Below are 144,179 nucleotides of genomic sequence, written 5' to 3'. Positions count from 1 at the left end.
GATGTGCCCATCTGACTCGAACTGGAAATCGTTAACGCATCATATACCTAGCATATGACGTCGGGACATTAGCCTGCTCTATTTTCTTTGTCTGTATGCAAGGTTTGACTTGCTGGAAAGTTATACAGTGGAAAACTACACTAGGTTACTGAAGCTGGCGTATAATCACACAAGTCGGTACATTTACATTTATACTCCGCAAGCGACCCAACGGTGTGTGGCGGAGGGCACTTGACATGCCACTGTCATTACCTCCATTTCCTGTTCCAGACGCGTATGGTTTACGGGAAGAACGACTGCCGGAAAGCCTCCGTGCGCCCTCAAGGTCAATGTTTGCATCATAGAATGTTGCCGTTTGTCATTAGTTCACGTTAGCTAGTTTTGCCTGGTGCATTTGATCGTCACTGTGCCTTAGTTCAAGAACACAGAGCGCTGTCGGTTGCTGCTAAAATTGCAAGTGCGTATGTTGAGTACACTTGGCATGTTTTAATGCAAAACGTTTTTTACTAATTAATGAAATTAACTATATTATATTGTATTGTGTTACACAATATTTATAAAGATATTCGGTGTTACGGCGTAAAGTCTGCGTCGGGACGCCAGTCGGGAATGTCAGAGAAGAGACGGTAGTGAGAAGAGGTCAGCCAATCGCATGCTGTCCAACCTCCTTCCAGGACGGCAAAACGACAACAGCGGCCCCTAGTGGGAGAGGACATAAGCGCCGTGTCCGACTGATGGCGGCCCAATTTCATAATAGCTTAAATGTTAGCCACTTCGTTAGCCGATGCATCGTAGCCTCTTATTAGCACAGTTTGAGATTAGCTGTCACTGTAGTTAAGTTGACATAGTTTTGTTAGTTGGGGTCGTTAGTACCAGAAGTGTTACATGTGTGGGCCTATTCTGAAGAAGACTGATCGTTTTGTATGTCGCCATTGGCTTGCGACATATCTTTCATTTGTACTTGTCTTGTTATAATAAAATTCATTAATACAAGTTGTTTGTTTGTCTAGCAAACCAAGTTTGCAGGGTTCCTAGACACAACATTCGCTACAAAGATTGTTTATAAGATGAAAAATAGAAAAACTTTTAAAAACTCTCCATACCGAAAATCCTTAGAAATATTTCATTTGATGCAGCGAATGTTCCTATAAAAATATTTGTAGCTATGTTATTATCCACATAATAATCCTTGAAACCGTACTTCATCTGAACCATATTGAATTTAATAAAATTTATATCTCTATCATCTAATAGATCATCCAATAGTATAAAGTTGTGTTACTCTGTAACATACCCAGTTTTACTCATGTTTTATTGCTGTCCAAATTTTCCCAACAATGAATTTAAACATATCTTAGCAACAGCTCGTTTTCCTGGATTTTCTTTTGTTTTATCAGGATCCAAGTCAATACCTATGTATACTTTCAGATATCTTATATATATTATCAGTTTAAAACTTATAGGGGCTAGTTTGTAATTTCATTTTCATGAAATATTTCATGCAGTTTTTAAACAACAGGTCGCTTTTATTCCTAAAATTCCACACTTTGTAGATACTTAAAATTTATATCCTTTTTTTACAGCTTTCTTTGCTTTATCACTTCTCCAAGTTCCAATAAAACTTATTTTGTTATCATTATTTATCACTTTGTTATCATTATTTATTCTTTCTTCTGCACATTTTACAGAGTAAGGAAACAACAATTTTTCGCTTTTATCAGACTTCATTCATAGAGGTAAAACAGAATGATACAGTTCTGCTTTGTACCATACAATATTGCAATATATTCGTTTATATGTTTTGTCTGGATGACGTATACAATAATAACCATGATATTTTAGTGTTAGATAGAGATGACACTCATGAATATATCTAATTTTTGTGTTAATTCTACCTGCTTTAGCCGTTAACTTTATTGCATGTGTACAACTGCCATAGAAAACATGTCTGCAATTTAGTTGTTTGACAACTTCTGGTAACTACTTCAGTTTCTTATGCCTTTTTTATACTGGTACTGCTGTGATAATCATATGACACTCTCACATGACCATTAAATTATATTGTGATATTTGTATTACTGTTATTCTTATTAATGTCTTTTGATATAAATCATCCACTGATTATCGGTTTTTGCTGATAATGATTCAGTTTTAAAACATTTTCCACAACCATACAAAAAAGAGCCATGGGATTGAAAAAGAGTATTCTTTTCTTCATCAAAGCCATCTCCTTTAACTCAAGCTATATTTACTCCACCACCATTAAGAGCCTGAATATTATTGTTTCAACTACCTAACCAACCTATAGATTCTATACTGTAGTTTTTATTTGTTCTTTATCCAACACAGAAAATTTTCTAGTGTAGACATATTTAGATCTCTATATAGCTATAAGAAATCCAGAATGTATCAATATTAGCTATTTCTAGGAAATGGTCTATTAGTTCTCAACAACCTGTTCCCAATATAACTACATCTGAATTACAGTGTTCATTAATTTCTTAATTAACACTAAAAAGACTTTAGTAACTCTTCACTATGCCATTTGAGGAATATTTCCTTATATTCAGGGTACATAGTATTACTACAATATTATTTGACATCAGGGATTGGTGTTATGTAATTTTCGTTTTTCTTTGGATTCAACAAATGTGGGACCAATTGTTACATTAATTCTTTCAAATCAAATGCTTTGGGAATAGTTTTCCATGTACAAAATTGCAGTTGTCTATAGTTCCTGGGCCTAATTGTTTTACCCATCATAGTATCAATTTAGTTCCTTTGTAGATATTATTAGCCTTTAATGAAATTTCAACACAGTGCTTCAGAATGAATTGTGAATCATAATGTTTATGAGCTACAAATGTATAATCACAGTCTTTACTAGATATCATCACCTACATATTTCAAGATTTTTTGTTCATTTATAAGCAGTAACACAATTAAAATTGTGGCCTATTATCAGATTTGGAATAGGTATACCTATTTCTTGTTCACGTCTATAATCAAATAACATCAATTTTTTAATATAGTTACAATAAACTTTTTGTGAGATCCTTTTTCACAACATGGACTGTTTTCCTGAAATTGCACTAAAACATACAAAAATAAATTAATTTTTTAATTCCACATTAACATAACAACCATTTCTACCACCTTTCTGATAATCTTCGACAATACATTCTTCACTAAATTTTCTTTTACATACACCACATCTTTTGTCTTTTGTATTGCAGTAACATTTATTATTTTTAATTTTTACTTCTAAATTATAGTTTCTATATTTTTCAAAGCCACTTATACACTCTTTCAACCTCAAACAAACACTTTTACATTCCTCACATTTGTAAGCTTTACTAAAAACTTCTTGGTGACTGTGTAAGCATTCTTCATTATAACAGTATCTATTACATTTCCCACAATTTATCTTATTTTCCTTAGTTCTGTTTTCTGAATCACATTTTTCTTTCTATCTTGCATTTACGTTTATTCTTGTTGTTATGTGGTTTATTATGTTTATCATAAAACTATGGCAATCTTAAGAATGCTGACATACTGTTCATTACATGAAAATGGTTGCAATATATATATATATATATATATATATATATATATATATATATATATATATATATTGGTGTGTGTGTTTCTGTATATACACATATATTTATTTATTTATCTATTGATTTCTTAGGACCATGATAGGTAACTGAACTGATATTTTCAGCACATACATTTATTCGAATAAACAGTAGTTGCTGAAAAATATTAATATGGTCCACAGTAAATCCTTCTTGATTTTATTCACCTACTGTGTTCCCTAATATCCTGGTTAATTCAATCGATTCCCATTCTTTCATCATCTCCCTTATTGCACCAGAAGATAGCTGCTTTGTTGTTACCACATCCTCTTCCTCTTCCCCTGTTCAAATCCTCTTCACAGCTTCCTGCTATAAAATACACTGCAACTCCATATGTCCTTTGGTAGTCATCTCTTGGTTGTCATCGTCAACAAGGTCATCACTATCACTGTCATCTACTTCTAGTCCCATGCTGTTGGCCAAAGACACAATCTCATTGACTGCAGGCTCCACAGGTACTGACTCAAATGCCTTACAGTCACATTCGACAATGCAGTCTACCCAAAGCTTCTTCCAAGAAGGACACATTTCGATCATCCTGATGCAGGCAGCTATGTTGAAGTGATATTTCCAAAATTCTATGAGAGTTAGATTGGTAGCTTCTGTCTACTCAAAGAGGGCTTTCGTACAGAACACACTGTAAATATGGTTTTGGTGAATTGCAAAGTGCTTTTACGACGTTATTTGTGAAAATGCATGTCACGTTTTCATGTACTTCACATCATCTCACCATGATGCTGAGAATGTAAACACAAAAACATGATAAGCTACCTGTATTAAATACTTCACAAATAATCCTGAATAGCCATTCCAACCAAGTGTAATGATTAAATAAAACAGAAACCCACTGATGATGGCATAGAGGTGCTGAAACATGTTTTGGAACTTGGAGAAAATGATGTTTTGTATAACTGGTGGACTTAACATCATACAATTTTAACTTTAAACGTGGTGAACACAAGGAGCTGCAAATCCAAATGTCGATTTTTTGTGTGAGTTCATTCTATTCACAAAATGTATCATCTTTGAAATAATTCAACAATCTATTATTGAACCTAAATACAGAATTTATTCCTTTAGGCAACGTCTAATTTTAGTGACAATTATTGTATTTTTAAAACTGCATTTATCCATCTCTGGATAGAAAATCCTGTTAAGGAATATATTTTTTACCTGCCTATGTGTTTACTATAATATTCAATTTAAAATCTTGATGTAATGCTGTATAAGATATCCTGTAATTATTTGGAATGTGTTTATATTTATCATGTATATCGTACTACCAACAAATAACTTCACAACTTTCTTTATAGATTACATTATTTTTTTGTAAATCTTAAGGTAAAAATATTAACCAGTTAATTATCAGTGTGATACATCAATAGCTATCCACTACCACTTCTGGTAAAACATTTATAAAATTCCATTCACAAATTATAAGCAATCTGAATTTCAATTTGACATAAAGATTCAATTGGTTGAAATGAAACAACTGGATTTCTTTGCAGTGTAGATGGCTTTGTTGTTGATAATTTTTATTACATCATTCAATAGCGTAGATACCTCGACAAAATTGTAAATGTGAATCTTTATTGTATGGATATATAAGTGCTACATCAACACCTGACTGTTCTAAACCTAATGCATGAACAACTTCATGAACCAAAATGTCAAATAGATTTCTTTTATGTTCTACTGTATTTCTATTAATTTCATAGTACCACAACCCTAGGTCCTACAAATATGTCTCTACAGGATTATTAATTACAGTTGGAAAACAAATTTGCGACCTACACATTACCATTTCCATCTAGATACTTTAGACAGAGTTCATAATTACATAAATATCTTTTATCTGATTTTAGATTTCAGCATTACTGTCGATATACATTTGTCATATGTGAAATGCCAACTTTATTACTTCTTAGTTGCATCTCTATAAAACCATTTTATATTTTTGTTATTCCATTTATACACAGAAGTTTTATAGTCATTATTAACATTTTACCCCACATCGAGTCTTATACATGACATTTTAAGTATCTTCGGTTCTGTCACTATTTATTTCAAGACCATGTGTGTCATGATACATCAATAATGATTCACTAAATGCAGGATTACTCACTTGAGTAAATTTTGTATCATCCTGAATATTAATGATAATCATTCTAATACTTCATTGCTTTACTCTTTTCATCTGCTACTACTATTTTGTCAAACAGCAATGTTATATTTACCTTTATTGATGTTCATTTAAAATTTTATATGATTGACCTAAATCACTAAAAATTGGAGGTATTGAAAGCAAAACAAAGAACGACTGTATTTATTAATGAATCTCGTCTATATATAAAATTTTTACTAATGAAAAAATTCTAATATAAATTCTTTTTGATCATGTCAAGAAGAAGCTTACTTATAATAATGAGGAACTGTTTATGAATAATATTGATCAACAGAATAATACATGGTCTTACATAAACCAAGTCGTTAAAGGTTTACAATATGGACATTCTAGGAATGCAATTAAAGACTATGTTAGGAAAAATACAGTAAAAAAATAAGTTCACTAACATGGTATGAACTAAATATGTACGCAAATCAACAAAATATATCGATGTGTCTGGTCTATATTCTTTAGTCATGTGATCCAAAATAGCTCTTGCAGAAAATTTCAAGTATTAAATTTACAAATAATTATTATTACCAATTTCTAAACATGGAGAATATGAAGTTAATGATTCATCAGGAAAATATAAACAAAATTAGGTATGAACATAGAGAAAATTCAAATGGAGTAATTGATAATGCTTTATAAACTTTATAACAAATAAAAAAAGTAATAGATATTTCATTACACCATGATGTTCCTCAAATGTTCGATCAGAATCAGAATTAGAATTAGAATTTATTAAAACTGTCTTTATGAAAGTATGATTTCATTTAGATTTTACAAACTGATATTTGAGAGTACAGGAAAAGAAAGTGTTTTATCCGCTTTTCTTAAAAAATGAGTTATGTACTCTATGAAATGTTGGATTCTGAGTTGTTTAATATTATTAATCAGCGAGTCTGATAATATGAATAGTTCACTTTATTTAACCCATTTTAGATAAGCCATGATGGGAAAGAATGTGCTAATGTCTTTCAGTATAGGGAATAATGTCCTTGGTCCAATGTTGTGCATTAAGTTTTATTTTCCTTGTGGGTTGGCTAACAATGTTGAAGCAAGGAACAGATGATTTTTCTTTATTGAGCATTGTTGGTAGTACTGAAAACCATTACTTTTGTTTGAGACATTGTTTTTAGTAATTCATGTGTTGTACATGATTTAACAGCTTATTATTTACCCCAAACGATTAGCCTTCAGATTGTAGCAGTGTTCTGGGAAAGCAAGAGTGAGGCTAACATGCACAGTCATGAAAAAATTAAGGCTTCAGTCAAATGAACTAGGAGAAGACTGCCACTGTATGTTAAACTGTTTTGAGTTAGTAGGTGCTCAAGAAAGATAAAATATTTTACAGAATTGTAGTGATATGGTAGACTAGTATCAATACAATACTTTCATTTCACAGAAGGTGGTGAAGGAATAATAAAAATGAAGCACAGCTTCGACGCTGTAATTTAAATTAAAGAGTGAGAGTAAAAGACGACGAAATCGTACATGAATCCCTATATACAAAAAAAGTCTTCATAGTAGTACCTGGAGCAACAAGGCGATGATTACTTACCGTTCTGAAATTTTTTAAGCTGCAAAAGTCTATTACTACTGGAAGGGTTAAGTATTGAAATAGGTTTTTGAAAATTAAGAAAGCAATAGGAATGAAGTTTGTGATTGTGTTGATTCATTTAATGGTAGATCAAGTTATTACAGCATTCACAAGACCTAGAAGTTGTATCTCCCAAGAGTAGTTTTTATGAAAAAATTGTATGAAATGTTCTAGGAAAAATTGTCGAATTTTGACATTTATTGTGGAATGCATAAAACACTAATAACACCAAATTCAGTGTAGCTTTCAGGTATACAAGGAATGATTCACACTCAATCTTCATTAAGTACCCAGCTGCAATGAAAGTACTGAAAGGCATATTATCTGCAAGTTAAGACGATCACATGATGAAATAAGTCTTGAAAGGAATTAACAAGAGCACTGTTGTCCAGAAAGTACACATAGTGAAAGTTGGAACAATTAATACCAGATAGAGGAATGCTCATCTAGGAAGCCAGTAGTGTAAGAAACAGGAACAATTTGCATAGACTACCAAAAACTTCATGCTTACAGAACATAATTACTGATGATGTCTAAAACAGAAGGCTGTTGTCTGCCTACTCTCAATATTCATCAACTTTCAAATGGAACCACGGATTTCTGCACTTACAGGAGAGATACCGGAACAGAAGGGTCAATTACGTGGTTTCCTTTCTAAATAGCTTTGAGATAGAATTATTGTACAAGAAAGTGAAATATCTAAGAAGCTTTTTGAAATTTATGTTCAGGGATAAACAAGAATTTCACTGTGCCAAGGTACATTTAATTGTCTTGTGAGTAAACTGAAACTTTCAGAGGAAGTGAAAGTAACTTCACCTAGCAGAGGAAACTTTTATGGAGTGTGATAATAATATGGGACTGATGAACTCCTGAGCAGTAACAAAAGTTCCAAGGGGTTGGATGCAGATCATGGTCTAGGGTCCATGTAACCCTAAACCTTTTATGTTGTGGTGGTCAATCAAGATATGATACAAAATTAGGGGGGGCTTTTCTGAAGAAGACAGACTCAGTAAAATGTCCATTCCTAAGAAAGTGCATCACGTAGTTAGTTATCATAAAAATTGTCCCCACCTCATTCAGTACTGAGAAACTTATAATGGAGTATAGGTTTTATCAGTGGTGAGAGTTTCGCAGCGATTTCAAAAGCAACAGTCTGCATAATATCAATCCCTAGCTTACAGAGGTCAAGTATAAAAACGTAATAAAGTATTATTTCAGAATAATTTTCTATACTGCTGATGACAGTAGTGATAATAATAATAGTAATCTCTATTTGAAAGTCCTCTGGCAACAACAAAAGAAAAATATCAGCATCTCCACAGTTTAAAGATGTATTGCATACAAGGAGCTGGAGTTTTTTACACAAAACATTTATACTAGTGTGAGAACTACATATAGATTATACTTTATTGTTTAACGTTGAATCAACCAGTATCTTTAATGTTTTGAACACTGTTTTTCATTACAATATTATCTGACACCTATTGTTTAAGAAAAATACAGTTTTAGTTGAAGTATTTTCTATTGCACTATGTAAAAGTGAAACATTTTTTCCTTGTGTTACATTAAGTTATTTTACGTAATATTCCAATGAATTTAAATTTAAATTTAAGTATTTAAGGAATCAGGTATTATTACATTTAATGCATATAACATGTCTTTCCAAATGACTTATGTATTGATTACTTTTGTTCATCAGTATTCATGAAATTCAGTTTAAAATTTTAAAAGTCTTCTCCTGAACAATGTAATAATGTGAACAGACCATTTTATTTTTTTATGCTTAGACTGTCTTCATGAGTTAAACATTTAGTACAATCTTCTTCTTGCAGTAGATAATATTTCATAAGTTTTTATTATTTTTTGCTTGAATGATTCATATAATTATGGCAGCCTAAAATTCTTTTCCAGTTAACTTTATCTTTAGATTCTATTATACAATCTTCAGATAATTATTGATTGCAAGCTATACTATCCTAATATAATTTATCTTGTAATTCTTGCATAAAGTCTTCAGATAATTCTTGATAATCCGAAATGTATTCTAAATTTAATATGTCATGAAATTCTCCCACAATGTATTTACACAATTCTTGACATGTTGATATATTATTCCAGCCTACTTTATTATGAATACTCCTATGAATTGTTTAGACAATATTTGTTTTGTCGTTATATAAGACCTATATCATTTTTTTCATATTTTCTTATGAAATTTTTAGTAAATTTGTGTTGTGACATTTAACTCCAGTTTATTTTTTTTTAAATTCTCTAATGGGATCTACAGGTGATTTTTCACTATGTGGTATATTATTCCATTTTATTGTACATTTTCTTCAATAAGAGCCACAGATAATTTTTCTTTATTTTAATACTCAAAACTAACTCATCTTGAATTCTTCATATGAAGTTTTTAGTTAGGTTGCGATATGCTGTTACCTTCCAGTCTAATCCATCTTGAAATTCTCTCACAAAATCTTCGAAAAAGTTTCCTGTCTCTGATAAAGTACACCAGTTAATTTTATCTTGAACATCTGTAATAAAATCTTTAGACCAATTTGGGCATAGTATTAATATAAATTCCATCTTATTGATCTTTAAAATCTCTCATAAAATCTTGAGTTACAGTGCTACGTCCTGATCTATATTTCTATTTCAAATTATTTTACAGATTATTCTTTTTAATGTAACTGACAATTTTATCTCTATACATTTCAGTTTTTGTTGAATATATTTTATATAATACCTCAAAACACTAATTTTCAACTATTATAATTCATCAGTGCATTAAGTTCTTCTTTTTTATGTTTCGAATACCCTTTCATCCCTAGGTGTTTCGCTTAAGTTATATATATTAGAAACAGACTTCACGCTATATGCAGGATCCACACTGTTGTTGCTAATCTCACAAATAAGTTTCATAAGTGTAGAATAACCTCTTCCTCCTAATTGTGTTGCTCTAGCTTTTAATTTGCTTACTTTTAAGTTTTATTAGAAAAATTAAAAAACATCTGTTTGGAAAAAATGTATTGATTACTAATAATTTTTATGTTTTATTCACTATGAATTCCAGCTACCGGAATCCTGCAGACTGGAAAACTATGGACAGTAAAAGGATATTTACAAGACCTTTTAAATCATTATGATTTTGACTATACTGTAATTAACAGAGATTATGTTTGTTACAGGATTATTTGGGAATAGAGTGCAATACAAATTTTAGTTAATTTTTAAAGGTATTCATAAGAAATACAGATTTCTTCTCCATTTAGATTGTAAAAGTTATTCATATTGTTTTCAGTTAACTGATCTATGAATATGGATACATCATCATCAGGATAACATACAGGTAGAGAATATGAAAATGTAATTTTGTTCTTCATATTAAGTGAAAGATTTATGTATCAAAATTTTATTAATATACATAGAATATCTTGTAAAAATATTTTCTTTTAATTTGAGGCAACTCCATATACATCTGCTTCAGCTGTTACACAATTACTGAGTATATTTTGCAGAACTGTTTATATCAATAAAGAAGTCTTTGTGATAATTGATGAAGAGAATAGTCAATGTGGCACTAAAGATGTGGCTAAAATTTTAGAATTGAAGAATAAAGGAGATTCAGCTTTATATTATATGTGAGAAAAATACAGAAAACATTAAAAGATATAGGGAGTAGCGATTTCCTACCTCCTTTATACACACAGCTGAACACTATATTTGAAATGAACTAGCATTACATTCAGTAATTGTGAAGAATGAGATCAGCTGGACAGTTTCATGACCTTGTGTATAAAGAAGTTTTGCCATCAATTAGAAAACTTGGTCAAAGCAAATCACAAAGAACAAATTAAAATTTACAAGAACAAATTGAAGATTTACAAATTGATAAAGAAATAACTATATATGTGCTGAAGAAAATAAGATGAGAAATTTAAAATTTAAAACCATCAGAAGATTTGCTTGTGGAATATTTATCTAAATGCAACCACATATCGTTGTACCAACTGAAAATACTGATCTGGGGAACATGCTTGGTATTCAATAATTATTTTATTTTGAATTTGTGTGTGATTACTATTTGGTTAGCTGCCACAAAAGAAAGCTACAAAAATTATTGTATACACTTGAAGATAGACATTCAAATTGTGAATAAATCATAAGAACAGAACCAGAACTCTATTAACTTGTACAGTAAAATGAAAGGGGAGGTGAATCATTATACTAATTTTCTTGGAAACTACTTTTCATTAGATAATGGATATCCTGAACAAGGACTTTTACAAGATGTAAGAAATCTTTTACAAAATAGTGTTGTCCTTACTCACCAAACCATTGTGCTGGATACACAAAAATTGGTTCAAATTGCACTGAGCACTATGGGACTTAACTTCTGAGGTCATTGGTCCTCTAGAACTTAGAACTACTTAAACCTAACTAACCTAAGGACATCACACACATCCATGCCTGAGACAGGATTCGAAACTGCGACCGCTGGATACACAGCCTAATATCTTGTGTTCTGTAGTTAATATTCGTAAAAATTTCCTTTTATTTTTCTACATCCAGTGCCTTTATTTGTGATTGGGTCAGAATGAAAAACATCTTCAGTTAGAAAAAATTGTCTTAATCAATTAGCTGTACCGCCTTTTCAAAATTGCAACATTCCTAACTCCAAATATAACACAAGAAGTAATAAAGATTGTTGTATGGAGAAATGATCGGAATTCCTATTTGCCAATATAGTTTCAAAATCATGGAAAAATTTACTCATTAAAAAAAGCTGAATATCCAAGCAGATTAAATTTTAAATAATATTTTTTTGAGAGCGATGTTAAATTATATATGGATAGTAGAGCTAGTGTTTGAAAAGTACTTGGCTGTAGGGAACGAATATTAAGATGATAAAAACTGTACTAATTATCTTCCTAAATTTATTCCATTCGAATTAATCAACATAAAATTTGATCTAGCTCATGGAATATTTGTGAAACATGCTGATCATGTTCATGAATAAACTAATATTAGTGCTTCATTCAAGCCAGACGAATTTTGTGGATCAACACTTCATTAACCACATTATCCTAAATATATTCCAATGTAATATGCTAAAGATGAAAACAACAATTTAATTGACTTCAATGGTGATACTGTTACAGTTATTTTAGAAATGGTGTAATAAATTTTTATCTTTCATGAATAATGAACAAAATAGAGAGCTATCAGCTCTATTCCTTCCCTCTGAGTTATAAATCAAAAATTAATCAAAATATTCGAAACAAGGGTACATAAATTAACATAATTATATCAGATGAATGGGTTCATACTAATCATGCTCAGTTGTGCATAAGCTTCAGCAATATCGGAGCTGATGGTACAGATTGTCCAAGTATTGACAGAAAATGTAATAAAAATTATTTGACAACTAATAGCAAAAATAGATATATTCAGCAGACTGGCTGACAGAAATATTTCATAACTTCTGTCTCTATAGTGGCATGCAGGACAGCCAGAAGTTTGTGCCATTCTACCAAATCACTATTTCCTGGATGGCTGTAACAGCTGAACTGGTTTAGGATACTGCTAACAGGTGTCTCATTTTTGTTCTAGGCTCAGCTTCATTACTCAAATACCGACTATGTATACAATGCATGAGTGTAATTTCCTTGCCCTGTGTGGCAGAGCTATAAATTTAGTTCCACTGGTCAGTACTATTGTTATTTGCTATCATCGTCCACTGCTTGAGCCCATCTGGAAGAAGATGAACACTTTTGCCATCAGCAGCTCTACCCTCTGCAGAAGTGGTATCTAAGATGCCACCTGAAGAAGATGATGGGTGGACAACAATTAGCATCAAAGTCACAGCCCTACAGCGAAATTCAGCAAAAAAATAAAAATACACAGTGGAACAAAATAAAATAAAGAGGAAAAATAAAACACCCACTGGGTTTCCTTTCAAGGGGTGCCCAGAGGTTTTGTATAATTTTGTGTCTTGAATTACTTTTTTTAAATTAATGTTAGTACATTCAAAATTGGATTGGTTTTTTATAGTTGGAAGTGGATACATTGACTATGCATGGCGCCTTTTTAATACACAACTTTTTTATCAATTAATTATATTATGTTAGATTATATTATATTTATAACAATTTGCGGTATAAACATCTTTTGTAAGATAAAAAGCTCCAAGATGTTGTACCTAAAATCTTTATAAATATAATATATTATGAATTACTTTCAATAATTCATAAAAGGGATTCTGCATTAAAAATAATCCAAGTGTACTCATATACCTACTTACTTCTTTCTAAAATTCATTTTTATCTATGTATATCTTGTAGAGCCCCTTTATTTAACCTGAAGTTCTGTCACACTTAATGTGTACATCATTTTGCAATGATTCATCTAATGGTTAAGTTGATGTTCAAACTGTGTAAGATGTTACATTAAGTTTTTGTTTTAATCAAGTATAGGTGTTAGGTTATTTCTTTATCAGGGTCATCTTATTTGACAAGTTTTGAAAGGTTTGTGAAACTTCCAAAGTAATTACATAATGGTGTTTTGTACTGTTTAAATCAGTGTAAATTTGGGTGGTCATTATATAAGATCATTATTAATTTCCTTAGAGATACTGTTAATATTGTTTTAAATGACTGTACATTTTCGTGTTTGTTGTGGATGCTTACTGCAAAACTTCAAGTCTGTAGCTCATATCTTGACTGGGTTTTTGGTTGAATTTTGGCGTTTATGTGTTGTTTAACGATAGTTCTTCATTTGTGGAACGTTGCTATGCACTATTTCCCATTCTGGCATAATCCCTCCCTCTACTGTGTTTGTATACAGATTGCTTTAATTATTGTGATGCTTGTGCCCTTTTCAAATTTCATATTGCCTATGATTACCATGTTCTAAAATTTAGAGTCCACCTGTAGGGAAGCAGCCTACTCACGCTGTAGTAAATTCACATCAGTTTCCATTGTATGCCAGCCAGTCTGCTGTAACTAGCTCTGACGTCATAAATGTTGCGCAATACCTTAAAAATCAAGCAAATGACCTAAAACTTTTCTAGCATGTCAGGAATAATACTAAATTACTGTGTGTTAAATATCAGTTCGATAACTTCAGCCATTTTCGAAATTTGGACGTTTTTCTGGAAAAATCATTGGCGCAACAGAAAAGAGCTAGAGACTTCAAAATTTATATTTAGATTCATCTTTCATAATGATTTAATAAAAACAGTACTTTGGATTTCGCAAATTAAGACTTTAGTGGAAATTCATGATTTTCTGGTTTTCGTCTCAAAACTGAAGGAAGCAAGATAGATTAAGTAGTCTAATAAATAAGGCTAGGATGTTTAGATTTAAATAGGTTGGAGGTCCGCTATGATTATGAAGATGTGTAAAGTTTCTTTTGAATACCTATAAAATTATAGCGATAGTGGATCTCAAAAGGACCAGTTCAGAGCTCATCTACTGCGTGCAGTGTAATTTAATTAATTCTCTCGCCCAAAATATTTAACTTAGCCACGTCAAAATTTTATTATCAATACTTACCTGCGTGCTGAATGCACGTTTAAATTAAGAGCTTCTTTGGCCATCAGCAAAAGAAGCTATAAATTATTATGTAACTTGAAGTGGTGCATTACTAGCCCAGCGGCTAGTCGAGACAGCCGGAAAGATCAGGCGTTCCCTTCGCCGTCCGCACCGCGGCTTTATATATAAGGACGCTACGCGAGGAAAAAAGGCCCCAGTTCTCTCCAGACGCTGAATGACACGCCATCTGTGTCGGTAGTCGCGTCGCATCTGTGTATCTGCTACAAACAGCCTCGGGTGCCGTATTAAGTTACTAGAGATATGCGGAACCATGAAAACATTTTATGTGAAGTGTTAATTCTGGAATGATTTTCATTATCTAGCTTCAGTTTGCGTATTGTCGTATTTTCAAGTGCCGTCGCGGGACAGACATTCTACCAAATATTATCGTGGCGTTTGATGAAATATTTTCATCAAATTATGGCGAGCATTCTTTTTAACATTTAATTCGGACTTTTATAGTTGCAGCAGCGCATTAGACTCTGAACTGCTCTGTTAGTTAGGTTGTAGGGAAACTTGTGTTTTTTATCAGTGTATTTCAGAATATACTCAACTATTTTGGAAAACCGTTTTTGATTAGAAATCCCGGACAATCTCCTAATTCCTCAGAGCTATAAGCTGCAGCTATAATAGTATCTCAATTGAAGTGGGCACTAGGATATCTAATTACTGGCTCCATGTTTTATTAAATCACTTTCTGGGTGCCAAGAAGTAAATAGAGAGCCAGTGTTGAGAACGGCGAAAGACAGCATTAACAACATACTAAAAGCCAGAAACTGATTCTACATGCAAGCATTTATCCAGCAATTTTATTATTACAAACTTACACACGCCGCCCCGCATATGGTGCATCGGCCGGGAAATCAACTAAGTGAAAGTGATTTTTAACTATTCGGATTCGCGAGTGAAATGCGACACGCAACTGTGTATAGAACAGTGAATGTGTTACGTGTGAATGTGGACGACGCAATTGGATTAACAACACATCTGGATTGACGGAGCTGGCACTGAGTCTAGCGGTGCTGCCGGCATCGCGAGAAGCCAGTCTCGCCGCACCGCGGTCGTCCGCTGGAGCAGCCGGCGCAGCGCCTGCAATTGCGGGCCACGCAAACACACAACAGCCGTCGGAGAGCCGTCTGCAGTTCAACGTGCCACGTCGCATCAGGAATCCTGGTACGCCGAGCCGGCAACGCCATACGTCGTGCAGAAGGAACTAAGTTAAGTGGAAAGCTATTAAAAATTTTACTAACCTGCACTAAAAGACTGTCGGCGATGGAACCGCCAAAGGAAACTGAAGTTAAACTTATATTAGAACCTATGTCTGTTGAGGGAACTGTAAATCCAGACAACGGTTCGAGTGTAAATATGCATGAAAGTGGTAACGTTAAAGTGAAATATGAAGTATTGTCTCCTGACAGTAGTGTGCGAAGGGCCAATGATTCAATAATAGAAACCCCTGTAGTAAAGCAGAAATTAGAAATTGTAAATTTATTGGATGATAGTTTCTCTGATGAATTAAAAATGAAACAGTCATCAGAGATGGTAGAGTTTAAGAAGGAGAAGTTAGATATGACTAATCAATCAGAAGTTTCATTTAATTTTGATGATTCTGGTATTGGAGCTAGTTTTTCGTCACCTGAGTGTGATAAAAAGCCAGCTCGTGAGCAACCCAAAGATGCTGGGGCTGTTGATTTAAATGTTATATTACAAGCAATAGCTGCCAGCAATGCTGAATTAAAGTCTGAAATGGTGGCCAGTCAAACAAATTTTAATAAACGGTTTGAGGCAATGGACAATAAATTAGAATCCAGTAATGCTGAAATGTCAGCCAGTAATGCTAGAATGAGTGCTGAATTAAAATCTAATATAAGTGAGGTCATAAACAGTAATGCTGAATTAAAGTCTGAGATTTTGGCCAGCCAAACAAATTTTAATAAACGATTGGAGGTAATGGACGATACCTTCAAGGCTGGTTGCAATAAGTTGAAAGAGGATCTAGACAGTTTGAATTATAAAATTGATTACAACCATGAGGATATTAAGAAAAAGGTTGCTCAACAGTTTTCTAAAATGTATGAAACAGTTAAATCCGAAGTCGCTGAGGTTCGCAAAGACTTCCAAATGGAAGATGCGAAGCTGGAGCACAAGTTAACAGAAACGATCGAGGCGGAATCTGAACTGTGCTCAGATAGATTTAAAGATGTTAATATAAAAATAAGCATATGTCAAGCAGAAGTAGAAGCAATCAAAACTGACACTACTCATACTGTACAAAGAGTAGATAATGTTGAAATGAAAGTAGAAAATATCAGTACTAACATTGCTAACATTGAGAGTAAAGTAGCTTCAGTAACTTCTGGTAATAGTAATGTACAACAAGTTGTAGCTGCAAACGCTGCTTTTATCGGGTGTCGGCAGTTCTTGCGGTTCGATCCAGATAAAAATATCCACCCGCTAGATTTCTGGAACGATTTTGAAGATGTGATTCCACCAACTTGGTCTGAACGAGAGAAAATCTCCTTTATTAGAAGCCATTTAGCAGGTGACGCCATGCGTTGGTCAGCTGATGTTATGTTGAAATGTAAAACATTAACGGAATTTAAAACAGCTTTTATTAATGAGTATTGGTCTAGTAATAAGCAAAATGAAGTGTTGAGAGAATTTTGGAGTGGAAAACGCTTCAATGCAGGCAAGGAATCAATTAAAGAATTAGCTAGGTCATGGATTTCACGTTTGTCACATTTGGCGGAAAAGCTAAAACCAGAAATGATTATACTAGGCCTTGAAGCCAAACTGCCATGGTATTGGCAAACTAGAATTATATCTGCCCCTAGAGACAATCTTGATCGTTTCATTGAGTATTTGGAACGTGTAGAACGTGTTGCTGCCAATGAGGAGCAAGCACGTAATAACCGAAATGCCAATAACAATAAGAGTAATTTTAGGAACGAGCAAAATGGCAATGTAAATATCAGAACAGTAGGTGTTCGTAATCCTAAGAGAGGTAGGAATTGGGGAAATAATTATCAGAACCAACAATGGCGTCCAAGGGATAATGATGTTGTTCCAAACAGAAATATGCATGTAAACAACAGTACGGAAAGGAAGGCTATGCCAGCTAACTATAATGAAACTAAAGGAAACAGTAATATGCCGAGGCAGGAAAACTAGTTTCCGTCTATGAGGACACTGGCGCTCACCAGGCGGTTACTTTTCCTATGCCAGTAGTTAAGGGAATTGGTAAGACAGATCAGAATACTCAAACTGAACATGTGGATGAAGAGTCGGTAGCACCTAAAGATACAACAGAAATATTAGATCACTCACAGTATTTGATAGATACCGTGTTAGAGACGCTTTCTAAGTGGGAAGAGAAAGAGAAGGCGCAGCAGTGTAACGATAGGGACGAGCTACAAAATACTGAATTGACAGGTGAAGAAGCAGAAGAAATTCATGCTTATATTTACGATGAGGATGATGTGCTCCTATCTAAAGTGTCTGTGCAGGTTGTTGATAATGTACTAATAGATTTAGGACAGGAGATAAGTGAGAATGTAGAGGGTAGGCTGTTGAGGGTCGATGAACCCAGTAGCTGTGACCAGTTGTCACTTGAGAAGGAAACCGACGATAATGGTAAAAGTGGTTTAGCTGTAACTAGTGTTATGCCCGGTCTGGAGACGCAGAATCGCTCAGACTACAGTAATTTGGGTTATATTCAGCAAACTAAATGTAATGAAGTCGTGCGGTGTTTCGATTTAAAATTAATAGACCGACTGTAAAAGGCAGCTGAAAATGTAATTCAGGAAACCCCTACACACTGTGACCTAAATATAATGAAGACAGATGTCGATCACTTTAGTTGGAGACAAATCCAAAAGGAACTATTAGATGAATTTGAGGAACCACCTGTACAACCTAGAATAAGCCACCCTATAATAATAGTGAATATGTTGGGTATCAATGTACGTTGTCTCTTAGATAGTGGAAGTGAGGTGAGTGCAATATCTCAGTCCTTCTTTGATGCATTACCTGGTAAAGACAAGCTTACTGTAATGAGGGTATCAGGACTAAAAATAATTGGTGCTACTGGCAAGGTTTCAAAAACGGTAAAGCAAGAAGCTTTACTGCCCTTTAACATTAATGGTAATTTAATTGATCATCCATGTTTAATTGTAAACAATCTCTGTATTGAGGTTTTAATTGGCATAGATTTCTTGTCAAAATATCAGAGTGTTGTTGACTTTGAAAGAAGCCAGTTAAAAATGGTCTTGCCAATAACCGGAGTAATTACAGTCCCTTTTAGTGATAAACATGTAGTAACTGATGATGGAACTTGGGAGCTGCCTATACGAGTTCTGAAAAATAGGAGGTATTGGGACGAGGATGTTAATCTTGGTACAAGTAAGCTAAACACAGAAGAAGAAGAAGAAGAAGAAGAAGCAATTATTTTAGACAAGATAGAAGCTAAATTGCAGGAAATCGATAAGATTTCAGACAATCAAAAGGAAGAACTGAGACAGGTTCTAAAAAGGCATCATAAAGTATTTTCAGATCGACGTGGCGTGGTCAAAGGTTATGAATGAATGCTGTAGGGAGGAGGTTGTTCTGTAACCTCTACACAGTGTGGCAGCTGTGCAGTCCCAGCTGTGTGAGATCTTCTTTCCCTTTCAGGTCTCACTCATTCTTCCTCTTTCCTGTCCTCAAAAATTTCGACCTCTTCTTTCATACATTAAATTTTCGGGTATGGTTATCAATACAGCATTAAACCAATGAATGCTGTAGGGAGGAGGTTGTTCTGTAACCTCTACACAGTGTGGCAGCTGTGCAGTCCCAGCTGTGTGAGATCTTCTTTCCCTTTCAGGTCTCACTCACTCTTCCTCTTTCCTATCCACTAAAATTTTCGACCTTTTCTTTCCAAATACTAAAATTTTCCGTTATGACTATCAAGCCTTGAGTTATGTAACCACTCTATCTACCGATTAGTGAAGAAAAATGCCTAATGTGACAGACCTAATAGTGACAAACAATAGAGAAGTATGATGTAATTAAGATACAAATGTATTTGAGTAACAATTATGTATAGAACCCTGGTAATATATTAAGTACTAAGTGTTGTTTTATTGGAAATGGTCCACCAACAGTAATTTAAAAAGATATATGAATTCATGTACAAGCAGGATCTGAAGTGGTAGTGAATCCTAGTGTATGCATTAGAGCTAACTAAGAAATAGTAGGAAAGAGATTGCTTAGTGTTATGAAAAATATGCAGATAAGTTGTAAGGATGAACTCACTTGTGTAGCAAGGAAAGGCAGTGTAATAGAATTAAGCAGTGTTTGTGGATGAGACGTGAAGGACACGTCCCTGAAGTATTTATAAGGTTGGAGCTGGCCATTATTTTAGTGTAGTGTGTGACAGGATACACCTACACGTATTGAGGTTATGAGTTGGAGGCGTGAAAGCGACCATAGGTACCCTTATGTTAGATGAGACAAAGCAGCTCATGGTGTCCTATAGGTTTAAGGAATTTAGCATTACGCTCGTCCATATTTACTTGATGCACTTTAGTGGTAGGTCGAGAGAGACTACCTGTGGTTTCAGCGTCCGATCGAGTGGAAATGGATTGCCACGTGAGCAAACTAATCAGCTGCAATACACTATGAATATGAGATAAATGCGCTTTCCTATGCTTTAAATTTAAATGGAGTGAGCATTACTTAAGTTCATACACTAGCAAACTAGTAAGTACATAATGGCAGACATAAAACATTATTTTAGCTCCGCATAAATACACTTCAAAGTAAGTAAGTACGTAATTGCAGATGTGGAACTGAGAACGGCAGAGGACCAATAAGTGAATTTAGTAGTCAACTAAACGTAGTGTGTTTTGAACACTCAAAACTGTACTATTACCAAAAGTTACTCACATGTACATGGAAGCTGAGAAAACAACCACTAATCATACTCATACTATCTCTAAGAATAAAGTAACCAAAGATGAGTCAGTTAAATAAATAAGATGCAGATTTGTCAGAAATGTACCGAGCCTTGGTTCAGTGTTCCGGCCCAGAAATAATAAATTCAGAATAAATATGATTCATGATTGTATGCCTTGAGCATAGATTTTCTCTAGTACATGACTAAAGGCGTTTTGAGCCATTTGTTTAACGATTTTATGACAGTTAAGTAACCGCGAGAGTAATACTGAAAAAGCTCTGTTAACTTTGTTCCAGCAAAATATTGGAAGAGAAAATGTATATATCCCCATTTCATTGTGACCCACCCTTAGATATTAAGTGAACAGAGTCTGAGGCACTCTTTTTGTTTGTTCTACAGGACAAACCAGATAATGGCAGCCTGGTAGCTGCGTGAAAGCGTGGAGTGACTTGGACACAACTCACAGTGACTCCTCCCCTTTCCCCCATGTAATTTAGAGAGAAGTGAAGGACGCACACCATAGCAACTTCCCCTCCTCTACCCTTGTGAATGGAAGTGTAGGACGCCAGCCAAAGCGGCTACAACCACGTGTGTAAAAATTATTTGTGAACTTTTCTCTCAGGTTTAGAAAAGACTGCTAAGAGATAATCATCTGTTTATGTATCATGTTATTTTCTTTGAATTTGTGTATGTAAAAATGAATTTAATGTATTTAATGGATCTAAGATTTTCATAATTTTTCAATTTGTATGTGTTTGTTTGTCTAAGGCAATATGTATGCCAAGATATTGCATTGACTTTGCTTAAAATTTTGAGTAATGACATTGTTTAAAAGGCAGTGAACATGCCTACAATTTAAATAATTAATGTAGGTAATCAGTTTTCTTTAATGTTTCTACAGGTTTATATTTCAATTTAGATTTTTCATAGGGAGTTAAACTGTACTCTTGCTTCCCTTTTTGTAATTAAATTTTTTTTTCATTCATTTACATTCATAAACAAACAAAAAAATTTAAGTAGAGGGTGATGTAGGGAAGCAGCCTACTCACGCTGTAGTAAATTCACATCAGTTTCCATTGTATGCCAGCCAGTCTGCTGTAACTAGCTCTGACGTCATAAATGTTGCGCAATACCTTAAAAATCAAGCAAATGACCTAAAACTTTTCTAGCATGTCAGGAATAATACTAAATTACTGTGTGTTAAATATCAGTTCGATAACTTCAGCCATTTTCGAAATTTGGACGTTTTTCTGGAAAAATCATTGGCGCAACAGAAAAGAGCTAGAGACTTCAAAATTTATATTTAGATTCATCTTTCATAATGATTTAATAAAAACAGTACTTTGGATTTCGCAAATTAAGACTTTAGTGGAAATTCATGATTTTCTGGTTTTCGTCTCAAAACTGAAGGAAGCAAGATAGATTAAGTAGTCTAATAAATAAGGCTAGGATGTTTAGATTTAAATAGGTTGGAGGTCCGCTATGATTATGAAGATGTGTAAAGTTTCTTTTGAATACCTATAAAATTATAGCGATAGTGGATCTCAAAAGGACCAGTTCAGAGCTCATCTACTGCGTGCAGTGTAATTTAATTAATTCTCTCGCCCAAAATATTTAACTTAGCCACGTCAAAATTTTATTATCAATACTTACCTGCGTGCTGAATGCACGTTTAAATTAAGAGCTTCTTCGGCCATCAGCAAAAGAAGCTATAAATTATTATGTAACTTGAAGTGGTGCATTACTAGCCCAGCGGCTAGTCGAGAGAGCCGAAAAGATCAGGCGTTCCCTTCGCCGTCCGCACCGCGGCTTTATACACTCCTGGAAATGGAAAAAAGAACACATTGACACCGGTGTGTCAGACCCACCATACTTGCTCCGGACACTGCGAGAGGGCTGTACAAGCAATGCTCACACTCACGGCACAGCGGACACACCAGGAACCGCGGTGTTGGCCGTCGAATGGCGCTAGCTGCGCAGCATTTGTGCACCGCCGCCGTCAGTGTCAGCCAGCTTGCCGTGGCATACGGAGCTCCATCGCAGTCTTTAACACTGGTAGCATGCCGCGACAGCGTGGACGTGAACCGTATGTGCAGTTGACGGACTTTGAGCGAGGGCGTATAGTGGGCATGCGGGAGGCTGGGTGGACGTACCGCCGAATTGCTCAACACGTGGGGCGTGAGGCCTCCACAGTACGTCGATGTTGTCGCCAGTGGTCGGCGGAAGGTGCACGTGCCCGTCGACCTGGGACCGGACCGCAGCGACGCACGGGTGCACGCCAAGACCGTAGGATCCTACGCAGTGCCGTAGGGGGCCGCACCGCCACTTCCCAGCAAATTAGGGACACCGTTGCTCCTGGGGTATCGGCGAGGACCATTCGCAACCGTCTCCATGAAGCTGGGCTACGGTCCCGCACACCGTTAGGCCGTCTTCCGCTCACGCCCCAACATCGTGCAGCGCGCCTCCAGTGGTGTCGCGACAGGCGTGAATGGAGGGACGAATGGAGACGTGTCGTCTTCAGCGATGAGAGTCGCTTCTGCCTTGGTGGCAATGATGGTCGTATGCGTGTTTGGCGCCGTGCAGGTGAGCGCCACAATCAGGACTGCATACGACCGAGGCACACAGGGCCAACACCCGGCATCATGGTGTGGGGAGCGATCTGCTACACTGGCCTTACATCACTGGTGATCGTCGAGGGAACACTGAATAGTGCACGGTACATCCAAACCGTCATCGAACCTATCGTTCTACCATTCCTAGACCGGTAAGGGAAGTTGCTGTTCCAACAGGACAATGCACGTCCGCACGTATCCCGTGCTACCCAACGTGCTCTAGAAGGTGTAAGTCAACTACCCTGGCCAGCAAGATCTCCGGATCTGTCCCCCATTGAGCATGTTTGGGACTGGATGAAGCGTCGTCTCACGCGGTCTGCACGTCCAGCACGAACGCTGGTCCAACTGAGGCGCCAGATGGAAATGGCATGGCAAGCCGTTCCACAGGACTACATCCAGCATCTCTACGATCGTCTCCATGGGAGAATAGCAGCCTGCATTGCTGCGAAAGGTGGATATACACTGTACCAGTGCCGACATTGTGTATGCTCTGTTGCCTGTGTCTATGTGCCTGTGGTTCTGTCAGTGTGATCATGTGACGTATCTGACCCCAGGAATGTGCAATAAAGTTTCCCCTTCCTGGGACAATGAATTCACGGTGTTCTTATTTCAATTTCCAGGAGTGTATATAAGGACGCTACGCGAGGAAAAAAGGCCCCAGTTCTCTCCAGACGCTGAATGACACGCCATCTGTGTCGGTAGTCGCGTCGCATCTGTGTATCTGCTACAAACAGCCTCGGGTGCCGTATTAAGTTACTAGAGATACGCGGAACCATGAAAACATTTTATGTGAAGTGTTAATTCTGGAATGATTTTCATTATCTAGCTTCAGTTTGCGTATTGTCGTATTTTCAAGTGCCGTCGCAGGACAGACATTCTACCAAATATTTAGCGTGGCGTTTGATGAAATATTTTCATCAAATTATGGCGAGCATTCTTTTTAACATTTAATTCGGACTTTTATAGTTGCAGCAGCGCATTAGACTCTGAACTGCTCTGTTAGTTAGGTTGTGGGGATACTTGTGTTTTTTATCAGTGAATTTCAGAATATACTCAACTATTTTGGAAAACCGTTTTTGATTAGAAATCCCGGACAATCTCCTAATTCGTCAGAGCTATAAGCTGCAGCTATAATAGTATCTCAATTGAAGTGGGCACTAGGATATCTAATTACTGGCTCCATGTTTTATTAAATCACTTTCTGGGTGCCAAGAAGTAAATAGAGAGCCAGTGTTGAGAACGGCGAAAGACAGCATTAACAACATACTAAAAGCCAGAAACTGATTCTACATGCAAGCATTTATACAGCAATCAGATTTTAGTTTATTTTTCTACAAACTCATCCGCCGCCCCACACACCTGTTTCACCTATAGGGAATAAGTTTATCTTCCAATGCATTACCTGTAAACCTGCAACTGCCTGCAGGTTGTTTCAGTACTGTATATCAGCTGTTTGGCCCAACCATCAGTATCCCAAATATGGAAATACTTGTACAGCCAACTCCTGAAAATACCTTTCCAAATTTCAATTTTTCTGTTTCCACCATACTCATGATGCAAGTAGGTCCTTCCTCTATATAGGAATTATATTATGAACAACTTGCTCAGCAGGAAAGGGCATGTGGCCCACATTGCTTTAGGACATCTCATGGGTTGGGTCTCGCTGAACAAAAATCTGACAAAATGCACTGAACTCATAGTGTATTAAGCGGTTGTCATTTCTGCACTGCTCTGCGAATATGGTTGCGAAACCTGGATGCAGTGTCCCATGATCCTAAGAATCTAGAACGCTTCCACTGACAGCCAAGATATAATATTGTTGTGGCATCAGACACCAAACTCGGCGTATTGACACCAAATGTAGAGGGTGAGTGCCAGGAGCTGCCATATTACAACTCAGCGAGAACTTTCCAAATGATTTATTGTTTCCATTACATAGCTCCGTTCACCTCGGTCTGTTTCACAAGGCCCTGCATTGCTGAGGTAACATGCCAGCGGCCTGTGCGCGCAACGCTGTGTCGAGCTGGCCTTATATGCCAGCGGCTGAGTTCCAATTACGTCAGGATGGCAGCGCCAGCAGCTGACTCAGCGACCACTGTCCTCGTTGTCTCTGCGCTGCTCTGCTGGGAGCCATAGGCCGGCGCTGTTTCTTACCCGGCTTGTGTAGCTGTGAACGCGGAGGCAACGACCGCCTGTGATCTGGCGTCAGAGGGTCGAACCAACGACCTGCCGTCGTCTGGGATGGTGTCATCCCATCTGTTGCTGCGAGTAGCCTGGTGGAGTGACACACCCCTCCGTCCAGGAGAGCTACCACACTTGAATCCCCCACATTGGCCTCAGAGGGTCGAACCAGTGACCCACTGGAGACTGGAATGCTGGCGCCCCATCTGCTCTGTGTGTAGCCAGTGGTACGACATGCCCCACCATCAAGGAGAGCTGTAGAACTTCAATGAATCTCGTTATAAAACAACTCCTATTTATACTCAGCTGCGAGCATCTGTTTCGTAACATGTCACTTCATGTCATGTACGCACCACACATCAGTTGTGCCAGTGAGCTCCTTCTTCCTGTAACTTGCGACATGCAAACCACTGCGTTTAAGCTTTACAGCAGTTCGACAGCTCCTCTGGCCTCCATTCTACTTCGCAACCGTAGCTATGCGTAACGCACTTCAATCCGGCCTGCACCTGGCTGTGACTTGCATTCGGAATATCGCACAAAACTAAGTTTACCTATCCTAAACAGTGGAGCCGCTACATTATTCCCCTACATTATTCCCCTCCTCGGAAAGACCCAGTCTCCAGGTCGTCCTTTAACTCTTAACCTTGTTAGGATTGGCACTAATGACATGCTTACTTACTACTATAAAACTTAGACGTGTTCTAGTGCTCTCTTGAAACCATGACATGAAAGCAAACGTAAAAATTCCTTACTGGACGACCACTGCTCGATCAACCCCTTACCTACTCGTCTCACACCCTCGGTATCCAATCTACTGGGACTTGGATTGCCCTCGGATCCTTCTGGGAATTGGCTCTCCGCCTGATCAGAAAGAAACAACACATAACAAGGTTAAGGCTGCGATGACACTTAGCACAGAGGTGATCAAAATGATCATGATTTGCTGTTGCCTTTCCCTATACTGAGCAACAAGCTGTTCAGCTGATATGCACCCCTCTTGCTCTAAATCGAACTGGTTTACGGATCTCAACAGACCTGGCTCCAGAGTTTGATTTTACAAGGTCAGATTCTGCCTTGGCAAAAACTCTATACTGGTTTCTGGCCAGTACAGCTGTGGGTGCGTAACATTCAATTGTGTGACTCCTGAAATTGACGCTGGCAGATGGAAGGTTGGTCCTACTACGTTACACGTAGTTCCATTGTTTAAAATTCCTTTCCTTCGAACTCTACACGTTTCGCGTCCGTAAACACTCCTTCTTCAAAACAATATGCTACTACAACCAAATTCTCATAGGTGAAGGAGATCCAATGCATCCCGACCAGTTGCAAGCTCAATTTTGGCTTCATGATGTTCCGTGGACAGTCTATTCCTTTCTCCCTGGCCTTGGCTAAAAATAACAGCACCGTGCACGTGCCCCATATTTGTAGCTTCACAGATTTTCCTCAAACATTCATTATTTTTGATCCAAGCTCAACACCGATTGTGTGACTACTTTCACCCTTAAATTTGCAATATATGAACTGGTGCAATACACACGTCCTTCCTCACCCAGCACTGTCGATAACTAAGAATTAAACAGGAAATCGCACGACTTTGAGATCTTTCAACACATATTTATTACGGCTGTGCCCCAAAATTTACTTCGATGAATTTATTTCTCCAGAACTGCGTTGATTTCTCCTCCAACAACACTCCACATACGTCAGACGCTAACACTTCCCTTTTCAGTGACCTGAGGACAGGGATCACCCTCACCCTTCCAGCATCTTCAAAAGACTGCTGCCCCCAGCAGGCCCACTTATTAAATACAATGCCAATTAATCTACGCAAACCCAATGATACGTCACATGAAAACAAAAAAACCAAAAAATGTTACAAATATTCTACTACTTCCTATATCGCAAAGCATACGGTACTTCGTGCTGTACTCTATCTTCCTGATTTTCTCCGTGCTTAGCACCTCTCTTCACTGTCTTTTTCTTCCTCTTTCCTTCTTGTGACACGCCTTGAATCACATCTGGGGAACCTTTAATTGGCTGTAACCGCCCAACGTGTACTATCGTCGTTCTAGTTGGCAGCTGAAGCTTAACATTAACAGGAGATGTGGTTTCAACAACTTGGTATGGCCCTTGATACCTCGTGAGGAAGTTCTTCGTTTTCCCTTTTTGCGTATAGGGGCTGGACAGCATTGCCCATTGCCCCTCTTTATACTGTGGTAAACTTCCTTTCCGCTTCACTGCGTCTTCCTGCCTTTCCAAAGCCTTTGTATTCGGCTTTTGTACCCGTTTCCAAACATCCCGAAGTGTTCTCGCGAATTGCCGCACAGATTCATCAGTCCTTCTTTTCTGCAGCTTCACTAAATCAAACGGTGGCGGTATTTTTCGCCCGTACACTACCTCATATGGAGACAAACCGGTAGTTGTATGTACTTTTGCATTGTATGCGCATACAATATGCTTCAAATACTCGTCCCACTGATGGTGATGAGAATCCACTTAAAAACTCAACATCTTTCCGATTGTTCTGTGCACCCGTTCTGTCATTAAGTTCGCCTGTGCAACGTGCTCGTCCTCAACTTCTTTACGTTCAGCAATTTACACAGTTCCTTCATTAAATCCGCTATGAAGCTGGTCCCTTGGTCAGTAATTATTGTCTCTGGTACACCAAATTTTAAACTCCAGTTATTCACTAACGCTTGCGTGAGCATTGCTGCCTGTTGATTTGGCATAGCCACCATCTCCACATGCCTTGAAAAATGGTCTGTTTTTGTCAGAACGAATCTGTTCCCCGATGGTGTTCGCCTAAAAGGTCCTATGACATCGATCCCCAGGAAAAAGAATGGCCATGTTGGTTCTGGTAATCGTTGTAGCTGGATCTGTTTCCGACTCAAATCTGCTCTCTGCACACAAGGTATAGAGTTCTTGACATACTGATCCACATCTCCTTTCCTACCTTCCACCAATACCGCTCCGCCACTCTCCTATTCGTCGCTCTACACCCTCCATAACCAGATAACGCGTGATCATGTGCTTCCTTTAAAACCTCATCCCTCAACTTCGCTGGCACTACTACCCTTGGCCATGACTTCGTTTCCCGGCACAGAAGACCGTCGTACACATTAAACTGTGGCTGTGTCCGATACAATTTACAGTCGTGGTCTGCGTCTTGCAATTTTTGCCATACTGCTAGGTCATAACCTATGACTTCTACTTTCGCCACCTTCCTACTTAGTGGATCCGCATTACCTTGCTTCTTCCCAGGTTTGTGCAACACCTTGTAGTCGAATTCACTAAGCCTCACAACCCATCTAGCGAGTCTAGGAACCACTTCAACGCAACATGATCTGACACTACCCGAAATTTTTTCCCATATAAATAACATTTAAAATATGTGATTCCATAGATTACACTAAGCATTTCCCTCTCTATTGTTGAGAAACTCTTCTCTGTTGCATTCAACTGCATAGACGCATAGGCTACAGGATGTTCTTTCCCATCAATTTCCTGACCAAGAACACACCCTAATGCTTGACTCCATGCATCGCATGCTAGTATAAATTCCTTTTCAAAATCTGGAAAAACATGATCCGGACTCGATGTTAACACTTCTTTCAGTTTGTCGAACGCTTTCTGACACTGTTCTGTTGACTCAAATTTCACACACTTCCGTAACATTCACGTCAAAGGCTGTGCTAAATCTGCAAAACCCTTCAGGAACTTTTGATAGAAATTGCAAATTCCGAGGCATGACTGCACTTCCTTAACTGTTTTCGGTTCCCGAAAATTCCTCACAGCCTGTTCCAACCTCGGGTCTGTTTGCACTCGGTTCTTACTGATAACATGACCCGAATATTCTACTTCATCTAATGCGAAATGACACTTCTCTAGGCTCAACGTCAAACGAGCTCTCTTAGCCTCTTAAAAACTTGCCTTAACCGCTGTCTATGTTGCTCCATACCACTTGAAAACACTATAATGTCACCCATATAGAGAAGACAGCGCCGTGGTTTGAAACCTCTCACGACACTTCCTAGCAACCTCTGAAACGTTGCCGGAGCGTTTTCAAACCGAATGGCATTCTAATGTACTGGTAATGACCTCCAGGTGTAGAGAAAGCAGTTTTTGGACGATCCTCTGGAGCCACCTCTAACTGATGATAACCACTTGTCAAATCCATCGTAGAAAAGTACTGGCACTGTCCTAAGCGATCCTAAGTCACCGATATGTTTGGAATGTGGTATGCGTCCGTTACTGTCTTCTTATTGAGGTATCGGTAGTCACAACAGGACCTTTATTTCTTAGTTCCATCCTCTGATATTTTAGGCACAACGACAATGCCTGCTCCCCAGCAACTATTACTATTCTCTATAACACCGTCCGCAAGCTGCTGATCAATGAAATCCTCCACAATCGGCTGCAAATACCTCGGTATTCTGTATGTTTTACGGTAAACAGATGCTTCATTCCCTGTTGGTATCCTATGTTGAATTAATGGAGTTGCTAGTAACGGCCCTTCTGAAAAAAAAAAACCAAATCCTCAAGTCCCCATAATAATTCTCCACTTTTCAAATGCTTCATTTTGTCACGCAATGCGGTTCTATCGGCAGTTAGTGATTGATCGCTTCGCCTACCTCTCAAACACCAGTCTTCGTCATCTGCCACATCCAAATTTGCTACTAAAACTCCTTTCCTCAAATTTGCGTCTACAGCGCTAAAATTATCCACGTTCACGGGAACTACTCGCTCGCCGTTTCCCTCCTGTACGCGTACAACCACAACGTTTCACAAAACAACCCAATGAACCCAAATCTTCATTATCCTCCTATGGTTCAATAACACATACTGAACCATAGGTAGATTCGACTCCACACTTTCCCAAAGCGATTTCCTGGTGCCACTAGACACACAACCATGTGAATTAAGCCTTAATTCTAATGTATGCGGTTCAATTGGTTTGTTCATTACGTTGAACGCCCTCGCGACAGCTCTGCATTGACAACAGTTTCCTCTAGCGGAAATAACATTCCACCAAGTTCCACAGTTCGATGTCCAAGGTCAATTTTGGCATGATGTTGATGCAAGAAATCTACTCCTAGGATCATGTCGTAGCCATGGCTAACCCATGGTACTACCTTCGTGCATGCCTTAAATCGGACTTTCCCTAAGCGAAAGTCAACTGTCACCGACCCCGAAGGCGTGACCTCCTTATCCCCCACTCCACGAAACCTGTAACGTGGTGGGTGTAACTTCCTTCGTCCCATTATATTCTTAGTAGCCTCTGACACTTGCGCCCCTGTGTCCAACAAAATCTTAAAGTTTTTAGTTTTCCTACCACTGAACATTCCACCTATGCATACGTATTCGTAGCATTGAAATTTAACGGGAGCTCCCTTAGATGGGTCTTGGGCCGCCTCTGACCTTTAACGCTTGTCCACCTCTCCTATCTCCACTTCTCCATCCTCCATGCTGCTGATTTCCAACCCTTTCTCTTTTCCTCGGTGACTGGGTACATTGCCTCTGCACATGTCCCATACGACCACTTATAACATTTTATACCCGCTACAAATACTGTTTTCCTCTCGCGTTCCCCTGTTGCCACGTCAATTTCCTCACATTGAACTGCCAGCGGAATGGCCGAATACAAATCTTTTGGAGTCCCTTCACGCACTTTCCGTGACATATGCTCCTGTAACCCTCTCAAGAATACATCAAGTGCCCTTTGCTCGCCCTCCTGCAACAGAACACTTCATCGCCCTGATCCAGCTCGTAAGTATACCCATTAACTTCCATTATCCTGTCCGCAAATTTCTCTACCGTCTGCTCTGTCTCTTTGTCATAGTACTTAACCTCTCCTTAAAGTACCGAGCGCTATTCTGTTTCTTGTACCTTTGTAAAAGCCCTTCCTTTAACTGTTTAAACTGTCCTGCCTTCCTTAAGGCCTCGGAACACCTTATGTATGTTTACGCTCCACCCCATCTAAAATGGTTCAAATGGCTCTGAGCACTATGGGACTTAACATCTGAGGTCATCAGTCCCCTAGAACTTAGAACTACTTGAACCTAACTAACCTAAGGACATCACACATATCCATGCCCGAGGCAGGATTCGAACCTGCGACCGTAGCGGTCGCGCGGCTCCAGATTGAAGCGCCTAGAACCTCACGGCCACTTCGGCCGGCCACCCCGTCTAATCTTGGCAATATGTAACAACTGTTTATCAGACTAACCATTCATCACCCTAGGAAACAGCGACTGATCTGATGCGGTTTCCCGCTCACTTCTAGATGTTAATTCATTTCTCAACTGCGTATTGTCCGCTATCAATTGTGCTACCTATTCCATCAAAATCCTCACCGCTTCTGGTTCCGACACACCTTACATCCTTGAGTCTGCCATTGTGTTGCTTTTATTCTGAGTTGGTCGTTTTGTTTCAGCACTATGTACAAGAATAATCTGACTTCCTACAGCTCTGTATCATCATACTCAATAACACCATACTCACATTGACACCAAAAGTAATTAAACGCCACAAAACAATGTTTCTCCCTAAATATACTACCACTTACACTGACGACAAAATATACTATGTCCATGCAAACATCTGAAATGTGGCTTGTCAGGAGCCATACACATAAAACAAAAAAGAAATAAAACGTCCAACACTCAAAAGAGCAATTTTGACAGCACTCACCACGTCTTGCGACTGTACTGCAGGCAGTGGGCTCGAACGTCGTACTGGACAGACGACGTCCGCTTTTCTGACACCAAATGTAGAGGGTGAGTGCCAGGAGGTGCCGTATTAAAACTCAGCGACAAGTTTCCAAATGATTTATTGTTTCCACTACATTGCTCCGTTCACCTCGGTCTGTATCACAAGGCTAAGGTAGCACCCCACCGGCCTGTGCACGCAATGCTGTGTCCAGCCGGCCTTGTACACCAGCTGCACAGTTTCAATTACGTCAGAATGGCTGCGCCAGCAGCCGACTCAGCCACCACTGTTCTCGTTGTCTCCGCGCTGCTCCGCCCAGAGCTGTAGGCCGGCCCCACTGCTGCTTCTTCCTTGTCTGGCGTAGCTGGGAAGCGGCGGCAACGACGGCCCGCGATCCGGCGTCCGAATCTGAGGCCCCTCGCCACGGAAGTCTCTGGTGTGTCTTGGGAGCCGAGACGACTGCCTGTGGTAGCGAGCTGAAGAGTGGCCGACCCTGGCTGGCTGCAGACCCTGCGCCGGCCTCAGACGGTCGAATCAATGACCTGCCGTCGTCTGGGATGGTGTCATCACATCTGTTGCTGCGAGTAGCCTGGTGGAGTGACACACCCCTCCGTCCAGGAGAGCTACCACACTTGAATCCCCAGCGTTGTTCTCTGAGGGTCGAACCAGTGACCCACTGGGTACTGGAATGCTGGCTTCCCAACTGCTCCGCGTGTAGCCGGTGGTGCAACACGCCCCACCATCAAGGAGAGCTGTCGAACTTCAATGAATCCGATTAGAACACAACACCTATTTATACTCGGTGGCGAGCCTCTGTTTCGCTAACACGTCACTTCGTGTCACGTACGTACCACACCCCAGTTGTGCCAGTGAGCCCCTTCTTCCTGTAACTTGCGACATGCAAACCGCTGCGTTTTTGCTTTTCAGCGGTTCGACTGCCCCTGTGGCCTCCATTCTACTTTGCAACCATTGGTATGCGTAACTCACTGCAATCTGGCCCGCACCTGTCTTTGAATTGCGTCGGAATATCGCACAAAACTAACTTTCCCCATCCTAAACGGTGGTGCCGCTGCAATACCAACATCACATGGAATGAGGTCGTATCAGCTACATCTACGTCACTGCTCTCCAATTCACAATAACTTGCCTGGCAAAGAGTTCATCGAATCAGTCTCACACTATCTCTCTACTGTTATACTCTCTACGATCATATGGAGAACACCAACATTTAAGTCTTTCTGTGCAAGCCCTCATTTCTGTTACTTTATTATGATAATCACTTCCCCTCTGTAGGTGGATGTCAACAAAATATTTTCGCATTTAGATGAGATTTGGTGATAGAAATTCTATGAAAATATCTTGTCGCAGCGCCTGCCTTTTAATGATTTCCACCCCAAATTGCTTATGATAGCGGTGACACTCTCTCCCCTACTTTGCGTTATCTAACGAGCTGACAGTTTTTCGATATCCTCCGTCAAACTTATCCAATAACGATCCCACAGAGCACAGCAATGATATAGCAGAACTCGGACAAGCATAGTTTAGGCAGCCCCTGTAGTAGATTTGTAGTGGCTTTTAAGAGTTCTGAGATAAAACACAGTGTTTGGTGGTCTTCCTTCCACGATTAGGAACGTAATTTGATTAGAAATAGCTTGTGAGGAACTGTACCAAAAGTCCGCTAGACATCCAGAACTACGGAATCAATCTGAGATACCCTGCCGATAGCACTCGTAATTTCATGAGAGTTAAGAACAACGTTTGTTATACAACTACGTTATTTTCCGAGTCCGTGCTGACTAAGGGTCAATTGATCGTTTTATTCGAAGTAGTTCATAGTGTTTGAACACACTGTACCGTCCCAAAATCCTACTGCAAATCGGTATCAGTGTTATGGATCAGTAATTCAGCGGATTACTCCTATTGACACTCTTCAGTATTGGTATGACCTGTACAAATTTCCAGTCTTTAGTTACGGATATTTCGTACAGCGAGTGGTTGAACGTGATCTCTAGGTATCGAATGCAGCTGTTCTATGGAAGGCAACCCACCCCATATCGATTCGACATCTCCAGTGAATGAGACCGACAGACTCCCGCGACGTAATTTGTATAGTGAAGTGCGCACAGGCACACGTAGAAGGCTTCGTTGTGTTACTCTGAAGCACTGTAAGGAACGACTAAAGATGAACCTGAAGAGCCCAGACTTTGGCCTGTATAATTGGTGCACCACAATAGAAGTTTGTACATGCTGATCGTCAACTACTGCAGTTGTTGTTTTAAATTTTGAGGAAACATTGTTTTATGGCGGCTAAAAGCCCAAATATGTTCTGAGAAATGCATAACGCAATGCTGTATTGTATTTCTTGTTTGTTACAACCAGTTTCGCTCCTCGACCAACCTTCAGGTAACTACATCGAAGTAAAATAAGCAAAAGACGATGCAGAATCAAGGGATAGCCAGACTACATATAACGAACTAACCGTTTTGTGCTACTTACCGGAAAAAATTAAATCTTCACACGTCATACATAGTTCCACAAAACAAGAACTACTAGAGTGCAAGCAAACTTATAGTCTACATCACACAGAAAAAAATTTTAAAATAATAAAACACGATGACCAATTTTCAGGCAGTGGGATAACTGGATGCTAAGGTTAAAGGTGCAACCAAAACAGGTGAGACAGATACCTGACCAAAGAAATTATGGGTCACGGATATAACTATGGCAGTTAACATATCAAAGGAAGTAATGTTAATTTCTAAAATAATTGTACCGTAATTCTGAGACAGGGGGAAAGTATGACTACAATAACAACAAACTGGCAGAATAACTTTATTGTTTATTGTTTTTTATTTGTTTATTTTTTGCTTCCCCCTCCAATAAAAGTAGGTATTGCCAGCATCATTGTCCATAAATGATAATTTATGCAAATAAGTGCAGTGCAATATATATTCTACTCCATGTATAACATAGTGTCACTACCTATAATAAGAAAGTACCAAATCTATGAGATGAACTGAAATAATCAGAAGGACACACAATGTATAAAGATAGAGTGTTAAATAATGATACGATACAAAGAAATAAAATTAAACATCACAATATAACTAAGAAAAACCAGTGTAGTGCATGTATCCCCAGTGAATTAATGTCAAAGTTTAAACTGAAAATACAATCTGTAGCTTATAGTCTGTGAGTAACAGAGGTTTAATGTGAATAACAAAAACAATTAAACAATTTAAAAGATAACATACACATAACTTGACAGTTTGCAATAAAGAGAGAAGATCAAGCTACATTATAATCAATAAATACAGATCATTATTATATCTTCAGTGTTCAAAATGCAATAACAAGAAGAATTTACAGTACAAAAATCCATGTGTACTCCTAAATGTAAAGCTAATGAACTTCCATTGTTTAACTGGAACTATATCCCTCAACAGATCAAAAGCCTACTTCTCCAATTTATGGAGGTATTGAACAATGCCTAATATTAAGAGCATTATTCTAAACAAAGATATACGGACAACAACTAAAGATGAAATGGTAAGCCCACATACGAAAGATAGTTGTAGAAAACAATGATTCATAATACATTAAAATAACATTATCTTCATGTGGATCAGTTCTTTGCAACATAGTGATTGAATACCAGTCACTAACTCATGTAGTGTCAAGGATACAAAAATCATAATGAGATATGTGTTATGTAACAATACTACACAAAGAAATAAAAAGATATTACAATTCAATGAATACAAGAAAATAATTGTAGAAAATGAGTCCATCTAGTATTTCCACAATTTTACATTGAAAACTCAGTCCTTAATACTGGGATCTATAGCTAAAGGGATGAATAACATAAATAACCAAAAGAATCTGTTGATCTATTTAGCAAATAAAATATCTATCAAATGGCCAATTTGCAAGTAGTGACCAGAACAAAATATGTTAAAGTCAATACAGGAATACAGGTAGTTATTACACATTCTAAGTAAATATTGCAATAACAAGAGGAATTTACAGTACAAAATTCGTATGTAGTAATAAAGATTATAATACAAACCTTCTCAATATAATATACAATTCCTAACCTTTAACTGATGGAACGTCTACCTCCACAGGATGTAACTGTATTAAATGGCACCTAATATTAAGAACAATATCACAAAACAGAGATATGTGGTTAAAAGTTAAAGATGCATTTTAGTCTAAGTCGTGATACAAGTTTAGGTTCGTGCTGTGGTTGCTGGTCCTGTGCTCTCATATGTTGGTTTGAGGTGGGTGTTATCACCAATGAGTGGCTAGCCCAACCACCATACATTTATTGTTTCACAATTATTTTCTTATATTATCCATCCTCAGTGCCTGCAGTTGTGAATATCGAAAGAATCAGCAACGAATTGCATAAAATAAATTTAATTTTTTAAGCAGTTTCAGGCACTTAGTGTCCTTCTTCAGAAAACTGTACAGGAAAATGCACCACAAATCAGTAGGCATCTGATTAGAATATTAAAATTAAGGATGAAAAGTTTATAAAATCTAAAAAATTTCAAGATGAAGATAGGTACATACTTATATCTAACGCATTATCTTAACAATGGGATGCATACAGCAAAATGCCATTAATGGTTCTCAGTGCTGGTACAAACATGGTATAAAGAAGTGAAACAACAAGTGCTGACATCATGCCAAAACTGGAGCTAAAGAGCTAGTGATATGCATATTCTGAAATTAGTCTCAAGGTGGACGTGAAGGTACGATAAAGTAAAAAAAAAAAAAAAAAAAAACCCTACCTAACTAGTTTTCATAAGACGTGAACAGAAAATGTAAGTGGACATAAGTAGCGTAATAAGTAATATAAAAACGTAGTGATAAAATAAAATAAGTTAGCATGAACGACAAGTGGCGCTATTGGCGGGATATTAAACACGGTTTTCCGAAACTTCTTCACCAAAGAAGACGAAGTAAATATTCATGAATTCCAATCAAGAGTAACTGCCAAGATGAGAAACATAGAAGTATATATCCCAGGTGTAACAAAGCAGCTTAAATCACTTAATAAAGGCAAGGCTTCAGGTCCAGATTTTATAGCAGTGAGGTTTCTGACAGAGTATGCTGATAAAATAGCTCCATATTCAGCAATTATATACAACACTCGCTCACAGAAAGATCCGTACCTAAAGACTGGAAAATTGCTCATGTCACACCAACTCCCAAAAAGGAAAGTAGGAGTACGCTGAATTAAAGGCCTATATCACTAACGTCGATTTGCAGTAGGGTTTTGGAACATATGCTGTATTCGAACATTATGAAGTACCTCGAGGAAAAGATGTATTGACACATAGTCTACAAGGATTCAGAAAATATCATTCTTGTGAAACACAACTAGCTCTTTATACTCGTGATGTAATAAGATGTGAAATTGATTCCATATTTTTTTATTTCTAGAAGGCTTCCAACACCGTTCCTCACATGTGTCTTCTAACCAAAATGCGTGCCTGCGGAGTACCGCCTCAGTTGTGCGACTGTATTCCTGATTTCCTGTCAGAAAGATCACAGTTCGTAGCAATAGACGGAAAGTCATCGAGTAAAATAGATCTGTCGTTCCCCAAGGAAGTATTGTTGGCCCTTTATTGTTCCTGGTCTATTTTAACGACATAGGGGACAATCTGAGTACCCGTCTTAGATTGTTTGCAGACGATGCTGTCATTTACCGCCTTGTAAGATCCTCACATGATCAAAACGACTTGCAAAATGATTTAGGTAAGACATATGTAGAGAGCGAAAAGTGGCAATTGACCCTGAATAAAGAAAAGTGTGAAGTTAATTCACATGAGAACTAACAGAGATCTGCCAAATTTAGATTACGCGGTAAGTCACACAAGTCTGAAGGCTGTAAATTCAGCTAAACACTTAAGGATTACAGTTACAAATAACCTAAATTGGAACGATCACATAGATAATATTGTGGGTACAGCAAACCAAAGAATGCGGTTCATTGGCAGAAGACTTAGGAGGTGCAACAGGTCTACTAAACAGACTGCTTACACCAAGCTTGTCCGCCCTAGTCTGGAGTATTGCTGTGCGGCGTGGGATCTACATCAGGTGGAACTGACGGATGACATCGAAAAACTATAAAGAAGGGCAGTTCGTTTTGTATTATCGCGAAATAGGGGAGATAGTGTCACAGACATGATACGTGAATTGGAGTGGCAATCATTAAAACAAAGGCGTTTTTCGTTGCGTCGGGATTTTCTTGTGAAATGTCAATCACCAGTTTTCTCCTTCGATTGCGAAAACATTCTGCTGGCACCCATCTACAGAGGGAGAAATGATTATCACGATAAAATAAAAGATATCAGGGCTTGCACAGAAAAATGTTGAGTGCTCGTTTTTCCCGCGTGCGGTTCGAGAGTGGAACGGTAGACAGCCAGCTTAAAGGTGACTTGAAGGTGGTTCATTGAACCCTCTGCCGGGCACTTTATTGTGAATAGCAGAGTAATCACGTAGATGTGTAGATGTAGATATTAGGAAGCTAACCTCCAGACAGCTGTAGTGAGGCCAGTAGCATACTGGAAAGGAACTTGTCAAAAAACAAAGTGTGAAGCTGTAGCTTGTGACTGGGGCAAGTGGAGAGACAGTTCTCAATCACTAGCTAATGTTAGGCATCTGAAACTAACTGTAGACCTGAAGATGATACTTTCAGTTTCGAAACCAGTCTTGGAATATGTTTAGAAAAATTACCAGCAACTGAAGCGGATTTTAATTCTAAAAATACGTTTCCCAGTTGCTTATGTTCACTTGACCAACTATTTCGTATAACAGGGATACTCAGAGAAACTGAACGTGAATCCTCGAAAGAAAGACGTATTTCTGACAATCTCTGTTGGGAAAATTCAGAGAATATGTGTTCGAGAAATAACCAACGCCCTTGCCGCAGTGGTAACACCGGATCCCGTCAGATCACCGATATCAAGTGCTATTAGGCTTCTCTAATACTTGGATTGGTGATTGTCCGGCCTACTGAGCGCTATTGGCCAGTGGTATGCATTCAGCCCTTGTCAGGCCAACTGAGGAGCTGCTTGATTGAAATGTAGCGGCTCGAGTCACGAAAACTGACAACGGCCGGGAAAGCAGTGTGCAGCCTACATGCCCCTACATATACTATTTGATCAAAAGTATCGAGACACCGCAAAAAACATATTAGGTGCATTGTGCTTCCACCTACTGCCAGGTACTCAATATCAGTGGCCTCAGTAGCCCCGGCACGAACCTGCCCGCAGGATTTGTCTGGAGGTCCGGTGTGCCGGCCCGACTGTAGATGGTTTTTAAAGCGGTTTTCACCTGCCTAGGCGAATGAGGTCTGGTTCCCCTTATTCCACCTAAGTTACTCTTTGTCATCGACTGCTGCGCAAACACTGTCTCCACGCACACTACACCATAATTACTCCGCTACGCAACACGCGTCTGGTATGAGACGTTCATTCCCATTGGGGGGGGGGGGGGGCACTTGGGGCCGAACCGCACAATAACCCTGGGTTCGATGTGGGGCGGCAGTGCTGTGGGTTGTCTGCTGTGGCTTGTTGTGGGGTTGCGGACAACTGTGGGCTACAGCGGGACGAAGCCTCTCCGTCGTTTCTAGGGTCTTCCGAGATCAATAGACAATACACTGACACACACAGGTCATTGGGTGTTCCTTGTGTCATATGTCTGTACGTAACATTTCCCCTCTTTTCAAAATCCTTACGTCCACTGTTTCCGATGTAATAGTGAAGTAGAAACGTGAAGGGACAAGTACAGCACAAAAGCCTGCTGACCGACCTCGTCTGTTGACTGACAGAGACCACCGACAGTTGACGAGGGTCGTAATGTGTAATAGAGAGACATCTATCCTGACCATCACAAGGGAATTCCAAACTGCATCAGGATCCCCTGCAAGTAGGCTATGACAGTCAGGCGGGAGGTTAGAAAACTGGGATTTTATGGTCGAGCGGCTGCTCATAAGCCACACATCAACTGGCAAGTGCCAAACAATGCCTTGCTTAGCGCAAAAAATGGACGATTGAACAGCGGAAAAACTTCGTATGGAGTGCACAATATGGCGATCCGATGGTAGGGTGTGGGTATGGCGAATGCCAGGTGAAAGTCATCTGCCAGTGTGTGTAGTGCCAAAAATAGATTTCGGAGGCGGTCGTTTTAGTGTGGTCGTGTTTTTCTTGGAGGGGGCTTGCACCTCTTGTTGTTTTGTGTGGCACTATCAAAGCAGATGCCTACTTTGATGTACCATCCTGCTTCTCTCTGTTGAAGAGCAATTCGGGGGTGGCGATTGCACCTTTCAACACGATAAAGCACCTGTTCATAATACACGGCCTGTGGCGCAGTGGTTACACGACAATAACATCCCTATAATGGAATGGCCTCCACAAAATCCTGACCTGAATCCTACAGAGCACCTTTGGGATGTTTTGGAACGCCGACTCCGTGCTAGGTCTCACCGACCGAAATCGATACCTATCCTCCGTGCAGCACTCTGTGAAGAATGAGCTACCGTTCCCCAACAAACCTTCCAACACCTGACTGAATATGTGCCTGCGAGAGTGGAAGCTGTCATCAAGGCTAAACGTGGGTATACACCATACTGAATTCCAGCATTACGGATGGAGGGCGACAGAAACTTATAAGTCATTTTCAGCCAGGTGTCCAGATGCTGTGATGACATAGTGTATCCTCATCTAATAATACACGGCTGGTCGGTACCGTGGGGTCTTCCGAGGCCTGGACCGACGAAGAGTTATAATATTCGACGGAGACTGCCCGACCATTACGTTGCCACCATCTTTCATTTGGATCATGAGAGTAAGATAGGGGAGATCAGGGTGCCAACAGAGGCATGTAGACCGTTATGTTTCTCTTCGTCCACTACGTGAAATGAATTGGAAAGAAAATCGATAACATTGGTCTGATGTTCCATTCGCCACGCGCTGTACACTGACGTGCGGAATATGAATGTAGATATAGAATTATTAGCTGTCTTAATAGACCATTTGTCGCTTAATTACTTCACTGGCACCTGGCTTCAGGGAATTTACAACAGTAATGACGCCACGGGCTGTAACTGTAGACTAGGCTGACAGGAGATCACTGTCCGATCTGACAGTAAAGCCGAGGAGAGCAACAGCAAGCTGATACTGGGAGGGCGCAGATGTCCGCTGCTGACGCCAGGGCAGTGGGCAGGCCGGCTCAGACGTCTCCGGTTCGCCGCCCACGACAGAGATATCAGTTATAATGCCAGCCGACGGTGGGCGGGGAGGGGGGGAAGAAAGGGAGAGGTAGCGGTGACGGATTACGGCGCCTGTGCCGGCGCGTCCCAGGGGGAGCGTCCCCGGCAGCACCGCCACCTCTCAAATCCCCAAGAGATGCCGGCTCCTAGCAGGCAGCTCTCTGACTGGCACTTCACAGTCACTACAGCTCTGATACTCACTAGCATTTACACCGCGTTCCTACTCAGAAGAACGATCTACTCCAGTGGTTGCCCGGATTGTGAAGCTTCTGAATTACCATACCGTTTTCAAATCCTACTGAGAACTCTGAATAGAATGTAGGACAGGAAAAATAATGTAGAACGTATCTTAATATGTTTATCGCCAATTAGCTTACATTTCTTGTAAATGTGAAATTAATTTTAATTAAACTGTATACACGAAGAAGATGTTATTGTTGTTGTGGTCTTCAGTCCTGAGACTGGTTTGACGCAGCTCTCCATGCTACTCTATCCTGTCCAAGCTTCTTCATCTCCCAGTACCTACTGCAGCCTACATCGTTCTTAATCTGCTTAGTGTTTTCATCTCTTAGTCTCCCTCTACTATTTTTACCCTCCACGCTGCCCTCCAGTACCAAATTGGTGATCCCTTGACGCCTGAGAACATGTCCTACCAACCAATCCCTTCTTCTAGTCAAGTTGTGCCTCAAACTCCTCTTCTCCCCACTTCTATTCAATACCTCCTCATTAGTTATGTGATGTACTCATCTAATCTTCAGCATTCTTCTGCAACACCACATTTCGAAAGCTTCTACTCTCTTCTTGCCCAAACTATTTATCGTCAATGTTTCACTTCCATACATGGCTACACTCCATAAAAATACTTTAAGAAACGACTTCCTGACATTTAAATCTATACTCGATGTTAACGAATTTCTCTTCTTCAGAAACGCTTTACTTGCCATTGCCAGTCTACATTTTATATCCTCTCTACTTCGACCACCATCAGTAATTTTGCTCACCAAATAGCAAAACTCCTTTACTACTTTAAGTGTCTCATTCCCTAATCTAATTCCCTCAGCATCACTCGAAGTAACTCGACTACATTCCATTATCCTCGTTTTAGTTTTGTTGATTTTCATCTTATATACTCCTTTCAAGGCACTGTCCATTCCGTTCAACTGCTCTTCCAAGTCCTTTGCTGTGTCTGACAGAATTACAATGTCATCGGCGAACCTGAAAGTTTTTATTTCTTCTCCATGGATTTTAATACCTACTCCGAATTTTTCTTTTGGTTCCTTTACTGTTTGCACAATATACAGGTTGAATAACATCGGGGAGAGGCTATAATTCTGTCTCACTCCTATCCCAACCACTGCTTCTCTTTCATGTCCCCCGACTCTTATAACTGCCATCTGGTTTCTGTACAAACTGTAAATAACCTTTCGCTCCCTGTATTTTACCCCTGCCACCTTCAGAATTTTAAAGAGGGTATTCCAGTCAACATTGTCAAAAGCTTTCTCTAAGTCTACAAATAGTAGAAATGTAGGTTTGCCTCTTCTTAATCTGGCTTCTAAGATAAGTCGTAGGGTCAGTATTGTCTCACGTGTTCTAATATTTCTACGGAATCCAAACTGATCTTCCCCGAGGTCGGCTTCTACCGGTTTTTCCATTCGTCTTGAAAGTATTCGCGTTAGTATTTTGCAGCTGTGACTTATTAAACTGATAGTTCGGTAATTTTCACATCTGCCAACACCTGCTTTCTTTGGGATTGGAATCATTATATTCTTCATGAAGTCTGAGGGTATTTCGCCTGTCTCATACATTTTGCTCACCAGATGGTAGAGATTTGTCAGGAATGGCTCTCCCAATGCTGTCAGTAGTTCTAATGGAATGTTGTCTACTCCCGGGGCCTTGTTTCGACTTAGGTCTTTCAGTGCTCTGTCAAACTCGTCACGCAAGAAGGTAGGGAAACTGAACTGTACACAAGAAAGCAACTGAAGTTAGTTAGCAAAATAATGCAAATGTAAGAGCAGATTTTTTATTATACTTATTTGAGATGAATGACACTTTTTTTAGTCACCAACTAGTTTTTGACGTTATAAGACTAGGTAGGAGCTGCCGATCGAATACAGTTGTCCAAGTGTTTATCAGTTTATCTGCTTCCGTAGTAGTTTTTCATAAATAACGCCTCAGTTGCTGCTTTATCCTTCGAGTAATTGTCTTAAAAGTCGGTTGATGAGCAATTTGTTCGGATTTCATCTGTCTTGCCTTTCCTTTCCTTAGAGCAGAATCCACTGAAAAATCATAGTCAATCCATGAGTGAACGGTTTTGAAGTGATGTCCGACATTACCATTTTTCACGGCTGATACACTTGCATAACACAGTAAGCACACATATTTTTCTCTTCCTAGGTAACCAGGTAATCATTTTCCAATTCTGTAATAAAGTCATAAGTTTATTTTAAATTTTTGATTACACACGCTATCGATAGAAGAAACCTAGGTTAGCATCAATCCACGTTAGCCAACGCCTGACTGACACACGAAAAGCAGAATGTACAAAATCTCAAGCGTGTGTAGTCAACTACGAGACTCACTATGTAGTATTCCTGTCTGACAATGGCAGCTACGCCATAGGTACAAGCTGTTGTGGTCGTGAGCGCGGTCTAGCTGACGTGTGAGTAGAGTAACCCAGGTTAACTACATGAGCAGTACCGCAAGCTACTGGTAATTCACGATCGAGGGTTTAGCGAACATTGCTGTACTACAATCCTTGCATTCCAAGACGTGCTTCCTCTATGAATTTGAAACGAACACCATATCTGAAATCCTTTCTTCCTTATCTAGACGAAAGTCTTAGAAAACTCGTTCGGGATCACTGTCGAAACTCTATCTAATACTGTCTTACTGAACTGTTTCCTTGTCATCTGGTGGCGTGATGAGTGTCTCTCTAGCTTGTTTCTATAGCACATAAAGTGTCCGTGTCTTGGCTAATATAGGGAATTTGATGATGGGATATATCGTAAGGCACCAAGGACTCGCCAGCAGATGGAGGGAGGTACATATTGTCGATGGAGACCAGGTTCAAATGAATGTACGGGTGCACCGATCAGGATATCGTGGTGAGCCGCACCAAACCAGTTCTCGGAATGAGGATGGCGACAACAAAAACAACACTGTGTAAAGGAGTTTTCCAAATTGCACTATCTGAATCATCGGTGTGAAGGAGTGTTCGGTGCTATTTTGATATCATTTTTTAAGAAACAAACGTTCAGGATCTTTTTAGCGATCGACCTGCGGATAGTTCTGCAGTGTTGACAGATTGCCAACACTACGCACATTATTTAAGGGAGGCGGCCATTAAGCAAGCAGGCGGACTTGATGGTCTGAAAGAGGATACTTCATAACTGCTATAAAGAAAAGTACGTAGCTGCTGGAATACTTAACTTTAATCCACCATTTGTTTACAGCGTTCTTGATGAGACATTTCATACAATAACTATCAAACTATGTAAGGCTAATGGCGCCTTGCTAGGTCGTAGACTTTGACTTAGCTGAAGGCTATTCTAACTATCTGCTCGGCTAATGAGCGATGCTTCGTCCGTGTAGTCGCTAGCAAAGTCGTCCGTACAACTGGGGCGAGTGCTGTTCCGCATCTCGAGACCTGCCTTGCTGTGGCGCTCGGTCTGCGATCACAAAGTGGCGACACGCGGGTCCGACATGTACTAGTGGACCGCGGCCGATTTAAAGCTACCACCTAGCAAGTGTGGTGTCTGGCGGTGACACCACAAGTTCCATCTCCCAACAGCCTTTCCCAAAATCCAGTTCACCTGGTTGATCAAACCTGAATAGTTGCTGAAAATATTTAACATCTAGACCGGTTCCAGTGAGTGAATGTTAATGTTGCGGTAAAAAAAATGAAAAAAAAAATCATTTCACCTGCTAACATAGAAGACCTCAACAATTGTCGGTAATAGTGAATTTTTAAGATGTACACAAAGTAAATGTATTTGGAAAAGAGGAAAATGAAGAAGGGAAAAATGGGTTATTTCTGCAATTAACAGTCACGATTTTTTCGGAAAGCCTAAATTTGATATCAATATTCAATTCGTAAAATAAACACATGCGTTCAAAGGTAATGAAGAAAAGTGCATTACGCCCACAGTTTCTCACGTTATTTACACATTTGTTGTGTGAATAGCGCGGAAGCAAGAGCCAAGCGTAGCATATCTATAAGAGGTCAAATTCTTTGTGAGCCATCTTGCTGAAAATGTGAGCCTTACGATTGTAGCACCATGCTTTTAGTTTGTGTCGAATGAAACAGATGTACTGAACATAGGTGAAGATCTAAGTGAAACAGATGTGTACAAAAAGTAAGAGGTGAAAATGTGATGTGGAGAAGAGTACGACTTGAAAGATTTAGAGGAAAACTTACGAAAAAGTTGCGTTCGAATTTAAATGACTTGAATTTTAAAGGGTAACAACCAAGCGCTCATAATGAAAAATAACAGTGGCCCTAAACCAATTTTTGCCTAGCCTTTAATAATTATCATGGGAAAATTTCAAAAATCACGCTAAACAGTGTACTGTAGTGAAAAATGAAGTGTCTTTTGGTACGGGCCTCCTGGCGGATAGACCTGATCACCTGGTGCAAGTCTTCTGAGATGACGCCACTTCGGCGACTTGCTCGTCGATGGTGATGAAATGAGGATAAAAAAGACACGAACACCAAGTCCCTAAGCGGCGAAAATCCCCAACCCATTCGAGAATCGAACCCGGGCCCCCCCTCCCCCCCCCCCCCCCCCCCCGAATGACACGCCAGCACCCTGTCCACTCAGGTACGGTGGCAAACACAGCAGTTGAAAACTCGAGAAACTATTCAAGACATCACGTACCATGAAAATTCTCAGTGGCATCGCCCCACTTGGGCTCCAAAATGCAGTTAATCGAAAATTAATTTATGATACCACATACCATGAAAATTTCTAATGAAATAATCACACTAAGGACGCCAGCAATTAAATGACATCAATAATTAAATTAAATCAAAAACAAGAGGTTATGAGATTAAGGCTCTTTGCAATGTGTCCATTGTTAACCTAGGTGAAGGCATGCTCCGGCCTACCCCTGTGCAGTTCCAGAATGGCTCCAGTGTCAGCGATTCGAGCACTTGTCACATAAGGTCCAGCCTGCTTTCTCCTGCGTCTCCTGCGGGTGTGAGTCGGCGAAGAAGGCCCCAGGTGGAGCTATCACAATTCGATCTGAAAATTTGTCTAATAAATAGTTTTTAGAGTTAGAAAGCAATTTAAAACTATTTGAACTAGAAATTAGGTGACATTAGCATCAGTGTTCCTGGAACTCTGACTTCATCGCATCTGGACACTTAACTAAGGGCATGTTACTGTCCTGTGAAGGCCACACATGACCCCGAAATCCCCTGTGCCCGTGCACCTCCTGCCACCAGTTATCACAAAATTTAATTTCATTCAGAGCTGTTTAACACACAATTCCGAATATTTCATGTGAAGTATGTACTCAGAGGTGCCCGAAAAGTATGATACCACACGCGTGTTACATATGCATCATGTATAGCATTGGCTCCATTGTGACACACCAGAGTAATGTCGCATCATCAACAGTTAATTTTGTGCTCACCATTTGCTGCCTGTAATTTGTGTTGAGAGTAGTGTGCATTTAAGTGTCTCAATGATATACACTGTTTGCCTCCAAAAGATTAGCGTGAGACACTTGGTTCTTAGAGCATGCGTGTGACATATTCTATACTTAGCTCTGAAGTATCCAGACGAACTGCGCGCTGACACAACGCTAAAGTGTAATTACTCTCATTCGATTGCGTGGTCGTCAACACGTCAACATGCTCTTTGCCAGTCACCAGCGGCTCCTTTGCCTTCAGCCTATTTTCTATGTGCTCTGCAGTTCGTTAGGGTAACTGTTTTAAATACCAGATTAGTTATAGTATTGTTCCATTTACGTGAATTTCATGCAAATACTCTCCAAATATTTATGTAGGACACTTCGACATAATCATGTGTGTATGATCTGTTCTAATAGGTATCCGAACTTTGTAAAACAAAACTACATCACCCATGATTCCCCTCATTCAGTCATAGCTCCACAGCTACCAACCAGCTCAGTTTCCATTCTAGGCCTGGTATTTTTTTTTTGGGTCATCAGACTTCTGTCTGGTTTGATGGGGCCTGCCACGAATTAACCTGCTGTGTCATCATCTTCATATCAATGTAGCACTTGCAACATACGCCCTCACTTATTTTTAGGATGTATTCCAATCTGTGTCTTCCTCTACAGTTTTTACTCTCTATAGCTTCCTCTAGTGCGATGGAAGTCACTAACCCATGTCTTAACAGATGTCCTGTCATCCTGTCCCTTCTCCTGATCAGTGTTTTCCACATATTCCTTTCCTCTCCGATTCTGTGCAGAACCTTCTCATCCCATTGCTTATCACTCCACTTAATTTTCAACAATCGTCTGAAGCACCACATCCCAAATGCTTCGATTCTCTTCTCTTCCGGTTTTCACATAGTCCATATTTCGGTACAATAGAATGCTGTACTCCAGACGTACATTCTCAGAAATTTTTTCCCCAAATTAGGCCATGTTTGATACTAGTAGACTTCTCTTGGCCAGGAATGCACTTTTCCCATTGGTAGTCTGCTTTTAATGTCCTCCTAGCTTCGTCGGTCATTGGTTATTTTACTTCCTAGGCAGCAGAATTTTTTAACGTTATCTACTTTGTGACCATCAATTCTGGTGTTAAGTTTCTTGCTGTTCTTATTTCTGCTACTTCTCATTAGTTTCGTCTTCCTCCGATTTCTTCGGAAGTACTCATTAGACTGTTCATTCTGTTCAGCAGATCCTGTAATTATTCTTCACTTTCACACAGTACAGCATCGTCATCAGAGAATCTTATCATTGATATCCATTCACCTTGAATTTTAATCCTTCTCCTGAAACGTTCTGTTACTTCCATCATTGCTTCTTCGATACACAGATTGGACAGTAGGGGTGAAAGACTACATCTCTGCCGTACACCTTTTTTAAGGTCGTCCACTCTTAGTATTCCCTCTAGGCTCTTGTATATATTGTATATCTTCCGTCTCTCCCTACAGCTTACACCTATTTTTCCAAGATTTTCGAACATCTTGCACCATTTTACATTGTCGAACGCTTTTTCCAGGTCGACAAATCCTATGAACGTGTTTTGATTTTTCTTGTTTCCGTTATCAACTGTAAAGTCAGAATTGCTTCTCAGGTGCCTTTACCTTTCCTAAAGCCAAACTGATCGTCAATTAACACATCCTCAATATTCTTTTCAACTCTTTTGTATATTATTCCTTTCAGTAGTTTGGATGCCTGAGCTGTTAAGCTGATTGTGCGATAATTCTCGCACCTGTCAGCTCTTACAGTGTTCGTAATGGTGTGGATGATATTTTTCCAACGGTATGACGCCAGACTCAAACACTCTATACGCCAAAGCGAATAGTCGTTTTGTTGCCACTTCCACAACGATTTTAGAAATTCGGATGGAATGCTATGCATCCCTTCTACCCTATTTGATCTGAAGTCCTCCCAAGCGCTTTTAAATTCTGATTCTAATACTGGATTCCCTGTCTCTTCTAAATCGACTCCCGTTTCTTCTTCTATCGCATCAGACAATTCTTCCCTCTCATAGAAGCCTTCAATTAACTCTTTCTACCTATCCGCTCTCTCCTCTGCATTTAACAGTGGAATTCCAGTTGCCCCATTAACTTTACTACCCTTGCTTTTAATGTCACCTAGTGTTGTTTTGACTTTCCTGTACGCTGAGTCTGTCCTTCCGACAATCATTCCTTTTTCCATTTCCTCACATTTTTCATGCAGCCATTTCGTCTTAGCTTCCTCGCACTTCCTGTTTATTTAATTTCTCCGCGACTTGTATTTCTGCGTTGCTGAGTTTCCCGGAACATTTTTGTATTTCCTCCTTTCATCGAACAACTTAAGTATTTCTTCTATTACCCATGCTTTCTCCGCAGTTGCTTTCTTTATACTTATGTTTTTCTTTCCAACTTGTATGATGGCCCTTTTTTGAGATGTCAATTCCTCTTTAACAATACTGCCTACTGGGCTATTCCTTATTGCTGTATGTATAGCTGTAGAGAACTTCAAGCGTATCTCGTCATCCCTTGGTGCTTCTGTATCCCACTTCTTTGTGTATTGATGCTTCCTGACTAATGTGTTAAACTTCAGCCAACTCTTCATCACTACTAAGTTGTGATCTGAGTCTGTATCTATCCTGGGCACGCCTTACAATCCAGTATCTGGTTACGGAATATCTGTCTGCAACTAAAAAATAGAAATTATTTCGAAGGATTACAACCTTTACTCCAGTGGACTTGACCCACGGTCCGCTTCGAATGCCCAATGCTGTTTTCTATATGCTTTGCCCCTTTATTATAGTGCGTTTGTACATTGTGCCTCCATATAGTTTGTATTATACTGGTAATGCCACCAGTTGCAAAGGAGTTTCTTAATTTACCTGTTTTATGTTCAAGGTATTTCCTGCTTCGCACGCCTATGTCCACCATACTAATTTATTAGTTACTGTAGTGAGATTTCACCCTCTTGTTATAATATTTGAATGCAAATATTCTTGCCCTGACTTAATAGCTAGTTCTTCGGAAAATTGTTTAATGTACTGTACCGTAGGTAGACATTTGTCCATTTGCAGGACTGTTTCCTATTATATTTTGTTTACAATTTACGTTGCGCTAAGTAGTTTTGAGACAGCTTGTCTCCAGCGCGGAACTGCTCGCTACGCCTAGTTCCCTTGTTGGTCACGTTTGACCCTTATTCTTGGCCTGGCGTAGCTCCCTCTGTGTTTTTCTTACTGTTTTTAGTACTGAGAGGTATAATCTTATGACTATGCGTCTTTATTCTGTATTAGTTTTATTCTGTGAGGTGGCCAGCGTATGGCTATCAAAATAATTCTGTACGGGTTAACTAATAGGTTCTGAAGAAGATACCATTATTATCATCGAAAAATAGGTAAACTAAAAAAAAAAAGTTTTACCTTGCAACTGAAGGCTGAATTTCTTATTGTCTGAACAATTCGCGGTCTGAAGCGCTGCATTATGTTAAAGATATGTAAATTCACGAATGTTTTGAACAACAATAACCGTAACTTAATTAACGGCTAAATCAGCACATCGGGGCATGTAATCAAATTCATGAAAGTTACACTTACAATCGAAGAGCAAAATGAGCCCATTCACCAACCAAACAAAACGATAGAAGAGATACGCGAAACTCTCGTTCAAGAGGAACATGAAATCAGCAAAAATTTTATTGCTCACGTAGAAAAATACATAGACAATTGCTACAGTAAAATTTTCGGTGATCTTAAAAACCTTACCAGACATGAAAACACAGATTCAATGCGATTTTACAGAGCATATGACTCAAATAGATACTCGTTTGAGTCAACAACACGAATAACACGAAGAAGACATACCAACCCGTCACCAGTGGACTTCAACAACTAGAACTAGATACTGATTCTACCGCAGTCAAATCTGACATACGCAAACTTAACAAGCGTACAAAGAAATTACAGAAACAAACCGACGAAAATGACACCAACAATAGCACTCAAATTTCATCAGTTACACAAAAACTTGGTGACCTTTCGAACAGAGTAGAAATTTTAGAAAGTAATACCAATTCTGTATCTGAAAACACATTGCCTTCTTCTTTCATTCAGTCTGAACAATTTCAATCTATGAACCGCGTTATTAATGAGCTGAACTCACATAGCAATGCACTGAATTGTAAAGTTAACGGTTTTCACCATGAAACTGCCACGTTAAAAGATAAGACATCATACAGTCAAGTACATGGTAACCTCCAATATAATCAGACGTAACAATTTGACACCACACCGCTAGAACACAGTCTTGGCAGATTACGGCGTGTGAGAGAATTAGACGCGGAACAACAGTACTGAACCGACACAAAATTTCCGAGAGGATGGTTTCGGTTACAAGCATTTATTGTCATTTCGTAAGTTCAAAGTATTCCGCGATAACTAAACAGACTGGGTACAAAAGTTATCATTCTCGTCACCACCTAACTGGCCCATTACCCATAAATTAGAAATTATTTGCAGTTTTTTGGAGAGCGAGCCCACCACCAGTATGCGCCCTACTGCAAAACTGCTACTCTTTAGAACAAATTCAAGATACCGTCTATTCAGTTTATTGGTCGGATACTACACAACGAGGAATTAATGATCAGTTAATTAGTTTACCGCCCGTTGGAAATTCTTACTTACCAATTATTACGGAATTGGTTCAACAAGATCAACACCTTACCGAGCCATACAGTAAATCAGCATCAATATAGCTATGCATCTCTAAATTAACGCGTTCATTACGAGTCTCCCTGTTAACGGGGCAACCAAAAGAAAGCATTACTGCATTTCGCAGTCTCTTACAGCTTTTGGAAGTACAACATTATGACAATTTCATATTAAAACTCATCAAGAAATTTTAAAGGCAGACGTAATAAGTGGTTTAGGAATGGCAACAACTTTCAGATTAATTTTCACAGACTCGAAATTTTAATCATCAGTATTCACAAAACCAACAACAGCAACAACAGTTTGGCATCAACAGCCAGAATTTTCAACAACAGTGTCACCAACAAACCCAGCAAATTGGTAATTCCAGATAACAATATTCTTAGCAAGTTCAACCCACTTTCAAAGAGTCGCCACGAACTTTCGTGACCACGCAACAGCATTGCAATTATACTGCACCAAGAGCCAAGAATTTCGTGTATAGAAATAAGACATAGTATTTCGACCGAAATGATCCATATCAGACTAACAATCGAAGAGGTCATACTCAGAATTTTCAGCTTAATTATGGCAATAACAATTTTTTACAGCATCAAGGACAATTTCAACTACTCCCTCCACTTCCGGTGGATGAACATGACGTACCTTTATACCCACCTCAAAACCCTAATGCCACAGTAGCAGAATGGTACAAATTATTGAGATGCCACACAAGCTTCGACAAGCAATCAAGGTCCGAGTACTAGATGACTAGAGGACAACCCCGTTGTTTTAGGTTGCAACGACGATCAGCAATTAGCTCCTTACGAAACAATAACTGAAGATGTAATTACTTTCGAGGACATCAGAGAAAAGCTTTTACAAGAAAAAAATCAGACTAAGAAGATAGCTTCTCACGTCATCTTGAAATAGAAATAGGTAAACATAGATTTACCGCTGTGATAGTCTCAGGTTCGCCTGTTGCTAAGTGGTTCTCATTTAATAAGTGTAGCCACGATAATTCCTGTACAACTTTTCCACTGAGAAAAACAGAAGAACGTGGGGCAGTTTCTAGCAAAGACGTCGACATAAAATTTCGAAAACCTTTTACCTTTCTCTGTACACGCTCACACGTTTTATTCTAATTTTTGGATTGTTCCCTTACTCAAATTTGGAAATTTATGGTAAGGACCATTACACCGAACTGCTGAAGTCGTCGCCCTAAGCATACACACGACTTAATCTAAATTAAACCAACTTACACTAAGGACAACACGCCCACCCATACCCGAGATAGGACTCGAACCTCTGACGGGTGGAGTCGAGCGAACCGTGACGAGACGCCTTAGAGTGCACGGCTACCCCACGCAGCCTGTTCCCTTACTCACCACCGACGTAATGTTAGGTATGCGCCTTCTGATCGAACATAGAGCTACCTTGGATTTCCATAACTTGTACCTCATATTAAATGAAAGTGTCAACCAGGTTACTTAGAAATCTCACCAAACCTTATCATTTGAGGAACAAAACGTCAATAGAGCTGAACATTTTTCTGTTACCAGAAATACTCATTTGCACACATCTTTTTAGACTGAAACTTATTTTCATTGCTATAATGTACCAGACGATATGGAATACGACTGTGAACAAACAATTACCAACAAGGTTCAAATGGTTCAAATGGCTCTGAGCACTATGGGACTTAACATCTATGGCCATGAGTCCCCTAAAACTTAGAACTACTTAAACCTAACTAACCTAACGACATCACACAACACCCAGTCATCACGAGGCAGAGAAAATCCCAGAGCCCACCGGGAATCGAACCCGTGAACCCGGGCGCGGGAAGCGAGAACGCTACCGCACGACCAAGAGCTGCGGACCACCAACAAGGTAAGTGGAGGCCAAGCAACAACTGATGACGAACGGTGACAATTACATGACATTTTACGTCAGATTCATGAGTATTTGATAACATTTCAGGTAATATGATAGGTATTTTGTATGCATTTCAGGCGAGACCTAAGATTATGTCTAATTTAAACATTATTCGATATCATTCATTTATAGAGAACAGGTAAAACGAAAACTTCAAGCCATGCTCGACCAGCTGTTAGTCAGTACGTAATTCCACTACACATTGTTACTAAAAAGGAAGGATCATTACGCCTTGTTCTCGATTCATGCCAGAGCAACGACATTATTGTAACGGAAACTGATCGAACGCAGACTTTAGACAACTTTTTACAGAAATTTCATGGTACATCTGTTTATTCAACACCAGATCTAAAGGCGGGTTTTTGGTAGATTGAACTTCACCCCAACTGACGAAAATACACGACATTTTTCTATTTTGGCTAGTGCTATGAGTTTTGCAAACTACTGTATTGTTTTGCAAACTGCTGTATTCACAGGATGTACGAAATCAGTAATACCAGCCGAATTGAAAGACAGAATAACAGCGTACGTTTCTCACATTTTAACTGTGGAATCCACTTGGTCTGACCAAAGTAATACTCCCCATCTTTACTCCAGACATTGCTTCAGCAAGGCCTCACAGTTAAACCGAGTAAATTCCAATCTGGTAAAACGTCTGTTAAATTTCTAGGTCATGTCATTTCTGCCGACGGCATAGCGCACTATCCAGAAAAAAACTACAGGCATTTCGAGATATTACGATTCCCCACTTCAAACAAGCTACTTTATAGCTTCCTAGGACTGATCAACTTTTTCGTCGCTCAATTCATTATTCTGCACTGGATGCCCCGAGATTGTGTCTAGTAACAGACAGAAATGATAATTGGACATGGGATGAATTCTTGAATCTTAAGCATCCACTGGTGCCACTAAGAACTTTTCGATCGATACTGACAGTTCCAATACAGCACTCGATGTACACATTTTCCAAAAGGTAGAAGAAGATGATATCATAGTTATTAGAAGCATTTCATTTGCGAACCACATACGACCTGCTGTAGAATGCAGGAATTCGAATACAGAGTTGGGAACCTTATCTGTAATTTGGGCCTTTACTAAATTTAGACCCCTTTTGTATGGAAGACGTACCACTGTTTATACTGACCACCATGCTGTTCAATACCTGCTTTCAGCGAAATTTTCTTACGACAGCCTTGGACGATGGAAGTTATATTTATTAATATTTGACTTAATTGCAATCCATATTGCCAATTCTCAAAACGTGGTAGCTGAGAGGTAAAAATACATCTACACATTTCAAGAAATTATTAACTCCATTCCACATGATTCTTCGTTGTTTTCTCTGAACATGGTATTGAAGAATGATGAACTATCAAACAAATTTAAGGAATCAGTTGCATTTCCTGCTTCACGACCACTACGTCACCATGAAATCATTGGCATTGGAATCAACAATATTTAGCGAGCAGCTGAACGAAGAAAGAAATATCATAAACAGAAAGTCATCTTTGCAGATTTAAAATCAGTCAAAAATTATTAGTACTTACTCTTCATCTTTCTAGCAAAGCCAAAAATAGGTGCCACAAGTTCGAGTTGCTGGGAAGTAGTCCATACAGAAACTTTGCGTATTAAAGGTCACAAGGTAACCATCATCTCAGTAATGTAAAACATTTTATTGAATGAAACCATTTTTTTTTCCTGATTGAGACGATATTTGATATTATGCTGTCGCAGCGTGACATTATAATTCCTTTCGTATTTTTTCTTCTCCCATTCTAGCAATTTTATTTTCGCTATGTACTACGTATTTGTTATTTGTCTTGTAACTTAGCGCCATTTCATGCACCACTATTTTTTTACAAATGGCCACCATTTAGGTGGAAACAAGATATCACATGTCTACTTTATATTGTTATTACTATTTATTCATCATGTTCATTCACTGTTTCAGAACAAGTTGTTATCATGTAAAGTAAAATAAAAAGAAGTTAACATATATACATTTTGAAGCATCGAGGAAAAGCAACACAATGAGAAATGAACGAAACAAGTGCAAGGAAGGTCTTGCTTCAACATATACCAACTTATTTTTACTTCTTGCAGGCTTCACAGGCAGGAACACAGCACAAACTTAAGGATAACATCCGTATTCTACAAACTCATTTATATGCTATCATTAATAAATTCTTTTTCAGCATTCTACATGAATATTGTAGCAATACCATGAATAACATGTACTAAGGACTTTTCTAAATATGCTAGATGTAAGTTACAATTTGATTATGGTAATATTTTATGACATGATAACAAAGAAGACACAATCATGTGCTACAAATTTTAATAGAGATTGAATGAAAAGGTCAAGGTAAAGAAAAGTGATGACACAGATGTGACACTGTTATAATGAGAAATTTCTTATGACAATCTGAATTTAATGAAAATGCACTAATGGATTAATGGAGGTATAGGTACGATTTTTCTAATTATTGTAGAAGAACATGATATGACTTGGTATATATATATATATATATATATATATATATATATATATATATATATATACATATATATATATATATATTACTCCTTGTGTTACAAAGAAAACATTTGCTTTTGAATGACAAAGTAGTCATGCATGTTCAAATTGATACACTGCATTTTTCTGAACGAATGATGCTTTTACGTGAAATGTACACTGACATTTAGCACCTCTAGATGTTACTTTTGTTTGCATTAACTACTCCATTAACAACTCAACATAATTTCCTCGTGCTTTACAGGTACAATGATCCATTTCTCATCACCCATTTGTTTTCTTTTGTATGCTTTGCAGTCTATGCTTATACTATATATGCTTCTAGTTGTTAAGGATGCAGGGGGTACTTTTCCGGTTAAATATTATGTAAAAATCAATACCTATTTCTTTCAGGCTCTGTTTATAACATGTATTTTTTACAGATTTTTTGTTGATGTCAGCACACTTTCTAAATAAATTAGAAGTATTTTCAATAATTTTGAACCTTCTTAGGGTTATTAAAAATTACAAAGAAATTGATGCATTTTTTCCAAAATGCTTCCTCAAATTGAGGTACCATTAAATCAAATGTTATACATGTGAAGGAGACTACATTTTTACCAGATATGCATGACATGATGGCTGAGGCCTTGCACCTATTTAATTCCACCTATTATGTATATTACAAGGATAAAAAGTATCAGATATTAAATTCGTATATTTATATTATTTTTTCCCTGACAAAAATGTTATTTTTTCTGTAATTTAGTTGATTCTGCAATAAAGCTTAGGTATTCTACTTAACTATGGACTATTGAATGCAGGGCAGTAATCATTAGGTTCTGACACCTGATGCAGTGCGACCAGTTGACAGCAAGGAATTGTATAGCCTGTCGCCCAGTAGAAGAGAGACAATTTGCTATATATTCCACTAATAATAATAATAATAATAATAATAATAATAACTGTGAAATAACACTGTGAATTTAAGATACACATCTACCAATAAAAAGCAACCTTCTCTCTGCAGTGCTGCTGCTCTACAGGTGGCTGGCCGGCACCGAACTCAGCACTTGTTTCTCCTGTGTCAGTCAGCCAGCCAGCCCAAGCATAGTGTACCGCCAATATACTGAAACAAGCCAAAGCTATTTATTTTTTCTCTTTTTGTGGTACAAATTGCTGGGAAAGTAGCCAACCATCACAATTCCTGCTACCACTGCCAGAATGTGCTGTTAAAACACGTCTATTGGAGGTTTGTTATTTGCATTTCTGGAATTTGTATGTGTTATTGATGTCTCAGACGCTAAGCTACAGTTCTCAATCGCTTATTATTCACGTGCACTCTTTGGTCGGAGCAGCTGTATTGTAGATAGCCTTTCGCTCCCTGTAGTTTACCCCTGCCACCTTCAGAATTTGAAAGAGAGTATTCCAGTCAACATTGTCAAAAGCTTTCTCCAAGTCTACATATGCTAGAAACGTAGGTTTGCCTTTTCTTAATCTAGCTTGTAAGATAAGTCGTAGGGTAAGTATTGCCTCACGTGTTCCCATATTTCTACGGAATCCAAACTGATCTTCCCCAAGGTCGGCTTCTACCAGTTTTTCCATTCGTCTTGCAAGTATTTGCGTTAGTATTTTGCAGCCTTGACTTATTAAACTGATAGTTCGATAATTTTCACATTTGTCAACGCCTGCTTTCTTTGGCATTGGAATTATTATATTCTTCTTGACGTCTGAGGGTATTTCGCCTGTCTCATACATTTTTCTGTCCAGATGGTAGAGTTTTTTCATTACTGGCTCTTCCAAGGCTGTCAGAAGTTCTAATGGAATGTTGTCTTCCCCTGGGGCCTTGTTTGGACTTAGGTACTGTAAGGTGTCAGGCAAATCCAACACCTTCCATGAAAACTGTGAGAAGATAAGCAAATCCAGTAGTATATCACATAGCTCCGAATAAATCGTGACATTAAAGTAACCAAAGTAATACGAGTAACGAGTGAGCAAATGGAATACCACAGGCCAACGCAAGAATGCCTAAATGAATGTCATACCTTCCCACCATGAGACAGACGCAGTTCCGAGGGGAGAAACGAGAACAGAAGCCGAGAGCAGAACCATGCTAAGCTAGAAGGCCCTACGATAAGGGACGGACACCCACGTGGCCAGCTAACCACCAGTACCACCCCCCCCCCCCCCCCCAGCCCATGTTAAAAGGTAGAGCCCTCCAGAAGAACAGTATAGATCTTACGATAATACTGAAAGGGCCACACAAGCTGCAAGTTTTACCGTGCGACTTTTTCGCATCCCTGTTACGTTGCAGACGTTAAAAACGTTGCCCCACCACGAAAAGTAACCGCCAGGACAACCCCCCCCCCCCCAGCCCATATTAAAAGATAGAGCCCTCCAGAAGAACAGTATAGATCTTACGATAACACTAAAAGGGCCACACCAGCTGCAAGTTTTAGCGTGAGACTTTTTCGCGTCTCTGTTACATTGCAAACTTAAAAAACATTGCCCCACCACGAAATGTATAACGTTTCTCATTGGATGGACAGAATTTTTGTAGGCGGAGCTTAAGGTTAACATTGAGACCCTGACTGGTCAGATGAAAACACAGCCAGATGGTTTTTTTTTTTTAAATCAACTTCGGTAGATTGTAGTAAGGAGAAGTTAGGAGAGTAGTTGCTTCGGAGATGGCGAGCTGTATGGTGCTGCGCCGGCCGCCACCCCCGGCGAACACCGACAAGGTAATGATCGCACGTGATGCCGCATTTCTGAGCGCATAAGGCTTCACTCAGAACTTGCGGCTGGTGTGGCCCTTTTAGTGTTATTGTAAGATCAATATTGTTCTTCTGGAGGGCTCTAGCTTTTAACATGGGCTGAGCGGTGCTTAGCTGGCGACGTGGGTGTCCGTCCCTTATCGTAGGGCCTTCTAGCTTAACACAGTTCTGCTCTCGGCTTCTGTTCTCGTTTGTTGCCACGGAACTGCGTCTGTCTCACGGTGGGAAGGTATGACATGCATTTAGGCATTCTTGTGTTAGTCTGTGGTATTCCATTTGCTCACTCGTTACTCGTATTACTTGGGTTAGTTTAGTGTCACGATTTATTCGGAGCTATGTGACATTCTACTGGATTTGCTTATAATGTCAGGGTTTTCGTGGAAGGTGTTTGATTTGCCTGACACCTTACATATCACCACCCTTCGAACTTAATTTTTGCACTGAAGTTAGGCAATGTTCGAATCGTTGTCTAAGTCAGACAAAAATTATTCCTTTATCTAAATTTTGTCGCCTACTGTTCAGCCACGTTATTCTGGTTCTATGCTAGTTTGTATTACTAATTTATATTTTTATATTCTTTCTCATTATTCTCAAATATATGATTATATTGGCAAGAGAAGAATATTTTATGTTATTATTATTATTACTTTTTTACTATTTTCTTTCTTTATGTAAGTGAGAAGTTTGTTTTTTAAAAGTTTGTTATCGAAAGTGAGGAGTCTTTCACATCGATTTTCTTAGATATATATATTTTTTTATAAAAGTAGTAATTAAGTAAGATCTATTCCTAACACATTTTCTAAATATCATGTACAATCATGTTAAAAGCTAGAGCCATCCAGAAGAACAGTATAGATCTTACGATAACACTAAAAGGGCCACACCAGCTGCAAGTTTTAGCGTGATACTTTTTCGCGTCTCTGTTACGTTGCAAACTTTAAAAACATTGCCCCACCACAAAAAGTATAACGTTTCTCATTGGATAGACAGAATTTTGTCCCTAAACCCTACTTTTTTGTTCATATCCTCTTTCAAAATACTTTTTGGCCAAACCATTTTCTTATAGCTTCTCAATGCATTTCTTCCAATTCATCACAACTCGTTCTCTTATATAGCCTACCCCATCTTAAGCTAACTTAAATCTACTAAGCTCAGATGCTAAACTTAGGGACGAGGCAGTGCAGCAGCACAAAACAATTAATACAAACAGCAGTGACAAAAAATGCAAATTCGCAAAGCAAGAAGTAAATCTAAATTAACAGAGAAAATGCAACATTACAACTAATATGAGCCAATGTGCAACAACAAGGAAAATAAATCAGTAATAAAACTGGCTTAACAGAGTAATACAAAGTGAAATTCAGTAGCACTATGCCTGGCACGCAGCAGCAGCAAATGCTATAGCTTATACCTAAACATGGCAAAGCTCAAGCAGAAAAATAGTACGCTAAAGACAACAATGCAGATAAGGGAAATGGCTATTCACATCTTAATGTCTATGTCATTAAAGTGGTGCACCACAACTTATTCTACCATAAAAAGTACCAAGTACTTGTAAAGTAAATTATGTATGCAGTTACTGTTATTAGTCTCTTCTTACTGTTCTTTCCTCTCCAATGTGCTCCTTTTTTTTGAAGAATGTGGATCATAAAATTATTATCTAACAGATCTGTTGACAGAAAGTGTTCACATTAGCAAATGCATTTAATTTTATTTTATAAAAGCAATGATGCAACACACCTGGAAAACAGATATCAAATAAAATAAGCAACTATGTACTAAGTAAAGCATAAAATAGTCATTCTGTAGTCATGAGGCATTTCATAAGTTAGTAGAAATTCTCTCAATTCTCGTAGAAAGACACTTGTCATAATCAGGTGTGCAGATGTAAGAATATTTCCCATCAATTCATAAGCATTTCAGTAAGTAGTGCAAAGTACGAGTAATCATATGTTTTCAAGTAGTGAGCGTGTCATATTTCCAATGATTTCTACAAAGGAATGTCAATAGCGAGATTAACGGTCTCTTTTTTTTCTCCACCTGTGACTCTGAAAGGCACACACTAATGGCTTACTCCCAGGCGACTATCGCGCAGCTGGGTGTCCACCACACATTACGTGAAGGTCATTTAACTTTCCTACCGAAATGTTTACGACAGTAGTTTGCGCTACAGTGACAGTCTCATACAAAAGATTTCACAGGTCGAGAATTTGCGTTACAAAAGTGTAGAAACAAAATCCTATGAATATAACACTGTCCAAAAAATTTTCGCTGGCATTGTGATACGTTCACGCATGGACACACAAATCATAACTCTTAAAGTACGATTTTTGGTTTTTCAACATCCTTTTTCACAAACCAGAGTCCCTAACTGCTATTAATTATTCATATACATATTTGTCGACACGTCAATCTTGCGACGGCACTTCAATATTTCATCATAATAAATACATAGCATAATCAAGTTCCTCATATAGCATCAGCTTATTGATCATAAACATACCTCAACAGCATAATACACATTGTCATCGTAATAATAACATCATAACACCTCAGTCAAATCTTAAAAACGTCGTAGCTTTCTGCAATAATTTCAAACCCTAAAAAATATTCTCTGCTCATTTCAATAGCGTCATCTACTTCAAACATACTTTAAAAATCGTGATCTCATACCAAATACATTATTCAAAGCTGTCATAGTATCACAATGGTTCTGAAAAAATATGAAGTGTTCACAAAGTACATACAAAATACAGTTTCATAAGTGTGAAGTTATCCAACTGTGTAATTTAGTTAAGATCTGTCACTGACGTAGTAAAGAAAAAGTTTGTCTCTCTGTTAAATAATCAGGTAGCTGTGTAATTCTGTGTAAGCAAATATCATATCAGCTAGGGCTCCTTGTGCTTGCCAAACACATGGTACACAAAGTAAGTGTGTACCCCCCCCCCCCCCCCCGAGGATTAAGGTAATTATAACCTCAGGTGTTACAGATTACAACAATGGAAGGAAATGTATCTCGGAAAACGTTCTTTGTAATTGAAAAATCTTGAAAAATAAATGGTTTAAGTACAGAATTAATCACTCAAATGCGTGTCCTGTTGCGCTAAATGTGCATCTTACTGTAAGATAATTCTGTGGAAGTGTCGTAGTTATCGTCCTCTGTAAGCAAAGTTCTGCTGAAGTCAATGTACTTACCTCAACATAAACGAAAGTGAAATGCTTTGCGTATAGCTGTCGTAGTTAGTACATACCTTACCGTGATCAAGAAAGTACTATAATGTAACGTATGTTGTGCTACGGAAAAGCCTATCTCATTGCAGCTAAACCACAAAAGTTACTACTAAAACATGTTTTACTTTCCAGAATTATACAGAAAAAATGTGGAGATATAAAACAGATACACGGCAAAAGCAACAATGTAAATTGTGTCACATATCAGTAGCGTCGTGATATAATGGTGTAGCTGTCAAACAAACTAACCACTGTGTCATCAGGTATCTCTCAGAAAGTACTTTAAATCCAGAATGTATTTTCAAGTTAATCAAAATATTGCATTAAAATCTCATTAGCAGTACCGGTACATGTTCTAAGTATGTCAACCTTATAGTCGTTACGTAATCGTGCAACTAACAAGCACGAATGTACCCACACAATAACACTGTGTCGTCTGTTCCCTGTAACAATGCACTCGTAAATACTGTCTAAATATGTTCCCTAGGTTCTAGACTGGATAGTGTACTTCAAAACATTGTTGCATGTTAACAGTTTCTAAGTCTGACAAAGCATACTAGTAACGTGAAGTGAAAAATTTTATGGCAAAGACTAAGTTATAAAGCAGATTATCTTTCAATAAACGGTTTTACATGTGAAATGTGGTGGCATCCTTTACTCTTCCTAGTACTCAGAGTTTCAACTTCAACGCAGTTATCATGTGGTATACGTCGGATTTTGTAAGGTCCATCGTAAGCTAGAATGAATTTTTCACTCAAGTGTTTCTTCTTATGTGACAATGAATGAGCTTTAATGAAAACTTTCTGACCAATATATAATTTCTTTGCATTTGCTTTATCGTGTAGTTTTCTCCTTTCGTCTGCTGCAGATTTTATATTTTTAATACCTAAATCAACTATGTCTTTGTGTCAAAGTTTGCGTGTATTCGGGAAAGGTACAAGCTCTCTGATTCTGTTCGGTGGTTCTCCATTCTTCAGTACAAGAATAGGTGGGAAAGCAGTGGAGTCATGAGGAATTTCATTTAGCACGTTTTGAAATAAGTGTAAATATCTGTCCCAATGCTGATGCTTTCTGTGACAATAAAGTCTGCAAAACTTATTGGTTTGTTTCATAATCCGTGCAGACGGGTTACAATGCGGTGAGTACAATGAAATTAAAACAGGTTTCATTTTATGGTTCCAAAGCATGCGTGACCAAACAGCAGATATGAATTGCGGTCCGTTATCTGAAATGACTTTACTAACATGTCCAACTTCACGTAAGAAATTTTTAACAAAGGCGTTGGATACAGACCGTCCAGTGGCTTTACGTAACGGAGTGAGAGAAACAAATTTTCAAGTAAGTTCAACAGCGACTAGACCGTACGAAAATTCATTCGATGTTCTGACAACGGGTCCCAAGAGATCAACAGCAGCAAATTCTTTTAATTTAGAAGGAATGATAGGAAACAACGGAGCACGATGTGAGATAGTAGATGGTTTAGCTTTTTGACAAAGTATACAAATAGACGAGACTCTTCGAATTCTGTTTTCCATATTGTTAAAATAACAAGTTGTTCGAAGAATATGATAACATTTTCGTGGACCAAAATGTGCGTAGCGGAAACGAATGTACCAAATGAGCTTATTAACGAAATCGTCTGGAATGCAAAGTACCAATAGCTTGTCCTCAACAGTGCAGCGTTTGAACAGTATGTTGTTTCTAACCAGATAATAATGCCGAATCTGAGAGTGTGTCTTTTCATGCCAATTACATTTTATGTCTTTCCAAATCGGATCTTTATCTTGTTCATGAGCAATGTTCTTTAAAGATGTGATGTTTTCAAAGGTGACTTTCTGAATGTAAAGAATACTGAAATTTTTCTCGAGGTTGCCTTCTGTGTTACTTTTCTCAAGCCCAGCCGGTGCGCGTGACAGTGCGTCCGCAACAATGTTCTCCTTGCCGGGAATGTAGACTATTGTGAAGTGGAATTCTTGCAGAAACAATGCCCAACGTTTTAACCTACCATGATTTAATTTTGAAGACATCAGAAATTGTAATGCACGATGACCACGGTATACTTTTACGTGCTCACCAGAGAGAAAGAAACGGAATTTAAGTGCCCAAACGATAGCTAAAGCTTCTAATTCACTAATGGAATAATTATTTTCAGATTTTGTTAGCACTCGGCTAGCAAAGGCAATGGTTTTATGAACAGTAGTGTCATTTTCTGTGGCTTCTTGAAATAAATGGGCACCAAGACCGACTTTAAAAGAATCCGTGCTAAGACAGAAATCTTGTGATGGATCTGGATGAGCTAGTATTGGCGCGTTAAGTAGCGATTCTTTCAAAGAATTGAATTCCAACTGTGCTTGTTCGTCCCAGTTCCAAATAGTATTTTTTCTAGTGAGAGAACAAAGTTTTGGTGTAACTAGAATTTGCATATTTGTGGCTGCCACCGGTATGAGTCATTACCTATTGTGTCTTTGTTGGCGCGCATCGTTATTGGGATTTGGAGACCTAACTTCTACAAATTCACCTTGTCGAGAGGGCCCTGCCCTGTTTGAATCCCGCCAGTTCTGATGCAATTCAGGTCTGTCGTTACGATCATATCATCTGTCGTCATGTTGGTAGATTCCATAGTATCTTTCTTGTTGGTCACGTGGTGGAGAATCTCTCCCTGAATCGTAGCTGCGCGCTGGACCATTGTGTCTAAAGTTATTCTGTCTCCCTTGATAATAATTATTTTGGTTCCCATATTTTCTGTTTCTGTGATTGTCTCTGTGATAGTCACTACCACGGAGAAGTGATCTTTCCCTGTAATTATTACTACTCTGCCAACGGTTGTCATACAGGTGGTGTCTGTTTTGGTCACGATTTGTGTTGTGAGAATAGCCTTGTCGTGACCAGTTATTATTTCTTTCATCGCGAAATGACGACGGATGTGACCTGTAACTGTTGTGTTCCTGTTTTCGCGTTCGGCGATTGTCAATGTCAATTTCTAATTCATGTAAGAGTCCCTGAAAAGATTCAATGTCGTCTTTGCAACGTCCTGCCAAAATAATATGTCATAAATGTTCAGTTAATTTGATTAAGCAAATGCGGATGAGTTCTGAGGGGCTGTATGGGTTTGACAGGTACTGATTCTTGTGGAAATGTCATCAAAATATTTCACAAGACTTGAGAATTCAGATTGTTCGAAATGTTTCATCTTTATGATGCTATGTTTAACTTGGTCTTGTGTAGCTTGAGACAAATATGCTGAGAGGAAGGCATGATAAAATTCTCCTCCACTGTGACAATCGTGAATGACTGATCGCATTCTTACAGCTGGTTCATTCTCTAAGTAGCCACACATAAATTCTAATCTGTGCTGCAATGACCAGCTGGGAGGAAAACAATGAGAGAATTGATGAAGCCATGCTCGTGGATGAATGTCGTTGCCAGAATTCTTAGATGTTTCTAATTTACGTGTGGTAATGAACAGCTTATAGTCAAAATCATCATGTCGACGAGTCGCACATCGCTCATTGTTACTTTGTTTCGGCGGTTCCATCTCAAAATTCACTGCGCCTTGCCAACTTCTTTCATAATTTCCGAAGTGTCCTGTGTTATTATTTTGTGATTGTTCCGTGTTTCTATGTCCTTCTTCCCGTACTGGAGCGCGAGTGTCCTCTGAAATATGTAATTCTTTTATTACTTGTGCCAACTGATCTTGTACTTCCCGGATTTCTCTTTTGTACTGTGTATTGATTTGATTTTGATTTTGTTTGAATTTTCTAATTTGTTCATACTCTTCAGTGTCAGTGAAGGCTACACGTCTTGTGTCATTCAGATCATCATCTACCTTTGTAGATAAGTTAGAGAACTGATCTGAAAGTTCGGCTACTTTATCCGATAGTGAAATTATTTCCTCTGTGTGTTTTTCTGAACCAAGTTTCATAGTGTCCATTGTACTGAAATCGTATCTACTGTGTCCTTTAAGTTTTCCTGAGTTTTTCCAAGTTGCGTAACGGAATCGGTAGATGCAACTGAGTCAATTTTAGCTTGCAAGGTCTCATGATTTTCATGAACAATAGTTTGCAGTTCTTTTATGGCTGCTTCGTGATTCTGTAATGCATTTTCATGCCGCGAAAACATAGGTTGAAAATGCTCACAAATTAGTGTTTTTACGTCATTACAGACTTTTTGACATTTCGATTCAATCTTACGTAACTCAGTAGTTAAATCTTCACGTGTTTGTTCAAGCGTGGTGTCTAACTTCCGAAGATTTTGTTCCATTGTGTCTAACATTTGAATCTTTTGCTGTGTTTGTCTCTGGTGTTGTTCCATTGTGTCTAACTTTTGAAGATTTTGTTCCATTGCGTCTAACTTTTGTAGCCTTTGTCCCATGTGTTGCATTAACTGTAATAACAATGCACTGGTGTCTGAACCATGTTCCTCAGTGCTATTCGGCAGTGCATTTGAACCGGCAATATTCGCATTTTGAAACGCAGAAAATGTGTCTTGACTTATTTGAGAAAACGGTGAGGACGCAAAGCCTGAATCTACAGTATTTGCAAGATTGTGCTCTGTCATTTCGGATTCCTGAGGCGAGCTGTTGCCGACCGAGCTATCGATAATGCTTCCTTGTTCAGTATTTGTTTCACTGTCTACGCCATTATTTGCCGCCCTCTCCATTTCCCTATGCACAGTTACCAAATTACTACTTTGAATGTCTGTTAATTCATTACACAGTGGTGCTGATAAGCTACACTCGTCGTCACTATTATTTCTCAGTTTACTTTGGATCCCAGTGTTACGTTTTTCACACGCCATAATTATCACGTATTTCATACGATAACACAGAAAAGCACAATTTGAAGAGCAAAATAAGAAAACACATTAACATAGCACTGAAAATAATATCTACTTAATTGCAAGCGCAGCTGCGAAATACTTGGTGCAAATCTACATGCATGTCACAACTGTTTTACTATACAACAAAGAAAAACTACAACAACAAAGGAATTTCTCTCTACAATTACGCGCTAGCAATAAACAAAGGCTGCACAAACTACAAGAAAAAATCAGAAGATTCCAGTGAGGTATCCTCAGCTAAGGGTCGACATATGAAACGTCCCCTTAGAAAAATTATACATGACTGTGCTTAAACTGACACACAATATTTTTGGCGCAACGCAATCTGACTTTCAAAAATCCCTACAAAAGACTGGCCCTGACTAACATTAACCTATACGTTTCACAAATCACTTACCTCACAAAAATCTTTGTTACTCGAACAACTGCAAAACAGCGAGCGCCACTACTGCCAGCTGAATAAAGGATTCATACTACTAAAGGCACTAACTACTCATAGGCATAGTTAGCAAATGAAAGATTTTCATAGAGAACAAACAATGTATTTACCTTAATGGTGTTCAAAAGTCATAATATATATAGCAGTTCATGGCATCCAGTCTTACAAATTTCAAAACTCCGCCATTTCTCTCCCCACATCCACCACTACTGGCGGCTCACCTCCAACTGCGTACGCTATGCGCTGTTAACATCCAGCTGCCCAACACTACAATAGCCAACAACAATACAAACCAACCATAGACTGCACACAGAACAGCCAGTGATTTTCATACAGAGCGCCACGTGGCGTTACCAATAAAAAAACCTAAACAGCCTACTTACACCATGACTATTAAATGTTCGTCTCCTTTCACTATCTGAATAATTTCTTTTATCTCATCATACATTTCTTCAATTTCTTCGTCGTCTGCAGAGCTAGTTGGCATATAGACTTGTACTACTGTCGTAGGCGTGGGCTTCGTGTCTATCTTGGCCACAATGATACGTTCACAAAATTGATTGTAGTAGCTTACACGAACCCCTATTTTTTTATTCATTATTAAACCTACTCCTGCATTACCCCTATTTGATTTTGTATTTATAACCCTGTATTTACCTGACCAAAAGTCTTGTTCCTCCTGCCACCGAACTTCCCTAATTCCCACTATATCTAACTTTAACCTATCCATTTCTCTTTTTATATTATCTAATCTACCTGCCCGATTAAGGGATCTGACATTCCACCCTCCGATCCGTAGAACGCCAGTTTTCTTTCTCCTGATAACGACGTCCTCCTGAGTAGTCCCCGCCCGGAGATCCGAATGGGGGACTATTTTACCTCCGGAATATTTTATCCAAGAGGACGCCATCATCATTTATCCATACAGTAAAGCTGCATGCCCTCGGGAAAAATTACGGCTGTAGCTTCCCTTTGCTTTCAGCCGTTCGCTGTACCAGCACAGCAAGGCCGTTTTGGTTAATGTTACAAGGCCAGATCAGTCAATCATACAGATTGTTGCCCCTGCAACTACTGAAAAGGCTGCTGCCCCTCTTCAGGAACCATCGTTTGTCTGGTCTCTGAAGAGATACCTCTCCATTGTGGTTACACCTACGGTACGGCTATCTGTATCGCTGAGGCACGAAAGCCTCCCCACCAACGGCAAGGTCAATGGTTCATGGGGGGAAGTGCGGTAAATAATTTATGTTACAAAACAACAAGGTGTCGTAACGTGTGAAAATATAAACTGCTCAGAAATTGTATGTTTGGTTAAAGATGTTCCATTGCCAATAAATAACACTGAAACTCTGCTCAATGCCACTGCGGATGTGTCACGCAATGCGAATGTCGTTGCAGAACATCTTACCCAGATTTCAATGTTTCTTTTGACAACTCTGTGATAAAATCACGCTGTTTTCTAATGGGTGCCGGTGGAAAACGTTTCAGATACACAATCGACATGAAAAGGGCTCTGTGGGCGACATTAAGGGCATCAATGAAACCACAGGTTTCTCTGAGGCGGTCGAAAGCGACAGTGCAATGGGCAACAGGAAGATCTTTTTACAATCTTAGAGACTGCTAACACCCTCTTATGTTTGAGCTCTTCTCTGAGGACACTGAACATGAGCGCACCACTTTGGAGCCCAACGCGACCACAATTTTGCTCTCGTTTACAGGCTAGAACCAATAGACACCATTCAAAACTATTCAACGAACTTTCAGCGTTATCCGAAGCAACAAACGTTAGCTATGCTTTTCCAACCCATTTGTTTTCCACCCTCCTGTGGCTTGAACACACAGAAGTGTAACATTAACTGTACGTAAATAAACGAGCAAAGGATCCTTAAAGACTTCCTAGTTCGGCAACATCTTTCCTGCCACCCACACACGTTGAGCGCGTTACATTTGTACGTATGTACCTGTCAGAAAATTCGACTCCAGTTCAGCCTCGTGGCTGATCTGGTGCCTGAAGATAGGAAATCCCCAACCTAGGGAGTGTAGAAGTAGTTGCTAACTGTCAGGCTCTAGAGAAGCCGCGAGGTTGTTGTGATGTCGGAATTACTAAAGGAACATTTGTAACGTGCTCAGCAAATGTGCAAATATGCATGGGTGGTAAGTATTGGTGGGGTGGGTGGGGGGAGGGAGGGGTAGGGGGTGGGGGGGGGGCGTGCAGGGTCCTAGAAGAACCATTTGCCAGTTTTAGTCACAAACATGTTAATGTGGTACTCCAACGTGATCATAGCATAAGAAGGTGTATAACAGGGGTTGCTGTAAAACCATAAGCACTGTTTTCTACTTCAGCTCAAGTTTAAATTACGTTGAATTGTTGCCAGCAGTACCTAGTCGATGCAACTCGCAGAAGAGAGGAAGAAGTGCGGTCGTGCTGCACTCTAAAGGGGTGTGATCACGTTCAATGGGGTTGCAGCCTCGCAGTGTCTTTACGGAACGGTTGAAGTGTCTGAGGTATAAGTAGTGTCAAAGCCTGTCGAGAACGTGCTCCTGTTGCTCATCGCACAGCGAACTGTCAGTTCGACAGCGAATTGAGTTGGACTCAACGCCCGAAGAGAAAGGGTGATGTCATTGACTCCCTGTAAGCAATCCCTTGATGCCTTCACGCCTTGATTCTGAGCGACTGTGTATTTGAATTGTTTTCCTCGGCCTCCCATAAGAAAAACCGAGTGATTTCAACGCTCGGTGTCGCGGTTCTGACCGCCATCGCAGAGCCGTCAAAAGAAGTGGTGAAATGTGGGTAGGAGTGGCTGCTACGACCTTCTCATCGTGTGACATGACCACGGTGGCATTAGAATTGTGGTGAAATTTGGTGTGCCAACTTACATCTCACATGAAATTCCAAGCTTTGGTCTTTATCTTTGCATGTGTTGACACCTTGCTGTGTGATGAGTCGCCGAGTCAGTGGGTGATGCGACAGCGTGTCACGCTTTTGCACCACTGCAGAGGAAGGCTGCAGCCACCCTTGAATTAAATTTCAAACTTACGCTTCCCAAAGGGTCGTAATTACGACACTTAGAAGAAATTATGCCTTAATTCTGTTGTACGGTGTAAAATGGTGAATCCCGAACGCTGAAACCATTTGCTCACCACGCTGTCCGCCAGTGACACCCTCCTCATACATACTGTCAATGTTTTCGAGCTTTCTTCACTGCTTCTCGTCGAGCGATAAACTGAAACAAAAGTATGGGTCGCTACTGTCTGTTTTCTTGCTGACGGCGCTCCATCATCCACAGTGCACAAGTTACACAAAACTTCAGAGCGACGAATTTCTGATTCCCAAGTACAATAGTATCAGTCTAAACGAGAAATGTCAGACGATAAACAAACAACCGCAACATGGACATTTGCAAACACAGCCTCTGCGGGGGAAATGTACGTCTGGAACAAAAACAAGATTCTTAGTCCGTTTTCATCTTCCAACAGTAAGAACATTAGGGTCAATGTAATTAAGGAACAACTTTATTTGTGGCAGCAGCCGTCGATCTTTGGCATTGAAAGTTGTGAACCATGCCCCGAGCAGTTATTTGTGTAGGCCCTACAAAAACCTTCCTGAAAATCAAGTTAAACTTAGTATCGAAATGGGAGAAAATCAAATGCAACACTATGAACTTCCCGCACTGTAATCGTAAACGTATTTGACACATATGCTCAAAACCGACTAAAATACTGTTTCACCTATACTCAAAGGGAAACATTCATCGCTGATGCATGTTTCTGGTTTCAGGACACATCACGAGGTAGAACAGTCAGATTCCATTTAAATCGAAAATGATGCTACGGTACGATAATGTGGCATAAACGTGTATAAGTTAGTTTTCAGAGAAAAATATCAGAACTGCAACAACGGCATAGGATGTGTTCAACTAACATAGACACATGTATAAAGACAGGATGCAGTTGAAGTTCGTTTAAGATTCCGGAGTAAGCTATTAAATGTAGATAGATCGTTAGTAATCCTTTTTGAAGAAATTTTTTTGGCGTCTAGCTACACTCCTGGAAATGGAAAAAAGAACACATTGACACCGGTGTGTCAGACCCACCATACTTGCTCCGGACACTGCGAGAGGGCTGTACAAGCAATGATCACACGCACGGCACAGCGGACACACCAGGAACCGCGGTGTTGGCCGTCGAATGGCGCTAGCTGCGCAGCATTTGTGCACCGCCGCCGTCAGTGTCAGCCAGTTTGCCGTGGCATACGGAGCTCCATCGCAGTCTTTAACACTGGTAGCATCCCGCGACAGCGTGGACGTGACCCGTATGTGCAGTTGACGGACTTTGAGCGAGGGCGTATAGTGGGCATGCGGGAGGCCGGGTGGACGTACCGCCGAATCGCTCAACACGTGGGGCGTGAGGTCTCCACAGTACATCGATGTTGTCGCCAGTGGTCGGCGGAAGGTGCACGTGCCCGTCGACCTGGGACCGGACCGCAGCGACGCACGGATGCACGCCAAGACCGTAGGATCCTACGCAGTGCCGTAAGGGACCGCACCGCCACTTCCCAGCAAATTAGGGACACTGTTGCTCCTGGGGTATCGGCGAGGACCATTCACAACCGTCTCCATGAAGCTGGGCTACGGTCCCGCACACCGTTAGGCCGTCTTCCGCTCACGCCCCAACATCGTGCAGCCCGCCTCCAGTGGTGTCGCGACAGGCGTGAATGGAGGGACGAATGGAGACGTGTCGTCTTCAGCGATGAGAGTCGCTTCTGCCTTGGTGCCAATGATGGTCGTATGCGTGTTTGGCGCCGTGCAGGTGAGCGCCACAATCAGGACTGCATACGACCGAGGCACACAGAGCCAACACCCGGCATCATGGTGTGGGGAGCGATCTCCTACACTGGCCGTACACCACTGGTGATCGTCGAGGGGACACTGAATAGTGCACGGTACATCCAAACCGTCATCGAAACCATCGTTCTACCATTCCTAGACCGGCAAGGGAACTTGCTGTTCCAACAGGACAATGCACGTCCGCATGTATCCCGTGCCACCCAACGTGCTCTTGAAGGTGTAAGTCAACTACCCTGGCCAGCAAGATCTCCGGATCTGTCCCCAATTGAGCATGTTTGGGACTGGATGAAGCATCGTCTCACGCGGTCTGCACGTCCAGCACGAACGCTGGTCCAACTGAGGCGCCAGGTGGAGATGGCATGGCAAGCCGTTCCACAGGACTACATCCAGCATCTCTACGATCGTCTCCATGGGAGAATAGCAGCCTGCATTGCTGCGAAAGGTGGATATACACTGTACTAGTGCCGACATTGTACATGCTCTGTTGCCTGTGTCTATGTGCCTGTGGTTCTGTCAGTATGATCATGTGATGTATCTGACCCCAGGAATGTGTCAATAAAGTTTCCCCTTCCTGGGACAATGAATTCACGGTGTTCTTATTTCAATTTCCAGGAGTGTATTTACGGAAATGAGAATAGAGGCTAGACTGTTTTGAAGTATAGTGATACAGATGAATGCTGAGGATTGCATCGATAGATGGAATAACCAATGAAAGTGTACTGAACCCAAAAAGAAAAAAAGAATTATGACTCCTCTTGATTCAAAGAAGCGGTTGGTTGATAGAACACTTCCGTTAGGCATAAAGGATTTTTCAGTTTTGTTATGGAAGTAATTATAGGGGGAAAATTTGTCCAAGGAGATCAAGGCTTGTCAGTAGGCAGGCTCAAGTGGACTTAGGTAGCAGATGTTATTCAGGGGAGAAGAGGAATGCACACTACGCGGAGTTCTGCATCAGACCAGCTTTCCTACTGACGAATACAACAACAACAAGGGCAGTTGTAAGCCAAGGAGGTATCTCCCACTGCATATCAGCGCTATATGGGAAATAGTACATATAGAACATGATTCAAGAAAAAATTACATATTTTTAACGGGAACGATAATTCAAAGTTATTCTATACAGTGAGGTGACAAAAGTCATGGGATACCTCCTAATATCTTGTCGGACCTCCGATTTCCCGGCGTAGAGCAACAACTCGCCAGTGCTTGGACTCAATAAGCCACTGGAAACCCCCTGCAGAATTATTGAGCAATGCTGCTCGTATAGCCGCTCATTATTACGAAAGTGGTGCCGGTGCAGGATTTTGTGCAAGAACTCACCTCTAGATTATGCCCCATAAATTTTCGATGGACTTACGTCGGGTGATGTTGGTGGCGAAATGATTCGCTCAAATTGTCCAAAATGTTCTCCAAACCGGTCGTGAACAGCCCGGTGACATGGCGCATTCTCATCAGTAAAAGTCCCACCGTTGTTTGGCAACGTGGATCCTTGAAAGGCTACCATTCGTCTTCAAGTAAACGAACTTAATCATTTGCACCCAATGATCGGTTAAGTTGGACCAAAGAATTCAGTCCATTCCATGTAAACACGGCGCAGACTGTTATGGAGCTACCACCAGCTTGCACAGTGCCTTGTTGATAATCTGGCTCCATGGCTTTGTGGGGTCTACGCTTCACTCGAACCCTACCAACTGCTCTTACCAACTGAAATCGGGACTCATCTGGAGGCTACGGTGTTTCAGTCGGCTAGGGTCCAACCGACATGGTCATGAATCCAGGAGAATCGCTACAAGCGATGTCGTGCGGTTAAGAAAGGCACTCTGTATGTCAGCTGCCACCTTCGGCCATGAACGCCGTATTTCGTTCCACTGTCCAAAGGGATACACTCGTCGTACGCCCCACACTGATTTCTGCGGTTATTTCGCTTAGTGTAGCTTGTCTGTTTGCATTGACAACACTACGTAATCGCCGCTGCTCTCGGTCGTTACGCCGTTGCCGGCGGTGAGAGGTAATGGCAGAAATCTGGTATTCTCGGCACAGTCTTGACATTTTGGATCTCGGAATATAGAATTCCCTAACGATTTCCGAGCAGGAAGGTCTCATGAATTTAGCTCCAACTACGATTCCACGTTCAAAGTCTGTTAATTCCCGTCGTGCTGCCATAATCGCGTCGGAAACCTTTTCATGTTAGTCACTTGAGTCCAAATGCCAGCTCCGCCGTTGCACTACCCTTTCATATCTTGGGTACGAGATACTACCGCAAACTGTATAAGCGCATATCGTGATGCCATGACTTGTCACTGCATTGTACTTGGAATCAAAATGAAATCATTGTTGCATCGTGAGAGTGCTGAAGCAGCTGAAATATGTTAACTCCTTCACAAAATATTGCATGGTGTTACATTTTATGCTAACCGGCAACGGCCGATATTGAAATAAATTTAAAATTTTCGTCTCTGTTATTCGTTGTCAACTAGAAGCGCTAATTTTACACTAATTTTCGTCCGTGGCAAATACGAGTGACCAGCAATTATGTAGTTTTGGTCACAAATATTGCAGTCAGTGTAATTTAGAACGAGAATCGATGCTGCACTAAGTAAATATTTGCTCTAACAATATCGTTTAAATTAGCAAATGTGAAATAACTGCTCATGCTTGAATCACACTGCTGGCAGAGAGCGGTATTTCCGCCTTCAGGTGCTGTAGGAGGCTACGAGCTATTCAGATTTCGAACAGGGATACAGCGCTCCATAGACTGACTTACAAAATAATCTAGAAATCCAGTGAGAGAAACCATACGTAAATAGTTTTTATCATTGTAATACGGTACTTGTAAATGCTAAGACGTGTAAACTAAAATGGAAACTGACAATATAACTTTAACAGCAATCTCTCTATTTGGGTAGGTAACGTCTGAGAATATTGGAAATAGGATGGTTAAAATCCATATGACATACGTCATGAGAGGTACGAAGTATGCAAACAACAACAAAAAAAAAAAAAAAAAAAACGAGAAATAGTTTCAGCCTCTGAGAAATGGATGCAGTGTTCGGAACACACCCAATGAAACATGCAAGACGTAATAATTGTTAGGAAACTCTAGTTTTTATTGGAATAATTATAAGAAAGAACAGAAGAGAATAAATTGGAAAATATCATTCACTTTGTATTCATATGTGTCTATAACTCACGCCAGTATTCTCTCCTGCGTCTGCCTTCTATCAGACATGTTGTCCGTTACTGAGGTCGCTGAACAGCGTAAACACTGTGCTGCCAGCCGTGGGACGGCTGGTTCTAAACCAGCTAGGGAGTGGAAATTTCGATTGTGTAGTACCAGTTGTTGGTCAGTGGAACGAATAGGTACTGGTGCACTGGGACACTGTCAAAGACTAAATTGCATATGATTCGGGAATGATGAGAGAGAATTTATCATGCTAATGTTGGCTGTTTTCAATTTTTAAGCATGGCATACTGTCTGGGTAAGTTATTCACATCTGTAGGTGATTACAATTCTTGACTCAGAAACACGGTGAAGGTGCCAGCAGAGGCAATGACATGAACCTGTCGCTTTCTGAAAGAAAGCGTCTTCATCGTAAATGTCCGGAGCACAATGCCTTGTCAACACTGCAGCAGGTTAGTTGACGTCAGTAATACAATTTATGTCTCCCGTTTTCTCAAAATGACCCATCCCCCAGATCTATTTCATTATAGTGTGCCTAATTATGGCTCTGGACTATTAAAACTATCAATTAAGCAATGTTTATTTTGTGTAAATTCCAACAACAAATGCAAAAAATGGCGTCAAACTTCGGTGGAGGTTTCTTTCTATGGCATCCATAAAATTTTATTCAACATACCCAGCCTCGATGTTCCTTTTTGTGTCGTTTTTCGGGATGCACTTCAGTGGAATATTTCTTTACTATAATCATACTGCAGAAAATTTAATCTTCCAAATGGTGTCCTCTGGTACAACACTGTTAATTATTTATCCCTCATGCACTTCAATAATTCTCCACGTCTTCCCACCACAGGCCCATTTACTATGTTGTTTTCTTTATCTCGTTCAGAAACGTGTCAGTAACGTGTGCTGATTAATTAAATGTTGTCTCTCATTGAGTCATCGGAATGCGAGTGACTAATTAAGACCTTCGTCAACTATGAAGACCGGTAAGTTACAACCTAACTGAAGAATTCTACTCAGCTGTTACCAGCATAATTAAGAAGTGAGTTGTTACAAGAATTTTCTTGACAAAAGATATATCTTGCAATATTTTGATCACGACCTGAACTGGCCACAGTGAATCTAAAGGCTTCTTTTTTTCCATTATATACGACTACTAACTGGCTACGTGGAATTGTATTCGTGCATACAGGTCTGAGTTCACCTTCATGTACAATGTGTATGAGAGCACTTAATAGGGAACACTGGTTCACCGAGACCAATGTACTTTTGAGTAAGTCAGTACAGTGACGGTAGTTAAACAGCCCTGACTCAAGGATGAAGTCCGTACTAAATTGTGCTGTCAAACACAAAGAGGCCCAAAATTGTGTGAATCTGCATCCTCCATACTAGCATTAACGCCGTTCATGCTAGACTACATACGAAAGCTTGAAAATATGATACTATCTCGATTAATTTAATCCAAATGTTGAGCAAGATATTCATCTTATCTCTGTTCTGCGGCAGGAGTGTCGGCAACCTGTAACACGATAATCTCTTACTTAAGATTTGTACACGTTCTGAACTCTATGCATTCATTAGAACCATAAAATGTATTATAATTTGGTTAAAATGTTGTTAATTAATTCTATTTTTACGCATTTAATGCGCATGTATTGGAATTTATCTCTTCAGAATTGAAGAGCATGAAGTAGAGAGCGAGAGAATCTGTAAGAAGTATACTGCACTTAAATTATTTTCTCGTCGTTTGTTATGAGTTATTCTTTCTCTTGGAACAATCAAAGTAGATAAATTATTACTTCATGATTAGGCTGCAACGTTGTGTCCGGATTCTGCTTATTCACACATCAAATGAATAAGGCACAGGAAAGTACTTGCTCTTCAAAATTACTTAGGCCGCGTTTTCCATTTTTCACAAAAGGACAGGAAATGCTACCTTCCAGCCGCAATATCTCACAACAAGAACTGCTATTACAACTACTTCATTGCTACCTCCCACCAAAACATAACACACACTGCAAGTGAACGGGGACAGAGGTCTATCCGTTTCAATACAAAGGCGTGTTTTCATGATTGATATAATTGATGTTCTCGACCAAAGAATTGAAATTTAATTAATATTTCATCAAATGAAAAAAATAGTCGTATATTGATTTAATTTTTTCGAACAATTATGGAAAACAATAAGCATGATTAAATGATTTTACAAAATAAAGGAAATTGAGAAGTACGTTAGATATACAAAAAAAATATTCTTCATATAAATTCGCTAATTTTATGTCAGTATCATGATTCATCAGTGTGCATTTACATCAAAATTATAGAAAAATATAAGTTGCGATTTGCGATCTCTTTAGAGTGTGTTGTGAATTGTAATGTTGTGTTGTGAATATCGGGTAGTTCGATACTTGATTAAAAATAGGTCCACTGAACTGTTTCCTGGCAATGTATGGCAATGCATCAAAGAAAAGTGACGAGATAATGGTAATAAAAGCAGTGTAAAATTGTAAATACGGTGATCAGTGGCCAATAATAAGTCTAAACCCAACAGTTCGCCTGTAAAAAGGCGTTGATGAGCAGCCGGTCCCTTATCGGCTAAGGTGATGAACACATTACAGACTTTTTCAGTGGTAGGTATGTATTTTCACAGAAATAAAGCTAACTGCGGTAACACACCACCAGAAATAAAGATTTGTACACCTGGAAAGACGACATCGATCATGACGCCATATGCCACCTGGGGAATAGTAGGGGTACTAATAATGAACGTCGTTCCCAACTGCGTCTAGGAACACTCACAACTAGGAGGCTCGAGTACGGTGCAAATGTATGAAACAAGCAGGCAACAATGCCACGGAGACCACTCATACTTCCTACACCCAAATGAGAGAGTTTGAAAGGGGTCAGTTTGTGGCCTCCTGAGTGGTGGGATGGCCCTTTCGGAGAATTTCCACACAAACTGGACGTACTGCGTCAGCTGTCAGCTGTGCAACGATGCTGGTATCAGTGGTCACGTGGACATTCTCGCACCTGGAGATGAGGTTCTGGAGGTCCACGCAGCATAGACGCCTGACAGTCTTGTCGTGTTGTATGGGTGGCAGTGGCAGATCGTACAGTTACCAAATCACAGATAAGATGGCTTGTGAGGCCGGATCTGTCATCGCCTACTGTTGCGAACCGGTTATTAGCAGTGGGAATACTGGCACTCAAACCCACAGCCAGTCTTCCACTCAGGCCAAAGCATCGACGTGCACAGCTCGAGTGGTGACGCCAGAGGATCGCTTGAATGACAGAATGACGCACTGTGGTATTCAGCGATGAAAGCAGATACTACTTGAATGCAATTGATCAACTTTCCTGGCCAAAACTATCTCTGGACTTGTATCCAATCCAGAACGTGTGGAATACAATAGAATGAGAAGTTACTCGTGTAACATCTCGTACAGAGCTAAGTGAACAGATCGAGGAGCTGGATCAGCATTAACCATCTCACCAGTCAATAAATGTTACCTCTGAACCGCTTGTGCAACTAATCTGCAAAAGTATTCATTTCATGTACTGCATATGGACTGTGCAACAATAAATCTTGAATGAACTGGAAAATTCTAAAACGGGGTATTAACTTGCTTTCAGCAATGTTTATCGAAAAAATTATAATTCCGTCATTACTCTGCGACGAATAATCGGTGACCATAGGTAGCTTTACAAAAATAACCTGAAAACATTCTTGAACAACCTCTTAAATTTTGTTGATGGAGATCAGTTTCACACAGTACAACACAAGGGACGACTACTATGAGGTAAAACAGAAATGATGGACAACCAAATGTGGATATTCACAACCGGTATGCTGTAGACATTCAAAAGTACCATAGTTCATGGCTTATGTCAGGTTCGACTGTAATCACCAAGAGCTGAAAGAATTTTCCCCTCTCGAACAAATGTATTTTCAGTATAGTAAGTAAAAATAAATAACAAAAGGTACCTCTCAAAACGAAGAAAAAGTCCTATAGTTCAGAGTAAGATGTCTGGAACAATAACACAAGATTTTTGTAGATTTGTATAACGTTCTGCATCGTGTCTTGTTATTTGACCCTTATACAAAACTTTGCGATTGGTGCTAAAGGAAGTACAATGCAGTTCGTTTCATGTATGATCCGTTTGTATAGTCTTCATTTAGTAGTCAGTACTGAATGAAATTGCTGTTTGTTGTTCTCTTAGTTTCTCAGAGCAAGTTAAATACTGTTTACTTTCCGCTGAAATAAAAGTCTTCTGAGTATCTTCCTCGTGTCAAAATGTAAAATACAGCACCAAATTTTCTGAGTATTGTATCTCCCACAGAATGTAATAATCAGTGTAGTACAGTTTTATTAGATTATGACACGGTACGTTACTCAGAAAATTTTTATATCAATTGATTCAGGCAGCAGAAGCCTCACATTAATGTTTATATTCCGTTCCAGTACTCGATCTCAGGAAAATTCTTCAATAATATCTTGAATCTCAGCTGTATTTCCCATTCCCTCTTGTAGGCTGACGCTCTTTCCACTCAGCTGCGGAGCCTAAAGTTTTATTATAATAGGAAAAATGTTCATTTTAGTGTGAACGGTTTGTCGATGAGGCTTTAATCATCTTTTGAGTAACGGTGTAATCACACGTAATTTCTCTGAACCTGCACGCTAACTTCATGAAGAATTGTTTATTTCCATATTACTTCGTGAAATATACTTCTATATTTCTTCAGTTATACTGAAAAACAAGAAGAATATACTGCATGAACAGTTTCACAAAACAGAAGTCTTATTCATTTTTGTGGATCCTGTAACCACACATTTTGTGTATTGGTTGTTTTTGCTGTCATTTCCTTCTTCTATCTGCATGTACGGTGATGTATCGACAGTCATTCAGCATGATTAGGCCTATCTCACTGCACAATATTACCTTTGCCTCTGAAGATGTTTGGGATTTCATCGTTGTTGTACCCGCAATGAGTCAGTACTAGTAGAGAGTCGGAAGCCTGAAGTTCATAATGGTCTGTAGTTATATTTTAAATGAATATCGGGAGCTTTAAATCCATTTTACGATGGATTCTTTCTTCCTAAAAGAACTTCACTACATCAAGGCGGGGTGAAACCCAATTACTAAGCATCTGATAATTACATTCCTCAAAGAGAAAAATTGCTGGTCACCGATTTCATGAAACTACGTCTTACGTAGTAATGGATCCGTTTAACCTCAGTCACCTACATACATGGGTAGCTAGACGTTAAAAATGTTTAGGAGAGAACTTAAAGTATAATTTAACAAGATTCACCTTTACAACGATCATTCGTCTGATGCTACATGTCAGTGCTATGTGTATAACACGAAAATGTATAAACATATATTAAGAAACGAAAGACGATACTCCATTGATTGCACGATACAGTAATTCTAATTCAGTATTTGTTGAGAATCAACGTTATTCAAATTTGAAGAAATACAGTGCTCATAGTCACCTTGCGACACTGAAAGTTATGGGCGATTGAAAGAGTTAGGTACGCAGCTACAGACATTTGTGGAGGAAATTACAGGTGTCTGGACTCATAGGAATACCACCGCCTGTCGCATGTGTGTGAAGGCCTTGCTGTCGGTGATAAATGAGAGGGTCTGGTGTAAAATACTTGGACAAGGAGTGTTTCAGCTTTCCTGTACTTAGGCGCTGACGTTTTAGGAAACGTAATGCAGATTCGCTGGCTGAATATACAGACGGTGATCTATTACATCAGTTACAAATTCCAATTACAGTGTTCATACATGATTTAAATGGTTATTCAAATTCAGATTTACGAGGTAATTAATCGGGTGGAGAACGATCAGAATAGTTTTGGTATGGGTGTTATTAAGGAATTGGACAAATTATCAAAAACGTGACTGTAGAAGCAACTGAAAATGTGAGGGTGCAAATTAGAACGTAGGCAATAAATCACAACAAATAGGAACAGCCAACACTTATACTGATAATTTCGGAAAAGGTAGTATGTTAATACAACTTTTACAAAAACTGAGGACAGGTTCGAAAATAGATATTCAAATATTGAATGGTTATAATAAAAAATCAAACATGGAAGTAAATGATCATGACCAAAATTTGATGCACATAACTTGTGAATTAAGAACTGAAGGCAGAGAATCAGAAACTGAGATTTAGTCAGAACAAAATGATGAGGAGCAGGATCATTTCAGGAAGATTAAGAAGGGGTGTAGCAAATCGCTAAACACGTAACAATGTGAATCAAGCACGAAGTTCAGACACATCGGCAGTAGATAGAAGCGGTGATGATCTAAATACAGGCCCAAATCAGCTCATAAGTGGAAAATGGGAGACACATTCTAATGTACAATGCAGCGGGAACAACGAGATAGTTTGGTCGAAAAATGCTTGCCAACAAAACAAAAATTCTATCAACAGAGTAGTCTCGGGAGATCTTCAACGATACGTCAAGTTAGGATCGAAAGTACCGGAACTGGAGAAACAATGAAGGATGTAAAATTTTTCAGCACAATACTTCGTATGAACGTAATCCTACAACAAGAAGAAATGATGCTGCGAAATAGTCAGGGGTGGACTGTTGCACGTATATTATCGTTGACAATCTGATCGGTTGAGGACAACTGAAAGAATTCGATCCACAAAAACAGTTACAACCAGATAATTTTATGTAGCCACTAAGCGTCACATTAGTGCAAATTCATAATGAGCCTGACGAAGTTGACATTTGATAACGGCACACGAGTGCAGGTTCTAGAAGAAGGGGTAACAGTGATGAATACAGCCTCTTTTCTACAGAGGGGAGCGGGGAATGTTAAGCTTTAAGGGGGGGGGGGTATTAAGCTTGAGGTGAGGGGGTGTTATTGTGGCTTCTAATTTTACTGACATCATACTAAAAATAGCAGTGCTCCCAATACTTAAAAATTTCCATTCATGTCTGATAATTAATCAATTTATATCTAAATACTTAGTAAATACAGCCTAAGGTAATTAATCATCTTTAAAAGTGAAATTGTGTGAATTAGTAAAATAATATTATTGCGTGAAATAATTAACACTTGCAGCAGACAAACGCACAGAGGTTTTTTACCAGCAGATGTGTCCCCTTCTGTTGACACATTCACACAAATTTAAAGCATGTCCTGATCCATATATTTCTTAATTTTGTCATCCCCCATTCACTGTGATGAATGACCCTTCTACACTGGAACTGGAATAGGGAATGCAAAGAACATCTTTAGCGATAGTCTTTAGCGTTTCATAACCGATGTCGACCCTTAAATCATGCAGTACCATTTGAAAATATTGTAATTTTCTCATGAGTTTCAAATTTTAAAATTCTGAAAAAATATTTGTTGCTTTTAACCACTGCTTAAACCACATTCCGTAATTCACGAATTCCTCTCCTACGGCGAACTATGTATCCCAAAATGCCATCAGAATGGATTTTTAGAGTAGGAAAATAGCATAAACTGTGGTACCAGTACTCAACTAGAGCATATCAACAGCTTCAGGTATTTTTAAATCAAGTTTTTTTGAAGCACACTGACTTTTATGCAATACATCTTCCCATTTAGAAGACGCATGAAAAAGCTTATAAATGTCATTAACAATATGTAACGTCCGTTTTAATATATGGTGTTAAGATGGTGGCAGCAACCGACAACAAGTTATGTGCTTTGCGGTGAATTTATAGCAACTCCTGCCCCCTTTTCCCTGATATCCTAGTGCGCACCCCAGCGATAGGAATAGTAAAATTAGCAGCACCATCAAAACAGCATGTCACTAACGTGCCATAAGAAAGTTTTCCTTTCTTTGGTTGGCTATCAATTGCTGTATATACAGATTCACCTGTACTACTCTTCAGTTCAACTACAAATTAAAACTTTCGCTTCTCTTCAAAAGCCAGAGACGGCGCAACATAAGGAACGAGCAAAGACAGTTTACTTTGTTTAAAAACATTCGTAAATTCGAAAAGTATTTATCATGGAGAACTGTTTCACCTTATTGTCAAAATTCTGTAGCCTTATATTCTAATATATTTCTCGCTGAAATTTACCCCACTTCTCGAGATTAATGTAAGTTTTTAGTACTAGCTTACGAGTATGGGATTCACGTTAGTTTGTGTGTAAGATTTCTTTGTACTAAAGAAATACTCACTTTCAATGAAAGAAGACACTGCTTGGCCGTTTAACAGCTTTTCAGTTTGATATTGTTTAATTATTTACAGTTGATTTGGAACGTCTATGCCATGTAATTTACAATTTCTTAACGACGGCTGTTGCGTGTTTTTATAACTTGAAATATCTTTTTAGTTTTCCCTTACTTCTAGCAGCTTTTCTAAATTTAGCGAAAGGTACAGAAAAGAACGCTATTCCTGCTTTTTGTAGATCTTCTCTTTTTAAAAACCATTCCGCACATTTTGTCAAAGTGCAACAAGTTGTACGTACACTCCTATATCTGCTTGTACTAAATCTCGTATTGAATAGTTCATCCCAAACTTTATAAACTACACGCTGATAACACCGCCGTTGAGCGCACATAAGCTCCAGCTTTTAAACTGCAGCTGTCGGCACATCTGAAATATGTCAAAACAACATAAGCTTATTAATTATTATGTTACGCTAGCTAAGACGATAATATAATGTAATACATTATTTTAAATTTTATTGTCATATGCATTTAGAAATGAATTTCTCGAGGGGCCCGAAGGGGGCAGGATTCCTTTTCTCTGGAGTGGGGAGGGGGGAGCAGGGGTTCCCCCCCTCAGAGCACCATAAATTGACAACTGAGGGAAAAACGGATTTCTAATCAATACACAGCGTTTTGAAGACTTGGAAATGCGTCCCTTGGCAAGTATTGCTCTGAAGAGGAACAAAGAAGGTCCGAAACTAAACTATTTTCGATGCACAACTACGATTTTTGCGAAGGATCAATGCTTAACTTCCTCCCACATAACTGGTTTTTATTTGAGTCACCAGTCTTCTGGATTCTTACTGGTTTGATGCATCCCAACATGGATTCCCCTCCTGTGCCAAACTCTCCATCGCAGAGTACCATTTCCAGCTGATTTTCAATATTCATCTGCAGCACCACATCGAAAATGCTTGGATTCCAGTTTTCCCACAGTCATTGTTTCACTATCATACAATGTTGTGCTCCAAACGTACATTCCCACAAATTTCTACCTAATATTAAGACCTGCAGTTGATACTGGTGCACCGCTCTTGGCCAGGAATGCATTTTTTGGCACCACTAGTCTGCTTTTGATGTCCTCCTTGCTCCGTCCATCATTGGTTATTTTGCTGCCTAGGTAGTAGAATTTCTTAACTTGTTCTACTTCGTCAGCATCAGTCCTGATGTTAAGTTTCTCGCCGTTCTAATTTCTGCTACTTCTCATTACTTTCGTCTTTCTTCGATTTACTGTCAGTCCATATTCTGTACTCAGCAGATCATGTAATTTTTCGCCACTCTCACTCAGCATAGCAATGCCATCAACTAATCGTATCATTGATATCCTTTCACCTTGAATTTTAAACCCACTCCTGAACCTTTCTTCTATTTTCATCATTGCTTCTTCGAAGAACAGGCTGAACAATAGGGGAGAAGGTCTACATCCCATCTTATACCCTTTCTATTCCTTCTTGATCGGCAACTCTTCCTATACCCTCTTGGCTCTTGTACATATTGCATGTTACCCACCTCTGCTTACAGTTTTCCCCTATTTTTCTCAGAATTTCGATAATGTTACACCATTTTGCATTGTCGAATGCTTTTTCTAGGCCGTCAAATTCTGTGAACATGCCTTGATTTTTCTTTAGTCTTGCCTCCATTATCAACCACAGCGTAAGAACTGCCTTCCTGGTGCCTCTACCTTTCCTGAAGACAAACTGATCGTCATCTAACACAGCCTCAATTTTCGTTTCCATTCTTCTATATACTATTCGTGTCAGTAACTTGGAAGAATGAGACGTTAAGCTGATTGTGCGATAATTATCGCACTTGTCAGCTCTTGAAGTCTACGGAATTGTGCGGAACATATTTTTCCGGAAGTCAGATCGTATGTCACCAGACTAGCACATTCTACACACCAACTTGAATAGTCGTTTTGTTGACACTCCCCGCAACGATTTGAGATATTCTAATGGAATTTTATCTATCCCTTCTGCCTTAATTGATGTTAGTCCTCCAACGTTCACTCAAGTTCTGACTCTAGTAGCAAATCGCAGACCTCTTCTAAATCGACTCCTGTTTCTTCTTCTATCACATCAGATTAATCTTCCCCTTCATAGAGTCCTTCAGTGTACTCTTTCCACGTGTCCTCCCTCTCCTCTGCATTTAGCAGTAGAATTCCTGTTGCACTCGTAATGATACCACCCTTGCTTTTAATTTCAGCTAAGGTTGTTTTGACTTTTCTATACGCTGAGTCAGTTCTTTCAACAACATATCTTCTGTATCCCATGGTTTCTTCGCAGTTACCTTCCTTGTACGTATGTTTTTCTACCCAACTTCTATAATTTCCCCATTTTGGAGATGACCATTCCTCTTCAACTGTACTGCCTACTGAGCTACTCCTTATTTCTGTATCTATAGCCTTAGAGAACTTCAAGGGTATCTCATCATTTCTTAGTACTTCCGTATCCTACACTTTGCGTCCTGATTCTTCCTGGATAATCTCTTACGCTTCAGCCTACTTTTCATCACTACTGCGTTGTGAACTGAGTCTGTATCTGCTCCTGGGTACATCCTACAATCCAGGGTCTGACTTCGAAATTTCTGTCTGCCTATGATTTAATCTAACAGAAATACTGCCGGAGCATGCGGCTTTCTTCAAGTATACCCCCCCCCCCTCTTGTGATTCTTGAACAGAGTATTTGCTATTACTACCTGAAATTTATTACAGAACTCAGTTAGTCTTACTTCTCCCTCATTCCATGTCCCAAGCCCATATTATCCTATAACCGTTTCTTTTATGCATTCCAGTCAACCCATGAATATTAGATTTTCATTTCCCTTTACATACTGTATTACACCGCCAATATCCTCACATACTTTCTCTATCTCTTCATTTTCAGCTTGTGACGTCCGAATGTATACCGAATCTATCGTTGTCGGTGTACGTTTGCAGTCGATTCGGATAAGAAAAATCCTGTCACTGAACTGTTAGCAGTATCACACTCTGCGTCCTACCCTTCTATTCATAGCGAATCCTACTCCCGTTATACCATTTTCTGCTGCTATTGACATTACTCTATACTCATCTGACCAGAAATCCTTCTCTTCTTTCCATTTCACCTCACTGATTCCTAGTATGTCTAGACTGAGCCTTTGCATGTCCCTTTTCTGATTTTCTAGATTCCCTGCCACGTTCAAGCTTTTGACACTCCACGTTCCGACTTGCAGAAAGTTGTCCTTCCGTTTGTCATTCAGTCTTTTTATAATGCTCATCTGCCCCTTGGCAGTCCTCTGCCTGAGATCCGAATGGGGGACTATTCCGGAATCTTTTGCCAATGGAGAGATCATCATGACACTTCTTCAATTACGGGCCACATGTCCTGTGGATACACGTTGTGTGTCTTTAAGACTGTGGTTTCCATTGCCTTCTGAATCATCACGCAGTTGATCATTGTAGATTCTTCTGTCCTTACAGGCAGTTCCTCACCCCAAAGAGAAGAGAGTGACCTGGAACTCTGCCCACTCCTCCACCCTCTCTGACAAGGCCGTTAGAAGAATGAGGGTGACTTCTTATGGCGAAAGTCTTCAGCCCCCAGTGCTGATTATTAATCAAAATTTAATAGATGGGGGGGGGGGATATTACTGGGTACGGAAGAGCTACTTAAAAAATCGCATCAGCATCAGTGCTTTGATTATAAGTTTAATAAAACATTTTTCTTTTGAAAGAACCAAAGCAGTTAGCTTCGTGTACATTCGACGATTTTTACTAGTCATTGACGATTTGGAAGAGGTTGACAATGTGGTAGCAATAGATAAGTCGTAATGAGGGACATCACGACACAGTCAACATTTACAACAGCGCGAAGAACCACGACAAGACAATTTCAGGCTCCTGCAGTAGAGTCAACAAAACAACAATCGACTTGGGTACAATGTTGCGCGAAATGAGCACACTACGTTGATCAGTTTTGAAATGATGACTGTGACGAAGGTAGTGGGTGATAGGCAATTGACTTTGAGAGACAAAACCGGCAGGCAGTCCTAGATAGAAGATTTTGGGATTGTTCCGCTCTCCAAGATATAAACAAAAGTCCCGACAAAACATGTAGGCGCTCTTAAGCTAAATATAAGCTACATGTAGTTTCGAACAAGGCCTGCTCCAAATCATCTGAAAAACTTAATTGCTCATCTCTGAGAATACCAAGTTAAACAAGATACGGAAGACATTTAAGCTATTGAGGGAAGAAGTACATAACTCAGATGACACTCTAATTCCAGGGACTGAACTTGGTATAAACTGTCATAAATTTGCAGCCCTCGCAGATTCTAGAAGTAAAGCTGCGACAGCATCCCGGAATTTGGACGAACGATTTCGCGAAACAGAAGAGATGCCTGTACTTTTAACAAATAGTATGGATACATTATAAAACATTTTAGGGAGGTGATTACCAACAGCCATTAAGTAATGTATAAAATGCATGTTTGGCCATCGGTTGCGGCCTCTGTCATGCACCACCTTCACGGATAAAGATAAAATGGTTACACTTGTCATTACTTAAATAATGTATACAGCATGTCATGAATATCAATACACGACACTGGACGTTTAGAAGGAAACATACTAATACCAAATGTACATTCCTTCTTAAACGACGCCTACAGTACGAGAATAACACTCTCGCCAATTTTCAAGTTTCCCTCCCTAGCGGTTCGGGCTGGGCGATGATGAGTAGTAGTGTAGAGCTAGTGCTTTTGTAGTTCTGTTATTTATGTCAAAACTCAATGGTTTATCCGGAGGACAGCATTAAGGCAATTTGTATTACTCATCATAAAATTAATTATAAGACATTCATATTCCGTCTTCGTTGTACTCATAATGATCCTTCACTGACAATGCGACTTTGCTGCTCCACACAGTCTGTCACGAGAGCCGCATTTCTGGACTATGAATTACGGCGAGAATGTCAGCCCGAGGCAGAGGCGGGCGGTTATTTCTCATTCGCTAATGGAAGTTCGTGCCGTAAACAGTTTTATTCAGGCAGCGCAAGAGGCTGAAGAGGCTGACATTTCGTGCTCTTTAGCAACAGCCGTTCCGCTCACCTTTCCGCGGCGGTTCTGCGACATTTGTTGTGGCTGCTGACACCTGTCGTGAGGAAAACAGCAGCAGCTTGGGTGAAAGGCTGGTCTTCACACGGCTGGGGCCCAGATGGGCCCAGAGAAATACCAGACGTCAGTTCCATTTATAATTCGGAGATGGGAGTCGCTTTCCTCCCAGTGCTGAACATGTTTTTACAATCAATGCCTGAATGCTGTGGTAGTTGATTATTACCTACTATTCACATTTTTCGCAAGTTCCATGCTTACTTATAGAGTTTTTTGCAATAGAATACAAAAAAAACTCCATGTGATACGTTACATTAGCTACATCACATTTAATGGTTAGGATCTGTCGCAATCAGCACATGATGAGCACAGTCATTACTTAATGGAAAGGAATTATTAACAATATATAACACTGATACAGAAATGCTCAAGTCATAAGAATCTTCTGTTCAGTCCCATCTTCTTCTTTCTCCATGGTTAGGTCAGAGTGTCTATTTTGTTTTAATATCGTTGCAAAATGCTTTTAATTGGGTTTGGACGATGATGTGGGCATAATGGAGAGCATTAAGAATCGTCAGTTACGGGTAATAACTTTGGCCTCTAGTGTTGCTAATGTTCACTATCTGATCTCTCAATTACATCATCCTCTGCCATAGACTTGATTTACTTTTTTACACCTTCTCTTCTAACTAGCAGTAATGGATACGATTTCTTCTTTAACTGTTCATGCAGTCTTAGTTTAATTTGGCATTGGCGCCCAGTCATCAGTTCAGTTTTATTAAAAAATACCTGTGTGTGCATATGTAGAACTTTTCATAATTCTTCTCCACATGATTTAGAAAATTATTCAATCCGCAGTTTTTTCTTGAATTTCTGAAATGACTTCCCAATTTTCATCTCCCCTCGTCGTGGACACCTAGTCTACCATGTGAACTGGTACTTCTATACCATCTTCTTCTTAACAACCGTAACTCCTAAGCCAGCGGAAATTTCTCCTTCTTCTCTGACGACTTCGACGGAATTAACTTCACTTTCTTCACTCTTATCACAAATGATTAAACATCCACTTCCTCAAACAATTGTGCATCTACTTTCGATCGTCCATGATCAACAAAAATCCAGTCCAGAGTTAAAGATTCAATAGTCAATACTAGAAACGTCTCAGTATATGCCGTGTAAAATACATGTTTGACCATGAGCGAATTTTATTTTAAACGCAAATATCGACCAATTTCAGTCATGGATCATCTTGACGGATAAGGGTTAACATGGTTTAAGCTACAACATTACATTTTTCATTAGTTAAATAATGCATAGGGCATGTCATGAACACCAATATACGACACAGGACTCTTAGAAGCAAACATACTAATACCAAGTGTACCACTAACAGGGTGGAATAGTGGAAGTAAGTTTTTGTGAAGATACGTTTCTATCAAGGCAATTTTGAAGCTAGACCTACGGAAATTGGTTTCTCGATCAGAAATGAAGAAATCCGTGCTTTAACCAGTATGGGGGTAAAAATAGTGTGCGGAAATTCTTTTATAAAATACTCATTGAAAAGAACTAAGTTAGTACTTTTAAAGCTACATCTCTCAAAAATTGTATTTCAGTTCTCGTCTACAAATGAAAAAAATATGTCTTTCAGCATTTTAGGAAATTCCAAGTCTTGAGGGGGTGAAATGATTTATGAAAGTATATCATTATGAAAACATTTTTGAAGCTAAATTTATAGAAATTTCAATTTCACTTCTCAGTGAGAAATAAATAATACGTATGTTTCACTGGAATTGTGAGTTCAACTCCTATGAGATCAAATTTATAAGAAATAGTATCGATACGTAAGCATTTTCTCACTTTGTAGAACACTTTGTCTACTTGAGGGACAGTCTTTGATTTGTGAATGCGAGAGAGAAGCTAAGAGCTCTTTGGTGCTCAGTGCTTCTCCCTGACATAGTGATTAATTAATTAATTAACTGCGATAGGACACTCTGGTGTGAGTTCTCCGATTGCGTAGATCAATATTGAGGAAACTACTTTAATATATTGTTGAATGTCAGCCATCTTGCAAAATATCGAAACCTAAAATTTGAGGAATTGATAAAGTTAAGCTAGTTTGATATTGTTGAATGTCAGCCATCTTGTAAAATATCATATCTAAAAGTTTGAGGGACTGATAAAGTCGCAATAAGTTATAAACAAACGATGGTTGTGACTATATCTGAAGCATATATGAAGATAGACAAAAGTTTATTATGAAAAGGTAACTACGATCTTTCATTTCAAGAGATACTGCATGTTAGAATTTTGGTAGCAATTCTGGAGCCTGCGCACGGTCAGAACTTTTCTGGGAGAATTTCTTATTCGCAGGCAAAGAGTTTTCCTCCTTTAGAGGTTCTCATAGGACGGATAACGCTTACCAGATTCCAATCTAGAATCGATCATTGCTGGTACAACTTCTGGGAGGTCTATTACGAGCAGCGTAATTCGATTCTGAGCTGTAGCCTACGACGAACGTAGCACCAAGATGTCGGGCAGAAGAATAAAATTCACTGAGCTGCAGAAATCCAATACCCGAAAGGAGTGACACTTAAGCTCACTGCTGCATACACATCTTTCATATTTCATTCAAATTCCAGATGACAGATAACAACTTATAATAATTTTTGTATTATACAAAATATTAGACATGAAAGTGGACTGTTGCTGTGACGTCGACTTTCAGTCTCAGATAATTGATTTCCGTATCCTCTCTTGTTCATTTGACTGCCATGTTACGTTGATTATCACATAGGGGCGCACCTCACCTAGTAATATCTCCTCGTATTGCCACGTTATGAATTTTCCTCCATATACACTCCTGGAAATTGAAATAAGAACACCGTGAATTCATTGTCCCAGGAAGGGGAAACTTTATTGACACATTCCTGGGGTCAGATACATCACATGATCACACTGACAGAACCACAGGCACATAGACACAGGCAACAGAGCATGCACAATATCGGCACTAGTACAGTATATATCCACCTTTCGCAGCAATGCAGGCTGCTATTCTCCCATGGAGACGATCGTAGAGATGCTGGATGTAGTCCTGTGGAACGGCTTGCCATGCCATTTCCACCTGGGGCCTCAGTTGGACCAGCGTTCGTGCTGGACGTGCAGACCGCGTGAGACGACGCTTCATCCAGTCCCAAACATGCTCAATGGGGGACAGATCCGGAGATCGTGCTGGCCAGGGTAGTTGACTTACACCTTCTAGAGCACGTTGGGTGGCACGGGATACATGCGGACGTGCATTGTCCTGTTGGAACAGCAAGTTCCCTTGCCGGTCTAGGAATGGTAGAACGATGGGTTCGATGACGGTTTGGATGTACCGTGCACTGTTCAGTGTCCCCTCGACGATCACCAGTGGTGTACGGCCAGTGTAGGAGATCGCTCCTCACACCATGATGCCGGGTGTTGGCCCTGTGTGCCTCGGTCGTATGCAGTCCTGATTGTGGCGCTCACCTGCACGGCGCCAAACACGCATACGACCATCATTGGCACCAAGGCAGAAGCGACTCTCATCGCTGAAGACGACACGTCTCCATTCGTCCCTCCATTCACGCCTGTCGCGACACCACTGGAGGCGGGCTGCACGATGTTGGGGCGTGAGTGGAAGACGGCCTAACGGTGTGCGGGACCGTAGCCCAGCTTCATGGAGACGGTTGCGAATGGTCCTCGCCGATACCCCAGGAGCAACAGTGTCCCTAATTTGCTGGGAAGTGGCGGTGCGGTCCCCTATGGCACTGCGTAGGATCCTACGGTCTTGGCGTGCATCCGTGCGTCGCTGCGGTCCGGTCCCAGGTCGACGGGCACGTGCACCTTCCGCCGACCACTGGCGACAACATCGATGTACTGTGGAGACCTCACGCCCCACGTGTTGAGCAATTCGGCGGTACGTCCAGCCGGCCTCCCGCAAGCCCACTATACGCCCTCGCTCAAAGTCCGTCAACTGCACATACGGTTCACGTCCACGCTGTCGTGGCATGCTACCAGTGTTATAGACTGCAATGGAGCTCCGTATGCCACGGGAAACTGGCTGACACTGACGGCGGCGGTGCACAAATGCTGCGCAGCTAGCGCCATTCGACGGCCAACACCGCGGTTCCTGGTGTGTCCGCTGTGCCGTGCGTGTGATCATTGCTTGTACAGCCCTCTCGCAGTGTCCGGAGCAAGTATGGTGGGTCTGACACACCGATGTCAATGTGTTCTTTTTTCCATTTCCAGGAGTGTATATTTCATCGATCGTCACACGATGCTCACAGTTTCACATACAGAAATGACCATATTTGTGCAAATATTTCCTTATGCAACTGACAGGTGACGTTACTGGCTACAGTCTCAGAACAGTGATGCATATTTTGAAAGATACCACATCGTATTATGAAATGAGAATACACTCACAAATGAAAATGATGTGCCGCTTTTGTGTTGACAAGTGAGTGACTTCAAGAGCATTACATTTTCTTCACGTAACTGTGTCGTTACCTAATTGTCTGCATCCAGTTCTACTCCAGTCAGTGCATAAGAGTTATGAAGATGTTACAAATGAACATAGAAACGAGATTTTTAAAGACAACACAGACAGTTACACATTTCTAAGTTCATCTGTAAGGTCTATTAAACTCTTCAGCACTGTCTGAGGCAGGTCACCTAGTGTCTTCTTTTGAAGCCCCGTGCAGAAATGGGTGGAGAGACATGTGCAACGACACAAGTATGTGAAGAAACTGAAACGCACTCGAAGTCATTTACTTGCCCAAATAAAAGCACCGCATCTTACAAATTACATTTAGTTGAAAATGTAAATAATAATCTGAAGTTGCACTGACAAACTCGATGTGATGAAGAAATACTAGATACTGACTGAACTGCATCAGCACTAATTTTTGTATACATCACCGTTGCCCCTAGACACGTGTGCTTGTTTGTGTTTTGAAGCAAACGGTGATCTCTTTACTACACAATGAAATTGTTGTAGAAAGTACTAAATGTATGATGCTTTTCACATGAATATTGCCAAGTGACTAATTCTGAAATAGTACAACTTCGGCTGTGTTACGCTCAACAGCATAATTCCCGTAACCCTAGCAGGTAGATGAAACGTTGGCCCCACTGTGTCACATGCTCTCCTGTTTATCAACAGCACACTATCACTCAACTCTATGCAACTTGCCTCCCCGAGCCTTTCCTCCGCAAAACATCTTGACATCGCTAACACTTTGTCGTACAAGGAATAAATCGAGATCAGTCCCGCTTGCTGGAAAAATGGTTCCGTTTCCACAGTATCCCTCAAAGATTCTCGTGGACTTGTCCTGTCCACAGAAAGCTGAAACAAACATGCATATTCGCCATTCTGAATCGTCCAAAGAGGAAACACTGTAAAATTATCCTTCATAAAGTTTTGAAGCTCCTCCCCCGTCATCACAATATGTCAAACCCCACCTGTCCTTACTTGCACAAATGTACATAGAGCTCCTCATTTCACCGAACAGGGGAGCTGAACCAGTGCGAACAAACAGGCCAGATCAGCCCTCACCTCTACTGATGTCATACGATAATATAGAGGTAAATTCTGAATACTAGGCTCTGCAATCAATCGCCGTCGCGAGAGAAATTTCTCCATCAATACCGTCTAGTACTGCTCCGGTGAAAACAGGACGAGACTCAGCTGTCAATTAAATGTGTGGTGAATAGTTTTTTGTAAGCTCGCAATCAATATGCATGCGTCCCGAATGCTGACTGGTAGTGATTCTAACAGATTTGTCATAGTGATTATTATATCCAAAAAAACTAAGCGTGGTTGCTAGATTCCCACATTGCGTTTTACAGTTTTCTCCGCTGCCTTTGCGAATTCCACCATCTCCTCCGTCAGCTTCAGTAGTCTACAAGCCATACTACTTGCGCCATAGGGTCGTGGGGTTTCTGGTTCCGCTGAATAGGTCAGGAGTTCACTACACTCAGCTGGCGGCTACACGGCTAGCGGAGGCTGTGTGGCGTGGACATGGCGGTTTTTTTAGGTTAGAAGGCCTCGGGAAAGTACGGGGTGGGCTGCAATCTCAAAGGGTGCATGGCAAATACAGGACTTGTTTGGATCAAGGAAAAGTCGGAATTGTAGTTGTAAATTGTTGTAGTTGTGCTGGGAAAGTCCCTGAGCTTCAAGCGCTAATAGAAAGCACAGAAGCTGAAATCGTTATAGGTACAGAACGCTGGCTAAAGTCTGAAATAAGTTCTGCAGAAATTTTTACGAAGTCACAGACGGTGTTCAGGAAAGATAGATTAGGCAGAATTGGTGGTGGAGTGTTTGTCTCTGTCAGTAGTGGTTTATCTTGTAGTGAAGTCGAAGTAGATACTCCGTGCGAATTGGTATGGGTGGAGGTTATACTTAACAGCCGAACTAAGTTAATAATTGGCTCCTTCTACCGAGCCCCAGACTCCGATGATATAGTTGCTGAACAGTTCAGAGAAAATTTGAGTCTCGTAACAAATAAATACCGCACTCATACGGTTATAGTTGGTGGGGACTTCGAACTTCCTTCGATATGTTGGCAAAAGTACACGTTCAAAACCCGTGGTAGGCAGAAAACATCATCCGAGGTTGTCCTAAATGCTTTCTCCGAAAATTGTTTCGAGCAGTTAGTCCACGAACCCACGCGAATTGTAAATGGTTGCGAAAACACACTTGATCTCTTAGCCACAAACAATCCAGAGCTGATAGAGAGCATCATGACTGATACAGGGATTAGTGATCACAAGGTCGTTGTAGCTAGGCTCAATACCGTTTCTTCCAAATCCACCAGAAACAAACGCAAAATAATTTTATTTAACAAAGCGGATAAAGTCTCACTAGAAGCCTTCCTAAGAGACGATCTCCATTCCTTCCGAACTGACTATGCAAATGCAGACGAGATGTGGCTCAAATTCAAAGCTATAGTAGCAACAGCAATTGAGAGATTCATACCTCATAAATTGGTAAGAGATGGAACTGATCTCCCGTGGTACACAAAACAGGTCCGAACGCTGTTGCAGAGGCAACGGAAAAACATGTGATGTTCAGGAGAACGCGATATCCTGAAGATTGGCTAAATTTTACAGACGCGCGAAATTTGGCACGGACTTCAATGCGAGTTGCCTTTAATAGGTTCCACAACGAAACATTGTCTCGAAATTTGGTAGAAAATCCGAAGAAATTCTGGTCGTATGAAAAGTACACAAGCGGCAAGACGCAGTCAATACCTTCGCTGCGCAGTGCCGATGGTACTGTTACCGAAGTCTGTGCCGCCAAAGCGGAGTTACTGAACGCGGTTTTCCGAAATTCCTTCACCAGGGAAGACGAATGGAATATTGCAGAATTTGAAACACGAACAGCTGCTAGCATGAGTTTCTTAGAAGTAGATACCTTACGGGTTGCGAAGCAACTCAAATCGCTTGATACGGGCAAGTCTTCAGGTCCAGATTGTATACCGATTAGGTTCCTTTCAGATTACGCTGATACAATAGCTCCTACTTATCAATCATATACAACCGCTCGCTCGCCGATAGGTCTGTACCTACAGATTGGAAAATTGCGCAGGTCGCACCAGTATTTAAGAAGGATAGTAGGAGTAATCCATCGAACTACAGACCTATATCATTGACGTCGGTTTGCAGTAGGCTTTTGGAGCATATACTGTATTCAAACATTAAGAATCACCTCGAAGGGAACGATCTGTTGATACGTAATCAGCATGGTTTCGGAAAACATCGTTCTTGTGCAACGCAGCTAGCTCTTTATTCGCACGAAGTAATGGGCGCTATCGACAGGGGATCTCAAGTTGATTCCCTATTTCTAGATTTCCGGAAGGCTTTTGACACCGTTCCTCACAATCGACTTCTAATCAAGCTGCGGGCCTATGGGGTATCGTCTCAGTTGTGCGACTGGATTCGTGATTTCCTGTCAGGAAGGTCGCAGTTCGTAGTAATAGACGGTAAATCATCGAGTAAAACTGAAGTGATATCAGGTGTTCCCAGGGAAGCGCCCTGGGACCTCTGCTGTTCCTGATCTATATAAATGACCTGGGTGACAATCTGAGCAGTTCTCTTAGGTTGTTCGCAGATGATTCTGTAATTTACCGTCTAGTAAGGTCATCCGAAGACCAGCATCAGTTGCAAAGCGATTTAGAAAAGATTGCTGTATGGTGTGGCAGGTGGCAGTTGACGCTAAATAACGAAAAGTGTGAGGTGATCCACATGAGTTCCAAAAGAAATCCGTTGGAATTCGATTACTCGATAAAAAGTACAATTCTCAAGGCTGTCAATTCAACTAAGTACCTGGGTGTTAAAATTACGAACAACTTCAGTTGGAAAGACTTCATAGATAATATTGTGGGAAGGCGAGCCAAGGTTGCGTTTCATTGGCAGGACACTTAGAAGATGCAAAAAGTCCACTAAATAGACAGCTTACACTACAGTCTTTCGTCCTCTGTTAGAATATTGCTGCGCGGTGTGGGATCCTCACCAGGTGGGATTCACGGAGGACATCGAAAGGGTGCAAAAAAGGGCAGCTCGTTTTGTATTATCACGTAATAGTGGAGAGAGTGTAGCAGACATGATACGCGAATTGGGATGTAAGTCATTACAGCAAAGACGTTTTTCGTCGCGGCGAGATCTATTTACGAAATTTCAGTCACCAACTTTCTCCTCCGAATCCGAAAAAACTTTGTTGAGCCCAACCTACATAGGTAGGAATGATCATCAAAATAAAATAAGAGAAATCAGAGCTCGAACAGAAAGATTTACGTGTTCGTTTTTCCCGGGAGTGGAGTGGTAGAGAGATAGTATGATTGTGGTTCGATGAACCCTCTGCCAAGCACTTAAATGTGAATAGCAGAGTAGTCATGTAGATGTAGATGTATGTTCAACACTTCATTTTCCAACCTAGTTACCTGCGTGGTATGCCAACCTGCCACCGATTTCCCACTCCAATGCCAGTTCCTTGTCCTCCTCTACCAACCTGTTCAATTATGTCAGACCATCTTATCCCCTCTCCCCAGAATCTACCAAGCCAAATTTACAACGATGTAGCGAACGGGGCACTATCTCCATTCCTGCATTTTTTCTAATAATCTTTCATAAAATTTTTCTAAATTGTTTCATTCCTGTGAAACTTCTCGACCCCTGCCCTTGGCTCTCCGTCCAAGCTCAGAAAATCCTTGCTCGGCCCCCTATAATATTTTCCGCAATTCCCTTGCATTAAAAACTAAACTTAAGAGTCGATTGATGACTGGTCGCCACTTCATCCTTTTGTTTGGCAAAAAGAACCCCTCTCTCCACTTGCTGATACCCCAGGTCCACCACTTCCCACCAGACGAAGACGTCCAGCACTGCCAAGACTAGCATCTCTTCCAGCTTTGACCTCAGTAAAAAATAACTTGAGGACAAGTATCATCATCATCATCATCACCCCTCATCCCTCAGAAGGCTGCTGCCATCGACAGTACTCTAGTATAAACAAAATTCAAAGCACGCATTTTTTTTTCATCAATCTTCTGACTGATTTGATGCGTTCGCCACGAATTTCTCCCCCGTGCAAACATTTTCATGTCAGATTAGCACGTGCAACCTACGATCTCAGTCATTTGCTGGATGTATTACAATCTCTGGATGTATTACAATCTCCGCCATTTTTACTCTCTACAGCTCCTCTTAGCACCATGGAGATTTTTAACGGTGTCCTTTTGTTCTATCATCCTGCCCCGTCTTCTTGTCAGGGCATTCCATACATTCTTTTCCTCTTCGATTCTGCGCCGAACCTTTTTATTCTTTAATTTATCTGTAAACCTAATTTTCAACATTCGTCTGTAGCACCACATTACAAATGCATCGATTCTCTTCTGTTCCGGTCTACGCACAGCCCATGTTTTAGAATCACACAATATTGTACTCTAAACCTACATCCACAGAAATTTCTTCCTCAAACTAAGGCCTTTGTTTGATGCTAGTAGACTTCTCTATGCCAGGAATGAACTTCTTTCCAGCGTTAGTCTGATGTCCTCCTTGCTCCGTCCGTCATTGGTTATTTTGGTGCCCCGGCAGCAGAATTCCTTAACTTTATCTACTTCGTGACCATTAGTCCTGATGTTAAGTTCCTCGCTGTTCTCATTTCTGCTACTTCTCATTACTTTGGTTTTTCTTCGATTTCCTCTCCATATTCTGTACTCGCTAGATTGTTCATTCCATTCGGCATAACACGTAATTGTTCTTCACTTGCACTCGGGATGGCAATATCATCATCGAATCATATTATTGATAACCTGTCACCTTGAATTTTAATTCCACTCTTGAATCTTTCCTTTATTTCCGTCATTGCACGGTACAGATCGAGCAGTAAGGGGAAAGACAACATCCCTGTCTTACACCGTTTTTAATCCGAGCGCTTCGTTCTTGGTCGTCCAGTCTTATCATTTCCTCTTGACTCTTGTCCATATCGTGTATTACCATTATCTGCCTATAGCTTACCCCTATATTCCTCACACATACGAACATCTTGCACCATTTGATCTTTTTTCTTTAGTCTTGCTTCCATTAACAGCGTCAGCGTCAGAATTGCCTCTCTGGTGTCTTTACCTTTCCTAAAGCCAAACTGGCCGTCATTTGACAAATCACCAATTGTCTTTTTCATTCTTCGTATTATTATTCTTGTCAACAATATGGATGAACCGTTAAACTGATTATGTGATAATTTTGGCATTGTCAGCTCTTGCAGCGTTCGGAATTGTGTGGATGATATTTTTCCGGAAGTCAGATGGTATGCCGCCAGACTCGTACGCTCTACACACCGACGTGAATTGGCATACTGTCGCCCCTTGCCCCATAGATTTTGGAAATTCTGATGGAATATTGTCAGTCCGTTCTGCCTTATTTGATCTTATGGCCTCCAAAGCCCTCTTATATTCTGATTCTGGTACTTGAACTCTATGTCTTCTAAATCGACTCCTGTCTCTTCTTCTATCACATCAAACAGATCTTTCCCCTTATAGCGGCCTTCATTGTATTCTTTCCACCTATACGCTCTCTCCTCCAATTGAACAGTGGAATTCCCATCGCACTCCAAATGTTACCACCCTTGATTTTAATGTCACCTAAGACTGTTTTGGCTTTCCTCTACGCTGAGTCAGTCCTTCCGACAGCCATTTCTTTTTCGATTTCTTCACATTTTTCATGCAGACATTTCGTCTTAGTTTCCCTGCATTCCCTACTTTTTTTCATTTCTCAGCGACCTGTATTTGTATCTTTCTGAATTTCCGTGACATTTTTGTACTTTCTTCTTTCATCGGTTAACCGAAGTATATCTTCTTTCACCTATGGTTTCTTCGGAGTTACCTGATTTGTAACTATGTTTTTTTTTTTTTCAACTTTTGTGACTGTTCTTTTTAGAGATGTCCATTCCAGTTCAACTGCACAGCCTACTGATATATTCCTTATTGCTGTATCGATAGCCTTAGAGAACTTCAAGCGTGTCTCGTCATCCCTTAGTACTTTTGTATCCCACTTTTTTGCGTATTTAAGAATTTTCAGCATTGTGAAAACCTGCCAGAAACTGTCATAATTCCACATGTAACAGTCAGCTTCAGTTGCAAATAGAAACCAAACTTTACCCAGGTTTCAGCCAAAATAATTTGGCATTCTTCAGATGCTAATGTTATGTTAATTCAAATTCATCTACTTTTTAAGTTTTTAGGCACCGTTGCCTTTATTGATGCTTAGTCACACTGATGTACTCTCCACGATATTACAGATCATTCCTGTAAATAGCCAAACATACGTTTATTAATTAACCATATAAAGTTTGAGCAATGTATTCAAATTTGAGAAATAATTTTGCCGAGTAGTAGCTATTCATTCTCACGGGCTCCGAATCTGTTATAGGGCCATCGATCTCCTCAGAAGCAAGTTCTTTTACATATTACGCCATTAAAGGTTTTAACGGTTATATAAATCCAATTCTTAATGTTAAGTTAGCTACTGTTACGTATCTATATTTCCACTCGCGCATGCGCATGACTATCAGCAATGCTCGGTACACAGCTGCTTGCAGCGTTTAGTTTCGGTGCAGCTCTCGCGGCCTACCGACCTCGTCCGCGTAATGGGGCCTGCTGTGGCTGTTCAGGTCTTGTAATGTAGATTATGACTAGTTACTACGCTGCTACAGTTTTATACTTGACATGGCCAAACTTTGGCATGCAGTAGCTTAGTATCACTCGCTTCTGAAGAAGGCCAAATTATTTTGGATGATACCTGGGTAAAGTTTGGTTTCTATTTGCAACTGAGGCTGACGGGCTACATGTTCTTGGAGTATTGATTCTTGCTGACTAATCTTTTGAACTGGAGCCTATACTTCATCACTACTACTTCGTGATCTGAGTCTATTTCTGTTCCTGGGTACGCCTTACAATCTAGTATCTGATTTCGGGATCTCTGCCTAACCATGATGTAATCTAACTGCAAAACTTCCCGTATCACCCGATCTTTTCCAAGTATACCTCTTCCTCTTGTCATTCTTGAACAGAGTGCTCCCTATTACCAACTGAAATTTATTACAGAAGTCAATTAGTCTTTCTCCTCTCTCATTCCTTGTCCCAAGCCCACATTCTCCTCTAACTTTGTCTTCCACTTATTCCCTCTACAACTGAATTGGAGTCCCCCATGACTTTTAGAAGTTCATCTCCCTTTATGTTCTGTATTACCTCTCCAATATCCACGACACTTTCTCTCTCTCTTCACCTTCTATACGTGAACTGTCGTTGTCGCTGTCGGTTTGCTGTCGATTCTGACAAGAATCACCTTTTCACTGAACTGTTCACTGTAACAAACTCATTGCCGCAACTTCCCATTCATAACGATTCCTACTCCCTTTGTACCATTTTATGGTGCTGTTGGTATTATCTTATACTCATTTGACCAGAAATCTTGTCCTCTTTCCATTTCACATCACTGACCCCTACTATATATAGATTGAGCATTCGCATTTCCCTTTTCAGATTTTCTACCTTCCGTACCACATTCCAAGCTTCTGGCATTCCACGCCCCTACTCGTAGAACGTTATCCTTTTTGTGATTATTCAGTCTTTTTCTCACTGTCGTCTCTCCCCTTGGTAGTCTCTTCTAGGAGATCCGAACTGGAGACTATTCCGGAATCATTTGCCAGTGGAGAGATCGTCATGGCACTTTCTAAAATACAGGTGACATGTCCTTTGTATATACATTATGTGACTTTAATTCTGCTGTTTCCATTGCCTTCTGCAACCTCATGCCGTTGATCATTGTTGATTCTTCCGCCTTTAGGGGCAGTTTCTCGTCTACCATCTGGTGAGGAAGATGTACGGTACAGGCGAAATACCCTCAGACTTCAAGAAGAATATAATAATTCCAATCCCAAAGAAAGCAGGTGTTGACAGATGTGAAAATTACCGAACAATCAGTTTAATAAGCCACAGCTGCAAAATACTACCACGAATTCTTTACAGACGAATGGAAAAACTAGTAGAAGCCGACCTCGGGGAAGATCAGTTTGGATTCCGTTGAAATACTGGAACACGTGAGGCAATACTGACCCTACGACTTATCTTAGAAGAAAGATTAAGGAAAGGAAAACCTACGTTTCTAGCATTTGTAGACTTAGAGAAAGCTTTTGACAATGTTGACTGGAATACTCTCTTTCAAATTCTAAAGGTGGCAGGGGTAAAATACAGGGAACGAAAGGCTATTTATAATTTGTACAGAAACCAGATGGCAGTTATAAGAGTCGAGGGACATGAAAGGGAAGCAGTTGTTGGGAAGGGAGTAAGACAGGGTTGTAGCCTCTCCCAGATGTTATTCAATCTGTATATTGAGCAAGCAGTAAAGGAAACAAAAGAAAAATTCGGAGTAGGTATTAAAATCCATGGAGAAGAAATAAAAACTTTGAGGTTCGCCGATGACATTGTAATTCCGTCAGAGACGGCAAAGGATTTGGAAGAGCAGTTGAATGGAATGGATAGCGTCCTGAAAGGAGGATATACGTAAGATGAACATCAACAAAAGCAAAACGAGGGTAATGGAACGTAGTCAAATTAAGTCGGGTGATGCTGAGGGAATTATATTAGGGAATGAGACACTTAAACTAGTAAAGAAGTTTTGCTATCTGGGGAGCAAAATAACTAATGGTGGTCGAAGTAGGATATAAAATGTAGACTGGCAATGGGAAGGAAAGCGTTTCAAAATGGTTCTGAGCACTATGCGACTTAACTTCTGGGGTCATCAGTCACCTAGAACTTAGAACTAATGAAACCTAACTAACCTAAGGACAGCACACACATCCATGCCCGAGGCAGGATTCGAACCTGCGACCGGAGCGGTCGCTCGGCTCCAGGCAGTAGCGCCTAGAACCGCACGGCCACTCCGGCCGGCTAAAGCGTTTCTGAAGAAGAGAAATTTGTTAACATCGAGTATAGATTTGAGTGTCAGGAAGTCATTTCTGAAAGTATTTGTATGGAGTATAGCCATGTATGGAAGTGAAACATGGACGATAAATAGTTTAGACAAGAAGAGAATAGAAGCTTTCGAAATGTGGTGCTACAGAAGAATGCTGAAGATAAGATGGGTGGATCACATAACTAATGAGGAAGTATTGAATAGGATTGGGGAGAAGTTTGTGGCACAACTTGACCAGAAGAAGGGATCGGTTGGTAAGACATGTTCTGAGGCATCAAGGGATCACCAATTTAGTATTGGAGGGCAGCGTGGAGGGTAAAAACCGTAGAGGGAGACCAAGAGATGAATACATTAAGCAGATTCAGAAGGATGTAAGTTGCAGTAGGTACTGGGAGATGAAGAAGCTTGCACAGGATAGAGTAGCATGGAGAGCTGCATCAAACCAGTCTCAGGACTGAAGACCACAACAACAACAACATCTGTATTCCTCCTTAAATGCAAGATTCTTGTAATTTCAGAAAATTTTTTCCAAGTTTATAATATTTTATAAAGAGATAAAAGTCATTGCCGCTTTCCGTGTTCAAAATTTCTATCTTAAATCTATAATTTTAAGACCTTTATTTTTAATTACTTTTCAATTTTAGACGTATCACGGCTGGAATACTATTAATCCCTATGATAAATAAGAAATATCAAATCAGTCATATATTCTATCCATGCATAATTTCATACTTTGAATCTACGACTTATCTTAGTAACTAGGTGGCAGGTCGACTGTAAATGGTAATAACAAATAAATAAATAATAATCATTGTCTTTAGCAACCGAAACTTAGAATCCAATCGTTGACCGTTCCTTGTGTGTCTGTAACTGCTTGCTGGTTCGGCATAGCAATCATCTTCTTCCACCGATAAAAGTATTCTGTTATTGTCAACATTAAACGGTTCCCTACTGCAGACCAATTAAATGGTCTTAATACAACCACCCCAATCATTTCAAATGGCTTCGAAACCTCTGTCAGTCTCTGTAATGGTTTTCGTCTATTGCTATTGTTACCTTTCTTCCCAAAGCGAACGTTTTCGGTGTTTCTTCACTAGCTTGTGCATCACGTCATAGTCGAACTCACCGAGTCTTAATGCCCATATCGTTCGCTTGCAGGATGGATATTTTACCTCCAATAATCATTCCAGGGCGGCATGGTCTCTCGCTGAAATTCATCCCATAAAGATAACGCCGAAAATACGTCCCTTAATGTATGAACCCAAACATCTGTTTCTCCGCGGTTACATATCTTTTCTCTGCTCTATTCTCTTGCTGCAATCTGTACATCACAGGATTCTCGACGATGTTGGTTTCTTGATAAAAGACACACCCCAAATACCGCAAAACAGTGTAAACTTCTCCTGAAAATCAGGATAAATTAAAGCTATAATTGACGTTAAAACTTTTCTCATCTCTTTGATTGCATCCTGATATTCCTTCATCCTCACGTATTTTGCTCCTTCTTTAAAGGCTACATGAGTGCTGTATTAGGTAACCCACTCACTATCCTCACATTGTAGTTCAACAGTCCCACAAAAGATTGGAGCTCTTTGCTCTACCTAGGGACTGGATAATCTTGTACCATCCATAACAGTCTTGGCTACCTTCTCACCCCATCTTTGCTAATCACATACCCTAAGAATCCACTTCTTTCAGAGCGAAATGACATTTATTCCATGGCTAACGTCAACTTCTTAAATACCTTTGTCAGTCATTGCCTATGTTTCTACATGTTTTTGAGAATGCAGTCATATCGTCAAAGTAAACTAGATATTAACGAGGAATTATTTCCCTCAGTACTCCATCCGACAGTCACTGAAAAGTTGCTGGAGCGTTCTTCAACTCAAATGATAATGACCTCCAGAACCTCCTCCAGCTAATGGCAACCACTTCTTAAATTCACTGTAGAGGTATACCAGCACCATCTCAAGTTATTAATGGTTACCCTGATGGTGAGTGATGGATAAGCATCTGTCACTGTCACTTAAATTTAAAGTGACGGTAATCACATCAGAACTGCACTTCCTCGAACCTTCTATGGACTGTTTGGGCATGACCGCAATTCCTGTATCCCAATGAACTAATGCCCTCTGATATTGTGTCATTATGTAACAGCTGGCTGATGAACACCTCCGTAATTGGTTGCAAAAATCTAGGTATCCATAACACTGGTGATTCACTTCCTATTGGAATTCGGTGCTGAGTGATGGGGTCACTGGCATTGGGTCCTGTAGGAAAAACAAATCTTCGAACTCGAATGTTCATAATTTTTACTTTTGGATCGTGTAACTGCAACTGAATGAGAGAAAATTTGATGCCTTTCCCTTATCTGTTCTTTTTATTACAATGTTACTGTTTTTTAACTTTCGTTTTAACGTTTTCATGGTGGCTGCTTCTGTTTTGTTGTTCTTATTATGTGTCTTCGGTCCTTGTTTTCATATGCTTTTTATATCTTTCTTTACTAATTCTCTTGTCAGTTATACGTTTATTTCTTGAAAAAGAAAAAGAAAATGGAACAAATTTTCTTGAAATAACATTAATAAAAGGAAATGCCCAACAAATATTTTACATCTTCCGAAAACCAATTGCTCGGACACAATAATACATTTCACATCTAATCATTCCCACAACCAGAAGTTTGTAGTACTGAGGTATATGCTATATAGTCTAAATAGGATCCTACTCAACAAGAGAAACTACGAAAAGGAAATGAGTAGAATTGTAGCAAAAGTTAGCAACAATGGGACTTCCGGACAGATTAAAACTGTGTACCGGACGGAGACTCGAACTTGGGAGTTTTGCCTTGCGGAGCCAAATGCGCTACCATCTTTTTTTTTTTTTTTAACTCATTTTGATCGTTGTTGTTCGTTCTATTGGTTCGGGGTGGACATCCCATGACGCTCGTTCAAGCTAATCGTTGATCCATTAACTCAGTTTTTTTATTACAGAGTGCAGCTAAACTTCTGACCGAACACGCTGAGCTCCCATGCCGGCGTCTGAGCTACCCAAGCGCGACTCACACCTCGTACTCACAGCTTTTCATCTGCCAGCAACTCGTCTCCTACCTTCCTTGCTTCACAGAAGCTAATTTGCAAGTTTCGCACAAGAGCTTCTGTGAAGTTTGGAAGGTAGGAGACGAATTACTGGCAGATGAAAAGCTGTGAGGACGAGGTGTGAGTCGCGCTTGGGTGGCTCAGATACTAGAGCACTTGTCCGCTAAAGGCGAAGGTTCCGAGTTCGAGTCTCGATCCGGCACACAGTTTCACTCTGCCGAAGTTTCATGTCAGTGCACGCTCCGCGCAGAGTGAAAATCTCATTCTAGTAACAATGGGTATGACACGAGCCTAGTACACAGCCTCAATTAAAAAATAAAATCACAAATACAAAACAGATACAACATTTCCAGAATACGCGATAACTCAGAAGCTCTAAACTCGTAAACTCACTCAACACACACACACACACACACACACACATACACACACACACACACACACACACACACACACACATACACAAACACATGCACACAATGGCAACATTACGCAGATAGAAGCAGATGGAACGCTATGGCTCACGCGCATGAATTAACGCATTGAGTGTGAAACATACTAAAGAAACAGGGCTCCCAAACAGCATAGAAACTAGGGAAACACTCCAATCAGACTTAATCCAACCAACATCAAGAGGGATATAGTCCAGTGATCAGGAATATATAAAGTCAAAGTTCTGATGCAGTATAGGTAGAATTGACGTAAAAATTTTACAACGTAGTACAAAGAACACATCAGGTGTTGGAAGTATGAAACAAACCATTCCGCATTTGCAGAGCTCTTAAAACACGATAACCACGATCCCACCAACAAGGGGCAACATATAAAAATAATCAGAATAAAAAGCCATGCCGGCCGCGGTGGTCTAGCGGTTCTAGGCGCTCAGTCCGGAACCGCGGGACAGCTACGGTCGCAGGTTCGAATCCTGCCTCGGGCATGGATGTGTGTGATGTCCTTAGGTTAGTTAGGTTTAATTAGTTCTAAGTTCTAGGCGACTGATGACCTCAGAAGTTAAGTCGCATAGTGCTCAGAGCCATTTTTGAAAAAGCCATGACAAATACCTTATACAAATGCAAGAAAACTTCCACATCCAGAAAGCCATTACTGAAAATAAACATGTGATAAATGAGCAAACACACATCAGTACAGGCTCCCTAACACACTTAATAAAAGAAATGATAAGATGAAATTCATTCCTCTTGCACATATAGCCTCATTAAAACAAATACATATCTTCCTTTCTCTCACTCTCTCTCTCTCTTCCTGCCTTCTGAGCGCACACAAACACACACACACACACACACACACACAGATACACACACACGCACACACCCTAGCGTACACATACACACACACATACACTTCGAATTCAACTACTTAAACCTAACTAACCTAACGTCATCACACACATCCATGCCCGAGGCAGGATTCTAACTGCGACCGTAGCGGTCTCGCGCTTCCAGACTGTAGCGCCTAGAACCACTCGGCCACTTCGGCATACACATACTCATACGTACACAAATGTATCACAAATATTCCAAAAATTGCATTCAAAATTTGGCAGCAATATTCTATCTTTGGCAATAACATCCGACTCTCGCCAACACAACCCTAAACATAGCATCAAACCAATTAGCAGTTCTAGAGCTGTGAATTTTGGAAAATAAAAACCGAAATGACAATTATTATAAGAAGAACAACGCCAAAAATGGGACAAACACATGACGTGTAAAACTTGGCCCACGGAACCTGTTAGTAGAATTGGAATTCCTACTACGCCATAGAAAAGCGATCCACCAGAACTTTAAATGTGAACTAAACAATGTAAATATATGTACATATTCCAGGCCACTGAGATGCCATGCAAAGGATAAAGACGAAAGTTGAATGGCACGAAAATTGTGTTTCATTCAGTTACAGTTACACGGTCCAAAAGTAAAAATTATCAACATTGAAGTTTGATGACTTGTTTCTTCTTTGGGACCACTTAACTGTGATCTCATTACTGAGCACAGAATTCCGACAGGAAATTAGTCACCATTATGATGGATGTCTAGATATTTGCAACCATTTACGGAGGTGCTCATAAACCAATAGTTACCTAATGAGATAAATTCAGAGGGGAATAGTTCATGTAAACATTGCCTACATCAGGCGGTATTTCCACACATTGTCTGAATTGAACTGCCTTCACCTGAAAAGCTGTCTTCACTGACTCCAATGACCTTACATCCTTATTTCCCACACCACGAAATCTAGAGTGTCGTGGGTTTCACTGCCTCTGACACACTAAGTCAGTACTCATTACTATGCATGTGCTTCCTTGCCCATCAAAACTTATACTCCCTTCCCCCTACAACACCTGTTATTGCACTTTCCACCAATGCATCCTTACTCACCTTTGGCCGATTTCGGGTTTCTTCTTGCGTTTAACCGCTTATCACGTCCTCACTGTCCATTCCTATCAGCCTTACTAAAAAGTCACATTACTTCTGTCTCAAAGAAGCTTTGCACATGTCCTGTCTACCCACATCTGTACGCTCTTCCTTTTGTGGATAACGGTTCACGAACCTCACTTACACCAGCTGACAAATCGATCTCCGCACATTCCATTGCTAACCTAACAGTAGAGTGGAGACAATTTGGACACCTGTGCGTACGCTTCTTGACACATCATGTGGTAAGCTGCCCAGGGTAACGTTGAGTGCTCTTTGCACAGTTTCCTGAAGCTAAATTTTATTTGCTTCGTCAGCTCATATGTATGGTCATTCGCCTTACTTATCCTACCAGAAAAATCCTCTAAGACTTCCCCAAGTCTCTTCGTAATAATATTTAACCTGAAAGATTGGGGCGCTTTTCTGTTTCTTACATTAGTGCAGAAGACCCTGCTTCAACTGCTCGAACGTCTCCGCATTCTGAAGCGGCTCTGTACTTCCTACAAAGATTTTCGCCTCTTCCACAAGGTGTAATGTAGCAACCTGTAATAACTGCCCGACCAGTCATCTGTACTTGTCGACACTGGCGCGTCCTCCACGAACTGTACGTCACCTACAGATGACCTTCCAGAAAATGGAATCATTAAACACTGGGCAGCAGGATATACGTCATTGTCTGGTGACTGGAGGATTCCTATTGTCTCGTCCTTAACTGCAACTTGCCCCAGCAACTCCATACTATTTTACCGACAACTATGCTACCCTTTCCATCAACAAACGTACTGTGTCTGTCTCAGAAACTCCCTATGTGGCTGGCTCCGCCATTTCGACATCTTTACCCATCATACACACACAATACACAACAAATCACAGACTCAAAATTAACAACGAAATACACTTTACGTCTTATCTTTAACCATCAAGACTCCCTGCATTCTGTCGCAAGAGACTTGACCATGTCAGCGTCACATAAAACAAGCTACAGGCATAGACTTTGCACACGGTGCAGTATGCTCAAACAGATTACACTACCAGCATATAACATGAACCAAGTACTGCTGCCTGCAGTTACCTTGAAATTCATGAATGCCAAAAAATCTGACTGTGACACTCCTACCTAGATACAGTGCCTGTGACAAGCACCGAGAGTAACCAACAGTTCTCTCACGCGGCCCACTGTGGTGACACTGCAGGCCGTTATTCAGACATCGTACTGCATATCTGACGAGCCACATAGTGACCACTGCACATAATGGCACTTCTTCTGTCGCTAACTTTAAGCAACTCCAGGTTTGAGGCGTGGTTTCGATTGGTTGGTTGGTTGTTTTGGGGAAGGAGACCAGACAGCGTGGTCATCGGTCTCATCGGATTAGGGAAGGATGGGAAGGACGTCGGCCGTGCCCTTTCAGAGGAACCATCCCGGCATTTGCCTGGAGTGATTTAGGGAAATCACGGAAAACCTAAATCAGGATGGCCGGACGCGGGATTGAACCGTCGTCCTCCCGAATGCGAGTCCAGTGTCTAACCACTGCGCCACCTCGCTCGGTCCGTGGTTTCGATGCAGCATGTCATGTGACGGACGGTTGAGACAGAGGAGCTGGCAGAAGTCCCAGAGAGAAACGTGTATCGACATTAACACTTTATCGTACTCACACAATTGTGCCGCATCGGTGCGGGGAAGTGACCTCGCTTCCATTCCATGTGAGAAGAGCGTCCAGTCTGCTGGCTGCAACACGTGTGTATCCAGTTTTGCCGCTTCCTGTGCTAATGTATGGTACGTAACATAAGTGCGTGAGTATCGTCCCAAACAACTTGCATCAGCAACACACAAAGATGGTCAGGAATCTTGTTACGTCAGCCAGCTCTCTAGCGAATGGCTGTGTCCCAGCGGCCATTGGCAAAAGGCGCGGTGATGTGTACTACACTGCGACGTTGGAAGATGGCTGCCTCAATTGAAATACGATCCAATGTCCGCTGGCTGACTGATGAAGTGAGTCTGGGATGGTCCACTGCGCCGTAGCTTAGTGTGGGAATCTGGTACCACAACGCAGACCCGATCTCATTGTTTATGATCGTGACTTCAAGTGGTCTCCTCGTCTCCTCCCTGGTGAGCCCCACATCCCAGTAGAACTGCTGAGCTGGGAACAAAACTACTTCGAAAATGACAGGTATATACACAGGTAGCAGGACACTTGTAATACCAATGCAGTCGCGTTTCCGGCATACTTTTGGGAACTGTTGATGGAGAAATCATGATGCCTATAGTGCAAAAGTGGTGCCTTAGATCTGTCGTGGCAGGTTTCAACGATCGAGCCTTGCCCGTGTCGCATTAAACAGCAGCTCTGTGCTAGACACCGTCCAGTTGCTGCTGCGATACTCTAGCATCTATTCTCACAGATCTGCCCCTAACGTGGGACTAGTGCCAAAATTTTGTTGAATTTAATGCATCGTAAAAAGATCAAATTATCTTTATCTACTCACCTGTAGATGAAAGGTGCCTAATATGGAGACACACTTCTTTTAAACGCATGTTAAAGGCCAAAAAGTAAATGTAATTATATTTTTATCATTGTAATAATTTCTCGTACTATTTACATCCAGCATTAATTTATCGGATTTGCAGTAACAGACAACTTCCTTTGTAATTACTAAATTTTCACAAATAAGACATTTAATCAAGATGAGGTAAGGGTTTTGCTAATACCGGATAGCAAACTTCTTTATCACTGAATAATACGATGTACGAAGATTGTACATCTTCAGTGATTTCCGTTATCGTTCACTCATTTCATACCGTTTATGATTATTTTACGAAATTGTTGTTGTTGTTGTGGTCTTCAGGTCAGAGACTGGTTTGTTGTAGCTCGCTATGCTACTCTATACTGTGCAAGCTTCTTAATCTCCCAGTACCTATCGCAGTCTACATCCTTCTGAATCTGTTTAGTGTATTCATCTCTTGGTCTCCCTCTACGATTCTTACCCTCCACGCTGCCCTCCAATACTAAATTGGTGGTCCCTTGATTCCTCAAAATATGTCCTACTAAGCAATCACTTCTCCTACTCAAGTTGTGCCAGAAATTTCTCTTCTCCCCAACTCTGTTCAGTACCTCTTCATTAGTTATGTGATCTACCCATCTAATCTTCAGCATTCATCTGTAGCACCACATTTAGAAAGCTTCTATTCCCTTCTTGTCTAAACTATTTATCGTCCATTTTTCATTTCCATACATGGCTACACTCCATACAAATACTTTCAGAAACGACCTCCTGACACTTAAATCTGTACTCGATGTTAACAAATTTCTCTTCTTCAGAAACACTTTCCTAGCCATTACCAGTCTACATTTTATATCCTCTCTACTTCGACCATCATCAGTTATTTTTCTCCCCAAATAACAAAATTCATTTACTACTTTAAGCGTCTCATTTCCAAATCTAATTCCCGCAGCATCACCCGATTTAATTCGGCTACATTGAGTTATCCTCGTTTCGCTTTTGTTGATGTTCATGTTATATCATCCTTTCAAGATACTGTCCATTCCGTACAGCTGCCCTTCCAGGTCGTTTGCTGTCCCTGACAGAATTACAATATCATCGGCGAACCTCAAAGTTTTTATTTCTTCTCCATGGATTCTAATTCCTACTCTTAACTTCTCTTTTGTTTCCTTTACTGCTTGCTCAATATACAGATTGAGTAACATCGTGGATAGGCTACAGCCCTGTCTCACTCCCTTCCCAACCACTGCTCCCCTTTCTTGTGTAAATAGCCTTTCGCTCCCTGCATTTTACCCCTGCCACCTCCAGTATTTGAAAGAGAGTATTCCATTAAAGCTGCATGCCCTCGGGAAAAATTACGGATGTAGTTGCCCCTTGCTTTCAGCCGTTCGCAGTACCAGCACAGCAAAGCCGTTTTCGTTAGTGTTACAAGGCCAGGTCAGTCAATCATCCAGGCGGTTGCCCCTGCAACTACTGAAAAGGCTGCTGCCCCTCTTCAGGAACCACATGTTTGTCTGGCCTCACAGCAGATACCCCTCCGCTGTGGTTGCACCTACATTATGACTATCTGTATCGCTGAGTCACTTAAGCCTCCCCACCAACGGCAAGGTCCGTGGTTCATGGGGGGTTTATGCACATAAAAATTATCTTCTACTACATCGCAATCTTCATGGGCCAAACGTCAATCTAGAATGTTTCTGATGTGGCTCCTCGAAACGTACTGCTGCCTTTGAACCTTCAATAACATTTAGGGCATTTTGCCCATTATTCTCCAGAAAAGCGCCCTGTACAGAACAGCCACTCTTCACCATCGTCATCACTGCTGTCTCAATCAGTCCCCTCATCAAGATACGCAACTGGTGCAGAGTCACTAGACGATTCCCGCGCTTTGGTATTGAAGATTATCCACTCTTCTTCCCGAACAGATATTTTTTTTTTTTTTTTTTTTTTGCTGCTTTATGCTTACGTTCGGCTCGTGAGTGCTTCTATTTAGTTTCTTGTAATCGATCCACATAAGGTGACGATACTGCGCACAAAGCGGACACGATGTTACTCCATCCATCTCCAGATGGATTTGCGATCTGTGCAAGGGGTCTGATATCTGTATTGCTGACAGCCTGAACAACATCACTATGACTAATTTCATTCCCAGCATCACTTTCTTGAAGGCGGTCAGCATGATGATGAACTGAAAAATTCATGCTCCTTCTAGATGTATCTCTTGAGAGGATGAGAACTGTTTTTCTGAAGGCATTATCAGATGCTTCCGTTGTTAATGTTCGGTTGCAAGCTGCCCCAAATAAACTGGATATTAATAATGGAGTGACGATACGACCTGGGCTACTTTCCAGCCACGTTTCTCGGGCATAGTAGGTTTTCAAGAGCCCATAAAGTGCCATAAATTCGATCCGTTATAGCTCTGGCTTTGCTTCATCTCTATCTTGTTCAAGCACTGTCTTTGCTATTCTGTGTGTGTTTAGCGTGTTGTGAAGAATTTTTCGTGATTAGATACAGAAACATCTTGGACATAAACATTTTGCTGCTAACGTATTTTTGTAGACACATTAGTCGTTGGATAAATGTTACGGCACTTGAAAAGTTATGTAGTGGAATTTAAAACTCATAGTTCAGGTGCATGAAGTTATTGTAAGACTTTTGAAGGTGAGATGTTTTTTTAGACTTAATGTGCGGCGCGTTTCGGTGTCAGTACTGTGTAACAATTTAGAGCTAATAGCCAACTCGTCACAATTGTTGTAGAAAGAAGAGGCTATGTTACTCCTCCCTATCTCTCTCTCTCTCTCTCTCTCTCTCTCTCTCTCTCTCTCTCTCACACACACACACACACACACACACACACACAAACACACACACACACACTCGTACGTAGGAAATTATCTTCATAATATATTAAGTCAATATCTCTGATAAAATCTCGTGAACTAAGGAATTTGAAACTCCTCTCTCATACGTTTTCCTCTGTCCAGGGATGTCGGAAAGTTGCCGCTCACATACGAGAAAGTAACTCCATAACAATCTTTGAGGAATGTTGAGAATAAAGATGTTGAAATTTCAATCACAGGATAAGCGAAATTACTGAATTACTTATCAGTGCAGCTTTTTTAACGCTTCAGAGAGCGGATTCTTAAATTGGTGTCATACCATTTTTTCTACGAACTTACGCTGCTGTTAAAACCACAATGAGATCTATGTAACCTTATGCTATCAGTGCCGCCATACGGCAGATTTTAGAAAATTATAGCAGTGCAAGAACAAATTATTAAAAGCACTTTTATGGTTCTTTTATTAGTCATGAGGGTATAAGAAGACGATTCCGTTATTGGTTTTTAGAGGAGGTTACAATGCCACGACCACTCCGCATTCGCCTGCAAATGCTATTTCGGCATCACTACCACCTCATATGTACCTGAGTCGACGCAACGTTATCTGTCACTTCGGGCTATTGTGTGAATTCTACACCTATTAAGTCTTGGCGCTTCTTTCAAGTCACCTGATATCCTCTCACTCGTGACACAATTCTCGGTGTTGTATTCCAACGATGTTTATGACTGTTTGAAACGACACACTTAATCGTGCTATCCATTCCATCTTGTTTTGTTTGAATCTCTGTTGTGTATCAGTTGTCAGAATCGTAAATGCGTAAACAATTAAGCCCTAATTACCTGGATTCCGGCAACTTGCTAACGAAACTGGTGTTGATTGCAACATACGAGCTGATTACCTAGAACTGACAGGCGGCTAATGGGAATACCGCAGTACGCGTCCGTAAAATTGACCCAGATCGAACTCTGTGTACTCCTTATGATACATTACTGGCAGAGTTCCTTCTTTATGAATTAAGGTGGCATATATCGGTTATCGACTTTTATTTTTGCCATATAGATATCTGAGTTCAGTCACAGTTCACTTTATTCAGATTCTTTTCATTACCTACATTGTTTAATGACTTTAACATTATGTAATGCAGAAGAAGCTCCTCGTGCACCTTTAACACACCAATAATGGGCGCCTAGCAAAATGTTTCTGGCTGACTGCGGTAGCCGAGTTCTGGATGGAGTCCAGTTGAGCACATGGAGTGGCTGCACGTTACGATATAGGTGACAGGCCGCACATTCAACATATTATTAGCGCGCCATATATATAATCACTTTCTCATATACTTCGAGAAGAATGCAGAGTGGAATGTGTAAATAAGAAGTTTATTTTGCTATGCGATCTACGTAAAATACTTTATGTACAAAGAATCACGTTGTTAGTGATTGAAACTGCGCAACGTGAGACACCGTAAACGAACTTTTATTACACCCCTTGTTAGCAGTTTGTGGCTTTGTCTGCTACGTGTTCCGTTTAGTAATGAAGTCTCCACTATCCCTATTGGAAACTGAATTTATGTTTGGTAGCATTGAGAGCGTCGATAATAAATTTCTTTCACTCTCACATCAAAAGCTTGGAAATCACGACCTAAGAGCTACTTTTACGCATCAGTATATTCTGTAGAAGACGCCCGGTGATTGGACAATTTAACGACACTCCATTGTTACGCACGTTGAATGACCGTTAATTGTAATAAATGTTCATAAATTAAAAATGTTTTTGTCCTGGTCTAGTGGTCGTTTGAAAGAATAAATTACTCATCTGGTTTTTTAGGATCTCCTTACTTGGATACCTTTTGTCAGGAAGCCAGTTTCTCTTGTAGGTCTGTCTGGAGGCCCAATAGGTTGACGTGTTTGTAGAATAATGTAGACGAAACAACTGATTCGTACGTAATTTTCATATTCCATAGTCCTAGATGCCTTGCTACTTTAAATTTACAAGGCTGACTTAGTGAAATACATTCCATTTGTACGCAGCTCCAGAAAACTTTATATTTCTCCTTCCTTCCTTCCCGCAACACACACAAGTCATACAAACAAACCGCACACAGTTAACATCGTTCCAAAGTACGTCAGTAGAGATATAGTCATATTAAGATCGAAACATAGAACATTAAATCGAAAATAATTTACGAAAAATGACATTTACTCAACAGCACACTAGAACAAATTATGATAACATAAATTCACATAAACAAAAAAATATATCTTTCACTAGTACAGTAATTTTATGAACTGTTTTTTTTTAAAGCTCAGGGGTTAACTGTGTTAGCACGACATATTATACAGTCGGTGTTTATAACATTTCAAATAATAACGAAAAAATAATAAAATCGTAAATTTGAGATATACATGGTCCAAACGGCTTACTGCACGTTACACCCTCCCACCCACCACCCCACCCCCCGACAGTTTCGCTCGCATTCCTGTGTGAGGGAAAGTGTTGCAGGCGTGCATGATGTTCACAAATTTGAAAAGTAGAATATGAAGTGAAACTGGTAATATTTTCGTAGGTTTCTGTGGTCTGAATAGTTTAAGGCTGGAAATAAGAGTCGTCTGATGTGCGTTGAATTGGAGGTTGGTGACCGATGCTTCTTTTTGCTGCTGATGGTCTTTATGGTTTTTTAGGAGTCAACGATGCACCCAGAGTATTTCCTACAACATTTCGCTGTGTAACATCTTCAAAATCCAACGTTCCCTAATCACACGTATGAAAGATTTCGTCAGACAATTGTGAGACAAATAAGGCTCTCAGAATTTTAATTAAGAAAAAAGTAACAGAAAAGCCAAGATGACATCTTCAATGATTTGAGGTTATATATGTTGAATACTTGGTATTCTCTTAGGCAAAAGCAAATACTAACTCATCTTGAAAAAAAATTGAATAATTTCACTTCCCACAAAAAATATTAGGATATTGTCAGATGTAAGTACGCTGTTGAATTTTGTGTGAATACTATTTAACAATATTAAAGAAGAACTATTTACACTAAGACGAAACTGTCCAGCAAGTACTAAAGCATTAGGGATAGCAAGACTAAAACTAATACTCAACAATCAGTAAATTTTAACTTGGATGCAGAAAATAATAAGATAATTCCATTGGTCTCTTATATGCTTGACTTCTTGAAGTTACTCAATTTTTGAAAAGTTAATATTATTTAGAAAACAGTCTTTTCTGTAACTGTAAAATACGATGCCACTTGCAATATTGAAGATTACAACACTAATCTGACTACCAAAAAATGCGATAACATATCTTAGAAGCAAGTCCTCAATGCCTTTTTCCCACTACAGTGGCTTACAACACTATTTTACATTGTCAGTAGTTCATGAAATACTGTGTACAGCATAGACACTACTAAAATGTCAAAGCATTTGATAAAATTCTTTGTGCTACATAAGCACTCTCAGTTCCAGGATACTATATTATGTGCATGGTAGTTTCAAATATAAATCCAGTGTGCTAACATCTAGTGAGTTTAAACACACAGCTAAGTTCACTGTCAATTTATTTCAGTTCATGGCTGAGGATACTACACAACATCAATGAAATAACTTATATTTATAAATACTATGTTGAGTGTCCATGAAACAAGTCATGTAACTAACAATTAAAGCACAAAAATGAAAATGTCCTTTCCAGATCATGGGATTGTCTGATATTTACATATCATTTCTGGATGAAAATTCACTTAAAGTTAGATAGGACTGGAAAGTATCTCTTAGGTAACAGACAAAATTATAAACTGTACACAGATGGTGTTATGTATCAAATTTTAGGAAACAATGCCCACATATTTCAGTAACTCTCTTGATACTTTTTACACACTTCAGTGAAGAAAATTTTTTTTTGTTTTGGAGTTTGGTGTCACAGACATCTATGTAAAATAACATTTTGCCTTCTGCACTGTTTACAAGTAGTTCAAAGACAAAGAATAGTATACATATTTTACTAGTTATCAAACAGTATCTTCAAGGTATTTACAAAAATTATAATATGTTATGCAGTATATATGGGGTGTGGATACAGTATTCGATGGCAAAGTAGTGTTTGTACCTGTTAGTATCATTCAAGAATCGCTCCCATACTCATAGTTGATTAAATAAATAACAAATCATCAGAGAAAAATGCAATAGTACTAAAATAATTACAATTAATTGTTTTTGGGATATGGTTGTGTTGAAACACTTAAAAGCTAGAATTTCTGTACAGATAGTTGTTGATCAATACATGTTTCATTAAGTCACTAAATGGTTGTATCACTTGATGCACATCAAGCACAAGACAAATTCAATATAAAGTCTCCCATCTAGGGTAAAATGTTTGAAAAATTTAGTATGTACCTAATCATGTGTTTAGAGAAGTAACAAAATAACACATATCTCTCATTAGATTTTCAGAAACAGTAATTAAACATTTATATGTCTCAAGGGTATAGTCTGGTACAAGAAGTAGTCCTGTTTAAATAGCCTTTTGAGTACTGAATGCATCAACCATCAAGTGTTCAGATGTGTCATCCTGAGTTACCTTAAATGATTCAGTATAAGTATAAAAAATTTCATAAGTTCAGAACTAAACACTTTTCACTTCTCATTATCTTTCAACAGTGTACAAGTATGTAGTGGAGTATAAGTATAGTTGTTAATCCCATAAAAACATTCTCCAGTTTACTTCTTATTTTCAAGTGTCATCTTCTTCACATTAATTACCAACAAGATGTTTAATCACTTTTCAGTGTACAGATTACTGACATGTTACCTAATTGCAAAATATGTCACAATTCACATAGAATCAACCTTTCTGCATAAATGTAACTGAGTATTTACTTGCATCTGTTACTTCAAATAAAACACAACTTTCATTACAAACATTGCTGACTGTGGGTGTCTTTCATAAAGTTTCACCACAGTAAGAGAAAACAGATTCCCTAACCTCTTCCTACCTAACATCATTCTCCTCATTACATCAGTAATACTTCAATACTTCGTTAAATACATCAAATATTTCCTCAGTACAAGAATATAATAACTTCACCTACTGTCCTCATAATTTCACCTCATTACGCCAATAAACATTCCATAATAACATTCAACTAAGAAACATCACTTGCTTCATCTTACACAATAGATCAACCTCACAAAATAACATCACATAGCAGCAGACCTCACAACTGGTATAGCTTTTCCTCTAACTATAGAAACAGACTTACACTAACCACATGTTTTATTTCTTTACTGTATGTAATTATTGCATTGCTTGCACAACTCATTAATGTATACAGTCAAATTGCCTCACTTTATGGGTCAGAAAGATAACACTCCCTACAATCATTCCATTGCTTTCAAATACACTTCACTAGGCAATTGTACATTCCCTTGTTACATTATACAGAGACTTTGAAAACTAGTGTGTCACACTAAACATCTTAAGTGTACTCTTCTACTAATTGCTATATATACCATATATTTACTCAAAATATACCAAAAATTGAGCATACAATGTGTACTAATCTCATTACTCCTGCAATTGTATAACCTTTCACATTTACATGTTTACAGGTTACTTAGAGTGTTCAACATTATTTGAAATACTTGTACATTTTGTAAAATTCCATTACCTCACCTTTTTTGTACAATTGAAAAACTTTCTTTTCTTTTCACTAGCTTACTTTTTACGTACTAATAAGAGGACAGGAAAAAAGAGTAAATGACGTCGCCACTGAAGTGTCCCACAAAGATCTCGAGACCGTGTACTTTTCTTCTGCAAATTTGTTTCATGAACTGTTCTACAAAATCATCTGGCCCATAAACTAGCCCCATTTGAACTCTTTCTGGTAGCCTTTTCTTAAGTACATCTGTTTGAGTTAATTAATCAAAAGGTTGGTCTAAGTGTGCGTGTTCTGGTTTTTGCAAAACTCTTTCATACCCTCTCTCTTCTCTTTGTACATCGGACCATTTAAAAACTCACTCTTTATCCATGCCTGTTTGGTGTCAGGCCAAAAATTTTTTAAGTAAAACCTCTTCAAATTAATTTGTGGATAAATTGCTACAGTCAAGTATGTTGGCCCGTGACAAGGCTTCCTTTTCTAATGATTTTTAACGAATTTAATTTTTAATTCATCACTCATACCAGGGAGAAAACTATGGCGTCAATGTTGTATAAAATCAGTTGGATGAAAATGTTAGCCACCGGAGAAACACTTTAGTGGCATAGTAGGATAGCTTGGGTCTCCAGCATTAGAGAATATTTTTAGATAAGAACCATTTTGTAACTATTGCACTTATTCTTTGATAACAGTGCCCTCACTATGTGAGTCTGACACTTTTGAGTCTGTTATCTCGGTTATCTTCTGAACTCTTACATCTACATCTGAGGCAACACGGTCTATTTTTTCACTTAGCTTATTTATAAAGGTTACAGCTTGTTTACTAGTGTCTCCAACAGCATCTTTATATCTAACTTCAATAGCATCTACCTCAGATCTGAGATTCTTGTCAACTTCCCCTATTTTTGTCTCTAATGATTGTATTTCGGGCTCTGAAGCCTCTGCCTCCCCCCCTTCCCCTTTACTTTTTCACACGCTCATCTGTGGTTTTTACTAGAGAAAACACACCAACTAAGTCTTCTTTAATATCTGAAATTTGGGGATTTAGCTCTGCTCTAATGAGATTACATTCTGAAACTATTGACTTTTCAGGTTTTTCAATATTTTTTCGATTGATGACATTGATGCAGTAAGCATCTCTTGTAAATTTAACTGTTTGGGGCTTTCACTTAGAATTGTTTCACTTACGTTTGACTGTACTTGTTTCTCACGATCTGAGCTCGAATCTAACACGCTACTGTCTGAAAATCCCGAGTCTGTACTGATTCCATTTAACTGTCTAGGTTGATAATTGTCTAATAATCCTGAAACATGTCTTTATCGGCGATGTCCTGTTAAAAGCCACCAGTTGAAGCTGGTAGGTTCGGCATATTTATTTCATTGTTCTGGTCACGATCCATTTTTTTGTAAATTTGTTAGTCAATTATCAGTGCAAGGAAAAACCATTCACACAGCACTGCACTGAGAAAACACAAAATCAAATTTTTCAATTAGTACTTAGGTTATTATTGTCCTGGATTGGGTAGGTGGCATCAAGTAATAATGCTTCATCTTTTTACAACCATGTATGTCCTTAGTGTTGCATCATTGCAAAATTTCTCCATATGTAGTGTGTCCAACTATGGTTTAAAACCATTCCACTTTGCAATACAGTTATAAGATTTTTGATCACCTGAGACATAAACACTGTCGAAAATCCGATCGTACAAGTATCCTGGTCACATTTTTAGCGACCTCCTTTCTTACGTACATTGGATGACCGTTAATTGTAATAAATGTTCATGGAGTAAAATTTATCTTGGCCAGTCTCGTGGAAGCATTAAAGAAAATATTACGCATATGGTTTTTGAGGATCTCCTTCAATCCGTTGCTTGGATTTCTTTTGTCTGGAAACCAGGTTCTCTTGTAGGTCTGGAGGCACTATATTTTGAGGTGTTTGTAGAAAAATGTAGACAAAAAAACTGATTCGTACTTAATTTTAATATTTAATAGTCATAGATACCTTGATGCCATAAATTTACAATGTTGACTCAGTGAAATAGATTCCATTTGTACACAAAACTTTACATTTCTCCTTCCTTCCTTCCCGCAACACACACAACATATAAGCAAACCACACCCCGTTAACATGGTTCCAAAGTACGTCAGTGAAGATATAGTCATACTAGGATCAAAACATAGAACATTACACCAAAAATAATTTACAAAAACGAAATTTACTCAGCAGCACGCTGGAACTAATTATGATAACATATATCCACACAAACAAACAAAATTAATCTTTTTGTATTACAGTAATTGTATGAAAATTTTGTTTATCGCAATGGTTAACTGTGTTAGCACGACATATTATACAGTCAGAGCTCAAAACATTCCAAATAAGTTCGAAAAAAGAATAAAATCGAAAATTTGAGAATATACATGGTCCAAATGGCTTATTGCACGTTACATAGCCTCGTAGACTGGAGGATCAGTATGCTAAGAAGCGTACAGATTGTCTGAAACTAGTTAACATTTAAGCTAGGTGGTCTGCCTTAATGTGGCAGAAGTCAACTCGTACCCCCCGCATGGCGTGCATTCGCGTTACACATGTAGTCAGGCACACGTTATCTGTTCTGATGCTTAGGAGGGAATACGCAGTATGCCGGTTGTGCTGAACATTGGCTTTTGTTCCCAATCGGTTGCATATGTCAACCCGTTTCAGACAGTCTGTCCGCTCCTTACCATACTGATCCGCCAGCCTACGAGGCTATGATCCCACAACAAATGCGATTATATAATTTCAATTTATTTTTGAGAAAAGACTGTCCAGTGTTACGGAGTTCTAAAATTTCAACTTCCTCTCTGACTCTGTGTGTGGGCAACAGTTATATCCAGAGCACATGTTTCACTATTTTTACCTTCATCTGACTTGGTGGGTTGTTTGAGCGGCTCAATTAGTTTGCGATATTTTAAATTGTCTTCAACTCCACAACGTGTCTCATGACATACACTCCTGGAAATGGAAAAAAGAACACATTGACACCGGTGTGTCAGACCCACCATACTTGCTCCGGACACTGCGAGAGGGCTGTACAAGCAATGATCACACGCACGGCACAGCGGACACACCAGGAACCGCGGTGTTGGCCGTCGAATGGCGCTAGCTGCGCAGCATTTGTGCACCGCCGCCGTCAGTGTCAGCCAGTTTGCCGTGGCATACGGAGCTCCATCGCAGTCTTTAACACTGATAGCATGCCACGACAGCGTGGACGTGAACCGTATGTGCAGTTGACGGACTTTGAGCGAGGGCGTATATTGGGCATGCGGGAGGCCGGGTGGACGCACCGCCGAATTGCTCAACACGTGGGGCGTGAGGTCTCCACAGTACATCGATGTTGTCGACAGTGGTCGGCGGAAGGTGCACGTGCCCGTCGACCTGGGACCGGACCGCAGCGACGCACGGATGCACGCCAAGACCGTAGGATCCTACGCAGTGCCGTAGGGGACCGCACCGCCACTTCCCAGCAAATTAGGGACACTGTTGCTCCTGGGGTATCGGCGAGGACCATTCGCAACCGTCTCCATGAAGCTGGGCTACGGTCCCGCACACCGTTAGGCCGTCTTCCGCTCACGCCCCAACATCGTGCAGCCCGCCTCCAGTGGTGTCGCGACAGGCGTGAATGGAGGGACGAATGGAGACGTGTCGTCTTCAGCGATGAGAGTCGCTTCTGCCTTGGTGCCAATGATGGTCGTATGCGTGTTTGGCGCCGTGCAGGTGAGCGCCACAGTCAGGACTGCATACGACCGAGGCACACAGGGCCAACACCCGGCATCATGGTGTGGGGAGCGATCTCCTACACTGGCCGTACACCACTGGTGATCGTCGAGGGGACACTGAATAGTGCACGGTACATCCAAACCGTCATCGAACCCATCGTTCTACCATTCCTAGACCGGCAAGGGAACTTGCTGTTCCAACAGGACAATGCACGTCCGCATGTATCCCGTGCCACCCAACGTGCTCTAGAAGGTGTAAGTCAACTACCCTGGCCAGCAAGATCTCCGGATCTGTCCCCCATTGAGCATGTTTGGGACTGGATGAAGCGTCGTCTCACGCGGTCTGCACGTCCAGCACGAACGCTGGTCCAACTGAGGCGCCAGGTGGAAATGGCATGGCAAGCCGTTCGACAGGACTACATCCAGCATCTCTACGATCGTCTCCATGGGAGAATAGCAGCCTGCATTGCTGCGAAAGGTGGATATACACTGTACTAGTGCCGACATTGTGCATGCTCTGTTGCCTGTGTCTATGTGCCTGTGGTTCTGTCAGTGTGATCATGTGATGTATCTGACCCCAGGAATGTGTCAATAAAGTTTCCTCTTCCTGGGACAATGAATTCACGGTGTTCTTATTTCAATTTCCAGGAGTGTAGACTTAATTTACGAAATCCCTTCTCACAAGTTATTTAGTAGTTAAAGGATCCAAGCAAACTCCATTTTATTCCATTAATTCTTAGTAACAATAAACTCCAGCAGCTGCTGCTGCATGCTGCTGCGAATTGCTGTAAACTACATGGAAAAAGGCAGTCGGCTAAAGAGGTGAGTGCAAAACGTAGGCCCAGAACAGACACGCTGACACACCACAACATGTCGTGTACTCTAATCCCCTACATTCCGTAGTACAAGCCAGATTCTGTATCACTTACAAATTCTTGTTCAAAAACATAGTCTGATATCCTGAACAAGCCAGATTCTGTATCACTGTACATTCTTTTCAAAAACGTAGTCAGATAGTTTGGGTATTCATTGTTACTGGTTCATTTGTTCCTGTACTTTTTCATATTCAAATACGCAGTCAGATAACTTATCGTAATGTTAGTTTTAAGTTTTCCATGTAAAGATCTATTGAGGGCTTAAACGATAATGAAGCTGACACATACAACATGCACACATTGTTAAGCAGGCTAGATTGTTTTTATTGACAGATTAATTTGCTTATCGATTCCATTTTGCCGGCCGGAGTGGCCGAGCGGTTCTAGGCGCTTCAGTCTGGAACCGCGCGACCGCTACGGTCGCAGGTTCGAATCCTGCCTCGGGCATGGATGTGTGTGATGTCCTTACGTTAGTTAAGTTTCAGTAGTTTTAAGTTCTAGGGGACTGATGACCTCCGATGTTAAGTCCCATAGTACTCAAAGTCATTTGAACCATTTGATTCCATTTTCACTGACGAACATAGGCATATTTGTCGTAGCTACACACATTTTAGTTGCATATACCTTACAATATGAAGCTTGTTTGGGTGATGCGGAAAATAGTGTAGTCGTTGTCGTAATACGGAAACGGAGATGTTTATCTCACGTGCTGAAGGGAATAATAATTTGTTTTAGGGTTAAAGGCGGAGCTAGTGCCGGAACGGCCAAGTTTGTAAATTGTTCGCTTGCCGCCGAAATTAAAGTATACCGTGCATGGCGACATGGCGCTATCCAAAACCGGCGATGAAACAACTGTGGTGCATCACACGTCATACGTGACAAGAGCGAAGTACGACTGCGGAGGTGTGTGCAGGCGAAGAGACGTGCAACTTTTGAGCATCTGAATCAAGGGCCACAAAACAATATTTCCTCAACGACCATTCGGTAACCGTTGCTGCGTATGGGCCTACTCAACATGCGTCTGGTTCAGGCACCCAAGCTAACTGCTGGTCATCGGCGATGAAGGCTTGAATTTGCAAGCTGGTCCCACAGTTGCAAGTCCACTGAGTGGCGACAGGTGACCTTTTCAGATGAATCGTGTTTTGCGCTCCATCGAACAGATGGCGCCGGCCGTAGTGGCCGTGCGGTTCTCACAAGGGAACCTCCCCATCGCACCCCCCTCAGATTTAGTTATAAGTTGGAACAGTGGATAGGCTTTGAAAAACTTAACACAGATCAATCGAGAAAACCAGAAGAAGTTCTGTGGAACTATGAAAAAAAAAATCAAAACATACAAGCTGAGTAGTCCATGCGCAGGATAGGCAACATTAAGGAAGATGTGAGGTCAGGAGCGCCGTGGTCCCGTGGTTAGCGTGAGCACAAGCGGAACGAGAAGTTCTTGGTTCAAGTCTACCCTCGAGTGAAAAGTTTAATATTTTGTTTTCAGACAATTATCAAAGTTCCAGGACATGTTCAGATTTGCTTGGACATATGCAGGATTTGACGGTCTACACACGGAAAGATTTTAAAACGTTAAAAAAACATGTTTTCACAGAGCACAGGGAAAACTGTGCGACTATGCGACTGTGAAACTGTTGCATTCATTTGTTGCAGTTTATGTGACAAACTCTTATGTTTTCATCACTTTTTTGGGAGCGATTATCACATCCACAAGAAAACCTAAATCGAGTAAGGTAGAAGAATCTTTTTACCCATTCGCCAAGTGTACAAGTTAGGTGGGTCGACAACATATTCCTGTCATGTGGAGCACATGCCGTCAACAGTATCGTATAAAATATATCAGACGTGTTTTCCTGTGGAGGAATCGGTTGACCTATGGCCTTGGGATCAAATGTTTTCGGTTCCCATTGGAGAGGCACGTCCTTTCGTCTACTAATCGCACGGTTTTGCGGTGCAGTCGCAAAACACAGACACTAAACTTATTACAGTGAACAGAGACGTCAATGAATGAACGGACAGATCATAACTTTGCGAAAATAAAGAAATTAAAATTTTCACTTGAGGGAAGACCTGAACCCAGGACCTCTCGTTCCGCAGCTGCTCACGCCAACCACGGGACCACGGCGTGGCTTGGCATACAATAATCTTGATATTGCATATCTTGCAAATGGACTACTCAGTTTGTATATTTTTCTTATTTTTTTCGTAGTTCCACACAACTTCCTCCTGTTTTCTCGATTGACCTGTGTTCAGTTTTTCAAGGTCTATCCACTGTGCCAACTTATAACTAAATCTGAGGGTGGTGCGATGGGGAGGTTCCCTTGTCAACGCTACAGTCTGGAACCGCGTGACAGCTACGGTCGCAGGTTCGAATGCTGCCTCGGGCATGGATGTGTGTGATGTACTTAGATTAGTTAGGTTTAAGTAGTTCTAAGTTCTAGGGGACTGCTGACCACAGAGGTTAAGTCCCATAGTGCTCAGAGCCATTTGAACCATTTTGAACAGATGGCCTTTACCGTGTACGGCGTGCAACATCTGAAAGCAATGGATGCAAGTAGAAGAAGGGAGTGTTATGGTCTGAGGAATGTTTTCGTGTCATCCCCTGGATGATCTCGTCATTTAGAAAGCCAGAATAGATACATATCTATCCATCTATCCTTGGTGTCGTGTCCACCCATGTATGTAGTTAGTTTTTCCTCGGCACGATTACCTCTACAGATTTTTTTTTTTTTTTTTGTCATCAGTCTACTGACTGGTTTGATGCGGCCCACCACGAATTCCTTTCCTGTGCTAACCTCTTCATCTCAGAGTAGCACTTGCAACCTACGTCCTCAATTATTTGCTTGACGTATTCCAATCTCTGTCTTCCTCTACAGTTTTTGCCCTCTACAGCTCCCTCTAGTACCATGGAAGTCATTCCCTCATGTCTTAGCAGATGTCCTATAATCCTGTACCTTCTCCTTATCAGTGCTTTCCACTTATTTCTTTCCTCTCCGATTCTGCGTAGAACCTCCTCATTCCTTACCTTATCAGTCCACCTAATTTTCAACATTCGTCTATAGCACCACATCTCAAATGCTTCGATTCTCTTCTTTTCCGGTTTTCCCACAGTCCATGTTTCACTACCATACAATTCTGTACTCCAGACGTACATCCTCAGAAATTTCCTCCTCATATTAAGGCCGGTATTTGATATTAGTAGACTTCTCTTGGCCAGATATGCCTTTTTTGCCGCAGCGAGTCTGCTATTGATGTCCTCCTTGCTCCGTCCGTCATTGGTTATTTTACTGCCTAGGTAGCAGAATTCCTTAACTTCATTGACTTCGTGACCATCAATCCTGATGTTAAGTTTCTCGCTGTTCTCATTTCTACTACTTCTCATTACCTTCGTCTTTCTCCGATTTAGTCTTAAACCATACTGTGTACTCATTAGACTGTTCATTCCGTTCAGCAGATCATTTAATTCTTCTTCACTTTCACTCAGGATAGCAATGTCATCAGCGAATCGTATCATTGATATCCTTTCACCTTGTATTTTAATTCCACTCCTGAACCTTTCTTCTATTTCCATAATTGCTTCCTCGATGTACAGATTGAAGAGTAGGGGCGAAAGGCTACAGCCTTGTCTTACACCCTTCTTAATACGAGCACTTCGTTCTTGATCGTCCACTCTTATTATTCCCTCTTGGTTGTTGTACATATTGTATATGACCCGTCTCTCCCTATGGCTTACCCCTACTTTTTTCAGAATCTCGAACAACTTGCACCATTTTATATTGTCGAACGCTTTTTCCAGGTCGACAAATCCTATGAAGGTGTCTTGATTTTTCTTTAGCCTTGCTTCCATTATTAGCTGTAACGTCAGAATTGCCTCTCTCGTCCCTTTACTTTTCCTAAAGCCAAATTGATCGTCACCTAGCGCATTCTCAATTTTCTTTTCCATTCTTCTGTATATTATTCTTGTAAGCAGCTTCGATGCATGAGCTTTTATGCTGATTGTGCGATAATTCTCGCACTTGTCAGCTCTTGCCGTCTTCGGAATTGTGTGGATGATGCTTTTCCGAAAGTGAGATGGTATGTCGCCAGACTCATATATTCTAACACCAACGTGAGTAGTCGTTTTGTTGCCACTTCCCCCAATGATTTTAGAAATTCTGATGGAATATTATCTATCCCTTCTGCCTTATTTGGCCGTAGGTCCTCCAAAGCTCTTTTAAATTCCCATTCTAATACTGGATCCCCTATCTCTTCTAAATCGACTCCTGTTTCTTTTTCTATCACATCAGACAAATTTTCACCCTCATAGAGGCTTTCAGTGTATTCTTTCCACCTATTTGCTCTCTCCTCTGCATTTAACAGTGGAATTCCCGTTGCACTCTTAATGTTACCACTGTTGCTTTTAATGTCACCAAAGGTTGTTTTGACTTTCCTGTATGCTGAGTCTGTCCTTCCGACAATCATATCCTTTTCGATGTCTTCACATTTTTCCTGCTGCCATTTCTTCTTAGCTTCCCTGCACTTCCTATTTATTTCATTCCTCAGCGACTTGTACTTCTGTATTCCTGATTTTCCCGAGACGTGTTTGTACTTCCTCCTTTCATCAATCAACTGAAGTATTTCTTCTGTTACCCTTGGTTTCTTCGCAGCTACCTTCTTTGTACCTATGTTTTCCTTCCCAACTTCTGTGATGGCCCTTTTTAGAGATGTCCATTCCTCTTCAACTGTACTGCCTACTGCGCTATTCCTTATTGCTGTATCTATAGCGTTAGAGAACTTCAAACGTATCTCGTCATTCCTTAGTACTTCCATATCCCACTTCCTTGCTTATTGATTCTTCCTGACTAATGTCTTGAACTTCAGCCTACTCTTCATCACTACTATATTGTGATCTGAGTCTATATCTGCTCCTGGGTACGTCTTACAATCCAGTATCTGATTTCAGAATCTCTGTCTGACCATGATGTAATCTAATTGAAATCTTCCCGTAACTCCCGGCCTTTTCCAAGTATACCTCCTCCTCTTGTGATTCTTGAACAGGGTATTCGCTATTACTAGCTGAAACTTGTTACAGAACTCAATTAGTCTTTCTCCTCTTTCATTCCTTGTCCCAAGCCCATATTCTCCTGTAACCTTTTCTTCTACTCCTTCCTCTACAACTGCATTCCAGTCGCCCATGACTATTAGATTTTCGTCCCCCTTTACATACTGCATTACCCTTTCAATATCCTCATACACTTTCTCTATCTGTTCACCTTCAGCTTGCGACCTCGGCATGTATACCTGAACTATCGTTGTCGGTGTTGGTCTGCTGTCGATTCTGATTAGAACAACCCGGTCAGTGAACTGTTCACAGTAACACACCCTCTGCCCTACCTTCCTATTCATAACGAATCCTACACCCGTTATACAATTTTCTGCTGCTGTTGATATTACCCGATACTCATTTGACCAGAAATCCTTGTCTTCTTTCCACCTCACTTCACTGACCCCTACTATATCTACAGATAGGACAATGCAAAGCTTTGAAAGGTGGCTACACTGAGTCACAGCGCCAGAGATTGCGCCAAAGAGTATTATTCAGCCGCCTCCACTGGCAGTGCTTGTCGAGATGTGGCAGTAGTCAGTGCTTGCTGAGATGTCGTAGTGAAGAGTTCTTGTCGAGAAGTCGTGGTGGAGAGTGCTTGTCGGGATTTGGCAGTAGTGAGTCGGTGTTGAGATGTTGTAGTAGGGAGTGCTTGTTCCATGTTTTATGCAGTTGTTTGATGGGCTAGACAGCAGATGTTGTTCGAATGGAGATATTGTAATGATCAGAGTGCTTTTCGTCACTATATATGAAGGTAAAAATATTCCCTTTTTTTCATTGTTTCAATGTCTTAAATAATGCGTCATTACAGGTTCAGTCAACAAAGCATCTGGCTTGTGTTCTTGTATTAGAGTGTAATTCTGGTTTCCTTACGCAATTATAGTATTTCTATTTTTTTAAATTACTTCAGTATAAATGGTATTTAAAATTTCTTGTCTTATTGAAGAAGAACCGTGCCAGATGTGTACGTTGAATCACACTTCCACACACAGAACAGCTACACTTGTACTTTGGTTTCGTACGTTTTATAGTTGCTGGGGACTTAATTAATTAATTGTGTTAACGGAAATTTTCTTTCATTCTTTGTTGTTATTCTATGCAGTCAGATTGCGTACTAAAGTTAGTCAGGGCCAACCGTTTACGAGACCTCGTAATCGGACATACAGCGACTAAAATTAAAAAATTATTTGCATTCATATCAATATAATTAAGCCCCCATGCACGTGGCGACCGCTGCTTAGGATCGTCCCTTGGAATTCTTCTGATTGTAAAAATAGTAGACAGTAGTATTGTTGTAGTAATTTGTAGTTTAGTAATTGTAGTCTATATTGCATGTGTAGATTTGGTAATTGTCATTCTTCTAATGGTATTTTTTTTTTTTTTGCAGAATTTAATTTTTGTTGCCTTGTCCACGGGTTTGACAATTCAGTGCAATTATTTCAATTGTTCGTCAATCGTGTTTGTCGGGATGCATTTCGTGTGAATGGTATTGTTGGAGATAAAGTCTCATTGTGTGTAATTTTCGTACAGTGACGAGTTTTGTATATTTTGTAAATGATTACGCGATCGATGAGAAAAGGCAAAAATGATGGATAGTGAGAATGACGAAATTGTTAACATGGCGAACTCGCCAACACAAGACAACAGTATGATGAATAATGAAGTTGAAAACAATTTAATAAGTCGGGAAAATAGTCCAGAACCAGTTCAAATTTTTTCACAATCAAAAAATTTTCAGAATACGAGATTAACGACAGAAGATTCTGGGATAGTATCGAACACAGATAGCTTTACAGCTATGACGAAAGAAGTTGATTTTGTGGGAAATGTTAGGGGTGAAAAGAGTTTCGAACCAGTTACTATGGAGCAGTTGATGAGTGCAATATTAAATTTTCGATCTGAATTTAAAACAGAGATAGGAACAATTAAAACCGAGATGGAAGCAATGGCAACACGGTTAAGCTCACGAATAAGGACAGGTTTCAAAAACATTAAAGATGAATCAAAGCAAGAAATTAGAGAATAAGTACAACCGATTTTGATTGCTCACAATAATAGTTTAATTTCATCAGAAATTAGACAAGAGGAACAGGACAGAGAACAGGAAGAAAAAAGATCGCGTGATAGTACAAAAATTTTCAGAGTTAAATTTACAACGTGCACACGATAAGGAAGAAATACTTGAAAGAATCGAGGAATCCGTACCAAATGATAGGATAAATAACTTAAGGCAACAATATGAACAGTTAACTACCAAATGTCTCAATACTGAAACCCGAGTCGCGACACTTACAGAAGACGTAAATAAACAGAAAGAACAATTAGGTGACTTATCGGAAAGAGTGGAGGAGATTTCAGATAAATTGACAAATCTTAGTTTACATGGGGACAGAGATTCAGATGATACAGCTCCTTTACCATTTGCAGAAACCGAAGAGTACCAGAACATAAATAAGCATGTTGAAAATCAGGGAAAATTTAAGGATCGCGTTAAAATGGAATTTGAGGCATTACAAAAGCAAGTCAAACGCATTGAAACCGAAATCGTAGGAAAAGACAGCAGAAGAAATTTCGAATCACAGATAGCAGAGGGATTTGAAGAAAATAATTTGTTTCATTTACGGGATGCAACAAGAGAGCGCCAGGCGCGTGAACTTGACAATAATCGACATTCGGACTGGAACAGTCGCGGTAGGTCTTTGTCGCCACGAGGAGAAAACTTTGACAATAAACACTTCTTAACTGTTCGGAAATTTAAGATCTTTCGAAATTCTAAGAACGACATACATCCATGTTCATGGTTAGATGAATTTACGTACGCACTTCCACCAAATTGGCCACTAAGTCACAAACTGGAAATTATGTGTGGCTATTAAAGTCCTCAGGGTATTCACTACGCTAAGTGAATATGTGCCGTAGCGTGCATACGGCCCCGAGCTGTAGTGGTGCTATTTCCCTTTTAGTTTTCTGCACCGCTGCCTACTCTTTTACTATTCTTTGCATCTGTCAAAACAACTCTTCGACTATCAATCTATCTAGAGAATCGGTAAAGAATAACCGGATATGACTATTTTACCGAAAAGTGATTTCGGAAATTACCATTTGGGCTTACTGTACCTTCAGTACAGTAAGCCTGTTTATCTTCGTGACAATATTACTTCATATGTTGACGACATTCTTATTGCTAAACGTTTTTTGAGTGAGCACAACAAAATTTTGGATTCATTATTACGTATCTTTGCAAGAGTTGGCATTACAGTGAACTTGGAAAAATCTGAATTTGGTCGTTCTCAGGTGAAATTTGTCGGTCACATTATTTCTACAGAAGGTATTCTTCCTGATCCAGAGACATTAGACGCTATTCGTAATTATGCTGTTCCTACCACAAAACGTGATGTTCGTAGTTTCCTTGGTGTCTGTAATTTTCTTAGGCGTTTTGTTAGATTGGACAATTTGGCCACACCTCGTTTATGTGAACTATCTGGAAAGAATTCTAATTGGTGTTGGGATGAGGAAGCTCAGTCAGAATTTGAACAACTTCGTGATGCTTTAGTTGCTGCTCCACTTCTTTCACATCCGGATTTATCTAAAGATTTTTGTTTGGCGACGGACTCATCACACAAAGGCCTAGGTGCCCACTTATTTCAAGAGATAGAAGAAAACGGCGTTGTAGTACAGAAAACTATTGCATTTGGAAGTCGTGTTCTCTCTAAATCAGAAAAGAATTATTCGATTACGGAACTTGAAGCTTTGGCTGTTGTTTGGGCTTTCACAAAATTTCGCATATTTTTGTTTGGCAGACATACTAAGGTTTACACCGATCACCGAGCTCTGGAATTTCTTATGTCAACAAAATTAACACATGGAAGATTGTCACAATGGGCGTTGTATCTACAGGAATTTGATTTTAGTATTGTTTACATACAGGGTTCTTCAAATATTGTTGCTGATGCTTTATCACGTGCACCTGTGGGTTTGAAACAAAGTGCTGAAGAGGACTGCAAAGAAAACAATTATTGTTTGATGTATATTCAAGGTGTTGCGTTTGAGAATTTTATTTCGTCTTCGCTCCAGGACATCGCTAAGGAGCAAAATAAGGATCCAATCTGGAAGGACATTAAGGAGAAGTGGAGGAGATAGGAAAGCGTAGCGATCAGACAGTATTATTTAGTTCGTAATGACATTCTTTTTAAACGAAAATCGGTCGACAACTCTGTTTGGTTAGTTTGCATTCCTGATGAGTGGGTTAATAAACTGATTTGGTATACGCATTTCAGTTATGCACACTTTGGTCCCAGAAAATGCTTTCATAAATTACGAGAAAATTGCGATTTCAGTAATATGGAAAAACGTATTCGATCTGTTCTTGCCAAATGCAAATTATGTCAAAAGGCTAAGCCGCCAGCTATTTCTCACAGAGCACCGTTGTTTCCTATCATTCCAGCGAAATCAAAGGAGATGGCTGCAGTCGATTTGTTCGGTCCAGTGGTTTGTTCTATTAATGGTTTTGCGTACATATTAGTAGCAGTGGAATTGACATCAAAATATGTGTGTTTTACACATTTACGCAAAGCAACAGCTCGTTCAGTATCTAACGCTTTCATCAAACATTTTCTTAAAGAAGTGGGTCATGTTGATAAGGTTATATCAGATAATGGATCACAGTTTCGCTCTAAAATTTGGCTTCATCCTCTACGGCGTCGTAAGATCAATTTTCATTTCACTTTTTCACCCTCAATCTAACGCTTCAGGGATGAAGGAAATCGATAAATTGTGTCGACTTTATTGTCATCAGAATCACAGAACGTGGGATCAGTATCATCATATTTTTCAAAACATTCTGAATGAACTCCCTAATGATTCAACTTCTTTACCGCCTATATTGACATTAAAAAATAAAGCACCGACAAATCGCATTTTTGAAATCGTTCCTTTTCCGCCTACATGCAAACTGCGGCATTCTGAAGTTGTGAATCTGGCTCTATAAAATATTGCATCTGCGGCTGCTAGAAGAGAGAAATCAGCTAAACGTCCTGGTCGTTTAAAAACCTTGTCAGTTGGTCAAAAGGTGTTAATTAAGTCTCATCGTTTGTCTCACAAAGGAAAAGGCTTGCGTCGCAAGTTTTTTCTGCTTTATAACGGTCCATATAGAATTCGCAAAATTATTCATGATAACAATGTCGAAGTAGAAACTCTTAAATCCCGACGCTCTAAGGGAGTACATCATATATCTAACGTTAAAATTTTTGTGGAATGACATACTTTCGAGAAACCAACAGTTATTCGTAAACATGCGGAGAATACAAGGATACCGCGCTGTGTTTTGGCGGCGGCACAGACTCAAAGCAACAGTCAAGTCTGCGCGCCGCACAAGGCAGTCGTTGACCGCAAACAATTACTACCTACGTCACGCGCCTACAGCTGATCGAGCGCTCAGTGCGAATGCACTGACAGACGTAAACAAATACACAGTCTATTTTCTCGGATTAAATTCAGTATAAAGCTATAGTGACTTGATGAATTATGTTATTAACGTTCAGTATTTTTCAGGATACGGTTGTATAAAATATTTGAGACCTTCAGGTAAATTCTGTGTGTGTACGACGGTAAGAGGGCTTGCTATCGAGAAATTTTCAGGAAGAATGTAATTTCGAAGAAATAAGTAATAAAGTAAAAAGGGTAACTATTAATTGAGTTTATTTTTCAGGTAACATATTTCCACTTAGGTACGTACTTTAGACGTAATTTGCTGCTCGCGATTACGTGATTCATACTTTGTGCTAAATTTCATGTTCTATGAATTTACTTGTGAAGCGACGTGTTTTGCGTACATTAACTGATTTTGACAATGATTGATTAATGAACAGGGTTGTTATTTATGTATAATATGCACTGCATGGCTGCTATGCTTTTTCACTGATGTCATATTTTTCTATTATGTGCCTGCTGTGCTTATTTATTTAAATTATAATTGTCACCTGATTAGTTGTGCTGATATGGTTATGTATGTGGGTTACACTTGTGATTTATATGCTTGCGCCTTCATGTTTACTTATTAAGATTACATATGAACATTTATTTGTTTATGCTGATATGATGCTAATGACCTGTTTATTATGTAAGATACATATTTGCTGCTTTGCGTATGGATTGCATATTTACACGTTTCTGTTTTGTTGTCATAACTACTCTTTAATTTGGTATATAGAAATGCTGATAAACTGTGTGCAAACATGGAGTTTAGGTCACACTATGGTATTAATTATAGATTGTTTGCTTGGCAGAGCCTCGTTGTAGGGATTGTGCTGCATCCACTTGTTGACATTCTGTTCTCCACTGGTATATTTACTCGCTATTGCATGTTTTGCTTACGCTCAGTGCGTTATATTTTTAAGATAAGAAAATGAACTGCTATAATTCGGCGAACGACATTAGTACAAGAAACTTCATAGAAGTCACATGAGCTGGAGGTTTTATGAAAGCTGTATAAATTTATGCTAATAGGAAGAAAGCTAACGACATGACATACCAACACTAGGTTTAGACCATTGACAGTTATTACACTGCATTCTTCGTGAGCAATTGAAATAGGAAGTGACACTTGACACAAAAAATACTCCACATGTTTGCTTCTGCCATGATTCTTGAAGTGGTGTACACACTGTGAAATATTATGATCATTCACACTCCGTAATCGTACTTAATTACTGAGAGTTATTCAAACTAAAGGCTTTTAGAGGTCATGTATGCATTTCTTTTATTTAATGATGGACAAGGTAATCCACATGTATTTTATAATTCATAATGAGTAGAAGATTTGGGTCAGATGGATTACACAGAGGTTGTGTGTGGACATTGTGTCTACGGATTGTATGGGATGATGAACTAAAGTTTGCACTAGAATTTTATCTGTACTTGTTCGAGGAGACTGACTAGAGGAAAGAGTTGTTATGGAAGTGAAATGACATTAGCCATAAGGTTTATATGTATCGATGTATTGAAGAGGTATTATTGACGTATTGAGATTATGTGAAGTTGATGATTATTGGAGTTTTGGTGGATAAGAGGTAAGGTAAATGATATTGATGATAAGGTTTATATGTATCGACGTAAGAGGTGTTATTGAAGTATTAAGATTATGTGATGCTGATGATTATTGGAGTTTTGATGGACAAGAGGTAAGGTAAATGATATTGATGATAAGGTTCTGTGTATCAACGTAAGAGGTATTATTGAAGTATTAAGATTATGTGATGATAATGATTATTGGAGTTTTGGTGGATAAGAGGTAAAGTAAGTGAGGAGCATATCTTTTTTTGTTGGTTTATATGGAACTAGGAGGATGAAGATGGCAGACTAGAACACTCATGTAGAAGGAAGATAGTCTACACACACACTTTGTTAAATCACTAAGCAGTATATACTTTTTTTTGAGAGAGGAATCATTTGCATATCTTGGCTCACTGACAGTTGTTCAGCAACCGTACATTTGATTTGGCTTGGCAAACATTGGTCTTGACATGATGACTATGACGTTGACTAACTATTATTGACTGTTATACACTGTGCCACTACTACTTGATACACAAGTTGAACATCAAATTTGGACAGAATTGCATTTACACAGTTAACACTATTCAACTACACAGTAGCACTTAATGTGGATGAAAGATGAGTGAGTGTGTTTTGTGTGTTTTCCCTTCCTAATCCCAAATAATTGGTACCAACCTATCTCCTAAATATTATTTTATTTGTTTGTAGTGGCTTGCACTGACACCCATAATTATTATAGGTTTACTGATATTTGTGTATTTGTAATAGTTAATATGACAATTATCTGATATCATTTGTGTGTTTCGTATAATTTGTATGTTTAGTGTAAGAGCATTGATAATAATTTTGTAAAAGCAATTGTGTGTGTATTCAAACTGTTGTTCGTGCTTGCACCTATTCAGCATTACTGGGTGCCACTGATGGAACTGATTCTACTGAAATGATGTCACTTGTTGGTGTCTGCACCTGTTCAACATTGCTGGGTGCCACTGATGGAACTCCTTATACTGAAAATGTCACTTGTTGGTGTCTGCACCTGTTCAACATTGCTGGGTGCCACTGATGGACTGCTTCTACTGACATAACGTCACTTGTTGGTGTCTGCACCTGTCCAACATTACTAGGTGCCAATGATGGACTGCTTCTACTGACTTAATGTCACTCGTTGGTGTCTGCACCTGTTCAACATTACTGGGTGCCACTGATGGAACTGCTTCTACTAAAATGATGTCACTTGTTGGTATTTGCACCTTTTGACCATTGCTGGGTGCTACTGCTGGAACTATCAACTACTTGTTTTTTTTTTAATCATTGAAAGCATTTTATGTTAACATTTGTATAAACTGATTTTTGGGTATTGTGTAAACTATTATGTAAAGTCACATGTATGAAAGAATTTGTATTGCTTACTGTATTTTATATATTAGGTTATTGAAAGGTCAGTGCAAAGCCAAAATTTTGTCTAATTATGTGATATTTATGTATTAATATTATCTTTTATTTTTGTCTGTATTTTTGTAGACGAATTTGGTGGTATTTTCACCACCAATGCTGGCAAAAATACCATCAAATTCTGGACCGTGGAGGAAGGGAATATGAAAGGTGGCTACACTGAGCCACAGCGCCAGAGATTGCGCCAAAGAGTATTATTCAGCCGCCTCCACTGGCAGTGCTTGTCGAGATGTGGCAGTAGTCAGTGCTTGCTGAGATGTCATAGTGAAGAGTTCTTGTCGAGAAGTCGTGGTGGAGAGGGCTTGTCGAGATGTGGCAGTAGTGAGTCGGTGTTGAGATGTTGTAGTAGGGAGTGCTTGTTCCATGTTTTATGCAGTTGTTTGATGGGCTAGACAGCAGATGTTGTTCGAATGGAGATATTGTAATGATCAGAGTGCTTTTCGTCAATATATATGAAGGTAAAAAAATTCCCTGTTTTTTCATTATTTCAATATCTTAAATAATGCATCATTACAGGTTCAGTCAACAAAGCATCTGGCTTGTGTTCTTGTATTAGAGTGTAATTCTGGTTTCCTTACGCAATTATAGTATTTCTATTTTTTTATTTACTTCAGTATAAATGGTATTTAAAATTTCTTGTCTTATTGAAGAAGAACCGTGCCAGATTTGTACGTTGAATCACACTTCCACACACAGAACAGTTACACTTGTGCTTTGGTTTCGTACGTTTTATAGTTGCTGGGGACTTAATTAATTAATTAATTAATTAATTAATTGTGAAATTAATTAATTAATTGTGAAATTTTCTTTCATTCCTTGTTGTTATTCTATGCAGTCAGATTGCGCACTAAAATTAGTCAGGGCCAACCGTTTACGAGACCTCGTAATCGGACATACAGCGACTAAAATTAAAAAATCATTTGCATTTGATATTTATATAATGAAGCCCTCATGCAGCTTCACACAGCTCGCAGTGTACGTGCGTGATTCTAAGACCACCATCAGAAGTTTACCGTATTCCCATGGCCGCCAAACTTCTAGAATTTAATCCCAATAGGGAACCTGTGAGAAAACCTCGATCGGGCTCTTTGCACCATGGATCCTCAACCAGGAAACCTATGGCAGCTGGCAGAATCCTTTTGGTACTTTTCAAAACCTCACCCGGCTCTCTTAGTGCACGTCTCGCAGCTGTCGGCGCTGCAAATGTGGTTATTCAGGCTTTTGATAGGGGCTCATATTAATGGGGCTGGACAGTGTACATCGCACTAGCTGTCGATAGTTTTTGCTCTGCATAGTTTGAAGAGAGTGGTATCTGATACGTCCAGTAGGCTGGTACAATCGTAGCCTGATAAAAATTATGGGTTCAAAAGAATCGTCAAGTCTTGATCACCTTGTGATACTATGGTAAGTTACTGAAATTGTCTTACAGCTTTGGTGATATACGCTGAGTGCAATGCGTTCTCGTTAAGACTTTCACCTAAGCTGACGTTTAAGAACAGATTATAATATTTGACTTTTAAAAACGTGTTAAGGGGAGTTGGAACGCCATATCCCGATAGTGTTAAATTTAGTGACTTGGCTTCCCTGTATTACAGGAACCACTTTAGCCATTGGCATGAAACTTTTACAAGACATTAAACTACATGTTCTGAGTCTACTGAACTACAGTAATTGCATTTCAGCCGTTGATTTCGGAAATACAATTTTTTTAATTACATGGTTTTGCGTACTTTTTTGTATGTTATCCTAAATAATTTTAATTATGCATAACACTATGTTCTTCTTTTAGTTCAGTAGACTCAGTATATGTATGTTATTACTCCCTGAAGATTTGAATACTGTACTTGAAGTGGTTTCTGAGATTTGTGGGAAATTGCAACACAAAATGAAGATTTTTAGAAGCGGCTTCTAAAATTTCAAAAGAGTGTAACTCACTTACCATATGCTTGATTTTTTTATTATTAGTCATTCAGAAGCACCCTGCACTATACTGTACTTCATCCTCTTGATCTTTTTCCAACTTTTTTCTTCTTTTCTTATTTTTGGACTCCTTAGTGGGCAACTGTGCTGCATGCTCTGCTTTATCAATGCGAACCTTGTCCTTCTGTCCGAGTTCTCTGATGCAGTTTGCTCCAGGATTAGTTCCCATATGCTGTAGCACTTTCACCCTACCAATGTTGCCATCATTAAAAGCAATAACAGCGTCACTGACCCCACCTCCCACTTTAGTGGCGTAATTCCAACAAAAATCTCTTTTGGTAATTGAGTCCATATAAGATTATTGAACGACTCATTGGAAATTTGAGTCTGACCTTGCACACACTTCTCTTTAATCCAGGATTTGCCAGGTCTCTACAAATAAAATAAAATACTTCCCATATATATATATATATATATATATATATATATATATAATTGTTAAAATTTGACAAGGATTCAAGGAATAACAACAATAACAATAAGGAATAGCAACAACAATTATTATGTGTGTATATATATATATATATATATATATATATATATATATATATATAATCTTATTCTGAAAATTGCAAATTTTGTAATGACATATGTCGTTAGCTAGCCAAACAGTGCCTTTGTCTCAGAAACGTCGCAGAGCACTAGATTTCACAAAAGGCATACATTCATTATTTCGTCGAGATATAGAAAACCTTAGCTTTCTGTTTTCAAGCTCCTTTGGGATTTCACTATTAATATTTGATGATGTTGCTTGAACTTCTTATTCCTTGAATCTTTGTCAAATTTTAACAATTATTATCAGTATTGAAATTGCATGAGTAGTAAGTATCGTAAGTTTTACTAGCAAAAAACATGGAACATCGTATCTTGAACGCAGATAAACATTTATGGGTGGTATGGTTTTGGGTCAGAAGGAATTTGATACCGCTACTAATTCTCCAATATTTCCATCCTACGCTTCCTTCTCAGAATGCATTAAAAAAATCGCAGCTAATCCAACATGGCACGCCTGATTTTACCCGTACGAGAAAGAAATAGACTTTTCCGTTTTCATGCGTTGCGATCTGCCCAGCATTCAACTGTCTTACTTTTATTTTACACAATTTTTTTTCCATTTATATTCAAACAAGACGCCTGTGACTCAGAATTAAAAACACGTAAGTGTTTTATGAAATATTATTTAAAATTTTGTAGAGCAGGTTTTATTTGTTGTACCTTCTTTATCAAGGTTTATCAAAATTTGAGTATTTATTTTATTTCTCCTACCTTTCCGCGTTTTAATATAAATATATGAAGGATTGAAAGTCACTATGTTCTAGTGGCTGAAAAAGCATTCAGTCTCTGGATAAAACTTACACAGACCATTGTAGACGGACAAAGGGGCGCTGGTGTAACTTGGTTGGATAGTTACAATAATCAGGGAGTTTGCATTTTGTGGCCGGAGCGTCCCTGAACGACAGCGTATACTCCTGTCAGCCTCTGTGGTTCTGCTGATTGCAAGCAGGTGACACGGCTGTCACCATGTCCTCTCAAGCAACGTACTGTACAAGAAAAATAACCAATTACAACCACTATTAATGTACATTATAAAATCCAAATTGGTCCTTTTCACAATTCTTCATCAGAAATATATTCGTATTTAACCAGCGGCTTGACTTTTTTGAGAGCGGAAAATATGCTAAAGCCCCCGCCAGAACAAAGTAGTATCGCACAACGAATTATTTTGTTACAAGAAAGGACTTGGAGGCAGATATTTTTGTATTGGAAATATATAAAACAAAAGAAAATTGGATCTCTTACAACCAAAGGACAACGTATTATTCAGAATTGCCGCATTTCTCCTTGCGATATATCAGAGTCCAATTCTTCAAATATTTCATAGGTAGTCAGTGATTGTGGAGCAAGGTTTAGTGACCGTATTGCAGGCTGTTCTGTGATCATGTTCCGTTTTGCAGGTGGGTGTAAACCCAAAAACGTGAACCGTTACTAGAGCTTTGAGATTCCTATAACTCTACAAAATACATACCGATTTTCCACATCCACTTCCCCGGTATTCAACACCTGCAAAGCGTCTGAGATTCATAATCAGACATCCACCAACTGCTGTTTCTTTAAAAGGCACGAAACGGTCAGATTAATAAAATGGCCTTATGAAAGCCATAGTGTTATCAGGAGGGCGAAACGTGCCCAGAATATACCTGCTACATTGAATCAAAACGTACCCTGTGATACTCTATAACATCACGTTAGTCACTGAGTCTGTTTGGTGGTGACCAGTGGTATTTAGCAACATCAGTTTTCCTCAGCGTGTCTAAAGATGTATACGTCCCACGTGATACGGTATAGAAAGCTGCGACTGGTCTGCGTCTAATGTCCTCGTTGCTTGTACATCTCCTCCTATTGTTATAGCAAGGGAAGCCGGTGCAGTGATCGACGTCGAGCCGGCCGCGGTGGTCTCGCGGTTCTAGGCGCGCAGTCCGGAACCGTGCGGCTGCTACGGTCGCAGGTTCGAATCCTACCTCGGGCATGGATGTTTGTGATGTCCTTAGGTTAGTTAGGTTTAAGTAGTTCTAAGTTCTAGGGGACTAATGACCACAGCAGTTGAGTCCCATAGTGCTCAGAGCCATTTTTTTGATCGACGTCGAACTTTCCGTGAGTACACTTGTTTTACTCGTTCTCTGACTCAATGTCCGTGAAGCGACTGTACGATTCTAGACTTTGGGTTCCTGGACAGTCGATCAAACAATATACAAATGCTCACTTGCTCCGGTCTTTCGTACCGTTAAGATCCTACGTGGTGCTGTTTGTGGTCTTCCTAAACCGATCGATTCAACATTGGTGTGATAGTCGTGGAATCCTGACCAATGCGAGCAGCATTACCACGGAATGAAAAAGAGCAGTCTTGAGATGCTGCTGTTGAATTACAACATGTATCAGTAGATGCTTCTCCTTCTCAAACGAGGCATGACACAATATTTGTACTAAGAAAGAAATAATGCGATTTCGGAATGATAAGTGCACTGTGTAATTTCTCCTTATACACAGACCAGCTGTTGATAATGGTGATAAAGAAGCTATTACATGTGCAGTATCATCAGCTGGAAGGTGCGCAGCTGGTGGTCTAGAGGCTAGCGTTGCTACCTCTGAATCACGTGGCCCCGGGTTCGATTCCCGCCCGGGTTGGGGATTTTCTCTGCCCGGGGACTGGGTGTTTGTGTGGTCCTCGTCATTCCATCATCATTCATGAAAGTGGCGAGACTGGACTGTGTTCAGATTGGTAATCCGTACCGGTGCTGATGACCGCGCTATTTAGCGCCCCACACACCAAATATCATCGTCATCATCTGCAATCATGAGTCAACCTGTTACGGTAAGCATAGCTGGAGACGTGCACTCTGCTATCCCAAAGTATGATGCGCCATCATGCACAGCGTCACTACCAAGCAGTGCGCCCAGAGAGGCTATACATCATATACATCATACAACTTGTACATTATGCAACAAATACTGTGAAAGTATGGATTAAACATACTGAAAGTGCTTAAGCATTGTTTTCATTACTTTCATACCGTGTCACGTAGCACAAATCAACTAATTAAAGCATTTTCACCAATATGAGAAAGATAGGAGTGCAAGTGTGCATAGCTTTTTCAAAGAGCAAATAATTTTCCCTAATTCGCGTAATATTCTTCAAAGATAAGCATGTTGTACTAATAACTTTCTAATGTATCCTATGTTCTACCTCACAGTTCAAGCTATCTCTATACCAAAGTTCATCTAAATAGGTTCAGCGCTTTAGTCGCGAAAAAGTAACATACTGAGTT

Source organism: Schistocerca serialis, chromosome 2 (genome assembly GCF_023864345.2).
Source record: "Schistocerca serialis cubense isolate TAMUIC-IGC-003099 chromosome 2, iqSchSeri2.2, whole genome shotgun sequence".
Taxonomy (NCBI): domain Eukaryota; kingdom Metazoa; phylum Arthropoda; class Insecta; order Orthoptera; family Acrididae; genus Schistocerca; species Schistocerca serialis.
Note: the sequence above shows the minus strand (reverse complement) of the source record.